At 60.1% G+C, this 137,611-nt stretch overlaps 3 protein-coding genes across 7 annotated transcripts in view; all 3 read left to right on the top strand.

Annotated features, from left to right (window-relative positions):
• Positions 1 to 1,509: 1,509 nt before the first annotated feature.
• Positions 1,510 to 26,132, top strand: CA5A (carbonic anhydrase 5A). The gene is made up of 7 exons (XM_044255494.1): positions 1,510 to 1,666; positions 4,324 to 4,521; positions 16,204 to 16,322; positions 17,976 to 18,071; positions 18,195 to 18,257; positions 22,800 to 22,955; positions 25,255 to 26,132. The coding sequence occupies exons 1-7, from the start codon at positions 1,510 to 1,512 to the stop codon at positions 25,390 to 25,392; spliced, it is 927 nt and encodes a 308-aa protein (XP_044111429.1). The 3' UTR covers positions 25,393 to 26,132.
• An 11,514-nt stretch (positions 26,133 to 37,646) lies between these two features.
• On the top strand, positions 37,647 to 68,669 carry SLC7A5 (solute carrier family 7 member 5). Its single transcript, XM_044255584.1, has 10 exons — positions 37,647 to 38,257; positions 50,900 to 51,025; positions 60,395 to 60,500; positions 61,417 to 61,461; positions 61,779 to 61,902; positions 62,700 to 62,803; positions 63,154 to 63,250; positions 63,706 to 63,855; positions 65,385 to 65,562; positions 66,630 to 68,669. Exons 1-10 carry the CDS (start codon positions 37,714 to 37,716, stop codon positions 66,683 to 66,685), a joined length of 1,530 nt encoding a protein of 509 aa, XP_044111519.1. The 5' UTR covers positions 37,647 to 37,713; the 3' UTR covers positions 66,686 to 68,669.
• A 33,550-nt stretch (positions 68,670 to 102,219) lies between these two features.
• The window catches only part of KLHDC4 (kelch domain containing 4), a 46,346-nt gene continuing 10,954 nt past the window's right edge, over positions 102,220 to 137,611 (top strand). For 2 of the 5 annotated variants that reach the window (XM_044255585.1, XM_044255586.1), the window contains exons 1-6: positions 102,220 to 102,369; positions 105,402 to 105,493; positions 109,377 to 109,455; positions 110,133 to 110,231; positions 119,891 to 120,027; positions 136,596 to 136,688. In XM_044255585.1, coding sequence (XP_044111520.1) covers positions 102,271 to 102,369; positions 105,402 to 105,493; positions 109,377 to 109,455; positions 110,133 to 110,231; positions 119,891 to 120,027; positions 136,596 to 136,688 — 599 coding nt within the window. In that variant the 5' untranslated portion in view covers positions 102,220 to 102,270. Of the gene's footprint in view, positions 102,370 to 105,401; positions 105,494 to 108,456; positions 108,565 to 109,376; positions 109,456 to 110,132; positions 110,232 to 119,890; positions 120,028 to 136,595; positions 136,689 to 137,611 lie in introns of those variants that run through there. The other 3 variants (XM_044255587.1, XM_044255588.1, XM_044255591.1) reach the window with 3 other exon arrangements.

Below are 137,611 nucleotides of genomic sequence, written 5' to 3' on the forward strand. Positions count from 1 at the left end.
CTGTCACCCATTCTGGTGCATTTATCCATTGACCCCTAGATGTCAGACTGGGAATTCCCTTCGAAGATGTTCAGTGCGGTGTTAATTATAGACCAAAATAGTTTCTCTGTAAGGGGAGTGATTTGATAAATTATGGTATATCTTCTAATGGAATATTCTATAGTTCAAAAACAGCAAAAAACACTGACGTAGGGGCGCCTGGGGGGCTCAGTGGGTTGAGCATCTGCCTTCGGCTCAGGTCATGATCCTGGGGTCCTGGGATCGAGCCCCCTCGGCGGGATCCTTGCTCAGCGGGGAGCCTGCTTCTCCCTCTCCCTCTGCTGCTTCCCCTGTTTGTGCGTGTGAGCTCTCTCTCTCTCTCTCTCTCTCTGTCAAATAAATAAAATCTTTTTAAAAACTGATACAAAAACATATTCATGATAATTATGGACTATATACCTATCCGTGTATACCCTTTAGGTAGGATATGATTATCTCCTGTATTAAAAACACAGAGATATATATGTAGGATTATTTGTCATGGAAATTTCCAGAAAGTGCCAGAAGAAACTGCTACCAGCAGTTCACGCTGAGAAAGAGACTCAATTTTCACCCTGGACCAACTTCAGATATTCTCCATCATATGCCCATAAATGGCTTTTTAATGTCCTTCATTGGCAGAGACGTCAGCTTGTGGCCTACTAGTGACAAATGATGTTTGAGTAGCTGTGAGGGGCGTGCAGGACAGCCGGGCCCAGCAACATCCTCTCAATAAAGCAGAACTCTGCCGTGTGGCTGCAGGGGGGGACGGGGAGACCCCAGAACCACGAGGACGGGCGGCGGGGCAGTCTACCCACGGCAGGCAGAGGAGACGGCAGAGCAGCTGAGGACGGCCAACGAGTCGCCGTTGAGAGCGTGGGGAGCCAGCAAGGAGTCGTGGACTGGCTCACCCTTGTCGGGAAGCTGCGTTCACCCCGGGCTCAGCCAGGGCTTGGAGCACGGGGCTCAAGGCACCGTGACAGAAATGCTCTATCCTAAGTGGTTCCCTGGCATCGGGGCCTTGAACCCTGACGACGTCACAGTGGGGCCTCACAGACAAGGAGCCTGAGATAGAAGTCAATGAACGAATGAACGAAGCCACCCCAGAGTGGGCCCCCAAGAACAGGCCCTCCGCTCTCTGCTGTGTGCCTCTCGCCTTCTTCCCGGTGCAGGCACTGAGCTCCCCGCACTGTTCTCCTAAACCCCTGGCACGCTCCGCTGTTTACCAGATCAAAGCTCAGTGAGCTCGGGGGCCGGCCACGGCGAAGGCCGCTTGCCCCAGAGCACCCACCCCTAAGCCACACTGAACGTCACCCAGGATGCTGGGCCAAGCGTGGGTTGAAATTTAACCGTCCGGGTTGGGGGGGGTTGGATGAGTTTCTACACAAAGTGGTGGGCCGACCCCATCGCACGGCCGTCCTGATCCGAGCGAGCCCGGAGAGTAGGAGAATCACCTCTTTTTACTGGGGTCCGTGGGGGAGCAGACCCAGTATGCTAGGGACCCTGGTATTGGGCAGGAGCCTTCGGAACGCCTCTGGTTTCTCCGCCTCGGTCCCGCAGCTGTGGGGGGCCCCCCGCGGTCATCCGCGAAGGCCAGAGCGATGCCGCTCCCAGGGTCCCTGCGCACAGAGGAACCAGAGCGACACTTGTAAGTAGATCCTGGGGTTTCCCCGGATGCGGCCTGACGTTCGGCTGATGCTGTGGTGTCTTCCAGAGCGGGAGGCTGTCGGACTGGACCTCTCGGGCTCAGGGTCGCAGTCTCCTCTCCTATGGGCGACCTTGGGCAGCTCCCGTCACGGCAGCTCCCTGGGGCCATCAGGAGGGTGAGAGTCTCAGAAGAAGACAGGTAGGAAGCGCCCCCCAAACTGAGCTGTTGTTAGGAACATCCAGCCCCACCCCCGCTCCAAAACCCATCCGGCAGAGACCGTTTTCGGCAACAACACCGTAAACGGATCATGGAACCCGCTCTGTCCACAGTCAGCTTCCGTCGGCCGCACCCTGGAGGCACCCGTCCTTAACGCCCTGGGACCTTGGACTCATGCCGCTCCCTTTCTGGGTCTCAGGTGTCCCCCCGTCAAAAAAAAAATAAAATAAAAAAGAGCTAGCGGTAAGGTCACTTCTGAAATACCAGTGCTTTCCGGGTTGGACGGTTGAAAGGGCTTCGGAGCCAGACGCTCCCGAGTGTGGGCGCTCAGGATAAGTGACTGGCGGAGGTGAGAGCGGGGACAGAGGCTTCGCTGAGCCCCCGTCTCCACGCCGGTGGGAGGGCAGCCTAAGCCTCGCACGGGGTCACGTGAAGACGGCACCACAGGTGTAGAAAGCCTGCCACACAGCAGACTCTCAGTGAACATGACAGAGACTCACTCAGAGCGGGTCCCCGGACGGGCAGTGGTGTCACCCCCTGGGAACTTGCCGGAAATGAAGACCCCGGTGCCCCGCCCTAGACCCACCTGTAAATTTCAAACGGCACAGGAAGGCCCTCCCGCCTGCGCCCCCTCCAACCCCAAGTCCCAGAGGCCACTGCTCTGTCTCCTTGAGAGCTCAGCCTTCTGGTGCCTTCCTCCGTGCTCCTAGAACGGGTCTGCACGTTCACAAGACTTCTCAAACAAACAAAAAGTGACCCCTCTGTGCATGTTGGTCAGCCCCTTGGCTTCCTCCAGTCTCCTCCGGGGACGTCTGCACCATTGCCCCTCGGCATGCAGCCCGCTCTACTACGTGGTTCGACCGGAAGGGCATCAGGCCACCTAGACCAGAATCCCGGCTGTGTGCCCCTCGGCAAGCCTCTGAACCTCTCTGAGCCCCGGTCGCACTAGCCTGTAAGAAGTGGGCCATCCCAGCACTTCTCTCGCAGAACTGTTGGACACAGACCTGAGGTCGGGCGTGCAGGGCTCAGGACCGCGCCGGGCACCTTGCTGATGCTGGCCCCATGCTACCCTGTTGGGGGACCTCAGGTGGCACCCAAGTTTTAACTACTACCAGCCACATTCTCACATGTCTTCACACACGTATGTAGGACCCAGTGACGTTCCGTCTAAGTCCACCCACGCCCTGGCCTCTGGGCTACTACTTCCAGGCGCCCAAGGTTTTACTCCAGAGTCCACGATGCGTGAGTACGTCCGGCCAAACGGAGACAGGGCTTCCTCGGTCACTGACGCTTCCGGTTTAGTGTTTTGTGTACTGGAGTTTGCAGCGCATTTCCCTGGGGGACAAAAAACAAGTTTGTTCCCAAACACAGTGGCCCCCCCTTCTCCGCAGGGATCCGCTCCAGGCCGCCCTGGCAGGTGCGCGAAAGCGCAGACGGCGTCGAAAGTTACGGACACTGTTCTCTCCTAAACACACGTCCACGGCAAGTTCAAGCTGACACAGTTCAAGATAAACAACACGACTTCTAACCGAGCGGAACAGCTGTCACGTAGACTTGTAGTGAAGCCACGGGCGGCAGGTTCTCTCTCAAAATGACTGCACCACACTCCCTTCCGGCGGGGACGGGCGATGATCCAGCACCTGCAAGAGCGGAGGGCACGGAGTCGATGACGTAGGCACCGTGCGGGCCGTTGGGCTCCCAGGGCCCAACGGTGACCGACTATGGGGCAGAGGGAGAATCTTTGGCTTCCTCCCAACCAGGCGCCTCTGTCGGTCTCCGGAGAGACACGGGCCACATCCGTGACGTCCAGCCGCCGGCGAGGTCTGCGTGCAGCCCACCCCCGTGCCAGCCTCCCTGTCGCAGGGACGGAAGCCAGGGAGGTTCACGGGGTTGTACCGTGGACATGACGCAGTCAGGACCTGTGCCCGCTCAGGGGCCTTTGAGGAGAGAACCAACCACCGACGACCCCAGGCTGCTGCTGCGACACTGAGTTAGTTACAGCGGGACGCCGCTGGGACAAAAGTCTAGGCTGTCGTCCTCCACGTGTCCGTGGTGAGCAGGAGGCTGGCAGAGAGCAGGCTGTGTCTCCAAGGTCTGGTGAACCCTGGTTCCTAGTCCCCGAGGTGGCCCGCACGGTAGATGGCCACGGCTCTGCCTGCTGGGCGGGCTCGGACTTGTTGTGACCATGACCGTGAATCAAAACCAGATCAGCGCAGCGCCAGGAAGTCAGTGCTGACGGATGGTCGGAGCAGAGACGGACCGCGGGCACCACACGCGTGGGCAGAGCTGTTGGGTGGCCCGGCGGCCCCCGGGCTCCGTGTCGGTCCAGTTCCAGACGGCTGTCTCCCCTAGGGGCTCGTCTGTCAGGGTCACTGCCTCCCCTGTGGGGTTAACAATTCCCAGGTCTCAGCAAGGCCTGCCCTTCCTTCTCTCCGCCCCAGGGCACCCCCTCTGGAAGGGCCCGGCCTCTGTGCCCGGAGGCACCCGGCAGTCCCCTGTGAACATCCGCTGCAGGGACAGCGTCTACGACCCGCGGCTGCGGCCCCTCAGGGTCTCGTACGCCGCGGCCGGCTGCCCGCACGTCTGGAACACCGGCTACTTCTTCCAGGTGGACTTCGACGACTCGGCCGAGGAATCAGGTGAGCCTGGGGCCGGGGTATGAGGTGGGGTTGGGGGACCTTCCTCTTCTCCTGTCCCAGCCCGAGAGCGGCCCTATGCTGGGCGGGGAAGGGGCGCTGGGCTTTGCTTATGCACAGTGACTGGGGGGCGAGGAGCAGAGGTGTCTCAGCGTTGCGGGACGGGGAGACGATCACCATCAGGGTCGGGGTTAGGATGCCCACCCTGACGTTCGCCGGACATTCCAGGGGCCGGTCAGGAAGAAAGGAGAGGCCCATAGAGACATAGAACATGGCACATCACAGCAAGAACGGAGCAGGTCCGGGCGCGGGGGGAGAGGGGAGGTGGCCATGGAGGCTAAAGGCAGAGGTAGAAGAAAATTGTGCCGACGGCCAGGCAAGCCATCCAGAGCCTGGTACCCTCGCCGGTTTTTGTCTCATGGACGCCCGGCTGCCGGGGCGGAGGGGGAGGGGATGGCGGGGAGGAGCGCAGGGCACTGTCGCAGGGGAGGGCTGGGGCGGGGAGGCAGGGAGGCCATGAGGGCAGCCCCAGGAGTCTCCGACCCCCTGCGGATCTCAGCACCCTGCCAAGGGCTTCGTGTGGACCCTGCCCTCACGGGCTCCCCAGCATGCTCACCGGGAGTGGGACAGGGGCTCTGCCGGGGCTGGGAAGGCATTTGTATCTGGGCTGCCGCTGGATTGCGTCTGGGGTTCCCTCAGCACATGCCGATACCCCATGAGCCCTGCGTAGGCCGAGCGTCTGTCCTTTTCCCGGGAGCGGGGATCAGCGTCCACAACACAGCAGCAGAGGCGTCCTCCGTGAGACCATCCCACCGAGGGTCTTCTGGGCGTCCCCACAGGGCATTACTTCACACGTGACATCACAGCTCGTTACAGGCAGGGGGTGGCCCACGTGTCCCTCGTGACTCTGCACACAGACCCCGGGGGGGCTCGAGTTCCCTCCACGACTAGTTGTGTCATTTCCCCGTGATGACCCCAGCCCCGTGGGCAGCTGCGTGCGGCGTTCTGGGAGGGCTTCCAGGGAGCCTCCACACCTGGGGACCCCCCCCAAACACCACCCAGTCCCAGGGCCTTGCCGGGCCAGCCCTCCGCCCATCCCCTCCCGCAAGCCCTGTCATTGGACTCTGGGAGGCGCTGCCCCACGAGGACGTGAGCCGGGCGAGGGCAGGACAACTGTTTCACAGGAAGCGTCGCGGGCACTCGGCTGATGGGTGAACGCCGAGCGGGGAGTCAACGAAGCAAACGAGCCCCCAGTTCTTCCCCTGGGGCTGGAGAACAGGGCACCCCCCTCCACGGCTGTCGGGGGGCAAGTGAGGCCACCGCAGGGAAGCACTCAGCCTCGCACAGCGTCGCCAGGACCAGCTCCCAAGGTGGGCGGCCGCCACCTGCTCTGGCTGCTTCCTCCGTGGTCCGCAGCAGGACCGGGGAGCCGATGCGGCGTCTCGGAACGCAGGCCCCAGCGTGCCTCCCCCCAAGTCAGGGGCAGGTCCGCCCCGCCCTGTGTCCTGGCTCTGTCGCCACACCTGGGCTTGGACGCCTCGAGATTCTGGGTCACCCCACCCGGGAGACGCCTGAGCCTGCACAGCGCCCACATCGGGCCCCCGGAACCACACGCAGGCCGCGCACCAGCCTTGCAGGGGAGGGGCTGGACGATGGGCGGAGGTCCGGCCGGATGCACAGAAACGGCCTGGGATGGGCCCTGCGAGGCGCTTCTCAGACAGCGGGGCCCACCTTTCCGGGTGACCCCTCTGCTCCCCCAGGCAAGAAGTGAGCGGCGGCCTGTGTGCCCAGAGCTGCTCGCGGGGACCCCCGTGACGCTTCCTGCACGGCCCGGGGCTTGCTGAGTGCCGGGGACCAGAACGCCAGCGCCGGCCGACACTTGCAGGGAGGCACTTCTGGAGGGACGAGACGGGCTGAAGGAGAAGGGGGCAGGCCGCGTGCCGGGAGCCCAGTGAGGGGGCACGACCCTGTCTGCTCGGTGTGCCGGCTTGTCTTCCGGCCTGTGTCGGTCTCTGCCAAGCTCAAATTCCCAAGGAGCAAACGAAAATCAGACTTTCAGGTTTAATGGGCTTTGGATCATTTTTTTAAAATTTTATGCAGCAACTTTAAAAGACTGAATGAAGAATCCCAGGGCCTGGGGCGGCCTGGGCGGCTCGACCAGCGGCGTGTGAGGGGTCGGTGCGAGCCGCGTTCCTGCGCGTGGAAAGCTCGCATCCCATCCCCGCGTCCGCCCGTCCCCGGCCCCTTCTCCTTGCCTGTGCTTTGCTCCCACCGACTTGAGCTCTCCTTCCCACGACCGTTTGCTCCCGTTTCACAGATTAAGAGAAATGAGGCTCAGAGATTTTCATGGCCGAAGGCCACCGAGCCCTCACGACGGGATTCTCTGTCCTCCAAAGAAGGCGATTTTAGGAGCACGAGCCTCTGGGGGAGAATCTGTACCACAGAGACCAGGCGTGGAGCCGTAGGTGCTGACCCCGCGTGAAGGAAGGAGAGAGTTAGCGCCTGGCGAGAAGGTTCTGGGCTCCTGGTCAGGTCCCCAGAGAGCCAGCAGCCAGCTCAGGGTCCCAGCCAAGTCCATGTCCAGTGAGTGCCCCCCAACGGGAGGGCCAGTGGGCGGCGGGTCAGCCTGGGACAGCCATCCCTCAGCCAGCAACCAGCGGCCCACGCCCGACTCTCGGGACGCGTGTGTGCCGGTCGAGGGTGAATTTGTTGCTCGGATGTTGTAAGGGCGTCTCACCGCTTCTGTGTCTTGGACTCTGGACGTTCCTGTGTCCTTTGGGAGATCGGGGTCAGATATGAGGCTGGCAAAGGACACTATTACAGATCATAATCATCCCTGAAATCACAAATCCAAGCCTCCTCTGGGTTAAGAGATCCCCCTCTTGAATTTCCACACGGAGCATAGCTCATCGACTTGGGCATGGCCCGTCCGCGCAGCCGCCCCTGCTGCAGGGATCCGTCCAGGGGCGGGCGGGCAACTCCTGTCAGACCCCTGAGCGCCAGAATTCTCCTGGGAGATGCTGGAAGAGGATCCCTTCCTGCCGGGGATGTGCCACGCTCAGCTGCACGCCGGGGCCCCTGGTCTTCAGAGAGAGCAAAGCCAAGAGGTGGGGAGAAGCCGAAACCACCGTTGGAGCCCCTCAAGGCAGCTGTGCCTCAGGCGGACCAGCCCCCGCACCAATAAATCTCTCCTTTTTGCTTAGGTCAGTTTAATGAATGCTTCTGGCCCTTGTTTCCAGCAGCCCTGACCCAGAAGGCCCAAAAAGTCGCTGCGTGGAGAGAGAGGACATGGGAAGGGTACACGCGTCGGGGACCGGCAGCCTCGTCCTGTGCTGTCTGCCCCAGCGCGAGGCAGAGGCAGACGGAGCCCAGAGGGGACGGTCAGAGCTCGGTGCGCGGACACTCCCACGTGGGCCTGGCCCTTCAACCTGGCTCTGCAAACACCGGTCGACGTTCGGCGACTGGCCTTCCAGGACTTGGGGGAGCGACCGGAAACCCTTTGTAGCCTTTGCCCCTTTCCCTGGCGTAAATACTCCCACTCAGCCGGCTTCGAGCTCCCAGCATGGTCGGATTCCGAGGGCGGCATCCTCTGAACAGGGCACGACTTCTTTTGGGGTTGCGGAAACTCTGCTCAGGCTGGCGGGAGCAAAGAAGAGGGACATTCATGGGCTCAGATCCTGAGAAGTCCCGGGTGTGTCTGGGTCGGGTGGCAGGACCGGGTGGCAGGACAACGACCCCGAAGGAATGACGGAACAGAATGGAAGTCGGGAATCTCCCCGTGGCTCTGCCTCCCCCCGTGGGGTCCTCCCAGGCTGGGGACGCCCAAAGCGGAGCCAAGATGCACCCGGACTCCCGCTGCTCTGGTTCCCCTCCCCCCGAGTGGCTGAGGGAGGCCGGGCCTCTGCCCCCACAGCTGTGTGGCTCCGGCCCCAGGGATGATCCTCAAAGCCCAGGGTGGCCGCTGAAGCCCTCAGGGCGAGGGAGGACAAGCCCGCCCGGGAGCCAGGTGCCGTGCCCAGAAGTGGGGGTGGTCGGGGCGGGGAGGCGCACTCCGCACTCTCGCCACTGGGCCTGACGTGCCGCTGCCGACCCTGAGGGCCCTCCCCGGACGCGGGGGGGCTTTCGGAGTCCACGACTTCTGGGCCTGATGCAGCCAGGCCTGTGTGGCGACCTGGCCCTGACCCCCACTTTTTGGCTTCTCCACCACCTTCTCAATCTGGTTCAAAGGACCCACACCCCCGCCCCGCCCAGCCACAGACCGAAAGAATTATCTGGGTGTCTCTCCCTGGCCATATAAATTACTAGATAATTCCCCCTGTGGCTCATGTCCACCCAGGCCAATCTGGTTTTACTTTACTTGTCATTCTCCCAAAAGCCCAGTTTCCTCTTTTCCTTCTCCTCCTCCACTTTCCAGGCCCCACTGCCCTGTCCCAAGCTCGATTCCCAGCCCCCCCACACCGACTTCTACACCTCCTGTCCTCGCTCACCTCCGCTGGAAATTGGGGACTGCCAGGAGCAAACAAAATTTAAAAAGCACCTGAATGGAACGCGCCAAAACACATTTGCAGTAAGAAGCTGAGAATCAGGAGACGGGAGACGTGCCCACCACCCCCCCCCAAACCCCTGGACAGTCGGAAGGAAGCGCCTCGGCAGTGGGGAAGGGACGACGTGGAGAATTAACACTGCAGAGTCCGGGACCGCTCGGGCCGGGTCCCTCCGACACGTACTGCCAGAAACCCAGAGCCAAACACAACCAGGAGGCCAAGACATTTTCCGTCGGCGCGGAAGGTTCCAGCACTGTCTCCAGCGGGCGAGGGATACGAGATTGGCTGATGAAGAACAGAGGCAGAGACAGCGTGGCCTTCCCAGGAACTTGAGAGAGGTGGGGGGGGGGGCTGGGGGCCAGGGAGGACGGGGCTGGCGCGGGGGCCGCAGGACTCGGAGAGCTTCCCAGACGGGGAGGGAGGAGGGGGGAACCCGGGAAAGGCAGCGTCCACCGTCGGACACCCCTCCCCACGCACACACCGCCTGACCTGGGGAGCCCCCTTGCCCCGGCCCCAACAGGGCGACCCTCCCATCATGGGTGACAGCGTCGGCCCGGCCAGCCCGCCCGGCACTCAGCGGGGGGTCCACTTGAGGAGACACGCGTTCTGTGACCCGGATCCCGCCCTGGCGCTGGTCGCCACAGTCACCCCCGCCGGACGGGGTCGGCCAACCGCGTGCGGAGCTGGGTGCGGGTTTTATCTCATTCCGTCCTCGCAAGTACCCCAAGAAACGGAAACTGTTCCCACTCATGGCCAGGGACACCCTCACCCGACGCTCAGCCCAGGGCTGTTTCCACGCCCTGCGCCGGGCTGGCAGCCGGCCGTGCACGGCAAAGGAGCCAGTGGGCTGCGGCCTCGCGGGGCAGAGCCTGAGGCCAGGGAGCTGAGGCGCCCATCCCAGTGGAGGCCCGTCCACCTGCGAAGGGGAGTGCAGGGCACAGACGCGGAGGGCGGGGGAGTCCCCACATGCCAGCCCGTCTCAGTGGGGGCGGGGCCTGCACCGAGTCTCTGCCCCGAGGTCGGTTACTACTGAAGGTGGGGTGAGGGTCCCACTCCGGGGCCCAGGTGGGTGGGAGAGGAGGAGGGAGAGAAGGCCGCAAGGTCTGACATCAGCACTAACGCTCTGACCCTCAGTCTCCTCTGGAAGGCGGAGATCGGAGCCCGGCTAGGGAGGATTTAAAGAGGGTCCTGGGAAGCGCGGCACCCTGCCCGCTGCGTTACCCCTGGGGTGATGCACTGCCCGTCACCGGACAGGAAAGCTGCCCCGGGAGGCGCTGCCTCCACTAGAGGGAGCACGGAGAGGGCCGAGAGGCAGCCCCGCCCCGCTGCATCTCCAGCTCCCGCTCTCGGACCCCGACCCCGACCCCGCAGCCCAGGACTCCAGGTGCTTGCGTGACCCCCACTCAACTGGCCCCAGGAGAAAGGCCCCCTCCTGACATGTGGGCAGCCCCCCGAGGGTCACTCTCAGGGACAGTAGGGGGCAAGCAAAGCGTCAGGCGCTAAAGCCCTCCCCACATCCAAGTGGATGCTTTTCAAATTTCCCCTTTAAAGATTTTACTTATTTATTTGACGGAGAGAGAGAACAAGCAGGGGGAGTGGGAGAGGGAGAAGCAGGCTCCCCACTGAGCAGGGAGCCCGATGCAGGGCTCAATCCCACGATCATGACCTGAGCCGAAGGCAGACGCTTGACCCACTGAGCCTCCTAGGAGCCCCTCAAAGTGGATTTTAAGTCACTTGTAAAGTGGGGCCAATAACAGCCTTTGATCCCCTAAATGACTGTTGGTCACCACCCCCAGTGCCAAGAGATCCCCCCTGGGCCTGGCTCCTGAGAGCAGAGAAGTTCATGAACCTTCACCAGCGAGATCAGCGCCCACCGCACAGCCCGGGAGCGCTGCTGACGTCTGCTCCTGCCGTGGAGACAGACCACGGCGCTGGGCCAGGTGCCTGCCTGGAGGCGTGAACAGAGGGGACCCCGGGAAGGGGTCCTGTGCGGTCATAAGCAGGCCTGCGGCAATGAGGGCTGACCGCAGACGGACGTCCCCCCTTGATAGGGATAAGAGAATGTGATCATCACAGTTTTGTCCTGGGGGAGTTTTTCTACCACAAATTGGTAAATTACCACAAAAACGGTTCCTAAAACTATCTTCCAACTTCAGTCCTGATTTACCTGCGGTCTCTGTCCTCAGGGGCTGGGTGCGGGCATTTTGGGGGCAGAGACATTAGTTTGGAGGTCAGGGGAGGTGCGGTTCTCCAGGCCTGTCCCCCACCCACTCAGTGGGAAGGACGCTCTGCCCGCCAGGCCCCCAAGCCCACAGCCGCCCGCCTGCCGTCTCCCCACACTCGTCCATCTAACTCTCCTGCCCCGATCCCCGGCCCCCACGCCGTCCCCAGGATCACGCTGCTCCCCCGCCAGCCGGTGACCGTGTGCACGGCCCCCAGGAGCACAGGATGAGGGTCGACCAACCACAGTCTGTAGCGCACAAGGGGGACCTGGAGATCCTCAGGGACAGGGGACAGGCGGGGAGAGACCCGTGGCGAGTGGGGAGGAGAGGAGAGACGGGCAGGGAGCTGCGGCGAGGCCTTGGGAACTTGACCTCCAAAGGTCAGCTTCTCTTGGGGAAAGCACGGAGTTCCAGACAGATGCCCGTCCACAGCGACTGCTGCAGGCCGACGCGACAGCATCGGGGACAGCACGTTTCCGTGTGGAGCTTCCCCGGGTGTCGGGAGGGTCTCGGGCTCGGGCAGTTCCGCGCACCTCCTCCGGGCGACTGCTGAGTCAGACGGACCTGCCCTCCTGGCGCCCGGGGCTGGGGGCTGGGGGCTGGGGGCTGGCAAGCGGAAGGCCCCCTTCTCCTGAATCAGGCTACCTTAATGGTCTCATCAAAGAAAACTACCCGGGCACTGCGCCGGCATTAGGAAAAGTCACCTTGAGATCATCTCATCTGGGGCCGCCGTTGAGTTGAGTTCCTAACCTTCCCAGCAGGAAAGGCTTTTTGGCTGGAGCCCGGCTGCCCCAGCCGAGGGGACCTTCCAGCAGGCCTGCGGTGGGTCGCCGGGTGACTGGAACAGAAGAGCTGTGCTTTCTGGCCTGCCCCTCCCTCTTCCCGGGGTGCACTCAAAGGCTGAAGGGGACACCAGGACTGCCTCCCCCAAAGGGCCAGATTCCGGTCTCTACCCAACTGCCCCAGGGCATCGTTCCAGCCCAGCCCAGGCTATAAACCAGCCTCCCGCCCCCTCCCTCAGCCCCTTAGAAAGCTCCAGTTTTGCTTATCTCTGTTCCTGTTTGTATAAGATAAGGCTAGGACGGTGCCACAGCCTCCTGGGGCTGGGGGGGGGGTTTGTTAGGAGCTCACTGGTCCCCTGCCAAGGGTCTTGTCCTTCCTTAACATAGGACCAGATGTCACCCTGAAAGACACCTGTCTTGGAGGCCCCAGCGAACGGGAACCCTCTTTGCCGAGGTGGGCCAGAGCCCCGGGTGCCAGAGGGTGGCCTTCCACGCTTCATTCTCCTGCGGAAGCAGATGGGCAGGACTCAGGCTGCTGGGAGACTGCGTCAGTGTCGGCGAGGAGTTCTGAGGGCAGCTTCCCGGTGGGGAGAGCGTGGGGCCGCGTCCATGGGCTCCAGTCCCGTGGGGGGGGGGGTGACCTTGGAAAAGGCTCCTGACCTTGTAGCTCTCCACCTACAAAGGAAGGAGTAGAGGGCGCGCCCACAAGCCTCTCCCGTCCCCGCGGCTTCCCACCCCTGGCTCTGGTGTTGACAACTTGGGAGATTTTTCTGCAAGGGCGTTGTCCGCGGGGCTCCAGCCGGTGTCCAGCTAGGGTGGACCGAAGCCGCGTACAGTTAGTATCACGCATTCGGGGACCTTATACATGAGCCTACAGAGCATTCTAAGGTGCTTGAGCAGGAAAGGACCACAAGAACCTTCCGGCTGGGAATTTTTTTAACAGATGACGTAGGTCCGTGCGGGTTTGGTGACCGTAGAGTCCCCAGCGTCATCACCATGACAACCCTCGGCCGGCACTGTGCACCACCACCTCCGTTTATCCACCAGCGCTTCCTGCCCAGGTAGGGGAGGCTGAGGCTCAGACAGTGAAGGTGAGGCAGGGGTAAGCCACAGGCCCAGGCAGGCCTAGGCGTCGTTCCTGCCGTCTGGCACTCTGGTTCTGGAAAAGACGAGGTCAGCCTGCGCGGGTAAGCGTGTTACTGCCCAGGGCACCTCCTGCAGGGAAGTTGCTGCGACAAGCCGCACACTCACCCCCAGGCTTGCCTCACGGTCGCGAATGGGTGCATCCGGGGGCACGAGGTCTCTGGCTGGCCAGTGCTACGAAGCCCCATCGCACCACGGATAGAAGGTGCCGGACTCGAGCAAGCAGAAAGATTCCCACTGCCCGGCTTCGGGGTCCTGTAATTTCCTGAGACTGTGTTTTCTGCTTGGAAGGACAGCGTGGAAAAGGTGTGGTGGGTTTTGGTGTCGGACCTGGGCTCAAGTCCTAGCTCCCGTTGCTGGGATGCCCAGCAGCCCGCCTGCCCTCTCCTGCTAAGTTACGGCGACACAACCGCAAAGGCCAGTGGGCTCAAGTTCATCCCCCTCCAGGGGAGAAGAATCAGCCCCTTTGTCATCTGAGCCACAGAAAATCGCCATTAAAGCCTTGTGATTCCAAGCCCCGGGGAGGCCTTCCCGTCTGCAGAGTGACTGCATCACGCTCTCATGCTGTGGCCACGGAGAGACTCAGGTTTGGGGACTTAGGATGTTTTTCTATGCTTCTCTCTGTGTATTCCTAAAAACGGAGGTATAACTCACGTGTGCGCCCAGGAGAGGAGATCACCTCCTGAAACCGCAGCAGTCTGCGATGAGACGAGAACCTGATGAGGTCCGAGACCAACCACCCTCATTTTCGAGTAAAGCGGTGAGCACAATCCTGGACTGGATCTGGTTTCAACTTTTCCATTCAGCCTTTCCTGCTCCTTACGATGAAGTTCTGGAACCTACGTGAGGTTCGCTGGGCTGAGGTCCGGAGCCGATGACCAAGAAAGAATTCTTGAGACAACTTTGGTGCAAAATGGTGGTTTATTCAAGCCCGGGGACAGGACCCGTGGGCAGGAAGAGCGGCTGCCCAGGGTTGTGGGAGATGGCAGGTTATGTACTTCCCCTGCGGCGGAGGGAAGGTGAGGGTGTCACGAGCAAGCCCCTGCGTCCCGCCAGGAGGTCGCGGCTTATAAGAATGAAGAGAGATTTGTAAGATGTCACTCACTTGATCTTTACTGGGACGAGGTCCGCACCACAATCGTCGCGGTTTGGCAGCTCGTCAGGTTGTCACGATGAAGGAGACGTCGCCTCACAATCTAGACAGAGAGGTCACCACAGACGTTGCGACTGGGAACCAGCGAGTGGTCGGCCACGAGACTGTCGGGGCGTCGGCAGCACCGGCGACGATGTTCTCCCGACAGGGAACTCGCTTCGCTCAGCCCAACCCGATGCCTCTTTTTCTGTGCTGTGCTAAGTCTCCTTCATGAACAGATGACATCACTTGTTTTTCATATGCTTATACATCAAAACACACACGCACGTCGTAAACACGTTTTTGCAATATTCTGCATGACTTAAAATATTTACAACTTACTGCTCTACGTTCATCTTTATCATCGCACACACATTAGTCTTATCACTGCACACACATTGGTCTAGGCTCACTCGCTATGCTTGTGTATTTGCTATGAATGTTTTCGTTTGGTTGGAAACTACCTGTTACTTATTTCTTCATTCACTCATTTATTTATTACATTCATTTATTAAAGGTGTATACTCACTACAGAGGGGAAGGGAGGTTTCAACGGAGTTTTCATAGGCTAAAGAGGGCCTACAAGGTGCCAGGATACCAGAGGCCTTGCCCTTGGCCCTTGCGCTGGATCAATGTGGTCTTTAGACCAGCCATTAACATCAAGATAGTTGGGAGACTTTTTGGTGGGACGTCCTAATCCTGCTATCAATCGTCTTTGTTAGTGAGATTTAGGACATTTGTAAGCCAAGGGAGACTCCTGTCTTGCAGGATTGTGAGCTTTGCAAGTTAACTATTTGCTTATTGTTCCGGGCAGTCAGGGCTGCCTGAGGAATGTCACACAGATGACTGAGGGGGAGGGATGGAGAGGGGCGCAAGGTGCCAGCTTTTGCTTTGTCCTCAGCCAGCCTCGTGCTCCCTCGTCACTTACACCTTTTATGGCCAAAACAGGACTGAAAACCGCACCAGCCAGCGGCCTCCGACGTTGGTTGTCAGTAGCACTGGTCACACAGAGTAGCCGGTGTGGGTGCCGGGGCCTGGGGTCTACCGGTGGGTGGGGAACTCCAGACCCGCCCCCAGCCCCGTGGCCGCGAGCTCGCCTCAGCGAAAAGCAAGGGGCACCGCAGTCCCCATTCTGTCGGTAGCAGCACTGACGGAAATCTGCTAGCCACGGGCGACCAGAGTGAGGCCAGGCGTGCCCGGGGGATTCTCAGCCTCACCCTGGGCTCGGGACGCTGGAGAGCCAGGGTCCCCGTCATGGACGTTCTTGTCTGCTGACAGCTCTCCAGGAGGCCATGCCGGGTACTTAGGGTGACGTAGAAGAGAGCCTACCAGTGAGTATGACCAGTGGTCATAGAGAGACGCCATGGGGCGGGGGCCGCCTGCGGGTCAGCGCCGACGGGGAAGGCAGTGAGCTGTCTCAGAATTTCTTCTCATGAACGTTTCGCTCGGGATATACTTGTTTATGGAATTCCTCGGTGGTGGAATTTCAGCTGCTCCTTTTTCATTCAAAAGGCATCATTTTTTTAGATTAAAGAAAATTCTGGAAACCTAGGACTGCAGTGAGTCTCGGAAAGGGTTTCCTCCGGCTTCTGGCCGCCCCGCAGGGAATGGGGTCCCTGCCGCCACCTGGTGGCAGCGCTGGCTTCTGCACTCGCTCTGCCCGCTGGGGCCAGGGACAGGGACGGAGGTGAACACAGACAAGTCCCACCTCCCACGGGGCCCACCTTTCGGTTTGTCCTTCCTGCAGGACATCAGTCTTTCCAGAGTGTGACCCCCCCCCGTGTGGTTAGACGCGCTCCCCGCAAAACCCAGTCCAACGAAGAGACACTGTCACCCACGAGTCCCCCGGTCTCGTTTTCCAGGGATCTGCGGCGGCCCCTTGGAAAACCACTACAGGCTGAAGCAGTTCCACTTCCACTGGGGAGCAACGGACGAGCGAGGCTCGGAGCACACGGTGGACGGCCGCGTGTACCCAGCAGAGGTTGGTAGATGTGCTAGCCGCAGCTCCGTGGCTGCTTTCTCTGTCCCGGCCTCGCGTGGAGGGTGGAGGGTGACCGGCCGGCTTGGTTGCCCAGGAAGGGAGCATTCCCCGGACACGGGACTCTGGGGGCTCAGACTGGAGCAGTGGGTCGCCGACGCTTCAGTCACACGGCTGTCCTAAGACCAGGGTACCATTCACACTTTAGTCTAACAGAAGGAGGGACCGAGGTTCTAAGCGGCTCTGTGACGTGCCAAGGTCGGCCACTGGGATTTAGGAGTCGCTCCCTCTGCCACGTGCCGGGTGCTGGTCAGTAACGGACTAGAAGCTCCGGTCCTTCGAGGCACTTGGGGCCTTCGATGGAGACCTGAACATCCTTAAAAACAGAGATCATCTTCTTGAAAGGACGAGACGTTGGCCTCGTTTCAAAATGGGACTCTGTAGGGAAAATCGGTAGGGATAAATGTTAGGAGGTGGTGTTTGTAGCTATGACAGGGCAGCAAGGGAATCATCCCCATATTTCAGCGGCCCTGGGGGAACTGTTCAGTGAGACCCTGTGAGGCCGTCACCCCAGCTCCGATGGTGAGCAACCGGCCACATTCACTTGATAACTCCCGTCCCTCCGTCCACCCACCGACCCCCCGAACGAGGCTTTAACAGAAGAGGTCGCTGCATAGGGAGCAAGACCGGAACCTGGGCCCGCCGGTGGCTCTCCCTGAGCGAGCCGAGTCGGGGCTGCCGGCCCCATACTGGCCAGGCCTCTGGCCCATGTGGGGGCGTCCGTTTCCCGCGGGGCTTGGAAGGCAAATCCACTTCGAAGCTGGGGTCTCTGAAGGAAGCTGCCTGCAGCCGGGCCCAGCGCCCCGACTGCAGTACCCGTGGACCCCACACCCTTGGCAAGGCCCCCCCAGCCCTGGAACCCAGCAGCTGCATGGAGAGGGTCTTGGAGACCACGACAGGCTGCGGGCTTTCTGGACTGTTGGTGTGGACGTGGGGCTTGGGTGGCCATTCAGAAAGACCTCTAGCCCAGCTCTCATCCCGTAGACGGACCTCTGTGTAGACACCTGGGCCCCTTCTTTGGTCTGGGCCAAGCTCGGCCTCGGGAGGACGTCCCACGGAACCCAAGCCAGGCCCCGGCACCAGGCCTCCCCTCTTCCCTGGCCCATCCTCTGCCACTCATTTAAATCATTGCCGGCGGACCAATCCCGATGCCGAGTTTGGGCTCGGGAAAACCCGAGGAGGGACGGAAAATAGGGGCCTAGGTGAGGTTCCAAAGAGAATGACGGACATGGGGAGAAAATGCAATTCGGACGGCACAGTCACATTAAAAATTGGGTGTCATTTATCTGAAACTCAAACTTAAATGAGCGTCCCGGGGCTGGTCTGGCAGCCTCGCTCGGGTTTCTGGGACAGAGGACACCTTCCTGCCAGCAAGTCCCATCTCACCCCATGAAGCCGAGCCTCCTTCCCCTCCCCCGGAAGCGCCCAAACCCTTATTTTCTGCGGTTCTCGCTTGGGAGCCCCAGACAGGCCACACACCTGAATCCAGTCAAACCGGTAGACGGAGCAATGGGCGCCGGGTCCGGCCGGGGAAGGAGGAGCCGCTGCGGTCTGGCCGCGTCGGGACCAACGTCCTGCCTTTCTCCTCCCCTCCAGCTGCACTTAGTTCACTGGAACTCGGTGAAATACCGCAATTACAAAGAAGCCGTAATGGGGGAGAACGGCGTGGCCGTGATAGGCGTGTTTGTAAAGGTAATTTCGTTCGGGCTCCCCCCCAACCGTGAAGCAGGTGACCCCCGCCCGTGGAGTGGGGAGTGGGGAGTGGGCTCGCCCGCCCGCCGCCTTCTCCAGCGGCCGTTCCCGTCTGCCGTGCAGCTGGGGGCCCGGCACGAGGAGCTGCAGAAGCTGGTGCGAGTCTTGCCGGAAATAAAGCTTAAGGTAAGGGGCGGTGGGCACCGCCGGGGGAGCGCGTCCGCTAGAGGGATGGCTCGTTCGCAAGGACCAGAGATCCGTTGGGTGGAAGGGTCTGGCCGAGGGCGGGTCTGAGGCCCATCCTACGGCTGGGACCCTCGGGCTCCCTCCAGCGTGTCCCCAGTGAGCTCAGCCCCTGACGCCTGTTGTCCCTGATGTCCCTGCCACCCGTGGGCCCCTCCCTCCTCAGTACAGCGGGTGCTGGACTCCGTCTGAACTTCCCAAAATCCAGCCTGTCAGGCAGCGTCCTAAGGTTTCTGCTGTGTTCGCCTGTCTTTGGCACTATTTACTACGTAGCGTTTTTCCTTAAACGGATCAGTTCGGAAGAATCTTTCGACTTGTCCGGGCTGAGGACGTCTACCGGGATAATGTCTGTCTTAAAACCGACGGCAGTAAATACCCAACTGTCGTCCAGGGGTGCGCACACGCATGCCACCTGCTGCACTCCCGCAGCGGGACCTTCGGGCCCCCACCCGGGAGAACGGGGCGGCCGCGGGAAGGGAGAAAGCTGCACCCACCGGCCCGCTTGCCCAGCGAGCTCCCCTCCAGCCCCTCGGTGCACCGAGCTCAGCTGAAAACAGCGAGGACAACAGTGTAGCTTTTCTCCGGCAGCCGCTGAGAAAGGACTTCCACAGACACATGAAATTCCAAAGAGATGTCGTTTGTTTGTTTGGTACCAAACAAAAGAATTCCGGGACGCGAGGAGTCCCGGGGGTCCCTGGATGGGGACGGATGGGCCCGGACCTGTCGCAACAATGGCCCGAGCGGCTCCAGATGAAAGCCGGGGGCCAGCCCTTCCTCGGCGGCTTCGTGGGGTCTGTTTGATGTGGGCGGTGTGTTCCCCTTGATGTTGACCTCGGGGCCGGCCCTGAGGGACCAAGACCAGATTCCCCCCTGCTGCCCGGTCCGCAGGTGCAGGAACTTCCCAAGGTCAAGGTGCCGGGAGCAGCCTCTTCCCTGCTGGTCCGCAGCCAGAGTAAACCGAGGCTGTTTTCCCCGTGCGCCCGCCTCCCCCACGGCGTGGCCTCCACCTCTCGGTGGGAAGGGAAGGACCTGGCCGCAAGGGGCTGTTTACTCTGGGGTCTGTTTTCCTTCCACGGAAGCTCTGGGGCTCGTCTGGTCCCCCAGGGCCGTCTGGGAAAGCCGCACGGGAGAAGGGGTGTCAGCGAGGGTGATGGGGGGAACCGTCTGGGCCTCACTTCTGGGCCTGACGCTCGACGTTGGCCTAACCTGAGAAGTGAGGGGACGAAAAGGACCGGCCTGCGGGGCGGGCGTCTGGGCCTCACGGGCGTTTGGGGGGGGAACCCAGTTAGACTCAGTGGCCCCTCTCTGTGCCCCATGCCGGGTGCCCCCAACACCTGGAGCCGTTCTTCACGTGGGCCACGTTAGACACCATCTCCGTGGCCTACCGTTCTGTGGTCTTGACAAACGCGCCGTCATGGATCCCCCCAATGTTCTAATGGGCGGGAAAGCGGCGGTGGGTGGACGCCGCGGCCCCCGCCTCCAGCTGCCGCCCCTACCCCCACTCCCGCGGCCCCGGGAAGGAGGGACAGCCAGCGCCGGGGTGGGACAGGCTCCCGCAGCGTCTGGGCGCTGCCACCAGTGACGTGGCTTTGGGAAGGTCAGTTCTGCGTACCCTGCGCTCCTCTTCGGCACAGTAGAGACCCGTCGGGCTGCGGGTCTGACGCTTGGCCCTTGCGGCCTGCGGGGGGCTAGGGGAGGGCATGGATTCGCCTCAGCACTCCCCACCGCGGCACTTCTCGGGTCTCGCCCCAAGTTCTCCTCTGACCCCCTTCCCTCGCCGTGTCACCAGAGCACGCAGGGTGACATCATCGGCCTCGCGAGGGACCGGGCGTCCCGACACGGCGCCCCACACGGGAGCTCGAAGGCATGACACTGAGTGACATTCCGGCCCCCAAGGCCGCAGAGCATTTCGTTCTGTGTAGGACAGGTCCAGGACGGGCAAATCCAAGGGGATGGAAAGCGGATCCGGAGCAGGCCAGGGTGGATGGGGGAGGCGGGGGGGCAGGCCTGGGGTTCGTTTCTGAGTGCGGCGCTGTGCCGCGCTGACTGAGGGGATGGCTGCCAGCGTCCATCTGCGAACGCCCTGAGAGCCGGAGCGCGGGGAGCTTAGGACAAGAGGGTCCCGTGCTGTGGGAATGTGGCTCCATGCGGCTGTTCGCAGGGCTGTAGCGGGTCAAAGAGTCCCACGGTGCTCGGACTGGCGCGGGGGGCGGGGGGCGGGTGGGGGGACATGGTTCCCGTCCGCACAGCCAGCCGCTTGCCTAAAGGCTGTGTGTCTACCTGGGGGGGGTCAGTAGTTGGGGGACAGTCGGGCCTCTGGGGCCCCAACTCCTGTGCCTGAAGGCAGGGGGAGGGGGCTGGGCCAGCAGGGAGGCCTCCTTCCCTGGGGATGAGCATGTCCGCTCCGTGCCCGGACCCTCCACAGTCCCGCTCCGGGCCCAGTCTGCAGGTCCGGGACCTCGGCGCTGGCTAGTGCGGTGTTGTCCCAGGCCTGCCCCCTCAGCCTTTGTCCCCCTGGCTTTGCAGAGCGGTAGGGGCCACTGCCCTGGGCCTGACATCCCCAGGGACCCCAAGAGATCCTTCCGTCACTGAGCAGCAGCCTCCGGCTGGAGAACACAACCTTCATCTGCTCCCCTTCCCTCGTCCTGCACTGTGCTAAGTGGATCACGGCCCCAGGGCTCCTGCCCCTGTTGGCAGATTTCTCCAGGGGACCCCTAGTCCTGGGCAGAAGCAAGGTTGTCACCTCCTGCAGGCTCCCTGGCCCCCACCTCTTTTTTATTTATTTTTTTTTTAGAGATTTTATTTATTTATTTGAGAGAGAGACAGTGAGAGAGAGCATGAGCAAGGAGAAGGTCAGAGCGAGAAGCAGACTCCACATGGAGCTGGGAGCCCGATGCGGGACCCGATCCCAGGCCTCCGGGATCATGACCTGAGCCAAAGGCCGTCGCCCAACCCACTGAGCCACCCAGGCGTCCCTGGCCCCCACCTCTTTACTGCTTTGGTTTCTCACTCACTCCTTCCAGTCAGGTGGCCTCTGTGTTATTCCTCAATCCCTTCAGGCTACACCCTGCCTCAGGGCCTTTGCACTGCCTCTGCCCACTTCCTGGAAGGCCCTTCCCCCAGAAACTCGCCTGCCTCCTCCTTCACCCCCTCCAAGTCTTTACTCAAACTTCTCCTTCTCTATGAGGCATTGAGGACCATCTCTCTTAACATACAGCCCCTACCCCCATGCATTTCTGATCCCAGAGCCCCACTTAAATTTCCTCCATCCTGCTTACCATGGTGGGAACAACTTGATATCTTACTTTGTGTGTGATCTGCTTTTCTCCAGTAAAAGGTGAGCCCCATGAACATGGGTAGTTTGTTCTCTCTGTCTGATCCTGCCCCCCACCCACCCCGTGCCTAACATAGAGTAAGGCGCACACCACATAGCTGTGGCGAATGAATGAAGGTCCTGCCCCATCCATGCCCTCTGGAGCACAGAGCAGCGGCTTTCCCTGGTCCTTGATGAAGGCTGAAAAGCCAGTAGACACGGATCCTGACCAGAGCCTGCCACGCAGGAGAGGTGCTGACGTGAGCCCCCACTTGGCTGCAGCCCAGGGAGCGATGCTCAGCAGTCGAGACCAGCGTCCAGAGGAGAATCCTGGCATAAAGCTCAGGGCAGCCTGCTTCAAAGAGACCAACTATCCAGGAAGCGTAGTATTTTCTGGGGCAGCCACTATGGGAAACAGTCTCGTGGTTCCTCAAAAACTTAAATACAGAATGACTGTGGGACCCAGTGCGTCCACTTCTGGATATGTCCCCCCAGTAACCGAAAGCAAGGTCTTGACATGTTCCCAAGGGCATCACTCACAATAGCCCAGAGAGGCAAGTAACACAAGTCTCTTTGGGGATGAGCAGAGAAGCAAAATGCGGTCCGTCCATGCAGCGGATTATTAGGAAGGCTGTGCGGACACCCGCCCCGGCGAGCGGGGTCAGCCCGTCACAGCAGGACCGACACCGTGCGCATCCCACTCACGGAGGCCCCAGGAGGAGTCGGGTCCAGTCTAATGGGGACAGTTTGCCTGGGAAGATGGGAACGTCTGGAGTCAAGTGGTGGCTGGTGTTCGTACACGAGGATGTGCTCGGAGCCACAGAACCATAGGCTTAGACACGGTTGGGATGGTCGGTTTCATGTGACGTGTGTTATTTTACCACCGTTTCCAAAAATGACACATTTTCACCCCGGAGGTACGCGAGCGTGACTGGAAGAGGAACCTGTAAGTATGTGAAGGGCGGGCGTCCCTGCCCTGCCAAGGACGGACACGTCGTCCCGCTTCCACGGGTGACAGCCGTGGCCTTGCGGTCTTTATCCCAGGAACGAGCTCCGCCCGTGAAGGCCTTGTCGCCCGGATGAAGACGGGGCACGGTCCCCCTCCCACCTGCACCCCCGCCCCCGCCCCCGCCGCTGCCTGAGACCTGACGCCCGTGGTCTTGGTCCCGCAGGGTGCGCGGGCCGCCGTGGGCCCCTTCCAGCCCTCCCGCCTCCTGCCCGCCTGCCGGGACTACTGGACCTACCCGGGCTCGCTCACCACGCCTCCGCTCAGCGAGTCGGTCACCTGGATCGTCCAGAAGCGGCCCATCGAGGTGGCTCAGGACCAGGTGAGCGGGGCCCGAACCAGTGTGGGGGACAGGACTGAAGCCGCGCGGAGACGCTGCAAGCAAGGGTCAGGGCTTCCTCGTCCGGCGCGGTGTGGATGTCTCCCCCGCGAGGACGGTCCCCCGGAAACAGGAGCTGGGTGGACCGGCGCCCTTGGGCTCGGTCTGGTCTCGGTGGCTTCGAATTCAGGCTCGGCGAGTCTCCCTGACGACAGACCAGGGCGCGGGGTCGGGGCTTGGCTCTGGTGTGTGTCGGGCTACGGCTACTTTACCAGAACAGAAGTGACTTAGACCCGGGATATGGGTCCCCGTCATGGGACCTCGTGGGTGTTTGCAGGTGAACAAATTAACCGAGGAAGGAGAATGTTGGTGACTTTTGCAAAGCCGTGGAAGAAGGTGGGTTGTTGGAGGAGAAGAGATTTCCGAGTTTGTCCCCCTACTTGGGACGATGCAACGACCGAGGTTTCTGAGGTCCCTCATACAGGCTGTACTAAGTTAAATATGTTGAGAGAAGATTCCAGAATGATTAGGTCAGTCAGCTGTTACTACAATAATGCTACTTAACAAAACACCCCAAAACCCAACAGCTCCTAACAAGCCTCTCTTTTTCCTGCTTGTGGGTCTGTGGGTTTTCTGTGGATGGCGGGTGTTGGTGGTTTGGGGCGGGCCCAGCGTGTCCCTGCTCCTTGGACCAGGGGCTACCCAGAGCGGAGTCCATGGCGCATGACAGAAATGCAGAAGACCGGCAGACCCCACATGCTCCCCTCCCACTGGCCACAGCAGGTCCCGGTGGCTGAGGTCCGTGGGCGGTGGGGGGGAGGGGAGCGCATGCTCACGGAGCAAAGCCCTGATCTCGCACACAGACTTAACCAGAAAGCCAACGCTGGCTGCCCCAGGGTTTTTGCGGGGTTCTCATTTCCTTCCTCTTCTTTTCCAAAGAGTGCCCCCAACCCCAGCCCGCCAAAGTAGGAGGGTATCACTAGCTTACATTTTTAAAACCTAGAGTATCCTTTTTCTGGAAATCTCAAGTGTGCGGAGACAGCCTGTCTGTGTTGGGCATTCGGAGTCCGGGGAAGACCGACACGCACGCAGCAAGCTCGGCGCTGCGGCCGCTGCCCCGGGCAGGACAGGCCTTCCCCGCCCCTCACGCGTCTTCCTCCTGAGGCTCCGGCCTCACGGTGCCGCGAATATCCTCTCAGGCAAAAGCCACCGAAGGACTCCGTTTGCCCTGGAAGGTGGAACGATCCCGTCTTCTCCCACAGCAGCACTGTTAGAGACACAAGGGGGTCGCTGGTGGAGAAACGGCCCCGGGCCACCCAGCCCCGTCCTGTCACTCAGCGCACCTGTCGTGAGCCCCCGCGAGTGCCCAGGACGGCGGCCGCAGGGGTTGGACTCGGGTAGCAGCAGCCGCAGTGACGAGGGACACTGAGGGCAGTGTCCACGCTGCCGTCTGGGGGAGAGAGAAACGGGAGTTAACCCTTTGAAGACGGGGGCACGTATGACCGAGCAATGCTGAGTGGGACTGTCCCCGGGGGCTGGTGGAGAGACGCTGCTTCCTAAGCGAGCCGTGCAGCGCGCCGTGGGCTGAGCCCCGGGAGCCGATGTCCTCCATGCCCTCCGCGACTCTGGGCAGCCGCCGGCTCGCTCCCCCCGCGGTCGCTGTGCACACACGGCCCCCAGCTCCCTGGGCCATCGAACCTGCGAGTGACCCTTGCAGAGCTCCTCGGCACACCCTGAGGACAAACGAGGTGACCGGAAGTGGACAGGCAGCTCCTCCGGCGAGACGCGAGTCCGTGGTCACCGCCTCCCACGCGTCCTCACTTGACCAAGGCTCCAGGGGTTTGGTACCTGTGGCCGTGCGGTGACTCCCAGAGCTGCGGGGGTCAGAACATGGGGTGGTTCCGGCTTGGGATGGCTCCCGACCTTGCAGTCACGTGTCTGGGGGGCTCCGAAGGCTTGAGCCAGGCCGGAGGCTTGTGGCCAAGGTGGCATCTCCGTGGCCGGCACGCTGGTGCTGGCTGGTGGCTGGGGGCCTCAGCACCTCTCGCAGGCGCCGCTTGGATGTCCTCACAACATGGCAGCTGGCTTGTCCAGGGCAAGGGTGTTGGAGACCAAGGCGGAAGCTTTGATGCCTCTTCTGTCCCCTCTACCACCTCGTGCTGGCCGTGCGCGGCCATCTCTGATTCAGCTGGTTGGGGTGGGGGTGGGGTGTGGAGCGTGTGTGCGCAGGGCAGGAGGGCCGCGTGGGAGCTGGGTCACACCGCACCTGCACTCCTCCCACTCTGGCTGCTCTCTGTTACAGCTGGCTGCCTTCCGCGCGCTCCTGTCTTCTGCGCTGGGTGAAGAAGAGCGGTCCATGGTGGACAACTACCGTCCGCTTCAACCCCTGATGAACCGCAAGGTCCGTTCCTCCTTCCAGGCTGCGGAAGGGGGCATCTGAGCGGATGTCGCCTCTGACGCTAAACACCGAGAAAGAGATCGTTGTTCCAGTCCCCGTGCTCTTCAGCTGCAGGGAAAGGAAACCACTTCAAAGCAGCTTCAGTGGGGGGGGGGGCGGAAATGTGGCACGCGGGGTAGCTCAGGGCCCATGGTGGGGCCCAAGCTAGCCCCCGCTGACGGCTGACCCAGGCCGCCAGCCTGGCCTCTGTCTGTGCACACAACCTTGTCTCAGACAGGCGCCCTCTGTGTCTCCACACGCAGAGGAACGGGAATCCACATGCATCTTCCCGGCCTCCAGACTCCTGGATGTCTTGGTGTCCTGGGGCAGCCGTGACGTATGACCACAAACCAGCGGGCTGACTCAATGGCAGTGCGTTGCCTCCCAGCTCCGGAGGCTAGAAGCCCACCCTGGTTCTGCTGGGAAGCTGGCAGGCCAGAGGTGGCCTGCATTCTCTGCTTGAGGCCCAGGGATTCCCGGTGTGGCCTCTCAGGACCCCGTGCCGTTGAGCTGTGGTCCTTCTGCTTTTTTTTAAATTCTAGTGAAATACACACGGCATGACTTACCATCTTCCCCATTTCAAGTGATCGGGTCTGTGGTGCTTATTGCGTTCAGAACATTGTGCAGCTGCCCCCACTGCCCGGCCCCAGCACCCACTTCAGAGTGGGAACTTTGCCCCCGCCCGCGTCCAGCCTGTGGCAGCCGTCCTCCAGGGTCTGTCTCTGGACTTTGACGGTGCTGGAGTAAAGCACAAGCGGAACCGTACGGTATCTGTGCTGCCGCGTCTGGCTTCTTCCCCCCGGCGTCCCGTCCCCAACGTTCACCCATCTTAGAGTCGGGGTCAGACCTTCCTTCTGTGCGGCTGAGGAACGTCCTGACGGTGAAGGCCAGTTTTATGTTCACAGTGTCCCAAATATTCCCCCCTGGTGGCAAGGCCACCTAGGAGCAAGTCCTCGTGTCGTCTCCCAGGGTGACCTTCCCGCCGGCTGCACGGTGAGGGGGAGGCGCGGCACAGAGCCTGGCACGTTCCTCCCTCTTCCTTTCCTAAACAGCCTTTCTCCCCCCTAAAGTAAGGAGGTATTACTTGTTTATGTTTTAAAACCTCGGGGTATCTTTTTCTCTGGAAATGTCAAGAACACGGAGACGGCCTGTCTGTGCTGGGCGCTCGGAGCCCAGGGATGGAGAGACCCGTGGCAAGCTCGCCGCCACGGCCCCCGTCCCCACACAGAAAATACGGAATCCGTACAGATACAGCAAAGAAATAAAAGAGAGAGAGAGAGAAAAGAAAAGAAAAAAAAAGTCCACTTCATTTTGGGGCTACAGAGAACAGAGCCCATACAGTGCACAAATAGGACCTCGTATCAGAGAGAAGGTGGATGTGGGCGGGGCTTGGGTTGCAGAGATTTTCCTCTCTCCTTTCTCCGCGCTCCCCGTGCTGTGTCCACGGCGCGCAGCCGCTGTGGGGTGTCCGCAGTGTGCAGTCGGCCTTGGGCGATGGGAGGCTCTGGCCCCCACTGCAGAGACAGGAGCCCCGGCTGCATTCGCTAGGAAAGCTCACCCTTGCGGGACCCGTCCAGTTACAAGGCCTCGTCTAGAGGCTGCACCACGGGGCCCTCCGGGGCGCCCACCGAGCCCGCAGACACACCTCCGGCCCGGCAAGCGTGGCTGTGCTGCTGATGGGTGGGGGCCGGGCTGTTCGCCTCGTGCAGGGCAGGGGAGGGCGGCTCCGTCGCTGCAGGACAGCGGGGGAGGATCGTGTAAAGCCTGGTTCAGGCCAGAAATATCCCTGTCTTCTGGGGAAACGTCACGAGCCGGAACCTAGAGTAAGGGCGGGCTTGCGCACGGGGAGAGCGTCCGGCAGTGGCCACACAGGTTGCCCCAAACTCAGCGGCTTCCAACAAAGTGTGTTTGTTGCCTTACCGTCTGGAGGGCACAGGAAGGTTCGGGTCTCCAGGAACAACAGTCAAGGTGGGGGCAGGCTGGTTCCCACTGGAGGCTCCTGGCGCTTTCCCGGCTTCCCCCACGGCTGGAGGCACCCCTGTCCCTTGGCTCATGGCCCCTCCTAAGACCACCTTCCAAGCATGTCACTGCCACCAGCCTCTGCCTCCATCACCACACCGTCCCCCTGACTTGAACCCTTCGCCTCCCTCTCATGAGGGTCTTGTGGTTCCCCTGGGCCCACCGTCACTGTCCAGGCCCCTCACCTCCAGATCCTTAATCCCATGGTCACAGTCCCTCTGTCACGTGAGGTCACATGTCCACAGGCCCTGGGGATTCAGACAAGGACGCCCTGGGCCATTACTCAGCCATCCGCGCTGCGTGCACAAAACCACACTGACACTGGTCTCCTTGGGTGGTAGAGAGGGGATGGATTGGGAAAGGTGCCCGGGAAACACAGGGGTGGAGGGAGGGATGTTGAGAATGTCCCAGACTACACCATCCTCCAGCCCTTTCTGGGATGGTGGAATGTTCCAGAACTGTGCTGTCCTCCAGCCCTCTCGGGGTTGGTGGGATGTTCCAGAATTGTGTTGTCCTTTACGGCAGCACTTGGACACAGAGGGCCATTGAGCACTTAAAATGTGTTACGTGCAACTGAGGAACAGAATTGTGACTGTACGTAATTTTAGTTACTTGAGTTCAGTGCCGCCCATGACCAGCCGGTGGCCGCCGTCTTGGGCAGCGCAGCTTTCTAACGGGATCTGAGGTATATTACTTGGCTGCCCACTTGAGAGCTGAGGCTTCTGAGGCCCCGCAGACAGGACCTGCAGCCACCTGGGATGTCAACTCCAGCCTCCGGGGGCCTCACAAAGTCCCTGCCAGCAGGTGACCAGTGGCTCCCAGGGGAGGTGGCTCTGTGTACTGGTCACGTCATTTGATTGCAACAGAAATGGCAGAAAATAAACTTGTTCTGACTCTCACGAGGGCTGAGTTTGGGGGTGATGTCAGATGGGAGAGCATTGGCCTGAAGCTGCCAAAATAGGTATCGAAGAAGGAACCCACCGAAGTGGACGTGTTTCTGTTCCACTTCTAAGCAGATGTACCTGTCACTTCACCCGTAATTATAGAGGAGTTTACTGACCAGCAGAGCCGCTACCAGCAGCTGGCACAACTCGGGGACCCTCCCCGCCCAGACCCTGGGCTGCTTTCCTGGTCAGCAATCCTCACCCCCACTGAGTGTCCAACCGCGCGGGCCCAGCCCTCGCCCCCAAAGTCTGCGGCTCCCTTGCTCTGCGGAACGGTGTTTGAGAAAGCTCCCCACGTGCCCGGCTGCGGTGGCGGGGACAAGACCACGGCTTAGCTCCTAGCCCTTGTCACCAGCTCCGTGGAACTTCTGGGAAACAGCCTCCAGGTTTTAATGGGGAAGCTGAGGCGCGCTTGAGAGATGGTGACTTCTGAGGAGGCGGAGGGAGTGCCACTCGCTGATGGGAGGCGGCCCACGGAGGCCCAGGCTGCTCGGCTCTTGCCTTTTCTGGTGTCACTTAAAGACAAGGAAAAGGGCCGTCCCCCACCCAGAAGCTCAAGCCCGGAGCTGTTCTGTTTAGGAAAAACCTCACGTTGTGATACACTCCAGTCACGCCTCAACGGACGCTTCCAGCCTAAAAGGCACCTGCTCCGACCTCCCATGCGCTCCGAGAACCCCGCTTGCAGATCACGCAGGCCCGCGGGTGACTGGAGAACGCGGTCTCTGCGCTGTCCCTCTCCATGGGGACTTGAGGGGCAGAGAAAGGCCCAGGTGTGCAGAGGAGGAAGAGGGGGCTGCAGAGCCCGGGCTTGGTTCCACCCGCCCCGCAGTAACGTCGTGTCCCCACCAGAAACCCGCAGCGGGTAGGAGAGAACTTTCCTCCCCGGTTCTCTCGCTGATGTAAGCCTTGCCTCCGAGTGTGCAGACGGACGCCTTTGTCTCCTGGTAGGTGTTCTCTTTTGTCAGTTATTTTTAAAAGCCGGCATGAACCCTGGGACGCTGAGACTCTCCCAGGACCCACGCCGAGCCTGGATGCGTTGCCCTGAAACCACAAACACCCCCAGAGGAAAGACGTGGCTCTCAGCCCTCAAAGCAACGGTACAAAAAACAAACACAGATGCTCCCCCTCCCTGTTCCAAGTGGCGGCCAGACGCAGAGGTCAAGGTCCGCAGTTTGCGGGACGGACTCTCAGGGCGGCACATTGTGGCCGAGGTCCGTATTGTGGAAACTCTGGCCCAGACTTGAAAGCGCAAAGGCCCCTCCCTGTGCTTTTATGTTATTTTCTCATTTTGTAAAATACAAACGGGTAAGAAGTGCTGGTTCCTGGCGAACGGCCAGCTCTCGCTCCCTCCCCTCCCCGTCCTGACCCGAGACCCGAGAGGCTCGCTCCTGCTGGGAGCCCCACGCTGCCCCTGCGGACAGAAGCCACTGTGAGCTCTAACTCCCATGGCCCCTGCCCACCTCCTTCCTGCTCCCTTCCCCCCAAGTCTGCACCAGCCCGGAGTCTGGACCCTTCCACTCCGCATCTCCCCAGCCTGGACGTCCGGCTCTCCTACCCACTGCCCTCTGCTCCTCCCTGTCTCCGGAGAAACACCGGGGATACAAGGTCCCCCGAGCCTTCGCCGGCCCCCGTCCTGGGGTTCCCGTCCTGGGCGCTTGGCCTCCTGCCAAGAGGTGCCCACCGGCTCCAACTCAGTGAACGGCACCTCCGCCCCCAGGGCCAAGGCCAGCCTTGGGAGCCCCTCGGAGCTCCTGCCCCTCACTCTCCACTTTCCAAACAGCCGTGGATCCTGTTGGTGGCGGGTCTAGCCGTCACGGGTTCTAGTTCCATTCATCGTGCTCCGTGGTCCGTGGCTGCAGCACCTCCGGCCAGAATCGCGCCGGTAGCTTCTCGATGCCACCCCTTCTTTCCAGCTCCCCCGGCTCTCGCCTTATTCACTCTCCTAACACATCTGTACCCCAAGCTCCCTGCTGGGTCGACCTGTGAGCGTGGAGTCCTCTGTGCTGGCACTGCCCCCACAGCTGTTTGAGCGAGTCCTCCTCTTCCTCCTCCTCTCCGCAGCCCTCCAGCCCTGCGCTTAGATGGCGCACTCATCCTGTCCCTGATCCGCAGCTCGTTTCCCTGCGACGGCGGGATCCTCATCTACCTGCTGACTTGCAGCCCAGAGAAAATGCTCATCTGGGGAAGCTGAGTGAGGAGCGCCGATCCGTGATGCGCAGGTGCTGCCTGCCGTCTCCAAGTCAGCTGTCCGTGCCCTTGCCTCAAGGCCTTGGGTCGTGCTGTTCCCTCTCCTGGGAATGCCCTTCCCGTCCTGGCTCTGCTCATAAACTTCCATCGTGCAAGGCTTGGCCCAAGTGCTTCCTCTGCAGTGATTCTTTCCTGGGCTCCTCCCTGGAGAACTGTCCCTCTCCTCCGTGCTACCGCGTGTCCTACCGATGCGTGTGACAGCAAGAGAGGGAGAGCGTGAAGCAGCATGGAACAGTATGGAGAAGATGTGGAACAGCATGCAACAGACACAGAGCAGCATGGAACAGCAGAACAAGTACAGAGCGCCGTGGAGCAGCTAGGAGCAGCATGGAACAGACTTGGAGCAGACATGGAACAGCATGAACAGCATGGAACAGACATGGAACAGCATGAGGCAGACATGGAACAGCATAACCAGCTTGGAGCACGATGGAGCAGCTGGGAGCAGCACAGAAAGCATGAAGCAGCCTTGGTGTTCGGCCCTCACCATAGAAAGCGTTGTGTAGGGTGGGGAACAATATCCTCCCGGAGATTTCTGAAGTGTGGAACTGAAGTCTCACGTCCCAAAATCTACCTTTCTGCTCTGAGTCCTGTACCTGGCTTGATGCGTGTGGCCTCTGACCAGCGGCCACTATGCCCAAAACACAGAGGAAGAACGGAGGGCCCTAAGTGAGCGGCTCTGAGAACCGGGACCGCCGAGAGCATGGGTCTCTCAGACTCCGCCGAGTTAAGAGAGCTACTCACAAGGTGCGCACCTCAGGCCGGGCCCTGCTTAGTGCCTGGCTGGAGGCTGCAGGATGAGTTCTGCCGACAACCCAGGCCAAGGTGGGAGCACGTTCAGAATGAGAGTCGGCTCGCCCGTGCCTCGACCGACACGCAGGCTCTGCTCTCACGTCTGCCCAAGCAGGGAGATGCCTGGCCCCAAGTCCATGGAAGCGTTAGTGTGGATGTCAACAGGAAAAAAGCTCTCCTGTTTCCGCCGTACTTAAGATACGTTCGCCAACTGTTGCATTGAAGATTAAGGCTGTGTATTTTTTCAATGCCAAGATTATACTCCATCAGAATTTCCTGTGTCAGTTTGGGAACTTTTTTTTTTCATAGTAGCATTGAAATAGGGAAACTATTTTAAAGTGAAATCTTCTGATCCTTTTACTAAATTCTGGAAATTCAGAGGGGGTCGCCCTACAGGTGTTCCAGGTCCCTGAACACATAAACACAAATCAAAGGTACGGACATCAAACAGCACGCACAGAGCTCAGGCTGTACATCCATACCGCGGTTCCGTAATGAAACACACAGCTTCTCTGCAATCCACGTCCCACGGGCATTTCTCAAACACCTCCCGCCGGTGCGTACCAGTTAGCGCGCAAGACAGTGGGCCTACGTCCGTGAACAGGACAGCAAAGCCCACGGGGCCCAGCCCCGGGCAGGGCGTGTGTCGGCGGGAAGGCGGTGCAGAGACAGGGCATGTGATAAGCAAGGGTGGAATAATGCTAGAGGTGACCAGGGCTCCGTGTCACTCCTGTTCCAGACGCAGGCCCCGTGGCAAAGCAGGCCGGCGGCGCTGGCCGAAAGCATTGGACGCTGGAGACATCTGCATGTGGTTTCTGCCCCCCTGGCTGCAGGAGCCAGAGAACGTGGGGGGGTCAAGGATAAGGTCAGGGCGCTGACGCGTGGCTCAGAGGATGGGGTTTGCTCCCCTGGCTTGGAGGTCAGGGCAGAGGTCAGGGAGAAGGTGGAGGGACCCTGTCCCGCGGGCAGCTCCGACGGTTCCCACATGGCCTCCAGGTGTGTGAGCTACACTTTTGATTGGCCTTTTGCTTTCTCCACACCCCACTCACTTCTAGAACCTCAAAAGGGCTGAGTGCAGTGACACAGATGCACGTGTGGACCACGCTCCTGCGTGGAGAGGGTAGAAACGTCTGGTAGAAACGCTGCCCCAGGGGTCTCGGGGAGCTGGGATGGTGGTGGTCCCAGAGGGCAGAGTCATCGTGAGGCTGCCTGGGTCCTCCTAGCTTCCCAGGTGTGGGGAGCAGAAGCAGTCGGGACCTTCTGGCCACTGTCTGTGTCCACCCGGGATGGGAGTAGCAATGGGAACGGGACGGTCTCCCGACCACTTCCTTCTCGTGGGCCTGAGCTGGCCGCCGGAGGCAGGCTGACCGCGGGGAGCTACCTCCTTCCCTCCTGCACTCCATGAGCAAGGCAAATTCTGGGTGTGAGATGGCCTGGAGGTGGCTTGTCTGAGGAGGGGGGGAGACCCTGGAAGCTCACATCCGTGTGTGCAGGTCCCCGACGTGGGCGCTGCCCGGTGCAGCAGGGCCTCGGTCCGTCTGTCCCTCCTTCCACCGGAAGACGATTCTGCGGGACGTGCTCTCCCATCTGCTGGAGCTGTGGCCCCGTCGGCTCAGACGTGTCCACAGGGAAGGCCAGGCCCCCCTCGGAGCCAGGGCACAGGGACCCGCGGGTGCTCAGCCAGACGGGGACCCCGGGAGCGTCAGGCGGGCAGGTTAGGCTGGCTCTTACTGCCCCGCTGACAGGCAGGCACGACTGGCCAGGTCCAGAAGGGGCCCCCCCTTTCTATAATATCTCAGGGTCGGCTTAGGGCTGCGACAGAGAACGACAGACAGGGCTCTCCACACCCGGAGTCTGTCCTGCTGCGGAGCCCAGAGGGTTAAGCCTCTGCCTTCCGCTCAGGTCATGATCCCAGGGGCCCTCTGCTCGGCAGGGAGCCTGCTTCCCCCTCTCTCTGTCTGCCTCTCTGCCTACTTGTGATCTGTCAAATAAATAAATAAAATCTTTGAAAAAAAAAACCACACACATTTCTAGGAGAAGAAAGGATGCTTTCTTTATGAAAAGGACACAGATATTTCTCATAAAACTGAGAAGCGGCAGACGGGGCAGCCAGATGACGTGAGGGGGCAAGTTTCCACATCAGCGAGGGATTTTCGGGTCAGCTCTTTCCTGGGAAAAACAAGGAGTTCTAAAGCAGAGTGAGGATCTGATGGGCCTGTAAAGGCCCAGGGCCTTGGCGGAGCAGCAGGCAAAGTCACAGGGCCAAGCCAACAGAGGGTCACGTCCTCCCTACCCCTTCAGTGCTCTGCCCTAATGCAGGTTACCCCGTGGGGGCGGGTGGCTGCCGTGCTGCGTCCTGGCTTTCCGTGACCTGCTGTGTGTGGCTTGTCTCAGTTCTACCCCCACAAACCCTACTAGTGCCCTTGTTTGACCCGTGCAGACGCTGGGACACACCTGCTGCATCTTCCTTTCCAAGTGAGGCCACTGGCCGGGCTATGAGCATTGAACCAAGTGTTGTCTGGGGCAGCTCGAAGCAGGGGCACCCAGGAGTATCCCAGAGTAGTCAGGAAGCCTTTTAAACCCTGGAGACAAAACCCTGGAGACACAGGCGACGTCGCTTTCCTTTCAACCCTCCGTGATGGGAGGACTTTGAAGAGATTGAGAACGGGGGCACCTGTGGCTCAGGTGTGTGTTAAAGCCTCTGCCTTCGGCTCAGGTCAAGACTTCGGGGTTCTGGGATCGAGCCCCACATCGGGCTCTCTGCTCAGCAGGGAGCCTGCTTCCCCCTCTCTGCCTGCTTGTGATCTCTGTCTGCCAAATAAATAAATCAATCTTTCAAGAAGAGAGAGAGAGATTGAGAACCTCGAAGAAGTGTACGCTCGCTGTGGAAAGTTTAGAAACAACAGGGAAATAGAAGAAAATGTAGGTAACATGCACGCTCGTGCGCATACCAGGAGAAAGCTGCTGTCACCAAATGGGGGTTTAAGCCTCAGATTTGCCATTTATAGACACGATCACCACTGCTGGTGATCACTACTGATGAAGTTCTGTGACGACACTGCGCCCGTCTGTAGTGGGAACCATGATCCCCACTTAGAGCCCGGGAAACCCAGGCCCAGAGAGCGGCCGGATTTGCCCCATTCCTTGAGCTGGTGGCCCCGCGGATGGGGAACTCAGCAGTGAGTGCAGGGGCCCGTGTGGGAGCCCAAGGATGACGCTGCTGCCATGAAATCTCCCTTTCGTGTCCCCCCAAGTTTATGGAGATAGGTGCCCCCCTAATGATTTGACCTTTGTATATGCTGCAGGCGACCCCAGAGCGAGTCTGCCCATCACCGCACATAGTTACTGGTCTTGTGAACTCAGGTCCCCGCCGACCACGCCATCACCAGCACCAACACCTCCCAGCTGGAGTCTTCTGGCTCCTTTTGCCCCTTCCCCTGCCCCTCCCCACTTCCCATTTCCTGCACCCCGCAACTTGCCACCAGGAACCTGAACCTCAGGGCCACTCTGGAGATGACAGGGCGGCGCTCAGAAAGAAGGCACGGATGCCTAGTGGCTACGACATTAGCCCAATGTCTGGCCCATCTCCCAGCAGCTGGGGCGGGGTGGGGGCTTGCGATAGGCTCTCTTCTCCCCAGATTGGCCCCAGGGCCTCCGGGATCCCCAACAGGAGAGAGAGAGAGGCTGCTGCCTAAAAGGGAGTCATAATTTCCAAGACTCACAACAGGAGCGGCTCTGCTGTCCCGGAAGCTCGGTGTCAGCTTCCCTCCAGGGCGGTTCCGCTTCTTGGAAGCCAGTCCTCCCTGTTCCAAGAGGCCCTGGGAAATGTTCCTCCCCAGAAGAGGCACTGGCTTCGAGGCCTGGTTACACTCCCTACCTGAGGAAGAGCAACAGCTCTTCCTCCAAAACGGCATGTCTCCCAGATCTCAGAAAAATAGAAGGGGAGACCCAGCTCAGCCAGAGCACGCCAGGACTCCGCCCCTTGCAGCTTTGGAATGTTACACCCCGTCCTCATCTTCCATACACCAAGGCTAGATTATGCCAGGGGAGGATTCTTTCACACCCTGATGTCCGAGGGTTCCACAGTGTGCCACCGGCGGACACGGCCGCATTTACCAAAGCAGGTCTGTCCGCTGTTTGGTGTCTTTCCAATACTGGCCATCAGGTTCCAAAGCCATAACAAACGGCCACGGAGCCAAAACACAGCTCGGTCCTTACTTCCGAAGAGAAATTCCCAGAAGCGGGATGACCAGGGAGAGCGCATAAGGCTTGAAGCTACTGGTGGAAACTCCCGAGAACTTTCCTCTGCAGAAATATGTTCAAGAGATCCTTCTCTCCAGCTCGGGAGAAGAAAGGGCACGGCTTTTAATAAATGAGCAACTAGCGCGGGTTGGCCCTCAACAGACCGCTCGCTGTTGGGTCATGTGTGGGAGAAATGGGTCCTTAAGGACACTGCCGGTAGATGGCACTCTTGGCTAAGATTTTAGAGTCTGATTTCAGGGGTCAGAGGTTTTCAGACCATTCAACAAGCCACGGGGAGCTCTGAGACACAAACTTGTCCGGAGCAGATTGGCAGGAAGAAATCGAGGGCATTATCCTACGGAAACCAATCGTAGCAGTGGGCCCCTGGGGTCCCGGGGTGCTGGCACGCAGCTCATGAAGGTCTCCTGCATCTTTTCCGGAGCCCCGCACCCAAGCCCCGTGCCTCCCCCATTAATTCTCACGCCGGGAAAGCTGCAGTAGACTGGTCTGTTTCCTCCGGACCAACATTCCAGGTCCCGGCAGCGCTGGTCGGCTTATCACCGCTGCCGCTTTACAGCTCCCTGTGTGGTTATCGATCGGCTCTCTTGTCGGAGGACACCCTCCAGGTCAGGTGCCCGGAGTTCAGGGCAGTGCTGACTCCGAGGACACACCCTTGCAGGTGTCTGCCGTGTGAACACAGGTGAGGTGCTTGGGGCCTTGCCTTCCAGCACGGCCACGTGCTTGCCTTCCTTGAGAAACTGTCACCCATCCCAAGACGGTCGCCTTTGCCACCATGGGGGACTGGGACAGAGGGTGAACGTCCGTCTAGAGGTGAATACCCCGCAGGAAGAAGGGTGGCAGAGGGGCTCGGGGTCCTCAGCAGGACAGCCCCAGCCCACTCACCTGTCAGACAAGTTACAGAACCCGGCCCAGCCTGTTTCTCAGGTACAAGACGGCTCTGGTCACAATGTGCACGAGGGGCCTCCGCTCAGCGCCCGGGGGCTCCCATGGGCTGGGGAAGTCTGCTGGGCCATCGGCAGCCGGGCCCTCCCGCCCTGGAAGGACAGCTGAAGGGCAAGAGCGGCGAGATTGTTTTTTGTTTCCCGTAGGCCACGTCAGACAACATCTTGCTCGTTAGCAATTGTGTGGTGACCCTTTGGCTGCCAGGATTTCATTTGGTTCCAACACTGCTGACATTCAGCTGCGGCTGGGGGTCCGCCGGGGGGCCTGGGGTGGAAGGCCCAGAGTGATGCGCCTTGTCCCCCAGGGTGGGACTCGGCTCTTTCCCCGTGCCCGTGTCAGCGTCATGAGTGAGAGCTCTGGATCCTTTCCGGCTTCCAGGCCCAGGGTGACTGGTGACTGGGAGACCTTGCACCCATTTTCATCTCCGTAACCTAAAGATCAAAGGGCCTGCACCCTACAGCCTGCTGGACTTGGGGGCAGGGTCCTCAGGGGGTCCTTCCAGGAGTCCCCGTCGGTCAGTCTCCGTGAGCTCACGCAGCTCTCTAGCTCCCTACCTCCAGAGCTGTGCCCCGGAACGCTGCTCTCCGGCAGGGAGAGTCCCCTTAGGAGAAAATGGCGATTGGCCCAGAAAGGGACTCGGCCCGTGACGCAGTACCCCAGCGGCCGCCTGGACCCCCAGCTTCCCCCGGAGGGCGGGTTCCGAACGTCCTCGTACGACGGCCCCGGTCCGCAGCAGGAGCAGACCCGGTCGGGGTGGAGGCGAGAGGGGCGGGGACATCAGCTCGGCCCCGCGCGCCCCACCGGGCCTGAGCGCCCCCGCACGGCGCGCCCCCTCCGAGCCGCAGGCGCCCGGGCTCCCGGCCCGGGTCGCGGAGCCCGGCCGCCGCACGAGCAGGTGCGCGCCGGCGCCGCGGGGGCGGGGCTTGCGTCCTCTCACCGCCGGGCGCCGGCGGGGGGGCGGGGCCGCGTCGGCGGGGCGGGGGCGGGGCCTGAGCCGGCCTATAAAAGCGCCGGCGGGCCTGCGCCCTGACGCAGCGGCCGGCAGCCGCGCTGGGAGCGGGTTCTCGCTGGGCGGCGGCGCGCGCCTCGTGGTCGGCCCGGCCGGAGGCTCGGCGGCATGGCAGGCGCCGGCCCGAAGCGGCGCGCGTCGGCGGCGGCCGCGGCGGCCGAGGAGGAGGAGCGGCAGGCGCGGGAGCGGATGCTGGCGACGCGGCGCGCGGAGGGCGCGGAGGGCGCGGAGGGCGCGGAGGGCGTGACCCTGCAGCGGAGCATCACGCTCTTCAACGGCGTGGCCATCATCGTGGGCACCATCATCGGCTCGGGCATCTTCGTGACGCCCACCGGCGTGCTCAAGGAGGCGGGCTCGCCGGGGCTGGCGCTGGTGGTGTGGGCCGTGTGCGGGGTCTTCTCCATCGTGGGCGCGCTGTGCTACGCCGAGCTGGGCACCACCATCACCAAGTCGGGCGGCGACTACGCCTACATGCTCGAGGTGTACGGCTCGCTGCCCGCCTTCCTCAAGCTCTGGATCGAGCTGCTCATCATCCGGCCGTCCTCGCAGTACATCGTGGCGCTCGTCTTCGCCACCTACCTGCTCAAGCCGCTCTTCCCCACCTGCCCGGTGCCCGAGGAGGCCGCCAAGCTCGTGGCCTGCCTCTGCGTGCGTGAGTACGGCCCGCGGGGGCGGGGGGCGGCGGGGGGCGGCGGGGCCCGCGGGGGGCGGCGGGGCCCGCGGGGGGCGGCGGGGGGCGGCGGGGCCCGCGGGGGGCGGCGGGGGGCGGCGGGGGGCGGCGGGGCCCGCGCAGCCACGTGGGGCGGGGGGAGGGTGGGGGAGCGCGTCCCGCTTCCTCACCTCGTCCCTTCGCGACGCCCTTCCCCTGCCTCGTGCGAGCGTCCGCGCGGGTCCCGTCCGCGCTCCCCGGGGCCGACCGCCCGGCGGACGCTGCGGTTGGAGGAGACACTCCTTCATTCCTGCTCCGGAAACCGGCCGGTCCCGAGCCGACGCTCGTGGGGGCAGCGGTCTCCAAGTAGCCACCGCGGGTCCGGGCTGCGCGTCCACTTTGTGTGGGATGGGGGTGCAGGGTGGGCCTGGGGGTCCGCCGTCGCGCTCAAAGACAGCCCTGCTCGTGTTCCTCGCCTCGGGCATGGTCTGGGTGTGTCGGAGGATGCGGTCCCCGGGGCCCTGGAGTGCTCTGCAAAAACCCGTGTCTTGCGGGATTTCAGGAAAAAATCATTTGTACCAAACATCATGTGGTTTTCTTCTCTTTCTTGGCTGTTGGCGCCTTTTATGCTGCCTCCCCTTGGCCGGCTTCTGGGGAGTCTTGCCGGATGGAAGCCTCCTGCTTTCAGAGCTGCCACCGATGCGAGGGTTTCCTGGATGTTCTTAAGTGCCCAGAGGTCCAGAGCCCGCAGGCTACGGTCGGGGTTGGGGTCCTGGCCACAGGACCGCGGCCACAGGATCTAACTCCTAGTAAGCTTACTGGGAGTAGCTTCTGATGGGCAGTGGCTGCTGGTGCCGTGGGGATTCTGCAATGTGTGGGCCGAGTGTCCAGCCCAGGCCACACTGTGCTGCGGGGCAGGCCCACTTCACGAAGTGCTGAGTCCAGAAGGCAAAACCCAGTGCGGTTCCCCTTGGCTGCCTGACATCGCGCGCTTTCCAGAGAGAGACAGTGAACAGAGCAGCCATGCGGGGGAAGGAACGTTACTTGCCTTTCCGGGGGGCCGTCTCAGGATGTGGATCTCGGCTTTAAAAAAACACAAAAACATTTGTCCCAGTCTACGAGGTCCATCTGCTCTAGGACTGGAAGACCTGTGGTTTCTGGTGGGGCTTTGAGATGAGGGTTTTATGGGATGACACATTGGTCCGGAAAGGGAAAGGCCCTCTAAAGGCAGGATAACTTTTTTTGATACGGTTATAATAATCGCGTTCCAATATGATCCAGCGCTTGTGGGCCCGGTCTGTGGTGAAACAGATAATGTCTCTAAGGGCCTGTCCTTTTTCGTCTTTGAAAGAAAGTCCCTGCTTAAACTTCGAGGTTTAAGTAGACAGCAGAGGAACTGTGGTGAATTCAGCGCCGCCCCCCACCTTGTCACCGTGGCCCTGCTGGGCCTGGCCAGGAGTCCTGTCGATGGCGCCCCTGCCCCTGGGGGCTGTGAGTGCGGCTGAGGTTTCATGTCTTCATCAGTCTTTGGGGCTCTTCTTCCCTGAACCGCCTTGGGAGTGTGTCTGGTGTGTTTAGGTGTGGGTGGCCCTCTCTGGCGGAGAGAGGACTTTCAGTCACAGAAAGGGGCTCCCTGTCTGCCAGGATGAGTGCCCGTCTAGAGCCTCACTGTCTGGAAAGAGAGGCTGGTCCAAGCCTCGCAGAACTTGGAGCTGCCTGGCACAGGCGCCTCAAAGTTGAGCAGGGAGAAAGGTCATGGGTGTCCAGGGAGGCCCTTGTAGGGGCCTCTGAGGAGGCAGCGAAAAGCCACAGAGAGTTTCTGAGTGTCCTCCAGGTATCCCACAACGGCTGGATTCTAGAAGTTCTCCCTGAGGAGAGGAGGGGCACTCTGCTCCGCTCTCCGCCTCGACCCCCACCCCCCCGCCCGCAGCAGTGAGGGCCCAGGCTCCGAGGTGCGCCGTGGGAGGGCCCGGTGGCCTGCGCCTTTGGTGCTGTGTTGCAGGCACTTGAGCGAAGTTCTCAGGTTTGCTGGTTGGTCTTTTCAGTGCCCTGGACACAACCCACCACAGTTTCGGCTTCCTAAGAAGTGCTGCTGTGAAACAGGTTGGCTTCGGGGCTCCGTGCGCTCCCGCTGGTAGGATGCGCGGCATAAAGCCCTTCCTTGTAGGTCTTACCGCGCGCACGGGCCCTGTCTAGTGGGGCTCTGGTGTTGCCCAGTGCACTGAGCGGTGAGAGAGACTCACTCTGTCAGTCTTTTCTTTTTCTTTTTCTTAAGATTTTGTTTATTTATTTGACACAGAGAGATCACAGGAGGCAGAGAGGCAGAGAGAGAGAGGGAAGCAGGTTCCCCGCCAAGCAGAGAGCCCGATGTGGGACTGGATCCCAGGACCCTGAGATCATAACCTGAGCCGAAGGCAGAGGCTTAACCCACTGACCCACCCAGGCGCCCCTGCTCTGTCAGTCTTGATGGCCGTGTGGGATCTGGCATGAGACCAGGCTTACCTTCTCCCTAAACAACTTGGTAGCATTTGCTTGGACCGGAGAGATGGGTCATTTTACTTTCGGGCAGAAGCAGCTCAGACTGGAGTTTAGATTCTTGCCAGCCTCAGCTGCTGTGTCGCGGTCTCTCCTACTCCAGACGCAGGTGTCAGGCCAGTGGCTGCAGACTGCTGGACGCCTGCCCTCCTCTGCCCTCTCCCCCACCATTGGGTGTGGGCGCGACTGGAACCACTGGGGCAGCCGTGACTCGGACCCGCCAGGTGCTTGTAGAGCTCATGGTCTGCTGGTGGCTCTGGGTCCCTTTCAGGCCAGGGTCTGGAAGGCACCTCCATCTGGCTTCTTGTGGGAGACAGACGGGGGTTGCCAAGGGTCCCCTACCCCACCATGCCCCTGGATTGGGCAGATCCACGTGGGGCAGGGGTGAGTGTTCCGCTGGGGACCTGTGAGCCAAGATGGTTTCCAGCTGGTGTCAGGGAGAGCCTGAGCTCTGCATGGGAACAGACGTCGTCGGCTTCAGGAAACTCTGCTGAGGCCCCTCTGGGGCAGAGTTTCCACATCCGTGACATGGGGATGGGTCACAGCTCTGCGGGGTGAACGTGGGAACTCGGCCACGGTGTGCGGATCGAGCGCGGCACGTGCGGCTGCCTTTGTTCCCGGCACCTCCCTCTGTCTGCTGCTCACCTTTCGTGTCTTGAGCTGCCCTCGAACTTGTTGTTTTCCAGTCTAGCAAAGAGCGGGAGGGCAAGATAACGGAGAGAAGGCAGGAAGAGCGGTGGGTCAATGCCAAGGTCTCTCTGGCTGGGGTCTGAGCTGAGACGTGCCTGACCCACAAGGAGTTCCTTCCTGCCTTGGGGACAGGAGATCGGAGGTCCCGATGGTGAGGGGCATGGATCGGGGATGAGTTTGGCTGGCCGTGGGTTGGGGCCAGCCGACGTGAGGGTCAGTCAGTTGGGGTGATGATCACAGTGGGAGGGGAGCCCAGGCCCTACCCCCAGTCTTCTTGTTGACCGGCTGTCCTCCATCAGGTCCAGGCGGTGCCCACTCCGGGGGCTGCGGGGTACCCACACAGTGTGTCTGCCACTATACGGCCTGGTCTCGGGCATCTGAACGCCTGCCCACTGCCAGGGCTGGGCCCATCTCTGCCCAGTCGGTGAGTTTGCACGTTGCTCGCCACCCCAGAGTCACAAGCCGTGAGCTAAGTGCAGGTGACGGCCCAGTCATCAGCACAGAAATCTCACTTTCCCAGCCAGACACGAACGTGCTCGGGCCACTGGAGCAAGTCACGCTGGGTCACGGGACTGGAGCTCAGCCCCGTGGGGTCCTTCACAAGAGCGCGTGACTTCGAGGAAGTGCGAGATGCTGGGTGGGCGTTTCTAACCCTTCTCTCTCTGGGTCACGGACCCCTTCGATAATCCGATGGAATGCGCAGGCTCTGCCCAGAAATGGGTTCCAGGCGTATTAACTCGTAAGTGTGCATAATCATGGGGTTCTCACACCCCTGCCCCTCCAAGGGTTGAAAAAATGGATCTGGTGTGTCCTGGCTGCCTCTCGTCACATGTTCTGCCCCAGCCTTTGAGACAAGTGTTGCCATCCTTCTTGTATGGCCAGGGTAACTGAGGCAGTGGTGGGCTGGGAGCCCACTGTGCGTGCTGAACCGCCTTTTGTCATGGTGTGTGGGGACACATGGCCGCGTCTTGGGCGGGAGCGGCGGATGCCAGGGCCCTGGGGTGGTGTCGGTCGCCAGGTCCAGGCATCCAGTCAACCAGGGTAAGGAGACGTGGGGACCTGAGGTTTGTCCCATGGAGTCTTTGGGGTGTGCTTGTACCCTGACGGGGGTGCCTGACCCCACCCCCAACCCCCACCCCCTGCCGCCGTGCACAGCTGGCCAGGGAGACTTTTATCTTTCCTTCCCGTTTCCATCCAGATCTTTCTCTTGCACAGGAGCTTCTAGGGCAGGGGAGGCCCACAGCTGCCCCCACCCCCCGGCACGCGCCCCTTACTGTGCCCACCTGGATCGCCAGTCCCCGTTTGCCTTCTGTGACCCACAGCAGGTGCTGGGACCCAGGGGCTGCTGGGGGGGTGCGACCTCCCTGGACCCTCTCTGCATTGCTGGCCAGGTGCTGCCTAGGGCACACTTGTCCCCAACACTGGGCTTTGTCCCGCGCCCGCCCAGCCAGCCTCCAAGCACCCGTGAGCCTATGGAGACTCACAGTGTGGGAGGTGCCTTTCCCTCCAGACTCCTGTCCAGGCGAACCTCCCTCCCTCCCTCCTTGCGGGAGAATTTTGGGGGCCACGCCCACCCCTCCCACCGGGTGAGGCACGGGCCCCACCCTCCCTTTTGGGCCCTTGGGGAGCGTCGTGCCTGCAACATGATCCTGCTCTGAGTCCCTCTGACCTTGGCTGCCGGCTGGCGTCTGTCCGGCGGATTGTCCATGCTTGTCTGTGAGCTCACAATGTGGCCAGTCCAGCTCTGAGGCCACTGCAGGGAAAGGGGCCTGAAGTCCACCGTGACCTTGTGGCCAGCCTCATGCTTTGTCTGTGTCCATGTGAGTGGCCAGGGCTGGCCCGGGGTTCGGCGCTGGGCACAGACACGCTCATCTCTTGCCTGAGTTACCTGGGCTGCTGCAGAAGGCCTGGGTGGGGCTCTAGGCCCTGTCCCTGTCCCCAGACTACAGTGAGTCCCTTGGGCTGTGTGACCTGGGGCTGGGTGCTTAGCTTCTCGGAACCTGTGTCTCAGAGCAGAGCAGTGGGGCGCGGGTCACGAGTCAGGGGGTGTAGAGTGGGTTATCTTTTCCCTGCAGGGACAAGGGACAGAGGAACTGTCCGGACGTCGAATGGGACAGGGCACTTGTGCCTGGTAGGGGGAACAGTGGACCGGCTGGGGGCCCAGGAGCTGTGGCCCTCTGAGGTGTAGCCGTGGGTAGAGGCGGGGCTTGGCTGGAGCTGCCTCTAATCTGGGCACCCAGCCCTGGGATAGGGGGTGCCTCCTGCAATTATCTTAGACCCCCTGGAGCTAAGGGAAAGGACCTAAGGACCTGGGGTGGGTGTGGGGGGAGGATGGCTGGATGGGGCCCGGGCAGAGCAGGTGTCCCCCCTCAAGCCCCGGAGGCCGTCTGCTGGCTCGCCCTGTGGGGTCAGGGGTCTGGGGAGGAAGGGAGGCCCAGCCGCCTCTGGTTAAGGAGGCTTTCATCCCGGTGGATGGGTGAGGTCATTCATCACTGCCAAGACAGGGAGTTTGAGGACCTGTGTCCGGCCTGGTCGTCGGGGAAGGGGGCCCCTGGCAGGGAGCTGTTTCCAGAACACCAAGGGAGAGGGCTTGGGAAGCCTCGCTGTGGTTCAGCAGCGTGTGGCCTGCCTGAACAGCCCATGCGGGGTGTCAGGCCTGGGGGGGGTACACACCGGGCCATGTCCTGCGGCCGCCTTACCTGGGAGGAGGGAGACATGTGTGAACACGTTGTCTAGCTCTGGTCAGGCCCTGTCCCGTAATGGGGGGCATGCCGTGGGGGACACCCACCCAGGACGCTCTTGGCTGCCCCTCTCCTGGGCACGGTCCCTGCAACGGCAGCACAGCCCGCATGAGAAACCTTCATCCAGAGAGCGGCAGACGCTGGAGGGACAGCCTGCTTCGGCCCTGGCCGGCGTCCCCCGACCCACCTGGCCCCTACCCCTTCGGAGGGCGCTTGGTACACGGGCATCACGTTTGTGCACGTGGCGGGTGGGTCCCTGGGGGATTTGCCCCCCCTCGGTAGGCAGCCGAGTCACCCGGTTGGGAGGACTGATGCCCAGGCTCCCCAGAGCTATAAGGTCAGAGCGCTGCGTGGGCTGGGGAGCAGGATCGAGTCCTGGCGGGGCTCCAGAACGCCGGAGGGGGCCTGGGGAGACCCGAGCCGCCTCTCCGCACTCTGCGCTGGGCCGGGTGACTTCCCGTGAGTCCGACCACCTCCTGCGCTCCACTCCCCCAACTCTCTGATGAGGCTGGAGGCTTCCCTGCCCTCTTCGGCTGTGACCACCGCGCGTTACCCTCCGTTTTCTTCTGCAGTAGAATGACTCGAGGTGCAGGGTGGATGGCTGGGGGTTTCCAGACCCCCAGAGGGACCCCAAAGCACCGAGTTTCCCGCACAACAGCCTGGTCTGTCCTGAGCTGATCTTCAGGCTCGGCAGCGACCGGCCGGTGGGGGCTGGACAGCGAGTTCGCCTGTTCTTAAGCATGTCAGCGCTCACTCGGGCATCGCTTCAGAGCCACGGGGAGGGGGGGGTCTACCCTCCTGGCTGTCCTGGCTGTTCTTGCGGCAGGGGCCCCCGGGGACCTCCCTGTTCTCCAAGAATTGTGCCTCAGAAAAGCCGATAAAGTGAGACGCCGCTGTCTGCCGGGGGTCCCTGCTCACCCCAGGTCTCGGGGGTTGGCAGCTTTCCGAGCTGACTAAGCCTGCCCCTCGCGGGTGTGTTTTTGGCGTGAGCTCGCCAGCCCCATTCCTGATGCGAGCCGGCACCCGCGCCGCAGGGCCTGGTGAACTCCTTGGTCAGGTTAAAAATGGGAGGAAATGTGGAGACGCACGTTCCAGGGCGGGTCTTGGGGGATTTGAAAACGGGACGCTGGCGTGTCCACGGTTTCTTCCCACGGAGAAGCATGTGGGGGGCGGCTTGGGAGCCAGTGTCCCCGCCTCTGTGGAGGGGCCCCGTCCGCCTCTCCCCCGCAGCCAGCCGCCTCTGGGCGGAGGGAGCCTCGGGCCCTGTGGGAACGGCTCCCTGCCCTGGGTGGGTCTGGAGCAGGGCTCTTGACCTCGGCTGGCTCCGTGTTCCAGCACGTTCCAGAGCTGAGGTAGGCCTGTCAGGTGGTTTGGGGTCATGCGCATTCCTTTTCTCAAAATCGCCCTCTGGTTCTGCAAGGGGGATCTTTGTGGGGTTCTCTGGGCCCGCAGCCCTGGCGTCCCAGGGCAGAGTTAGGCATGTGGACTCTCAGCCCGGCCAATCGGAAGCTCTGGGGTGCCCCCCCCACTACCCCAGGAGGCCCTCAGGGGCCAAGGGCGTCAGGCATCGGGGAGGGGGAGATGCTGTCTGCCCTGGGACACCGACAGAGTCAAGGCGGGACCTGAAGGAGGAGGTGATCGCGGCCCCCAGGTGGCCTGTGCCGGGGGCGGGGGGGGGGGGCTCGCCCAGAGGACATGTGCACCTGTGAGGGGCAGGGGCCAGGTGCTGGTAAACGACCCCCACCCTCCTGAGCCGCCGTGAAGCGCTGAGCCCCTGCGAGTGCCGGGGGGGGGGGTGAGGGGAGCTGGGGGTTGGGGTACTGTTCTCTCTGGCTTTCTCATGACCTTCCCCTGGTATGCTTGACATCAAGCCGGTGGAGGGGGAGGGTTAGGCCTGCCCGCAGGTGCTCAGAGGGCAGCGAACCCCGTAGTGCAGCGCGGGTGCTCACGCACCGCCCTCGTTAACCATGGTCCTTGCTGACTCCGGTGCCGGGGTCCACACGGTCCCGAGGAAGCACAGCCTGGGGCCCTGGGCCCGCTGCAGCGCTCAGCGTTTTACCCTCAGTTGGTGTGGCTTTTTTGTGTTTCGTTTTGGTGTATTTTTTTTCTTTTTACTTCTTTTATTTTTATCTTGAAAATTTTTGTTTGGTTTTGGTGTTTTTAAATGAAAACAGGCCCCCACCTTGCATTTTAGCCATTCCTCTTGGATGAAACAGCCCAATGAGTACATTTAACACGAGGCTGCTGTCCAGGGGTCCCTGGGGCGGCGTCCAGAGGTGAGAGGAGAGGTGGGAGGTGGGAGGTGGGGCCGGGCTGGGGGAGGGAGCCTCTGAGTCCTGGCCGGGTAACGGTCTTCCCAGAGGCAGAGACCAAGAGGAGGCTGGCGCCCTGCGTGCTGGTGGAGAGTATGTGCGCCCCCGCCCCGCTCAGGGCACCTTCTGTGCCCCCCACCCCGTGCCTTTGTGACGTCCGCAGCTTGGAGGCTCCACCTGGGACGGGGAAGCAGGGAGCATGCGGGGTGTCCCGGGTCACATGTAGCACCACCGGTGGCAGGACACCCCACACTCGGGGTCGGGGACCCCCGACCCGACCCCCGACTCCGGGTTGGACACCCGGAGTGCTCCCTGAGGGGACCCTGGGAAGAACAGGTTGGGGGGTCCAGAGCCCAGGCCCCCGGGTCTGCAGCCAGGAGTCTCAACGGACGTCGCCTACTCCGCGAGCCTGGAGCTCGCACCAGCGTCTCCCTGTGACCAGGCGTCCCGTGCGGCTGTGGGGTCGTCCTTTCCTCCTTGGGCAACACTACCCACCACTGAGGTGCAGGAGGAGCCCCCCCGAGACCCTGGCTCCTTGGCTGAGGTGGAGCTTGAGCTCCTGCTGGCCAGCGAGGTGGCCTGTGTCACAGCAGGACAAGGACGGGACAGACACACACGTGAAAGACAAGGGCCCAGCCGCCAGGCCCAGCCTGCTCCCACCGTCCTCAGCTGCCCAGAGCTGCCTTATCTCCCCAGGCCCGGCTGTGAGCACGCGCGAGCACAGCCCCGCTTATCTGGAGGTGCCCGTGTGGGGAGCCTTCCCAACAGCACCTCTGCCCCCGTCGGCCGGCCTGCTGCGGCCGGGCCCTGTGGCCGCCTTCCCGCTGCCCACTGATGGGACACAGGCCACGGAGGGATGCGCGTACGTGGGGACAGTGGCCACACCGCTGACCCTTGGCACGTCCTCCCCTTACACCCAGGGTCCCAGCGTCCCCACCAGACACCCGGCAGCAGCCCCCCCACCTTCTGCGGGTGTCCGGTCCTCAGGCAGGGCAGCGGAGATGCACAGCCAGCGGCCTGGGTCCCTGAGGAATGCACGTGTTTACTTAAGATTGTATATCGTTTGGAAACTTTTTAAGAGAGGAATGCCACGGAGAATACTAAAACATTCGTTTATTTGTCAGCGAAAGTCAGGGAACTTTAAAGTTTCATCAAATACTCAGTTTTTCTTTTTATAGAAGAAATGGATGTTGCGAGGTAGCTTTGTTCTGTGAGCAAGTCCCTTCCCCTCCCGCCTGCAGCCCGCCTTGCCTTGCCTGTCGGTGACCTGGTGCTTTCAATGTGACCTAGAGCTGTGTGTGTGTGTGTGAAGAGAGGCTCTCCGCGCCTGCCGGGCCGGCTGGGGAAAGGTCAGGTGTGGGCACGGGCAGGGCGTGCACCGCGCATTCCTGATGCAGGGGCGGTGGCGTGCAGGGGGAGGGACCCTGGGCCTCTGTCCTGCCGCGGTGACTGCCGAGACCAGCACGCAGTAGTGGGCACCGCGGTAGGACTGACCGTGAGCCGGGAGCTCCGGGCAAGCCTGCTTTACGTCCTGGAGCCGGAATTGTCCCCTGTGAAATGGGAAAAGGGGTGGGAAGACCCCAGAAGAGCAGGGGGGCGGCGTGCAGGGCCGTCCAGAGCTGTGCCCACGTGCCGCTGCCAGGAGACCAGCCTGCCGCGAGCCGCATGGGGCAGGGTGTCCAGCCTTCCCGGAGCACCGCCTCCCAGCGCTGCTGGGCCCCACCTCCCCCCCTGCCCTGCCTCCCTGGGGCATGAATGGGGGCGTGAGTGGGGGAGTGATGCAATGGGGCCCTCAGCCGCCTCCTGCCGGAAGTGCACTTGCATCTGTGCAGAGTGCTCTGCCACCTGTGCCTGGCGAGGGGGGCCAGGGGCCTCTGCGCCAGTACTGGCACACTCACCCCATAAGGAAATGTGACGCTGTCTCAGAAAACCCCGGCCCCGCTCTCTCGCTTTGCTGAGGCTCCGGGGATCCGGCGGCAGGAAGGAACGGCCCCAGCCTGGGCTTGCCCTCCCCGGCCCTTCCATCCCGGACCCCAGCCATGTGGCCAAATGAATCCCTGAGTACAGGGCTGAGCGCTCCCCTGGAAGCTGAGGACACGGGAGTCCCGCTGCTGCTCCCCTGCCCTCCACTGTGATGACCGTGGGGCTGCCAGATGGACCGCAGAGACCTGGGTCTCAGTCCTGGGTCTGCCCCTACCATGTTGGGGGCAAGGGGCCACTGTGAGCCTCTGTTTCCTCTTCTGTGTGGAGAATGGCAATGCTGACGTGGCTGATAAAGGACCGCCATCTCCCTGCTGGTTCTGAGGGCCTGGACCGAACACTCCTGGGGCCACTCCTGAAGGTCCCCCGGGCTGTCTGCCCTATGCACACTTGAGCCTTTCCTGGCCAGGCTCAGCTCCTCATTCAGCCCTGTGGTGTGGACACTGAGTCTGGAGCCCTGCGGCAGCTCCTTTTACTGTAGGGCCTGGGAGGGGCGGGTGCAGACCACGGCCTGGGAACCCGGGGCCCTCCAGGGTCCACGCCAGGCCCGAACACCACTCCTCTTTGCTGCCCTGCCCAGCTGAGGACACTTCTGAGTGTGTCAGCTCTGGAACGGCAGCGGCCGGGGCCGGACTCTGCTGAATGTCAGTGAGAAGCACTGTCTTGGGTCCGTTGCATCAGCCAGAGCCCGGGGCAGTGAGGAATGTGGCTGGGGGGAGGGGTGCTATTAAGGCGTCAGTTAATTTCCTGGAGCAAAAAGCAGGTGGCAGGGTGAAGCACCCTGGGACAGTTCCTGTTTTTCTTCTACGTGAGCTGTTGGGTCTTACCCAGTCATTAGGGCGGATTTATTTCTTTGGGCCTTAACTGCTCTAGCTGTAAAATTTCACCGATTCACTGTAGTTGGGGAAGAAGCCCCCTGGGGTCCACCAGTCCCGGGCGGGTTCTGTGTCGGGAAGAGAAAAGATGTGCAGACCTTTCCGGCGCGTCTTACCTTCACTGCAGCCCTTGGAGAAGCCGTGGGTGTGGGGGGCTCGTGGGGGGGCCCTTCCAAGGTCCAGGCCCTGTGGGTTAAAGTCAGAGGACCAGCCTCCAGGAAAGAAGGGCCCCGCTCTGCGCCCTTGCGGGTTTCTGGTGTGAAAGCTCCCTGGCAGGTCACCTCGAGCGGCTTCGGGAGGAGCGGCCTGGCGAGCTCACCCCGGGCGTCCTCCCTCCCGCGGCGGAGTGTCCGAGCGCACCAGCCACTGCTAACCCGCCGGAAGGCCTGAGTGTTGGGGATTTGTCTTAAGGCAGTTTGGCTCCATCGGACGCGGCCGCGACCACGACGCCAGCGCCCGAGCTCCCTGCGCCCTTCCTGCGTCTCCCGCACACCCGCTGTCTCACCTCACGGATGCCTCCGCTTCGGGTCAGGGCCTGGGGTCTCCCGGGAGCCAGGCAGGGCCTGCTTGTGCACATCTGGGCGTGTCGGTAGAGCCGGGCTTAGCTGCCCACCTGTGCCCCCCGACCCCAGTCCCACCTCCTCTCCTGTCCCGGTCGGGCAGCCCACTGTGCTGGGTGTGGTTTCCGGTTTTCAGCATATGCGGGTAAAGCCCCCAGCTGGGTCCACCCGTGTATTGCCTCTTGCTGACCCCCTCCTTGGGCCTGGCCTCGCCTTCAGCCCCCATTTCATGGGTCAGAATGGCCCCCCATGGCCCCAGCACGTGGCTTGTCATATGGATTTATGCTAACTGTACCTCACTTACCTTTTCCTCTGTGGGATTCCAGAAAGTTCTGTCTGCAGAAAGGGTTTCCCACCTTGGGTAAGCGAGGTGGACTGTGTGGGCACCTAAGTTGGGCTGAAATGGTGGGAGGAGCCTGTAGGAAGGTGCGTTTGTGTCTGTAACCTGCGCTCCGGAGAGAGGGCCCCAGGTGTGCCACAGGTGCAGCAGGGGTGGGGCGGGGCGGGGCTGTGGGCAGAGGCTGGCAGGGGTTGATTCATTCATTTAAGGTTCTCTGTGGCACAGGGGTTCCTGGGGGGCTCAGTCGGTAAAGCGTCTGCCTTGGGCTCAAGTCGTGATCCCAGGGTCCCAGGATCAAGTCCCGCGTTGGGCAGTGGGGAGCCCTCTCCTTCTGCCGCTCCCCCTGCTCCTGCTCTCTCTCTCCCTCCCTCTTTTTCTCTCTCTCAAATAAATAAATAAAATCTTTGCAATAACCCAAGGGTGAGTGGGATTGTAGCTGTTTGGGGAGTCGAGAAGCTCTGTGCTCAGCCTCTGGCCTTGAGCCCGGAGAACCCAGAGCAGAACCAGGCCTAGAAGCTGGGAACTGCCGGAGGCGCTGCGCCCCCCTCCCTGGGGGAGCCCGTGTCCCTGAGGCCCTGTCCCGTGTCACTCACCTCTGCGCTCTGTCCACAGTGCTGCTCACGGCCGTGAACTGCTACAGCGTGAAGGCCGCCACCCGGGTCCAGGACGCCTTCGCCGCGGCCAAGCTCCTGGCGCTGGCCTTGATCATTCTGCTCGGCTTCATCCAGATCGGGAAGGGTGAGTGCAAGCCCAGGGTCGCCGTCCCCAAGTGCCCCTGCCCGGAAGGTTCGGCACTCGGCACACATGGTTTCACTTGAGCCGGTCACGCTGTCCGGCGACAGGCCCTGACATCCTTACGGAAACTGGACAGCGAGTTAAATCCTGAGTGATGGGGAGAAACAGACCCGCCCTGGCCCCTCCGAACCCCACTCTCCTACCCACCTGCGAGGGCGGCTGTAGGATGGGGACATGGCCATTTGCAGAGGGACCTCGGGGCTGCGCCTGGCACACGGAGAGCGAGGAGGGGTGGAACGGTCACAGAGACGATCACACGGGGCCACGTCCCACGTGCATGTTCGATGGGGGGTGGCTGTCTGCCAGGGAGGATGTAGGACCTCCCCAGCCCCAGCACCATGCCTGCTGACCCTTCCCGCTGTGGGCTACCACTGTCTGACCCTCTAGGTTACCCACGCCTTGGTGCTTGGTGGCAGCGTGTCCTCTCTGTGCTGGGGAGGGAAGTACGCGGTTTCCCCGGTGGGGGTGGTCTCTAGCCGGTCTCAGACCAGCGCTCCCGGAGGGTGGTCCTTCAGAGAGGGTCACCACGGGGACGCACAGCCACGTGCACACAGAGGACCCACGGAGGCCCGGCCGGTGCCCCACAGCCTCTGTGGTGGCCTTGCTCCACGTCCGAGCGCTCTCCAAGCCCTGGGGTGCGGGAAGGCAGCACCCATGCCCCCGGCTTAGCGGGGTGCTGGTCGCCTGCTTCACCGAGTCTCGGGGTCCGTGGGAGAGCCGGGGCTACGGCCGGGTCTGTGCCGCCCATGGTCGCGGGCCGGCCCAGGCTTCTTGGGCCTCTGTGGGCGTCTTCCCCCGACCCCCAACTCCTCACGTGCAGGTTAGCTAGGAGTCGAGTGAGTAGAAACCCCAGAACGGCCCCGTGTCTGCCGTGTCCCCCAGGCTTCTGCCTGTGATACCCAGAAACCCATTCTTGCCATTCTCGACGCCCCTGCTCCCTTCCTGTAGCGGCCACGCAGGGCATCCCACTTTACAGGAACCCAGCGTCCACAGACCATGGCCCATGCAGGGGGAAGGTTCGTGATTTGGGAGAATTGGGTGCCCGTGGGCCATCTCTGGGGCCAGAGAGAAGCACACGCGCTGGTCTGCATTGGCCTAGTAACATGGCAGGGAGGGTCGGGTAATTGAGGCAGATCATCTTTAGCGGACACGGCCGGGGTGTGAGGGCTTCTCATATGGCCCCTGCCCCTCTCGAGAACCCAGCACCCCCGAGCTACGATCACCAACTGATTTCCAGACCCCTTTCTGGGGCAGGTGGGTCACTGCTTCGGGGGCCAGACCTCCTCCTGGGAGCCTGTCCCCAACCACCCAGGAGATCCTTAGTACCCTCCCGGCCTCAGGGGCGCCGACCAGGCAGCGCTGGGGGGTGGGATTGGTCCCCAGTTGGGGCCGCTGCTGCTCCGGGGCTCCCACCGCACCCCAGGACTCCAGGGTCCAGCATCTTGCAGATAGGACTGTATCTTCTTCCTTATTCCTTGAGTTCTGAGACCTGGCCGGCGCTTCCCTGTGCAGCATCGTGAGACAGTCAGGCCGGGCAGGACCCCGCGGGCCAGACTCTCTGCGGCTGAGAGACATTCGATAGATCTGCTCGGAGGGGATTCGCTTGGCCGGTCTGATTAGCCACAGACAGATGAGGAATGTGGAGGCGCTGACCTGACTTTTGTAAAAACACGATTCAGTCCGAAAAGCAAAGAGCTTTTGTTCGGCTGGAATACCTAATGTGTTTATGATGTTGATGCCGTTGGAAACACCCCTCCCCGCACCCGGGCCCCTTAAGCAGTTCCTTTCTGAACTCCGGATACAGTGCGGCGTCTGCAGAATTCTGCCTCCTGGTTTTCTCCAAGAGCTCTGTGTGTTCCCAGATGAATGCCTTCCCTTCTGGGGGACACATGGTTGTAAAGTGGACCCCCTTCTCCAACGGAGTCTGTGGTCTGACTCTTCTTCCCTCGGGCATCCTGCCCGTCTCCCTGGGTCCTCTTGCTGATGGCTGGCGGGAGGGCCCGGATCCCTGGGACAGGGGCTCGGCTGGACTGCTTGACTGTCCCCGGCTGGATAGCGTCACAGCACAGACCCCACTTGCCCTGCTCCCCTGGGCTCTGAGTGCCAGTGTTCTGCCCCAGCCCACCGAGCACCCCGGGGGCCCGAGAGCTGCAGAGGGGGTCTGAGTCCATCTGGGCTGTGGTCAGCCCCCAGGCCTCAGCTGGTCTCATTCCCTCGAGACCCATGAGCTGTCTGCCCTTGTTTTTCCCGCTGCCCTTCACTGGAAATCTGAGGCCCCGAGTGTGACTCGGTGCGGAGCCCTGACAAGGACTTGGCCCTGCTGGCCGGGGCTCAGCTCTGGGGTGGGGACACCAGACAGTGCAGAAACAGAATTACAGACAGGCAGATGGGGCACCAGCCCAGGCTGGGACTGAGGGCGCGTGGGGAGTGCTGGATGAAGGCACAGAGCTAGGGGGACAAAGGGGCCACTCTGCATGGCCCCAGGCTGGGATCTTGGTGTGGGAGCGGCTCAGCTGCCCTGCGGCTGGGGGTGGGAGGCCACCCGCCGTGTCGGGCATGCGGGCCTGGCGCCATGCGAGGTGTCTGGATTCGCTCCCAGAATTTTCAGGAGGCGAGACGGAGCTCAGGTCAGCGTTTCAGACCCAGGGGCTCCCGTACGACGCAGGGCAGGCGTCCGACAAGCAGGCAGGCGGGGTGGGCGGAGGGCACTTCGAGGGCCCTCCTGGCCAGCTGCCTCCACCTGCCTTTGACCTTTTGGTCTGTGGATTCCTTCTGTGTGTCGCCTCACAGAGACCATGGCCCCGAGGCCGGGCTGTTCCCAAAGCCAAGGAGGCGTTTCTCAGACCAGAGGTGGCAGCGGGGTGCTGAAGGCGCGTCCCTCTGCCCAGGTCCCTCCCAGAGGACGCACAAAGGGACCTTGTGGTTCTGCTGGGGCTGCGGCATCGGTGGGAGAACGGTTTCAGTGCGGACCCCCCTCGTACAGATAAAACGGGCCTGCGGAGCGCTGTCCGCCTCCCACGCCACGTCCGAGCAGGATGTCCGCTGCTGAGGGAGGTCGTGGCAGGCAGAGTCTCCGTGCGCCAAGCAGTCCTGCCCCCTACGCCCGAACCCTGCAGCAGTTCGCTCGGGTTCACCCGGCTGCCGGGACGTTGGCCCCCAAACGCTGGGGCACATGGGTGTGGTTTGCACGGCGGGCGGAGGCTCCCAAACCCGGCCTTGATTATCTCGTCCGCCCGGGCACTGTCCCAGCATGATAGGGGCATCCCGAGCGGGGGACGTGTGGGAGACGGCGGGGCGGGAAGGGCCCTTGCAGCACCGAGGGGGCCGTTGCTTCTCTTCGTGCTCCTGGGCCCGGCCTCCCCCGACAGAGACTTCAGGGCCTATTTCCCCAGGGCCAGGTCCTGCCACGGCCGCAGGGCACAGCAGCAGGGGACCGTGCAAGGCTGTGGTTCGGTTCTCTGCTCGGGGCAGCTGGGTCCCAGGACCGGGGGGGGGGCGGGGGGGTTGGGCAGGGCCCTGGGCAGTGTCCAGAGCATCAGGTCACAGGGCCACAGAGGGACGACTTGTCGTGAAGGGGCCATTGGGACCGGCTTGGTGGTTTTCCCCTGTGGTCATTCTTTGATAATTTTTTTAGATTTGTTTGAGAGAGGAAATGTGTGTGGGAGAGGGGCAGAGGGCGAATTCCCAGCAGATTCCCCCGAGCGTAGTGCCTGTTGTCTGGCCCTGTGCCACGACCCTGAGATCAGGATCTGAGCCGAAATCACGAGTCTGATACTCAACCCACTGAGCCCCCCGGGCGCCCCATTCTTTGGTCACTTTTACTGGAGGCCTTTCCCTTGGGCCCTCGTGCATCTGAACTGAGTCAGCGTCTGGAATCGGGACAGACTGGCCATCACGTGCTTTGCTGGTGCCCTCCAGCCTGAAAGCCAAGTCGGGGAAGTCGGGGCTCTCCCGCCGCAGCCCTCTGCCCACCCGTGCCCTGGGCCGTGGCAGCCCTGGAGGCCTATACTGGGCACACTGGTTTCTCAGAGGTCTCTCGCAGCATGCTCAGCGGGGAGAGGCCCCTTTGCAACTGAGATCTGAGGTTCGAAGCAGATCTTGAGGCCAAGGAGCCCATCCCTCTGAGGGTCTAAAGAGGGTCCCAGGGAATGACGCTGGCCAGGTGAAGAAGCACCAACCAGCCTCCCAAACCTGGATTCTTGCTGCAGCGCTGTTCCCAGACACCAGGCAGAGACAGGACAGCGCCACATGCCAGGCACGTCCCTCCGGGGTGGGGAAATGGGAGAGAGGAGCCCGTGAGCCGGCTGCAGAAAGCTTCCCCTCCTGCGTGCTGGGCTCTGGCTGGAGTCAGAGACCCATCACGGTGCTTTCTGCCCAAGCCCGAAGGGCACCAGTCACACAGCCCACTCGCCGGGTGGGACCGCGCGGAGGCCCGGCGGGACAGCCCATCTTACAGAGCAGAAGCCTGAGGCTGCACACCATTTACTTGGCCGGTGATGGCAAAGGCGGGGCCCAAGGCCACAGCTTGTCCCAGCCACGCCCGTGAGGCACAGAGTGGAGACCAGGGCATCTGACCCAGACAGTGAGGCCCATCGGTCTGTCTGCAGACAGTGTCCTGTTGTCCCCTCGTGGTTCTGGGGAACGGAAGTCCAAGCACAAGGTCATACTCTCTCTGAAATTTGTTTGGGGAGGGGCGTCCCTCCTTGTCTGTTCCAGCTTCTGGCGGCACTCGGCCATATTGGTCTCATCCCTGTGTCTCTGTGTCTGCCAAGGACACTGGGGGGCTTCAGGGCCTACCCTCACCCGTGATCGCATCTTGTCCTCCTCTTCAGTCCGTCTTCAAACCAGGTCACGTTCGGACGTGCCAGGTTAACAGTTCTTGGGGGACCCTGTTCACATCTCGTGACATCAGTGACCGCCCCACAGAACCCCGGAGGGATCAAGTGGGAAAAGAAGCAGAAGCTTCCGGCATGGTGGACGTTTCCCAGTTTGGGGCTGGCTTTCTCACAGTGTCCCCATCCCAAGAGGGGTGCCCCAGGGCTGCTCTCCCTGTGGGAAAGCATGGCGAAGGGGTGGGGCCATCCTGAGGTTCTGGGATTCTCTGCCGCTTCCCCCAACTGCCCATCTCCAGATTGCAGCATAGACAGGCTCCCGGTGCCCTGGAGAAGCCGCGGTGAGCGTCTGACCAAACTTTCCCCCCTCGCAGAGGCCAGGTCTCGGGGGACGCAGGCACTGTGGGTAGCCCTGGTCCTCCCAGCACAGCAGCTGGAGGGCACATTCCCCCCGTGCGAGGAAGGACCATGTCTGCCCCCACGGGCACAGAGCTGCTGCTTCCTGTGGCTGTGTCTGTGGGACACGGGGCTTTGGGCTTTCCCGGGCAGCTGCTCCCTGGGGCCTTGAGCTTTCCCACCCCCGTTACCCCGGTCTGCAAGGGGCATCGGGTAGCTTGGCACATGGTGGCCCTGGAGGACCGTCATCATTCGTCTGTGTCTGAGACCCCCCGTCTGGGGCCGGCACAGTCCGCGCGTCTGCAGTGGGAGCCATGCCCATGGGCAAGCCTTGGTCACCCGTCTCGTGAGCACAGTCGCCCCGTGTCGCTGCCGTTTAGGGGAGCCGTGCTCGCATCCCAGCCTGCTGACCAGCGCTGCCTGCTCCCCCACCAGACAGCCCCCGCCGGCCCTGACCAGCCCGCGTCTCCGGACACTGCCGCACGTGCCCGCTGCGGCTGGCGGTGGCGGGGAGGTTGCTGAGACCACACGGGGTCCCCATGTCTCTTCCATGCCGCACCCTCGCTCACCCCTGCTGCGGCCGCTGCGCAGCTGCTAACACATCCCGACACGGCGGAGTGGCCGCCTCACCCGCCCCGGCTGGAGCTGGTGGAGACAGGCAGACGGGCCCTCCTGCCAGCTCGCCAGGCCTCCCCGAAGACCCCCTGCTGTTCAGGCTCCAGCCCCAGCAGGACCCCAGGATGGCAAGGGCGAGCGCGGCCACCCCGGCCACGGGGCACATGGAACCGCAGACCCAGTGCCTGCTCCTTGGTGCCCACCAAGAAGGAGGGGGCAGCGTGCTTGGCCGACGTTGGGTCAGGAGCCTGGAGAAGCTGCGGGTTTCCCTTCTGGGCTGGCGTCCAGCGCGGTCTGAGTCTGAACAAAGCCCGGAGCCCTGCCGGGGGTGCATTAACAGCGCCCACTCAGGACAGGTCCCTGTCAGGCCCCTTCCTCTGTCCCCGATGTGCAGTGGGGCACACTGCATCTGGAGAGGGTGGCAGGGGGTGTGACAGCCCCGAGGAACTCGGCCGAGGGTGGGTTGGCGGCCAGGAGCAGGAGCCGAATACTTGGCAGAGCTTTGCCAGCTGCCCCCCACCCGCCCCAAATCCTCCGCACCAGGAGAGAAGCCGGGTTTGGGGACACTGCAGGATCTGTGTGTGCGGTCCCTCTGTGACCCTGATGTCTGCTCTCCTCCCAGGGACCCTAGGCACTTCGCAGGCAGGAAGTGAGGTCTCAGATGGCCAAGGGCGGTCCTAGCAAATGGCCTCCCACACTTGTCCTAGGAGGAGAAATCTTTGTGGGCTGTTGGGGGGGGGGGCTGGCCGAGGTCCCCAGTGAGACTCTCATCTGTGTTTGGTCAGAGCAGTAGCATCTCCCCAGACTTGCAGACCCTGCAAAATCAGGCTGTAGATCCCAGAAAACACTGTCCTATGTCAGGAAGTCCCAGTCACTGCGTGACCGTCTTGGGGAGACAACAGTGTGTCCATGTGCCAGCTTGGAGCTGGTGGCCACAGCGGGAGTGGCACCTGAGGAGGACGTCACAGCTGCGTGGACTTCGAGGGCTGAAAGCACCTGGTTCTCACCTGCAGACCACAGGCCGCAGGTCCCACCTTGAACTTTGTCCCCGTCCCGGCCCTGCACCCGCGGTTGCCAGGAATCCGGAGTGCCCACATCTCCCCCTTCCTGTACCAGGCCGGGTGCTGGCCCCCAAAAGTGACCTCTGCATGGAGTGTCTCCGAGCCGCATGTGTGTGGACAGTGTCACTAACTTGGAGGGGGGCAGTTCTAACGACTGCACCTGCCCGTGCATCTGCATCACAGCGGAGGGAAGATCCGTAGTTTGAACCACACGTGACACACGTGCGTATGTTCTAGTAGGAAGAGGGGCAGGTTCGTGAGACAGTCTTGGGTTCCAGACGCTGTGCACCACGTGTGAGGGATCCTTCTGCAAAGCCTCCCGTGCTCCAGAAGCGGCTCCGGGGACCTGCGGCCCTCGCAAGCTCCTACGGAGGGAGGGTGGTCTCAGCGGGCTCCCCCAGGCTCTTAAGGGCACCTCCAAGAGGTGTCGGGTGGTGTGGACTGCACACACGGTCCCCAGAAGGGAGTCCCCCGTCGTGGTCCTAGATCCCACTGTGGGGATCCGGGGGCAGGTGGCCTGAGCCTCTGTGTCCCCGGCTGCCGGCCAGCAGAAGCATGTGGACAAGGCCTTGGGGTGTATGGCAGAGCCTTTCTGTGGGCGCCACCAGGAGGGAGCAGCGGGGGGCTCCGGGCACTCTCCTGGGTGCTGTTGAATGAAAGGTGTGCCGTCCTGAGCCTGCTCTCGGCACGGCCCCCGCCCACCCAGCCTGCTGACCACCCTGTGACCAGGCCGTGCGAGGGCCTCCGAGAGGGGATGAGGGGGCGGCTCCCCGGGGCCAAGCAGTCTATCTCAAGACCTCGGCCAGGTCCCCCCACACACCTGTGGGGTCAGCGAACAAGGCTGAGGGCAGAGTCCGGAACGCAGAGGAGGGAGGAGCTGCTCTGAAGTGCTTGTCCCGGTGGGGTGACGGTGTGACAGCAGCTCCCTTCCTCAGTCCCCTCCACAAGCCCCCTCCCCTGCTGTCATTGTGACCTGTTCCTGGGCTGACTGAGGCCCCTGGTGGGGGTGGGGGAGACCTTGGGCTCCTGGGGGGTCTGCAGATCCTGGCTTTGGGCTGGGGCCACATCCCTGCCTCACCCCGCGGTGCCTGGGCTGATGGCTTCTTAGCTGGCAGCGACACGGGCCCTCGCAGGCAGAGCCATAAGGACTTTGTGAGAAACGTCCCCGAACGAACGAGCTGTCCACACCCGACCAAGAGTGCAGTCCCGCCCCCAGCTGTGTGTGCCTTGCAGGTGGCCTCGGCCGGGTGGGCGGAGTGACTGGCCATGTCCTGTGTCCCCAGAGCCGGGAGCACCGGAGAAGCATGGGGCTCATGGGCAGGCTGGTCCCTCGTTACGGGGCAGGCGGTTCTGGGCCGGAGCATACTAGGCTGAGCGTCAGAAAGAGCCTGATAGCCAGGGTCCCCCCCAAGACCCCCATTCCCCTTCATGTGTGCCCCTGTGGGTGGTGGACCCAAACCCCTGTGGAGAAAGGGTCGTCGCGGTTGTATTTTGAGGGGAAGTGTGAGACGGGACCATCCTGGTTCGGGATGGGCCCTAAATCCAGTGACCTGCGTCCCAGTAAGATAGAGGGGAGACCCAGCAGAGAAGCCACAGGAGGACGGGGGCAGACACTGGGGTGGTGTGACCGCACATCAGGACCCCCTGGGCCACTCCCGGTGGAAACGGTCCGCAGAGAGGTGGACGGAGCCCCGCCGGGCCCTGCTGTCGTCTGTCTGGGCAGACACCAAGGCTGCCATGCACCCAGGGACGGCTGTCCAGGAGGGGCTGGCCCTCAGAGCCCCATCACGTCATACCGTCACCACCTATGGGGTGGGCAGGTTCCAGGGACACATCGGAGTCACCCGTGAGAAGTTCCTGCTGATGCTTGCCACCAGGTCACGCTGTGAACGCTGTCCCACCGCGAGGAACCTGGCTCTAGGGTCAGCAGCCTGAGATCCTCCCAGCACGAAGGGGGCGCCAAGACTGCAGCGCAGGTGTCCCTGACCTGGGGCTTGTGTCACGGGCTCTGCGGGGGTGTCCTCCGAGATGACCTGGGCTGACCAGCCCCCCTTCTGCCCCAGTGAACCGCAGGTGGGCGCGCATGTGCCTCCGCGCATGTCCCTCAGCGCATAGTCTGCTGGGCTTAGGGCGATCGAGGGTCTGTAGCGCTGCCTCCCGCTCAGGGGGTGTCTTGGAGGCCTGTCCCTCGCGTCCCCTGTGCCTGCTCGCTCCTGGCCCCGGGCGGGAGCGTGGAAGCGCTGGCGAGGCTGTTCAGCAGGTGCATCCAGTTTGCTGCCATGGAAAGCCTTCCCCCTGCGTTTCTGTCTGTGACTGAATTTTGCTCCAGGAACATTCCAGAAGTTGCGGTGTGACCTTGCAGTGCTCTCTAACCCAGCATTCCTTTCTGTCTGTCGGGCCTTCGCCAGGTGACGTGTCCAATCTGGATCCCAAGTTCTCGTTTGAGGGCACCAAGCTGGACGTGGGGAACATCGTGCTGGCGTTGTACAGTGGCCTCTTTGCCTACGGGGGATGGTAGGTTCTCGACTGTCAGGGTCTCTGGGCTTGGGACACACCGGCTGGGTGGGCCCCCAGGTGTCCAGAAATCCAGTCTCTTGGCTGCCCACGGGCAGTTCTGGGGAATGCAGCCAAGGCTGTGGAGCTGCTGCTGGCCCCGCGCGCCCCGGAGAGGCACCGACACGCGTCCGCGCAGCCCTGGGCCCTGCTCACAGCGAGCCTGCTTCCTGTAGGCGGCCCTGCTGACCCGCGTGGAGCACTCGGGCGCCAGGCGCTGGGCTTAGTTGTCTTGACCGCTCCCCACCAGGAGCGAGGTACCTGCCTGCAGCTCTGGCCGACGCCTTCTGTCCCCTTGGGTCCCCAGCCGTGGCCTCTACTCGGAGCAGGCTTTCCTGAGCCACAAAGCGGCTGCGGTGGGTGGGCAGGCACAGAAGGTTCCAGAAAGGGTCAGGTAGCAGCCAGGGAGGCCTTGGAACCAGCTCAATGTGGCAGCACTTTCCCTGCGGACACGGAAGCCCGGGGGGGCTGCCCTTCGGGTCTCTTTCCCCACATGGGCCCTGAACCTGCCCGTGCGGGCTCGGAGTGGATGGGAAGAGCTGCGCACGCAGCGGGTCTGTATGAGGCGAGGTGCACGGGTCCCCCCCCCCGCCCCGCCCTGCCCTCAGGCTGGGCTGTGCCTCTGCCTCAGAGACGGTGCTGGCTGCCCGGGGCGGGGAAACAGACTGCACTGGAGGACAGGCCCCGGGGGTGGGCAGTGCTGACTTCCCTCGGGCCCCGGGGCCCCTGCAGCTCACCAGCGGGGGTCCCGCACATGGGTTGGGGATCCCCAACTCCTCGGGCCCGGAACAGCCTGGAGTGGTTCCCTTGGGGTCGGTGTAGTTTTCCCTAAGCGTTGTGTGAGGAACGTGTGGTGAAATTCTGCTCTCGATTCTAGGAATTACTTGAATTTTGTCACGGAGGAGATGATCAATCCCTACAGGTACAAGCACGCGCAGACTTGTGTTACTCTAACGTGAGGCGGGGAGGGGGCCTGGTTATGTCTCAGAGCCAGCCCCGGGCCGGCCTTGGAGGGGCAGGAGGGTCGCTGGGGCGGGGTGCTGTCCTCGTGGTGGCCGTGTGACCTGGAACAAGTCTCCCCCACGGGCCCAGGGCTGGAGCGGCGCAATCCCTGGCCCAGGTTCACACCGCCGCCCGCCTGCCAGTTTCCAGCCGCCTTCCCCGTGCAGTGAGGTTCGGGACCCGGTCCGGCCTGTGCCAGGCTGCCCTTGGATGATGTCCACCTCCCCTTCCTTGCAGAAACCTGCCCTTGGCCATCATCATCTCCCTCCCCATCGTCACCCTGGTGTACGTGCTGACAAACCTGGCCTACTTCACCACACTGTCTACGGAGCAGATGCTGACGTCGGAGGCTGTGGCCGTGGTAAGGTACCACCCCAGCAGACCAGGCCTCTGCGAACCGCTCCCTTCTCGGGAGGGTTGAGTGGCGCTTTGCCACCCCCCGGAAAGAGTGGGTGCTGGCCCTTAACCCTGGGTCCCCCTGAGACTTGGGGGTCTGCCGCACGCCAGGGCCTGGCCTCCCCCAGGGCAGGTGTGGGCCAGCGCGTGGGAGTCGTCTGGGCGTGGGGGAGGGGTGAATCCCCCGGTGAGCAACGCCTGCAGCCCTCTTCCCAGAGCAGAGCTGCTGGGAGCCTGAGCCTCTTGCACGGGCGCCGTGGACCCTGGGCTGATTGGATGTGGCATTCCTGGGCCCAGCAGAGGTGGCCCCCAGACCCGGTGGACTAAGCTGTGGCAACACACAACCCCTTCTTCTGAATAAACGCCCTGTTCTGCTCTTGGGCAGCGGGACGGTGCTGGGGGCCCAGCCAGAGACAGCCGCACTCCTTTCCCTTGAGCGGATGTGCTGATGTGGGGACACCGTGCTCAGGGACCCCCGGTGTCCTGCGGGGGGTGACAGGTACCTGAGGGTACGGATGAGGACTGAGGTGCAGCACCCCGTGCCGACCCAGGTCCTGTCCCTGGGGCTGCCCCGAAGGTCCAGACCCCAGGAGGCCACTCCGAGTGCAGACATCTCACCATGAGCCCGTGGGAAGCTGTGCAGGCAGAAGCGTCCCGGGCCTGGCTGTGAGGACAGCCGCATGGCCTGTTGTCCAGGCGGAGAGCTGGGGGCGCTGGGCTGGGGCCCTGGGGCTGAGGGGCTCACGCTCCCCGTCTGCCTAGGACTTCGGGACCTACCACCTGGGCGTCATGTCCTGGATCATCCCCGTCTTCGTAGGCCTGTCCTGCTTCGGCTCCGTCAATGGGTCCCTCTTCACGTCCTCTCGGTGAGCCCCACGCAGACCCGTCGCGTCCCCCGGGCCCTGGGGCGCAGGGGAGGCCACCACACATCACCTTCTGATGTGCGCTCCGAGTCTCGCTCTGGCACGTTTGAGGGGTACAGAAACAAGGGAACCACAAACCCCACTCTTCCCGCGGCCCCCAGCTAGAGGGAACCCAACCATGTCCTTCTGGACTCTTCCTTGCGTTCATTTGGAAACCCTGGCCAGCTGAGCCCCTCAAGGATGCTGGGAAGCCCCCGCAGGGAGCCCAGTGCTTGGGCCTGGGCCCTCTCCACTCCCTGCCCTGCCCGGGGGTGTGTGGGGAGGGGGCTGAGCGCCCGCTCCTACATCCACAGGCTGTTCTTCGTGGGGGCCAGGGAGGGCCACCTGCCCTCCGTCCTCTCCATGATCCACCCCCAGCTCCTGACGCCCATGCCGTCCCTCGTCTTCACGGTAAGCGGGCCGCGCCGTCCGCGCCCTGTCCTCCGTCCGTCTGTCTGGCTCCTTGTGCTGTCCGCAGGCTGCACACGACGCGGAGACACGGATAATTAGCACGCGCGCTTCCTCACGTCACGCTTCGTACAGTTTCTTTTTGAGTTTTTAGTTCCAAAAATGACGCATAGTCGTTGTGAACCGGAAGGCGTGGGAAGCGTGTGGAAGCGTGTGGGCGGGGGTGTCGGGGCCGGCTGTGCGGGGGCCACTCCCGGGAGCCCCGCGCGGTGTCCCTGGGGAGGGGGTGACCGCGGCCGGGGAGGGGGTGACCGTGGCCGGGGAGGGGGTGACCGCGGCGGGGGAAGGGGTGACTGCGGGCGGGGAGGGGGTGTCCGCGGGCGGGGAGGGGGTGACCGCGGGCAGCCCGCGCGCTCCGCGTGTGTTCGTGTCCCAGCCCGGCCTTGCTCTGCTCGCAGTGCATCATGACGCTGCTGTACGCCTTCTCCAGAGACATCTTCTCCGTCATCAACTTCTTCAGCTTCTTCAACTGGCTCTGTGTGGCCCTGGCCATCGCCGGGATGCTGTGGCTCCGCTATCGGAAGCCTGAGCTGGAGCGGCCCATCAAGGTGAGCGGCCGCATGGCCGGGCTGGTCGCCGTCTCCCCCTTCCCTCCACCAACCAGGGGTGAGGGCACTCTCTCCGGAACATCCCGCGAGGCCCGCGTCACATCTCTGTGCACGTGCTTCCGAGCTAGACCGGGAGCTAGTTCACGTCGTGGCCGTAACCGGGAACCCTGGGGCCGACCGGGCGCTTGCTGGTACAGCGGTTCGCCACTGAACAGATCAGACCGCACGTGCCCTAGAGCCACTGTCCCAAGGAGGGCAGAGCGATAAGTGAGACCCCCACATGCCAGGTGGGGGGTGCCGAGCGCCGCAGGGCAGGGGCAGGTGAGGCCCCGACCAGCCTGGGAAGACGGGCCCAGCTGGGGTGTGGGTGGAGGCGCCTGCCCTGGCCGTGGCCATCCCAGGAGGAAACAGGGTGCTGGCCCTTGTCTGCTCAGGCCTCGGGTACAGCTTTCCAAGGGTGACCCTGTCTCTCCCAGGAGGGCAGCCATGAAGGCCCCGTGAGCACGTCCGCCATGGCCCCAACTCTCTTGTGGCCATTGGGCAGCCGCCAGCCGGCAGCTCCTGTCCCTCGTCCAGCTCGTGCTGGTGCACGGTCCCCGCAGTGGGCACCTGTCCATGAGCCTCCTCCCTGGCAGAGAGCCTAGCGGGGCCTGGGACGGGCTCTTCTGGGGGGACACAGGCAACCTCAGTGCCTGGGATCAGCTCGGCCCTCGCTGGTGGTGGGGGGCGCTGCCCCACTGGGCCCCCCAGGACGGCCGTGGGCCGAGTGGGACCCTTGCTTGTCCCTCGTGCTCTCGAGTTTCTTCCAGTGTGTAGACACGGATGTGTAGACAGCCTGGCAGAGGCTCGGGGAGCAGACGCGGGGTGAGAGTCCCCGAGCGGCTGCCAGCTGTGGGCGTGGCCGCAACTCTGCGGCCTCGAACGCTGTGTGTGGGCCGCGCGCCCGTGGGGCACAGACCACAGCCCGCCTGCCCACAAGGGCTCTCTGAGGAGGCGGGTACTGCTATGGGATTCGTGGGCAGCCACGGTCTTCCCAGAAGCGCCGGGCCCCTCCCTTGAGTGACCGCGGGTCAGGGGCTGAGCCAGGCCTCCATCCTGTGATGGAACCAGGAGGCTGACCTTCCCTGACCTTGGGAAGCTTTGAGGGCCCCACCTGGCTGTGTCTGCACTCCGTGTGCCCCGAGCAGGAACCTGCATGGCCCCGTGCTGAGGGCGGGTGGAGCTCCCCGTTGCCGACTCAGAAAACCGTGTGGGTCGGAGCCGGTGGAGGCTAAGGCCAGAACAGGCCCCAGAGGTCAGAACTGCTCTGAGCTCGGCCACGACCCAGCGACGCAGGAGTGGCTCAGAGTGGCTGGGAGCGGGGGATGCAGGGGGTACCCGGGGGTGGGGGTCCCAAGGGAAAAGACGTCTCCGGTGAGGGTGTGCATTCGGCAGGGTGGACGGGACTCAGGGAGGCAGGCAGTGGGGCGTGTGGGGTGGGAGGCGGGGGCGCAGCGGCTGGCGTCAGTGCCTGCTCCGTCCCCATCCAGGTGAACCTGGCCCTCCCGGTGTTCTTCATCCTGGCCTGCCTCTTCCTGATTGCGGTCTCCTTCTGGAAGACCCCCGTGGAGTGTGGCATCGGCTTCACCATAATCCTCAGCGGCCTACCCGTCTACTTCTTCGGGGTCTGGTGGAAAAATAAGCCCAAGTGGCTTCTCCATGGCATCTGTGAGTATCTCTGTCTACACCCCAGGGCCCCAGAGCTGGCCTCAGCTCCCCCAGCCCCCCCCCCACCCCAGACCCTAGAGCAGGGCCGTCTGCAGCTCTGGTCTAACCCCCCCATCCGGGAGCAGAGGCGCTCCCACGGGCCCAGGGTCAGCCAGGGGCGGTGACAGGTGTGTGAGGCCCTGGCTTTGGGGAGGCGTTCACGGAGCTTTGGGGTTCTGTGGCATGTTTGGCGGTGGCGTCTGGCCCACGTGTCTCAGGGATAAGACGCTCAGCTCGGCACCTGCTAATCTCAGAACAAGGGATTCCCGAGGACCAGGCTGCATTGGCCAAGTCCTGAAATCCCACCGTCTGTCGCCAGCTTAAGCACAGCCAGCTGACCTAGAAAGGCAGAGAAGGACAGTGTCGGACCCCGGGATACTGTCCTGGGCTCCCTTCACCAGCCAAGCTCAGGCCCGTGACTGAAATCACATGGAATGTGGCGGGCTTCGGGAAAGTCAGGGCGTCCGCAGGCCTGCGCCTTTGTCACCCAGTGCCAGGTTCTGCATTTTGTCCGGCACCGGCCTGCTGGTCATTTGGTGAAGCTTTGCTTCCAGCCCAGCCCATTGGCTCCCTGTCAGTCATCTTCCAGAACACGCCACCCCGGGGGCCTGAAGCAGGAGTTCCTCCATCGGAAATGAGTGCTCGCAGAGGCCGCGGGCAGCAGGTGTTGGCCGGGCCCCTGTACGGGCCCGCTTGCGAATGGCGATCACCCCGAGGAGGCCGTGCCCACCCCCTCCACCCCAGTGTGGCTCCCAGGAGCCCCGGGCTCGGACCTGGGCTGAGGCTGAGGTGCCTCGCACAGCATTCTCCGCCTCTCACCCAGCTGGCGTGCGGGCTGGGGCCCCACAGCGGGGAGACCCGCGGGCCCCGGGCAGCTCTGTGCGCAGGAGGTTCCAGAAGGAACTCTGGGTCTCCGGCTGCTCGTGCAGCTGTGGGAGGTGTGGCCACGGGGCACGGGGCGAGCTGCAGCCCTTGCTGCCCACGCCCGTGTTGTCCCTGAGCTAACTCACGTGTCCCCCGCCTCGCAGTTTCCACGACAGTCCTCTGCCAGAAGCTCATGCAGGTGGTGCCCCAGGAGACATAAGCCAGGAGGACCAAGAAGCTGCCGGAAAGAAAACGCACGAAGATGGTGTTGGAACATCTCACCCCCTTGAAAAGCGACTTCGGTCCCGTCATCCAGGCAGCTCAGCGGAGCACCCTGCGCCGTCCCTCCACCGGGTCGGGGGCTGGGGCCCCAGTGCAGACTGGTACGACTTTAGTCCCAGAAAGCGAACTTCTGTCTTCACTTCCACGAGTGTAGCGCCAAGAAGAGGCCGGGCCCTGAGCTACCACAGGCTTTTCGTCCGCTGGGGCCTTCCCCTTTCAGCCTTTGTTTATTTGTATTATTTTTTTAACTTAAATTTGGGGTCAGGTTGACACCACTAAGATGATTATTTTCTAAAGAAATGAGGGGGAATAGTGAGAGTTTTGCCCTCTGCCCCCTGCAGCTTGACTTGCCTGCGAGGGCCCCGGGCGTGTGGTGGGGCGCGGTGCCCGGCCCAGCACAGGCTTCCAGGAAGGGGGGATCCTGAGTCCCCAGCACTCCAGGCCCAGGAGCAGAGCCTCCGAGACGGCGGCCTCACTGTGCGGACCTCCGAGTGCACCGGCAGACGGACGGCAGCCCAGACCGCACGCTTGGCTTTCTTTTGTTGTTGTTGTTGTAGATGTAGTGACTTTAGCAAAAACTAATCTCGGGATTTAGTCTCTTTGCCTTAAAGATCCAAGGGTGGATCCCTCCCCGACCCCCAGAAGAGAAAAGAGAAGGTCACTAGAACAGCTGCCTCCGAGAGTAACCCCAGCCCCGGCTCGGCGGAAGGCAGGTTCCTGCACCTGGTGTCTGCTGCTGGCGGGGGGCCCCTGGGCAGAGGTCACGGGTCCCACCCATGTGCGCCCCCAGGGACGGCAGAGCAGGGCCAGCATCTGGGCTAGACCCAGTCACCCGGGACACCCTGGGCTTCCGGTACCGGGACTGAACGAGAGGTTTTCTGGGCAAAGACTCGCTCTGGAAATCTAAAAGCGGCCAGGCAGGAATGGCAGGCACCGTGACGGGGACCGCTGAAGGGCTCCCTCGCCGGGTAGTCCCTCGAGACAGTCTCCTCCCAGGGCCTGAAGAACCAGCCCCAGGAAGGCACCTGCAGCTGGCTGGGGCTCCTGGCGCGGGAGCCCCCCACTCCCCCTGCATGGCCCTTCCCAGGCCAGACTCCACTGCTGCGAAGCTGGGGCTCCTGGCGCTGCACCTGCCTCCTTGGGCTTTGGTCTTTGTGGTGCCCGTGGTGCTTTCCCAGGGGCGGCCGCTGGGGCCAGTGCGGGCTGTAGCCCAAGATGCTGCGTCAGCCCCCAAGGGCCGTGTGAGCTTGGCGTGGTCAGCCTGCCGCCATCCGTCTGGGCTCCAGGACCCAGAGCAGCCTGAGCCGCCCAGGAGGCTGAGAAGTCGGCCTGTTGTCCACCTGTCCTGCTTTGTGCCCGAGCACAGTGCTGGCTCTGGGCGGGGTGCGGGGAGCCCACGGGGGCCTTCCTGGGGTGGCCTGCAGGTGGCTGTGGGGAATCAGAGCATGGTTGCCTCTGCCCCCGGGGGGCCCACCTGCCCTCAGACGCCAGGCGGTGCTTCCCTGGCAGCCTTGGGCCAAGGCAGAAACTCCGCTCCTCCCGTCCCCTCTACTGACCGTGTCCCGGGCGCGCGCATCTGTCCAGCTTTGTTATTTTTTCCTTGTAAAGCAAACCCTGCCGTAAGCAGCAAGTGTTTGTTCGTGGACCTGCTGTTTTCTCTTGTCCTAACGTGTCACTAACTTAAAGGATGCCGTGGCACCTCGTGTATCTCTCTGCGGGGCTGAGGACCACCCCTGCCGCACGGTGTTTCGCTCTCCTAGCGGCCGCGTCAGCCCAGCCGGGACGCCTGCTGCGGATCGGCGTGTGTGGCTAACGTCTCTCTTCCCGTCAGTGGCTAACCTTTTGCACTTGGTGGGGAGTTCTGGGGATTTTGTGTGTGGGGTTTTTCGTTGGTTTTTAAAGAAAAACGATCAGAATCTTAAGTACTGCTTATGGTCTCCTGTGTCCTTTGCTTGGCGCCAGACCCTGGGTGCGGGGATGACCCTGGTGTTGTCCCCACGGGGGTGGCCGATCGGGCACCTGTTGGCACACCTCATTCGTTTGCAGACGTGACCACAGTGGCCGCAGCCCCCTGGCTTGGGATGGGCGGTGAAGGCCAGGAAGGAGGCCGGGGGGCGCTGAGCCGGAGTTTGGAGGGGCTGTTGCAGTCAATGCGGGAGAGTATGGCCTCCGGCTTGCAGGCGGCTGTGGCTACTGCCATTCCGGCACCGGGAGGGCAGGGGAGTCTCTAGCTTGGGGCCAGGAGGGAGGCCGAGCCCTGGAGCAGAGCAGGACTGAGGGCTGCGGCTCTCTCCACGGACCCACGGACCACACGCTGCGTTCTGAGCATCAGCGTTGGAACAGAGCCTGGAGGACAGGCAGGCAAGGGTCTGCCAGGGTTGAAAGGGCTTCGTGGGGTGGCCACGCCAGAACTTTGGGATTGCAGGTCTGGGTGCCCAGTGAAGGGTTTCTACCCCATTCCTCAGACAGGCTCGGCGAGGGGAGTGCGACCCAATTCAACCGGAGATCACCAGGGCCTCCCGACTCCGTGTGGGCAGGGCTGCCCAGAGCTGCTGACCCTGCCGGACGCCCTCCCACCCTGCCCTGGGGGGCCAGGTGCCCACAACGATCCATACCCCCCCACACACAAACCCACGCAAGCACTGTGCCCCCCCATCTGCTCCAGGGAGCCCCACTAAACTCAGCTCATGATGTGTCCAGGAGTGCACAGAAATCCTCCATCCCTTGCCAGGGGAGCAGGTGGGAAACCTGTGGCTCTGGCCCCAGCCTGGGTACAGCTGTCCTTCCACTGTCCAACCTGCCACAATGGAACCCCCTCTTCCTCTGAGGGGTGGGGAGGGACCTGGGGGCAGGGAGACCAGAGGGGAAGGGATGGAGCAAGGAGAGAGGTCCGCGGGGTGGGGGAGTACTAGGTTTCCCCTCCTCGCTGGACTTCCTGCGTCCAGCAGTCCAGCGGGCCCCCAATTCCTAGGAAATCCTCTCCAGGTGCTTGTATGGAGACTGGCGAGGGGGTGAGGGGGGTCAGACCCACCTCAGCGAGATGTTTACCCATGCCTGTGGAATTGGCTGGAACCACTGTGGATGTAGGGTTTCCGCAGGCTGAGGAAATAGGGGTCCGACCAGGGAAATGGGGATTCTGAGCCAAGTTGGAGGAGATGGGGTGACCTCAGGGCCAGGTGTAAGAGCTCGGGAACCTTGGGGTGTCCCCAGGACCCCAGGGAGGAAGTGTGTGCGTCCAGACAAGACCCTTTCTGAGCATCCCAAATACAGGATCCTTCTGTGGGCTCCAGAGTCCCGCAAATCCTTGCCCCACCCCACAAAACCCCTAAGGAACAGCCTCCAGACAGAGAGTGGGCGTGGCACCCATGAAGGCAGGCGGACCATCCCCCACATGCATCAGCCCCACGTGCACCAGCCCCACGTGCACCAGCGGTGTGGCTGGGGACCCAGGCACCTTCCCCCCGCAGAGCAAAGACCAATTCTCGCATGCCAAACACACGGAGTGCTGTCCTCTGCGCTACCTGGGGTCCAGTTCAGGCAAGACCCAGAAGCTTCTCTCTCCTCTGGAGGGTGACCTGCCGCCAGCAGGAGCCCAGCCGTGTGATTAAAGTCAGAGGTTTGCAGCACACATGCCTGCGGCGCCCAGCTGAGCAGGTCACTCACAGAACGAGCCTCTACCCATTCCCCTGTCCAGGTCAGAGAGGGCACCGAAGGCTCCAGAAGCTCCCTCTCCCTCAGCAGCCTCTGTGCAGTGTCTGGAGCATGGCACGTGGCCCCCGGGAGGCTCTCCCCACCCCCCAGAGGAGGGCTCCGGGCCCAGAGTCAAGGCGTGGGTCCATCCCTGCCCACGTGTGGTCCCACCGGCCCTCCCGGGGAGGTCACCTTCTGACGCCCTTCGACAGCCCCCGGCTTGAGGTGGGGAAAGCGGCGTGTGGACGATTGCTGACCCCGAAGTCAGCGGGGCCCACTGCCCGTCCTCATGAGCCGCTCAGACTGTTCACAACCCGGCAGCTGACTTCAGTCGTCCGGGAGCACTTGCCTGCCTTCCGGGAGGGCCCAGCTCAGTGCCCCCCGGGCAGCCAGGGCAGTGGGAGGGTGTTCCTGGACAGACGGCCACCCCGTCCCGTTCCTCTCGCCGTGGCGACCTCGACCTCTCTCCAGGCTGCGGGTCCGTCTGTGTGGATGGCTCAGCCTTGCTCTCAGGGATCCACCGTGGGAGGCAGGATTGCGTCCAGACTCCTTCCATTGAAGTGGCTGCTGTCTGATTTCTGGGCTCCGCTCGGTTCCTGGCGGACGGCGGCCATCCCATGGGGGGCATTTGTTACATAAAACCCACGTCCGCACTGAGGAGGGAGAGGCTGTACTTGGAAGGCCTGGGCTGTGGCGGTTGGAACCGCGAGCTTGCCGGCACCCGGGGGACAGGCTCCTCTTCTGGAGGGCAGCCGCGCGGGGCCCGGGCAGAGCAGGTGTCCCACACCCGCAGGCCGTCCGCTGGCTCGTCCTGAGGAGGACCAGGGCCAGGGGTCTGAGAGGAGGCCCAACCACAGTCTGGTTAAGGAGTTTTGTCCCGCCGCATCGGCGGGGTCGTCACTGCCGAGACACAGAGGGAGTTTGAGGACCTGTGTCCGGCCCCATGGGGCTGCGGAGTCCCCCGCGTCATGAGCGTTCAGGGCTGAACTGAGAGGCACACGCCCCGCAGGGGAGCAGCGGCCGGGAATCCACAGAAGCTGGCGTGGGACCGCTCCAAGCACACAGGGGAGGGCGATGCAGCTGGGGCAGCCGACTGCAGGGACAAGTGTGTCCTCCCCTCGACCGTGGCGGTGGTGGCACGACCCCGTGAGTGTGCCGGGAACCACTGAACCCGGCTCTTCGCATGGTGAATGGTACAGCCTGTGAGCACGTCGCCATGTGGGACGGCGGCGCGGGGAACCGTGACACAGGATGCCGCCAGTCTGACTGAAAAGGTGGAAGCGGGACGCCGGGGGGCTCAGCCAGCGGAGCATCTGCCTTCGGCTCAGGTCATGATCCCAGCGGGACGGAGCCACACCTCAGTCTCCCTGCTCAGCGGGGAGCCTGCTCCTCCCTTTCCCACTCCCCCTGCTTGTGTCCCCTCTCTCTCTCAAATAAATGAAATAAAATCTTAAAAAGAAAGAAAAGGCGGAAAGAGTATACAAATGCATTTCCCTGAGGTTGGAAGATCTCGGGGAGAGTCTGTGGGAATCAGCCAACCCGGGGAACCTCCAGGTAGGGAACCGGAGAGGCTGGGCGTGTGGCAGGAAAAGAGATTGTCGCCTGCGCCCTTTTGCTCCTTGCGGGACTTGAATCACACGGGCGATTCACCCATTCACAAAAACAATACTTTTTGAATGAGCTTTTACAAATCAAGAGGCTCTCTGCGACATAGACACTGTTCTGTGTAGTGATCTGGGGGGTGCAAATTCATTGGGCTGTGAAGGGTTACGCCCTTTGTACACAGTCTTTAAAGTGAGGCTGCCTGGGCTCTGCCTTGGTCTCACTGTGCCTGCTTGATGTGCCCGCAGACCACAGGATCCGCACCCCCACCTGTGAGGACGGGGCCAGGATTCAGCCCTTCGCAGGTCCTGGGAGTCACCCGTGCCTTGAACCTTTCTCCCGCTTTCCGAGGCTGGGCTCCTCCCCCCGCAAACCCACTCTCCTCGAGGCTGTACCTCTTCTTCCAACCTGATGAGGCCTCCTTGGGAGGGTGGGGAGGGTCATGACCTCTCGGGGACCTTGCTATGGCCCAGGAGAAGGTCATGGAGCCCCGGCTGGGATGACCTCCAGGCTTCCCATCTGTAGGCCCCGGTTTGCCGTCCTGGGAGGTCACCCCAGGCCGACGCCTCCACCTTCTCCCGAGTGGCTGTCAGCCCTGACTGGACTTGCTCCTGGTGGCCTGACTCATCGCGACTTGACACGCGTCGGCGAAGGACAAAGATGGCTCCAGGAACTGGCTGCCTCCCCGGGCTCCCATGGGTCAAAAGCACAAACTCGGAAAGCCAGAGAGCTGCACCCAGACTGTCTCACGGATGCAGACGCTGAGGCAGCCGGCCAGAGAGAGCGTGTGACAGCGGGAGGCCCTCGGTCTGGTGAGCGTGAGCCCGGCTGGGACTCAGTCCTCTCCGCCCAGTGTGACCTCCCACCGCTTCCGCTCATGGCATCTTCCGGAACAGCTGCGGGACGCACATGTGAGCCCCTCGGGGGTCCGCAGGTGTGGATGGAAAGCAGGTTTGCAGCCCTCTCCCCCGCTCTCTTCCCAGGATTCCGGGGTCCTTACGGCCTCTGCGGAAGGAGGCAGAGCACACTGGGGCCACCGACGAGGCACGGTGATAGCATCAGTGGAGGGCTCTGACGGGCGCCTCCCAGGGTCCAGAGAGAAAGAGCTAGAAAGTGGACTCGCCTGTGGAAGGCCGGAAGGAGGGGAGCCGCCCCCCACGCTGCCCCCCGCAGATGCTCTTGGGAAGGGAAGGGAAGGGGGAGGCCACACCAACCACCGCGTGGGGTCTTTCAGGCGGGGGATACGTCCAGACCAGACTCACAGAGGACAAGTGTGGGAGCTCTTACGAAAGGAGGCCATCTGACCTCTAGGGCCAGACCGGGGTTTTCTGTGGGGGGCGGGGCGGGTCTGGGGTGGGAATTGCTAGATCGGCGGGTCCCAGCCGAGGGGTAGAGTTAGGTAGGGCAGAGGTGTTCCGGTCGCTGGTTTCACGAGTCCGGGTTCCCGAAAGTCAGAAAGACCAGTGGCTAGACTTCTCAGGCCGGCCGGCCCTGGAGAGACTGGTGAGTTACTGTCAGCCCATCTGCGGGGTGTGGGATCCCTCTGGGGAGGCCACAGTTTCTGTCCTGTGCCCTGTTTGCTCCTCGCTTCTACCCTTGCCTCCGTGAACACCGGGAAGGTGCCAGAAGCAAACACGACAGGTGCAGCATAAAGCACTTTACTGCCTCTGACATGGAGACCCGCCTCCTCGAATGCTCCCAGGGCCTTGCACATTGGCCACCTGCCCACTTATCTAAATGTTGCCAGAAGACCTCCCCCTCCCTCTGCATTCGGCCCGTGATGGCCTTCTCTCATTGCTACATTGTTCTGAGCCTGGGACGCACCTCAGGGCCTTTGCACGCACCGTTTCCACACTGAGCTGCTCTTCCCTGCCTCCTGCCTGCTGAGTCCTGCTCTCCTCCCGCCTGTGCGCCTCCAAGGCTCACTGCAGCTGCTCCCCAGACACAGAGCCTTCTCTCCTCCCCTCCAGCTTTACTGGGTTGTTGGGAATTGGCTTTTGGCTTCTTTTCATTGCTCACGTGTAAGAACATGTTGGATCCTGGAGATTCCTGGAGACGCTTAGATGAAAGCTATAGAATGGGGTAGGCGGTCGTCCCGGGATCTGTGAGGGTCCTGGCCCACCGCTGTCCTGCTACGCAGCTTTGAGCACATGGCCCCCTCTCCGAGGCTCCGTTTCCCCAGCCGTGATCTCTTAGGCGGTGAGGGATAAGACAAGTGGTCTCTGACTCCCCCTTCCTGCCCCTTCCCCTCTAGGACACTCTGAGGCCCCTGACAGGGTGGCCACTTCCCAGGCCTGCTTCAGGAGCCGAGAGCGCGTGGTGCGGGGAGAACACTGAAGGACAGACGCAGCAGCCGCTGGGGGAGCCTCCCTGCCCGGGCACGTGACTGAGCATGGCAGGAGCAAGAGGCCGATGCACACGCAGGGCAGGGCCCAGAGGGGCAGGAGGGGTGTGGAGGGCGGTCAGCAGGGGCACCCCCGCCTCTGGACGTGGGGGACAGTGGAGCCCGGCTGAGCTGCTGGACGCTGCAGGGCCCTGAAGCCGGGGCTCCCAGTGTGGCTTCGAGAACGAGAGCCTGGCCCGGGATGCGGCGCTAGGAGCCTTCAGGAGCTCGGGGCTGGGCTCGGTCTGCTGAGTGGATGCCGCCTGGCATGGCCCGGATGTCCTGTGGGGACTGGGTCTCCCCTTCCCGGGGTGGGGGCTGCGGACCGTGCTCACCAGACACCTGGGCTCGCCCTTGGCCAGAGGGTCCACTCGCTTCTTTGCAGGCCACTGGCGTCCGCAGGTGGACATGCTCGGAGGCCCCTGCGCCCCAGCTGGGGGTGACTCCTGCAGCCACCCCAGCCCCGAGCTCCTGTGGGGTCGGCTGCAGCCCCTATCGTGACCGTGTGCGGCTCAGCATCCTCCTCCGCCCAGCGGAACACCCCCCGCCCAGCAAGCCCTCCCCTCATGTCCCTGCGTCAGAGGCTGCCTCCTGGGAACCCACGCACGAGGGGCCGCGCAGGCCAGGACCACCGCGGGAGAACGGGGAGTCGGTGCGGTCTGTCCCCGTACTGTTCTCTGCTTCGCTAGAACGCCGGTACGCTCTGTGCGCAGGAGAAGCCCGAGAAAGCCAGGGAATCGGGATGAAACGGGGAGTCTGATACGATCCCGGGCATCGCAAGGGCACCGAGATTCCCGGCCTCTCCGACACCAGAGCCGGCGTCCGGCTTCCTTGCCCCGCTACGGCCTGCTGCCTCCTGCTTCCTCTCTTGGGCTCCAGAGGCAACCCGGCCTCGCTCACCCAACACAGGAGCTCAGGCCCATCCCTGGGACCCCGCAGAGGACAGAGCCCGTTCCTGTGGACATCCCGACCGTCCTCCTGCACGGCCTGCGGCCCAGGCCACGGTCGGCGTCGTGGCTCTTCTCGGCGGGTGTAAGTGCGCCAGCCAACAACCGGGACAGCCTTAGCCCAGCTCTGTACGTATTTTTAGAGCTCTGCCGGCGACAAACCCCACTCGGATGACTGTCCCCTGGGTCCCCGAGTTTCCTGACCCCTGCCCTGTCCCACTCTGCTTTCTGTCCTTGCTTTCGGCCAAGAGGGCGAGCGGTGTCGGGCGTCCGCAGCGGCCCTGGTTTCCCTACGGTGCTTTGGGAGGGCGTGGAAATGAGTTCAAGCCTCCAGACATGTTTAGGCAGTGTTGGCTCGCACCTGGGAATCAGCAGTCCCGTTTCTGGGTGTGCGTGGACCCCAGGGCGTGGGCGAGACTGTTCGCAGCCATTCCGGTCCCAGCGGCCCAAAGTGGGAACTGCCCACGAGACCATGAATCCCAGAAAGGAGACGTTGTGGTCACGCACTGGGTCGATGAGCGTTGGTGAGGGTTGATGGGCTGTAGCTAAGCACGGCCACGTGGAGTGCCACGAACCCACGACCCGGGAGAGACACCTTCAGTGAGAGCTGCCCACTGCACTATCCTATCCCCAGGAAGTCTGAAACTTGGGGCAGAATCAGGGCGTCTGCGTGGCAGGTGGTAGTGGCTTCAGGTGTCAGGGTCCTGGGGCCGCTACAGCACATCAGCCCAGGGAGGGGCTGTAGCAACAGATGTTTATCCCCTCGCTGTCCTGGGGGCGGGGAGCATCTGCAGGGCCGGGCTCCCCCACAAGGCCCCAGGGAAGGGAACTTCCTACGTCTTCCAGCTCCCGGAGGCTCCAGGCATCCCTAGGTGGTGGCCGTGTCCCTCCATTTCTGCCTCTGTCATCCCGAGGCCTCTCCTCTGTTCAGATCTCCCTGGCCTTAGGGGGCGTCCGTCGTTGGATCTACAGCCCACCCAACCCCAGAAGGACCTCAGTGTATCTTAGTCACGTCTGCGAAGACCCGTTTCCAAATAAGGCCACGTTCTGGGGTTGTAGGTCGGGGCTGACCTTCCGCCCGACTCCTGTGTGGAGGGCGGCTACGACAGGGGGGTCCCGGATAGCTGGTGCCGGTCTGGCTCTGGTTCCACAGCTGCGACCTTGCGGATCCCCTCGGCACGCACATCCCCTCGGAGGGAACAGCGTGCGCTACGCTCCAACGGCGCGTTCGCAGTGAAGGAGAGGGTGGCCGGAAATCTCATTCCACGGAGCGGCACCCCGTCCTCACTGCTGCAGGGCTGCTGTAACAAGGGAGCCCAAAACGCGTGGCTTAGACAGAAATTTCCTGTCTTGCGGTCCCAGTAGCCGGACGTCTGACACGGGGCTGACAGGGCGAACATCAGGGCTCGCGCAGGGTGGGTTCCTTCTGGAAGCCCTGGGGTGGTCCGTTTCTTCGCCTCCCAGCTTCTAGAAGCCTCCGGCGTTCCCTGCCTTACAGCCGGTCTTCCAAACGCAGAATGGGCGGCATGGCCCTTGGCTCCTGCGTGACGTCCTGCTTCCCTCCTAGAAGGACCTGTGCAGACACTGGGTCCACGTGGACACCCCAGGACCGTCTCCCCAACTCAGGGTCCTGACCTTAATCACACCTGTAATGTCCGCTTTGCTCTGTACCCTACCCTAGGCTCCGGGGACTAGGGCCCAGCTGTCTTGGGCCGATTATTCTGCCAAACTTTCCCCTACCTTGGGGCCTCGGAGAGAGTGGGGGAGTCTGGACAGGCGAGCCGTGCCTGAGCTGACCCTGGCTGGGTCACCCCAGGGGAGACTGAAGGGGCGGGGCCCCCAGCGGCTCTAAGAGCGGGAGGCGGATGGCTCCGGATGGCTTGTTACTGAACCGACGCAAACGTTGTCGCGGCCGGGAGCTCTGGAGGTGTCTGGACCGTGCAGGGCACGGAGGGCGGGTGCTGGTCAAGGTCCGGATGGTGGGCGCTGGGTCCCTGCCACTCCTCCTCTTCAGGCACCAGGGAAACGGGATGTGACCGCTGGGCCGTCAGTGTCCTGCCCCACAACCCTCCGTGGCCGGCCTTCCGTGGGCGGCATTGTTAGTCCTCAGACGGCCCCTGCCGGGGCTCCCCAGATGAGGCAGAGGGACACTCAAGGGCAGTGTCAGCCCCCCAAGACAGGCACAGAAGACACCGTAAGTTTGGATTCAAGCCACTACGAAGTGTTGAAACTCTCCCTCGGAGACGATGGGCAGATAGGCCATGTTTGAGGTGACGGCGGGAACGTTCAGTGTGTTCTGCTTGTCAACAGCTCCCTTTACTGGAACAGGAACTTGGACTCATCCTGACCCAGGATGTCTGGCCTGTCCCTTGGCACAGTGGTGGGTGAAGGTGACCTGCTTGAAAATGTCGGCCAGTGAATCCGGTAGGAGCGGACTCTGCTTGCACGGGGGGGCTGAGGAAGTCACACAGGGTTTCCCCACATGACCCGGCCCTGCAGGGCAGCCTCGACCACAGGAGAGACCGTCCTGCCAGGAGCTGCATCCAGGATTGTCCTACACGGTCAGGCCCGTCACAAGGACCGCGGAAGAAGCTTTGTTTGCTCTCGGTGGGGAAGCGTAGAGGCCCCGTCGGTCTCCACACCCAGTCCTGCTGGAACAAGGGACCACACACACGGCACTCAGCCCAGACCCGTCCTCGCCTGGGTCCCGCAAGACAGGTCTGAGGTCGAGGTGTCCCCAGGACTGCCACGGCCCCTCAGGACGCTGAGTCGGTGGTTTGCTGGACTGTTCGCTGGGGAGCGCGCTGTCAGGCAAGCTCCGCGTGGGTGTGGGGCAGCCTCTGCTGACCTCGTGGGGCCCGGCCCTCGCCTCCTTTCCACGTGGCTGCCTCTTTCCAGCGGGGATAATGCCGCTGTCCTGCGGGAGGATTAAGGGAGCGCCTGTGATCCGCAGGAGGCAGCAGACAGCGGCGCCTCCACCGAAACCAGAGAGTGTTGTAGGCGCCCGTGAGTCGAGTCGGTGGGGAGCGGCTGATTCCAGACACTTCCCCCTCTGACCCGAGATGCGCTGACCCCTGCCCTGCCCGGGGCTCTTCCGTACTCGCCGCTGCACACAGGAGAGCCTGGGAGGTGGCAAAGACGGCCTGGGCGCGGGGCTCTCCCCCACGACTCGGGCCGGGGCAGGTGGGAGGCGGGAGGGTTTTCTGCACGACAGAACCCTGGGTGTCGGGGACTCCCTCTCCCCTGCTGGGGGCACCGCCCACGTCCACCTTCCCCCGGCTCCCACCGTCCTTGTCTGAGGAAGGGGTCGGGGCATCTGCTGCCCAGAGTCTCAGCCTCACGCGCGGAGCCGTCCCTGTCCCTTCTTCCCCCGTTTCCTGACAGACATACGTATATATTTTTAAAGTTTTAACTGAAATAGAAGTGACACAGCACTTTCAAGCATCCGGCTCCGCGGTACTTAGGAGACTCACCCCACGAGCCCCCCGACTCTACCCGCTGCCCGAGCGGGTCCCTCCTGCCCCGCCAGCCCGGAGCCGGGACGGTCGCGGCCTCCCCTCCCCCAGCGACGGAGCATCTGTCTCCGCCAACTCGCCGGCTCCAGGCACGTCCTCCGCGTGGACTCACGACCTCAGCGGCCTTCCGCGACCGGCTTCCGTGACTGAGCGACACGTGGTCTGAGCCGGTCCACGCGGCGGGTGGTAGCGGGGCTCCCCGCCCCTCCTGCCCCCGGCTGTGCCCCAACCCACTGCGCGGAGGCGCCGCGTGGACATGTGTGCCCCGGGCACTCGGGGGCCGTTTGAACACGAAGGTTCCTCACCTCGGGGCTCACACCGGGTCGCCGGCGCTCCCCGTGGTCTGACTGACGGTCTGACCTGTGGGGCCAGGTCCCCGGCGGCTCCCTCGAGACCCTGGCGGGGAGGGGACATCTCTCACACGCGGCCAGGCCGCAGGGGGCAGGGTGTCCCTGACACACGGATCGGGGCCTCGGAGGCGATCCCCGGAGGTTCATCAGGGTCCACAGACCGTGTGTGGACCGGCCCTGAGGGGTCTCTCCAGACCCTCCCGCCCCCGTGAGTCCCACTTCCCCGCCAGCCGGTTCCCTCACCTCCGGCCGTCCTCCGTCTCCGCGGCCCGCGTTCCCTTCCTTCGATGAACAGCCAGACCCGCTACCCCCTAACGTGGCGGTTCTCCTTGTGTTTATGGCTGGTTTTCCCATTAAGTGAGTCCATTTTAGGAAAAGCGGTAAGAGGACAGCGATGGGGAGCCCACGGGGTGGCCGAGGTCTGAGACACCTGCAGGGCCCAGGAAGTGGAGACGTGGGCCTACTTCCAACCACGCAGTGCCTTGGTCCCGTCTCCCTCTCCTTCTTCCTTGAAAATGACTCTCGGCGGAGCCCAGACTTGATGACTCTGGACGAACGGAACACGTGCCCGTGGGAACCTCACACCCCATGTGATAGAAAGCGTTACTACAGAGTTTTGGGGGGCCCCTGGGGGCCTCCGTCAGGTCAGCGTCTGACTCTTGCTTTCTGCTCAGGTCATGATCTTGGGGCTGTGACCTCCAGCCCCGCGTGGGGCTATGCGCCTTGCAGGGGTCTCCCCGCCTTGCAGGGGTCTCCCTCTCCCTCGGCTCTTCCCCCCACCCCTCAGGTCAATAAATACATCTTTTAAAAAAAGGTTTTTTGGAACACAAATTCCTGGTCACCCCTGCAGGATTCTGGTCTCACAAGGCTTGGGCAGAGTCCCAGGGCCCACAGTTTAAGGGGTTCCCTGAAGGGTGCTGTGGGGAAGCCGGTTGGGAGGTTCTGGTTTGGGGTTGGGGTCTGAACTCCCGAGCAGGGACTCGTTCCTGGGTCCCGTCCCTCCCCCATCCCATGCCGTGTTATCTTCTGCCCCTCGAGTGTGGGTCCTTGGACAGGTGGGGACTATGACGTCATAGTCTGTGGGACCGGAGCCCGTGAGGTGCTGTTTCTTGAGCGGGTGCACCTGCCTTAGGAGCGGGGCCCTCCTCTGACAAGGCACAGCGGCTGCGGCAGGGACAGCTGGGGCTGCCGTGCTCTGGCCAACTCTGTTCCCCACCCCACAGTACTTCCTGTTAGCAGTTAGAAGTGAGGGATTTCGCATTAAAAAACGACAACAAATTTCTGACTTCTCTCTTTAAAAGAAAACTCAGCAGTCCAGCAGTTTTGGGCTCCTGGTCCCCTGGAGCAGCCCAGCAGTGGCCCAGGTTCTTGGAGGACTGGGCGCTGAATCATGGCCTCCCCCTGCCCCTTCCACTCCCCCTCCTCTTGGTCTGGCCCCTGGAACCCCTTGAGACGGCAACTCCTGCCCGTCTAACCACCTTCCCTGAGGAAAAGCTGTTCGCAGAAGGCCACCAGGCCACGGAAAGCCTGGCTTGAGCAGGGTCCAGTGAGCATCTGTCCGTGCCCGGGGCGAGCAGCACAGAGGCTGTGGGAGCAAAAGGCCCGGAGAGAAACGGCGGAGAAACGGAACAGATTAGCTGCCTCCGTGCAGGACACTTTGCCAGGTGGGTCTGGGATCAGGCTGGAACAGCAGAGCCTCACCGCACCCCTCCCGGTGCCAAGGGCACACAGAAGCCACAGAAGAGCCTGCTCCTTTTCTCTCCGATCCCGGGGCTGTGGACGTGTGGGGCCAGATCATGCTTTGTGGACATGCGTGCTGGGGGCCGTGTGTGCCTTGAAGCGCATGAGCAGCCTCTGGCCCTGCCCCGCGGGACGCTGAGGGCGCCCCTCCCCAAGCTGTCCCCAGACGCAGCGGAGCATCCCTGCTTGGAACTAAGGCCCCATGCCGCTCAGGGCCCCAGCCCGCCAGGGTCAGCCCCAGGGGAGCCCCTCTGCCCTCCCTGCCAGGTCCCCGTGTGTGAATTCTGTGAATTCTCTCTCTAGCACCGTGACCCTTCCCAGAACCCTGCTGCCTCCTGTGGACGTGCAGATGCCGCACTTCACTCCAGATGCCCCTGCCCTGGGCCCTGCCTGTGCTTCCTCGGGGACGGGGTGGGGTGGGGTATGCGACTCCCAGACCCAGGTGAGGGCCGGCGAGTGTCAGAGCAACGGCAGCGAGGAGCATCTGGCCTGACCACAACAGCAGCCTCTGGTGACGCAAGTGCCCATCTGGGCAGAGAAGGCAGCGCGCTGTGCTGGGAAAGAACCCCCCCGGGGCACGCTCCTTCCCGCGCGTCGGTCCAGCAGCCCGTCCGTCAACCCCCACGCCGCATGCAAAAGCGTGGCTGATGCAAGAGGCCCCGGAGTGGCCTGTTCCCCAGAACTGCTGCTCCGGCTGGGGGAGCAAACGACAAGTCGACCAGTCGCTAGCTCAGAAGGAGGGAGGCAGCTGCCAACATGTGGCCGACAGTTAGAGACAGAGGCTCCGGGGCGTGCTGGGGCTCTGCCGACGGGGAACTAGAAAGGGACCAACGCTGTGGGCACGGATGGCAGGAAGGAAAAGGAGCACCACGCACGGCCTCCCCAGCCAGAGCCTGTGCGCATCCGGGTGGGGGGCGGGCCCGGGAGGAGGGGCCCCAGCCTGAGAAGGCCCGAAATAGCAAGGCCAGTCTTCGGAGGGACCCAGCAATAGGGTTCCTGCCCGGGAACCCCAGGGAGGCTCTGAGGCCCCGGAGCCGTCGGGAGAGGTGCAGGCCGTGCTCCAGCTGCTGCCACGGGGGCCGGCGAGCCGGGGAGGGTGGCCTGGGAGCTGTTTGCTCAGCACCCGCCTCCTAGCTCTCTGCTGAGTGGGGACCTGGGGGCCGGAGCACAGGAAGTGGCCTCCCTGTGGTCCCCGCCTGCAGGAGGAGGGGACAGTGACGCACAGGAGTCAGGCAGCCGTGCCCTTGGTCTCGGAGTCGCCACACTTGGGACCGGAGGTCCTCCGTGGTGGGGCTGCCCCTTGCGTCATAGGCTGCCGAGCAGCTTCCCTGGAGCGCCCACCCAGCAGGTGCCAGGGCACTTCTCCGCATATTGACAGATGTCACCAAACATCCCCAAGTGTCCCCTGGGAGGCACCTTCGACCCTGAGTGAGTGCCAGCCCCAGGGCCCTGAGTGGAGCAAATCCGCAGACACAGCCCTTCTGTCCTCTGCCCTCCTGTCCCAGCTCTGACACCCGCCTGCCACACCGACCTCTCCCAGTCCCTTGACCCTCTTGGCCCTGGGCTCTTTGGAGGCTGGCCAACCCCTGCCCCCACTTCTGGTGCCCTCTGCTGGGTTGGGATCCCGGGAAGGACCCCCGCCAACATGTCTACAGGAGCAGGGAAGCCTCGTCAGACGTGAAGAAAGAATCTCCAAGTGGCAGGTGTCACCTGGTCCCTTCAGAGGTCTGCCGGGAGGCCCTCTGACAAGGGGAGAAGCACTTGCTTGGGCATCTGGAGGTGCTCGTCCACGGAGGAGAGGGCGGTGTCGCAGCAGCAGGTGCCAAGCGGCGGCTCCCGTGGGAGGCTTGGGGACTGAGCCACGCATCACCCTTGTCATAGCGGGGGAGGGGAGGCAGGTTTGAACAGGATGTAGGGCCAGGGCAATGGAGCTCTGCGGGGGGGAGGGGGGGAGAGCTGTGCGCTCCAGGATGGCAGGGGCCCTGGGGTCAGGAGCTGCAAATGGTGAAGATGGCCATGGTGGGGAGGGAGGTTCCAGCTAAACAGAGGACGGGAGAGTCAATGTGGCAGTTCTGGCCAAACTGACGTGGCCGGGCTTGGGCTAGCTCCAGGCTCCTGGGGACGGGCCTCTGCGGTGGCCTGGTTGGGAAAAGGTGCAGAGGAGCCTTCGAGACCCAGGTCACGGAGCCTTCATCACAGACTGGGACATTATGTTGGTAATTTCTTATTATCCTCCAGGAGGGACGGCGGGTGTGGAGAGGCCCGGTCGCTTGCCAAGTCCCCGGTGCAGGGTCGGGCAGGCATCAGAGACCAGCACGGCCACATGGGGCCCAGACGATGACCCTGACACGTGGGAGTCTGGTGAGGGAGAGTGAGGCATGGGTTCCCCTTTTCTGCAGCACGTGCTGCCCCCATCGGACCCCGAAGACATGGGGTAAAGGGGACAATTGTCTCTGGGGCAGTGCCTTTCTGAGGCCCCTACTTTTGGGGGATTTTTGAGTCAGAGGAAGGATGGAAGCCTTCTCGTGTATTGTTCAAGCTTGTTTTCCCTTCAATTCCACACCAGCGGGGTCTCGGGGAACAGGCAGCCCCCAACGGGATGCTGAGGAACGAGTCACCAAGAGGGAGGCTGTGGCGCTGGCAAAGCTGGGAGCCGGGACCACCCAGGTTGGGGTCGCCCCAAGATTCCCGCGGCTGTGGGAAGGGCTGCCTGGTAGTGCTCCCCGGGACTTGCGGCCCCGCCCCACAGGAAGGGCCCCGACATGTCTTTCTCCGGCCTCCCTGACCCTTCAGCATCAGCCTCCGGGCTCCCGCAGTAGCGTCCCTGTTGGTCGAATCCAGCCGGCAGCCAGAGGGCAACAGAGCAGGAAGCTGGCCATCCGGAGCAGCCTTGGGGTGCAGGACGGGGGACACGTGGGTGGGGCACGGCAGAGGGAGGGCCTGGAGGGGCCCCGGGCGGCATGGGTGCTTTCAGGCCCGGGCAGAGCAGGCTGGATTACGATGCAGGTGGCTCCAGGCAGGCTGGGGTCACAGCGGAAGAGGTGGGAGAGGCCCATCCGCTTCCAGCAGAGCCAGCCAAGGATTAGAGGGGCGGGGGTGGGTGCTCTGTTCCGGATCAGGGCCCTGTGATCATCCCCAGCAGCGGACTTCAAAGGAGCTCTTGTCAGGTTGCCCCGGGCTAGACAAGCTAGGACTGGAGACGGAACCCGGGAGGTGGTGTCAAGACCCGATCCTAGAGCCTTGCTGGCACCTACCTGGCACCTCGTCTGAGCTCTCCTGGCACCTGAACCTGCTTGTATCAGAGCATGCCTCCGGGTCCCTACTTGGCTGAGCTCCCCAGTAGCCAAAATTGGCTCGAGGAGGGGGGCCACTGCGACTCAGCGATGAACACAAGGTTACTGTGAGGAGGAACCGCGGCGGATCACGCGTCTGAAACAGACACTTTCTACCTCCTTCTATTGGTAGTGAGGCCTCTGCACAGGGCTGCCACGTACAGTTGCACAGTTTGTACACTGCACAAAGGCACCTGGCACTGGCCCATACTCCATGTGCTCCCTGTGTACTCGCCTAGGCCTCCTCTAGCTTGAAGACGGGGCATCTGCTTCTTTGCACAGAATCCCATCCAATAGCCAAGACATCCACGGTGCCCACCCAGAGGGAATACTTTTGAACAGTGTGTCCCCCGCCAAGAGGGGAAGGTTTCCATTCTCGCCAAACCACCTGCTCCACCAGTTGCCAGGTAACAAGTCAGCCAAAAGTTAGTGTCTTAAGACCATTCATTATGAGGCCCATGGCTCTGGAGAGTTGGGTTCAACTGGACGGTTCCTGAAGAGGTCTCACAGGCAGCCGGGGTCAGAGGACAGCTAGGTCTAGAGTTCCGGTCAGGGACTCTTGGTCCCCACGTCTGGCCCCTAGGCTGGAACAGCTGGAGCTGCGAGGGCCGGTCAGGCACGTCTCTGTCCATGCGGCCTCTGCATGGGACTGACGTGGGGAGACCCTCAGCCTGCCAGTTTCTCCGTGGTTCTTCGGTGGGAATTCTAGGCTCCAGGAATGACTGTTCCGAGAGACCAGGAGGGGAAGCTGCCAGCCTCCCGAGGCCTGGCCCAGAGCTGGCAAAGCATCGGAGTTGTGGGCCGCACCCCTGGATATGAAGAGCCCCAAAGCCTCTGTCCAGCCATTTTCAGTCCACAACAGCAGCCCAAGGCAGGACCTCGGACTTGGAGCTGGAGGGACTCCCCAAATGAGTAAAATCCACTCCTGCTTTCTGGGAGACCCCCCCCCCCACTGCAGCCTGTTGGGCAGCTGAGTGAAGCACACCATGGGCAGGGCTTGGTGACCCATGAAGGGGACCCCAAGGAAAGTGAAGCGTAGGTCCTATCTCTAGGCTTTCCACATCTGCGTGGTCAGCTGGGAGGGGCTGAACCTCACACCTTCCCATGTGTCAAGGGCACGGCTCAGGAGCTGCCTCCCGTGTGCAGAGTGTAGTGGAGGCTTTGCAGCAGACAAGGCCAGAGCCTTGGGGAGCCACTCGGAGGGTCGGCCTTCGGTTCTCTTCAGGCTTTCACCTGATTAGATGAGGCCCACCATCATTACAGAGCACAGTTTGCGTTGCTCAGTCTACCGATTTTTTTTTAAAGATTTTATTTATTTATTTGACAGACAGAGACCACAAGTAGGCAGAGGCGGGCAGAGAGAAGGAGGAAGCAGAGCAGAGAGCCCGATGCGGGGCTCGATCCCAGGACCCTGGGATCATGACCTGAGCCGAAGACAGAGGCTTTAACCCACTGAGTCACCCAGGCACCCCAGTCTACCGATTTTAACATTAATCTCACCCAAAACTTGCTTCCCAGAAACGCTCAGAATAACGTCTGACCACCTGTCAGGGCGCCCTGTGACCCAGCCATGCTGTCACATAAAATACCTCACATACCTCGTGTGTCTTCTAGGGTCTGGTGGCTCCGGGGCCCCCGGGCCTGTGGTCACCTCCTCCACTCTCTGCCTCTGCTCTCCCGTGACCTCTCCTTGTGTCCCTACGTCCCAGATGTCCCTCTCCTGTCTCCTTCAAGGAGATTCAACATTGATTTTTGTAAACTAATCACATCTGCAAAGATCTTATTTCCAAATAAGGTCATATCCATAGGGCACAGGCCTTAGGACTTAGACCTATCTTTCTGGGGGGGTTGCTTTTCAACTCGCCGCTTCACACTGCATGAACGTGGCCCTAAAGCCAACCACGGCTGTCTTTGTTTTTTTCTTTTTTTTTTTTTTTAAGATTTATTTATTTGTTTGTTTACTGATTTATTTGACAGACAGAGATCGCAAGAGGCAGAGAGGCAGGCAGAGAGAGGGGGCGGAGCAGGCCCCCTGCTGAGCAGAGAGCCCAATGCGGGGGCCCAATCCCTGGACCCTGGGATCATGACCTGAGCCGAAGGCAGAGGCTTAACCCACGGAGCCACCCAGGCGCCTCCACTGCTGTCTTTGTATGAAGACGCGTGAAGACAAAGAGAAAAGCCCATGCGACGGCAAGCAGAGCCCCGCATGAAGCTGCCACAGGCCAAGGAACACCAGGGACTGCCGGCCACCACAGGGTTCAGAGGAGCCTCCCAGAGCCTTTGGAGGGAGCACAGCCCCCCCAGCACCTTGATTTTGGACGACTGCCTCCCAGAGCTGTGAGACAATAGATTTCTGTGTTTTGCCCCCTTGCCCTCCACACACACTTTGTGGCAGTTTGTTATCATGGCCCCAGGACACTTGCACACCCTGTTGGTTCCTACCTCTAATACACTGAAGCAAGGCACCCACCTGTATGATCTACATTTTCCTTGCCATTGGTTTCTGTCTTGATTTATCATGAAATCAGGCTACTAGGAAAGTAGCTGCAAAGTCTCCTCTGTCGCCCCGATAGGGTCACATAACCACAGAGTCCTCCTGGGAATCAGACCGGGTGACCCTGCTGCCCTCACCGTCTGTCCCTCAGCTCACAGGGGCTACAGTGCTGTTTCTCTAAAGGGTGGGTTTCTTCCAGTCACTGCCCTGCTTACTACCCACCATAAGCTTACTACCCACCAGCAGCTCCTGCGGTGCTTAGAACAAAATCCAGACGCCTCCCGGTGCTCAGGACCCCAGAGGAGGGGCCCCTGTCTTCCACCCTCCCTCCCCCACCCCACGGCAGCCCTAATACCCTCAGCACGATGCCCCTCCTCCAGAGTGTTCCTGCTCTCCTATGCAGGAAGCTTTCCTGCATACCGCGCTGTCCTGCTTAGTTCATTCACACACTTGTCATTGTCCAAACCCATCTGGGATTCCGTTCACTTGTCTCCCATTCGTGTCACCTCCAGAAACAGAGTTCCCTGGCCGAGGGTCCGGGGACCCCTGAGCAGGCCTAGCGCACGGTGGGCACCTCAAGGATATTTGTTAAACGCAGAGGCGTTCCAGGAGACGCCAAGGAGTTAAAGCCAGCCCTGTCGTCTGTTTCTTGGCACGGGCTCGTCGTCCAGTTCCCAGCCAGGGATTCAGACGCACAAAGCGCTCTTGGCCTGGGCTGGGGGAAACAGAGAGCACAGTGTTGTGGCAGAGACGCCCGAGTCCCTGGGCTCTGGGCCCCCATTGTGTCCCTTGAGCAGATGAACTTCCCGCGACTATGAGGAAGCGGCCGCGGATCAGGGAGCTGGGCTCCTCTGCGGGCCCTTCCCCACTCGTGATCCAGGAGCTCTGCTTCTGCCACCCGCCACTTCCAAATCCCAGTCTGGCCTTGGCTTTCGGCCGCAGGGAACAGTATTCGTTGGCAGGAAGCCTCCGCCTGGCTGAGCTGTGGGACCACAAGATAAATGATGCCCTGAATCTTGGCAGGAGGGCATGGATTGTTCCTTCTGGGCCGGAGAGCCTCAGGGAACGAGGAAGGTGCTGACACAGAGACCAGCACAGCCAAGCCCGGGGGGGTGAGGGGGCAAGAAGCGCAGCGGCATCTTGGCCCGTTTGCCGGCCTGGCCCGCGCAGCGGGGGCCTCTGCTCGGGGTTGTTAATTACAGAGATCCGCAATGGTCTCCGGAGAACGAGAGCGTTGCATGAGTTCGCCCGGGGCTGGAAAGATGCGTCCACTCGCCAAGTAGAAAGAAGGCCAATGGAGCAAGAGGCTTTTCCGGATGAAAAAAAAAAGGTGAGCCTGACGTGTGTTTGTTTCCATTTGCTCCCCCAGGGAGGAGCCCTCTGAAGACCTCAGAGACCCCCAAAGACCAAAGCAAAGAGCCAAAAGCAAACACTCGAGGTGGGGGCAGCAGCCCACTCTATGGGAAAGGGTCCAGAGTGTCCACAGGGTCACACAGAACTTCTGCAACCACAGCCATGGGATGGGGGCTGTGGTGGGGCGTGGACCCTCAGGAGCCTCCCCACCCACAACAATTTTCCGGCAAATTTCTGCACCTTGTTTGTATCAGGCGACGTACAGTCACACCAACTGCTGACCATCCTGGGGGTGGAGGGACCCGGCACGGCAGCTCAAGCCTTGCGTGTGCAGAGCAGCATGCCCTTGTCCCCTCCCCAGGACCGGGCCCGGACGCTCAGGGCACATCCCGTCCCCTTTTCTGGATTTGTTTGTCGAAACCTGCAGGATCCTGTATGATAATTCCCAAGGAATGAAGCCGCAGGAGCGACCCAAGAATTGCTGGGCTCCTGCTCCACCAGATTAATGGGTTCCTGAACACGACCCAACACGTCTGGGAGCTGCTTCCCACCAACCTGACTTTGTCCTGGCCTTTCAGTCATCCTGTCATTTTTTGACAGCCGGCCAAAGCTTTCCAGGGGTGCGTGCATCTCGGTTCAGAAATAAGGGAAACTGCCAAATGCCAACTTGTGGGCCATTTCCATAATGCCTCCCCGAGGAGCGAACACCAGCAGCTCCCGACCTGGCTCTGTGGTCCGAAGACTCATTAGTCATTTGTTTTTTCAAATGGAGATGGCAAACAAGAGCTCGTTCTGCTTTGCATTTTGCCTTGTCCTTCTCGGTCCTTGGCATTTCCGTTTACGTGTTAGAATCGGCTTCTGGGTTTGTGAGCGCACACGTCTGGGTACGCAGAGAGCCCCTGGGATTCTGAGGAAATGATGCTGAGTCTGTAGGTCATGGCGGGGAGGTTGAACCCTTTCCAGCGGCGAGTCTCGCCCCGTCTCTCAGACCTCTGTCTCCATAGGCGGGTCTAAGTTTCCTCCTCAGTGGTGCCCTGTAGTCTCCAGGGCCAGGTCGAACCCATCTCCCGCTCCCTCTGTTCCTAGGTATTTGGTGGTTTCTGGTGCTCTAATCAATGGTAACTTCTAAAGATTTTTTATCTTATATTTATTTGTGATTGGTCTGGAAAAAAAAAAAAGAAAAGAAAAAAACCACCTGTTTTTGTATGTTGATCTTGTATCCAGCAACCTAGTTAAGTTTACCTCTTAATTTGAATAGATCATTGGTAGATGCCTTGGGCTTTTTTTTTATACCGTGCTCTGTGTGAATAAGGACAGTTTAGCCTGCCCTTTCTCAAACCTTGGGCCTTTGGTTTGTTTTCTGCTGCCTGCTTGCGTGGCCGGCCTGCCTCTGCCGTGTTAGGCCGACGTGGTGAGGGGATGCCGGAGCTTCCCTCCCTCCAACCTCCTTCCTTCATCAAGGAGCCCACGGAGGATTCTGAGGAGATGGCCATGGCAGCCTGGTTTGTGGCTATTCCAAAGCCTTACGTAAAACATAGTACCACTGAAAAGAGAAGTAAAATTTCCAAGAACTCTCATGAGTGTGCAGTGGAGTTTTCCAGAGTCCAGGGACATGCTATGCCCAACAAAGGAAATGCACAGGCAGGAATGAGAAGTTCATCTGTTGTCTACGAAGCCAGACGCCGAGACCTCTGAACAAACACTAAATCATGCTCACCCTTTCAGGGAATGTTGTCACTTTTGATTAAAAAGAAATATGGGGCACCTGGGTGGCTGTCGGTTGAGTGTCTGACTTCAGCTCAGGTCGTGATCCCAGGGTCCTGGGATTGAGCCCCGCGTCAGGTTCCCTGCTTGGTGGGAATCTGTTTCTTCCTCTGACCCTCCTCCCTCTCGTCCTCTCTCTCTCACACTCACCTTCTCAAGTAAATAAATAAAATCTTTTTTTTTTTTTTTAAGATTTTATTTATTTATTTATTTGACAGAGAGAGATCACAAGCAGGCAGAGAGGCAGGCAGAGAGAGAGAGAGGGGGAAGCAGGCTCCCCACTGAGCAGAGAGCCCAATGTGGGGCTCGATCCCAGGACTCTGGGATCATGACCTGAGCCGAAGGCAGAGGCTTTAACCCACTGAGCCACCCAGGCGCCCCTAAATAAATAAAATCTTAAAAAAAAAAAAGGAAAAAAGAAATGTAGTTGCTTTTCATGAAAAGTAGGTAGTTTATGTTAACGTGTAATAGGATGATTATTGCTGTTTTAAATCAATTAATAAATAAATTGTTTAAAATAAGGAATATCCGGGGTGCCCAGGTGGCTCAGTGGGTTAAAGCCTCTGTCTTTGGCTCAGGTCATGATCTCGGGGTCCTGGGATGAACCCCACATCGGGCTCTCTGCTCAGCGGGGAGCCTGCTTCCTCCTCTCTCTCTGCCTGCGTCTCTGCCTACTTGTGATCTCTCTCTGTCAAATAAATAAATAAAATCTTAAAAAAAAAAACTCAGAAGTAAGGCGAGACACTCAGCAAGGAATGAAAAACAAAAGAATGATTATTTCATAAAAGTAGATGAAACAGAGAGAGGCTTGAGTTGAAGGCAGCAGGAGGACGTGATGCCTTCAGGGAATGGGGAGAGGAAAAGGAGAAATGGTTTAAAAGTCAAAAGAAGAAAAAAAACCACGATTCGAAGGATGTCAAAGAAACTTTGAAATTGTGAAAATTGGCAAAAAAATTCCAACAGACAGATAACAGGGCTCTTCGAGGAAGGCACCAACGCAAGACAGCAGAACAAATTCTGAGGCCCGTATTCAAGGAAAGTCGCCTGAAATCCAGCCCAGAATGACCAATGCCAAGACATATTTTAGCAAAATGACTGGTATTTGAAGAAAAACAAAAAATGCTTGGGGCCTCTAGGTAAGAAGAGAGCACTGGCTTAGAAGAGACAGAACTCGAGATTCTCTCACAACTTCTCCACAGCAGCCCTGGACGCCGGGACAGGGGAGTCCCGCCTGGAAGGTACTAGAAACCAGAGCCTGAGATTTTTATACCCAGCAGAATGGGTCTTCCCACGCAGAGCCCAGACAGGGCTTGTGCCGTGTAAGAACGCAGGCTCGCAGGAGCCTCCGGGGAAGCCTGCTAGCTGGGGTTTCACGTGCCCCACACAGCGTGGACACACACATGCAGATGCTGGCGGCGTGGACTTGGCTGTTCTGGGAGCACTGCATGCAGGCTGTGGACAAAGCCGATGGGTGGCCAGGGAGAGCCCAGCTCTGCCATCCCAGGTGTCCTTGCCCCGCACCACTCCCAGGGATGAAGATGGGATCTGAGGGAAGTCGAAGGAGACCTTCCCCCAGGCACCGGGCGCCTCTACAGCCCGGCCCGTGGTCTTAAGGTGCTGCGTTTGCTCCCGGCCCACTCCCACTCTCACTCCCTCCCCATAAACCAAAAAGGCAGGGCTCGGGGAAGTTGTGGGTTCCAGGTCTGGGCACAGGCAAATCTGAAACATCTTGACACACCAGCAACTGGGGGGCGTCAGACATCGCAGGAGGGGGGCTGGCGGTCCTGGGGGGGCTCCTGCTGGCTGAAGATGGGGTGACCCGACCTCCCTTAACGTGAACACTTGCGCTCACGCCGACACCCCCCGGATACATCTGAATCCGAGCATTCGGGAGGGCACAAAGGCAACCGGGCACGCTCATCTGTCACACTCTGAGGATGACAGAGAACCCACGATCTCGCACACCAGGCAAATTAAGCAAAGCACCGAGACTATGTCCCCGCTGTCCTCAAAGAAATGTACCCCATAAGCGAGCAGTAGACCAGACCTTTCAGAGAGGGCCAGCTCACAGGGCTTCCAGCCTCCTGAGGAGAACGATGTGATGGCATTAGTGAAGAGAGCGGGACGGCCCAGAGCATCCTGGGCCCTGCGTCACAGAGAGAGAGAGAGAGAGAGAGAGAGAGAGAGAGAGAACAGAGTCACGTGGCTCCGAAGGCCAGAATTGTATCTCCGCAAAATTCACACGTGGAAGAGCCAAGCCCCGTCTCCTCCGCAAGTCCCCTCCATCGGAGATAGGGCCCCCCAAGAGGGGTTCGTTAACATGTCATTAGCTGATCCCTTAACCTGAAATCTCACGGTGGCACAGAGCAACGACCCGGTGAAGCCCCGGGACGGGGCAGGCCAAGGAGGGACCCGCCAGAGGACCCGCCCACAGCTCGGCCTCGGCCTTCCTGGCTTCAGCCCTGGGAGAGCGGGTCCGTCCCTGCCGTGGTGCGTGGCCCTGGCGACCTGAGCAGGAGACTGTGGGGTGGGCGTGGGGGGACCCTCAGGCCCAGAGGGCTGCATGGGCCCTGCCTGCACGTGGTGCCATGCCCTTAAAGAAACCTCCCCGCCCACCCCCTGCGGGCATGGAGGTGGAGAGAGGCGATGTTTGCCCCAAGGGCACAGGACCCCCCAGCCCATGGGAACGGCATCAGCCAAGCTACAGAGACTTGCCTTGATTTTTTAAAAAATTTAAAAAAGTTTTATGGACTTTACTTTTTTGGAGCAGTAACGGGCTACCGTCAGAGCCTACAGGGACCCGTCGCTGTCGCCCAGCCCCCTCTGTGCTCCCAGGAATGGGCTTACTCTCCCTGGGTGTCGGACTTCTCACACCACTGCTGGGGCCAGAAGGCGTTTGTTCTGGTCTCTCGGTGCAGAACATGGAGCGGTAATGGTTGGAGAGGGTTAGCCGTGCGGGGAGCCCGAGGGGACCGTGAGTGCGGGCCGGGAATGTTCCTGGGCAGAGGGGACACGCCGCCAGAGCACACGCGGCATGCCCGGCCTGGGGGCTGGAGGAGGGGTTTCCCCACTGCATCCTCGCTGCAGCCTCCTAAACCCGCGCTTCCTTTCTTTGTGCTCAGTCCCCTGATTTGCAAAATAAAGCAGGGGTTTTCTGCAAGCCCAGCCTGCACGGGGCCTGGGGGTAGGGGGAGGGAGACCGTAGGCGCTCAGTTTAGAATTAACTGTGTCTCTGCAGGGTTGGAGCAGGGGAGCAGGGAACTGGCCTAGCCGAGGCCAGGGACAGGGACAGGGAGGCCAGCCCCATCGCCCTGGTGCCCCATCAGGGCCATGAGAGCTCACACTGGGCGTGGGTTCCCTGTGCCGGGCTCCCGGGCAGCGCTGCCCCCTTGTCACTCACCGCAGGCTCTGATCTCAGACCTCCCTCAGGCTCTTCAGCGACCCTGTGACCCTGGGGGTCAGGAGGATGTCCTGTTTTTGCAGTTGGGGCCGGCAGGGCAACGCAACGTAGGGCATACAGTTCTGCCCGGCCCACAGACGGCCCCACAGGCCATCGGCTCTACTGTTGACCCTGATTCGGACAGCAGTATCCCGGGTGACGGGCACAGCATGGAGCCCCAAACGTCTGGCCCCATTGCGCTGTTATGGTGAAATACAGTGACCTCGTGAACGCAATCACGGACCTTCTGGTACCCGTGTGCTCGGGGGCCCCTGGGGGCAGAAACCAGTGCTGGGAGCCCTGGGTGCATGGCTGGTAGACATTCGGGTTTCTGCATCTTACCCTTGAGTTCCTTTGGATGTTTTGAGCTGAACCCAATGATTTAGGGGTAGTTGGACAAAGACATGGTGTTGCCAGGATACAGGTCCTCAGGAGGGCCCGGCCCCGGGAAGAAGAGATTGTCCTTCGTCTTCTGGAGCGAAGAGCTCCTCCTGGCAGCCTCTATGTGGGGCTTGGCAGGGAGTCTCCGATGACATCCTGCGTCAGTGCGTTGACTGTGAGGTCTGGGGAAGCATCCGGTGGGTAGGCAGCTGCTAGCCGAAAGTTCTGTAGGGAGATGCTTTGAAATGTTACTTTGGGCATCCTGTGGGGGCGGAAAAGGATAGTCACAGAAGGACAGAGGGAACTCTAAGTACGGAGAGTGTCAAAGAGGCTTTAGTCCCTACTTCTACGCCGGAGTCTAGTATATGTGCTGCCGAAGCGAGCACTCTACGCCGGAGTCTAGATGAGCCTCGCCCCAGAGGACTCTGCCTCTGCCCATCTCCGCGAGGTGACGCTTGGCAGCCTGTGCTTTATACTAAGGAGTGAAAGACTGATACTTCGAATCTTGAGAGCGGGCAACTGGTGTGATAAGGACACCAGTGGCCCCCTAAAAGGGTGGAGGGAAAGTTCTTGTAGGGGGGAGGGTCGGGAGAATGGCAAATGAATGCCCACAGTCACCTTCACCCCTAGCCCAACGGCACTCAAGGGATGCTGGGAATTCCCAAGCACGGGGATGTTGTCGCCCAGGATCGGCAGTTGGAGCCCCCAGGCCCAGGACCCACGCGGGGTGGGACGGGCGAGGGGCTGCTGTCGGAGGAGCGAGCTGAACCTGAACGCAGTGCCGTCTCCGCGTGGGGTCGCGAAGGAGACCAGACCAAGGACGTTTGTGGATGGGCCAGCAACAGCCAGATGAGGTCTGGAGTGCGGCGGACAGTCAGGTCCCAGTGGGTGTTTCTCCTTCTGACCCACTCGCTGCGGTCGCGGGAGATGGGCCACAAGGACTCTGGAAGGTCCCGGCAACTTTTCGGGAAGTCTGAACTGACTGCAAACGAAAACACGTGCATCTGACGAAAACGAACGCACCAGGGCAGGAACAAAAGCGCTGCGGAGCCGCAGGTGGACGTGCCGGGGGCTGGGGCCAGGGGAGGGGCCGGCCGGCGAGCAGAGGGCGGAAGGCGCGGGAAAGCCCCCGGAGGTGGGCGGAGACGCTAATGGGGATGGTGAGGATCCCCAGGCCAACAGCCTCCGGGAGCCCTCGGCCTGCGCTTTCCGCACCTGTCGGGAGCCTTTCTGCACCGCTTGGCTTCAGAACAGTTGCGCAAACAGTCATCCGCGGGCTTGCATAGCCACCGGGCGGTGGGGACGGCAGGGACGGCAGGGACGGCAAACATCCTGGGATCTGGTGGCTGCCCTTTCCCCCTGCCTCTCCCCGGGGCCCAGGGCTGCGGCCAAGCGCCTCCTCCCCCCTCCACCACCGCAGCCTCTACTTCCTCCCTCAGTTAACCCCGGGAAACGCGGGCGAAGTCTGCCCCAAGCCCCTCTCAAAGCACAAAGGGAAAGCGAGATGCGGCTTCTAACACACGGTTCATCGGGGAGGTCCGACTCGGACGCTGGGAAAAGCCGCTTTTCCTGGCTATCCCCGGCGGGGACCCCTCCCGGCCGGCCTGCAGGTGAGGTCCCCGGGCGCACTGAGGACCACTGGCGTGAGTGCCACCGCAGGCCGCACGTGCACCCGGGAAGGTGCCCTGCAGGGCGACAGCGCACGTGGGAGCTGATGCAAGGGTCGCAGCACGCGGTGCCGGGCCCGCCGTCCGCGGCGCAGGGTCGCCCTCCCGTGGCCGCTCGTGGCGTTGCAGGCTTGGGGCTTATTAGCAAATTTGAACGGGTGTTGCATCATCTGCGGGGGGGTGGGGCGGGGTGGCGGCGGGCTCCAGGTGCGTGTGACCCGGACCACCGCCCCCGCAAGGGCCTTTCAAGTCTGCTGGGTTGTAAGGTGAGGTGGTGGGGTGATGCTTGCCTCCCACGCTTCTTTGTCATTGTCGTGGGCGCTGTGTCCACAGTCCCCTAGCCCTGGGCCTACTGGGGGCTGCGGGAGCAGGGGCTCCACTAGGAACACGGCCTGCTCATCATCTCCAAGGAAGCCCTATCTGCTGCTGCTGCTCTGCCTGCACTGACGTCCTGTCCCTCCACCCTTTTTGCCCACGACCTTGGCCCAAAACAGGGTCAGGTTGTCTCTGGGCAATGGCCCTGGGGGTCACAGACCAGGGTGATCTGAGGTTGAGAGGAAATGAAACACCCCACCTTCCACTTTCAAGAACGCTGGGGCAGCAAATGCAGACCCCTGGGACTTCCCTGTGGGAGCTGGGGCCGGGGGACTGGGCAGGGACAAGGGTCAGAAATGGGGAGGGGTGGGGCAGAGACAAAGATGCCCAGTTTTCATAATCCCTGGTTATTTTATTTCATTTTATATTTTGTTTCGGAGAGAGCAGGCAAATGCGGGCACACGGTGGGGGGTGAGAGGGGGAAGGGAGGGGAGGGAAGCTCTCAGCAGGGAGCAGGATGGCGGGCTCAATTCCAGGACCCTGGGATCATGACCTGAAGGCAGACACTTCACTGATGGAGCCACCCAGGTGTCCCAGTCCCGGGTAATTTTAAAGTGAGGGCATGCTTTTTTTTTCTTTGCTAGTTTTTATATCTCTTTTTTCTTATTGTGTTTATTAAATATATACATTTTAAGTTTTATTTTGAAGTAATCGCTACGCCCAACATGGGGCTTGAACTCCCCACCCTGAGATCAAGAGTGACACGCCCCACCGCCCTTCCTTACGTTTATTAAATAGAAATCAATAGAAATCAATGTGAGCGCGGCCCCAGCGCCTGCGGGCAGAGCCGGTTTTCCCTGGGAGGGGTCGTCTTCGCCCCCTGCTGGCCGCGCAGCCTGGCGGCGGGCGTTTCCTTGTCTGGAAACCTCCGCTGAATCCGGGACGCAGGCTTTGCCTGCCGGGAAGCAACCTTTAAGACGCATGAGTAACAACCCGCCAGCGAGCAGCTTGTAATGACATCAAGCCAGCCCTGGGAGCCTGCGCTGGGAGTGTGTCCCCTGACCCTACTTTCCAGAGCCTGGCATTGGCGGCTGTGCCCCCACCTGCTGTACCTGACTCCCAGCCCTGGTCATACAGGCCGGCCACTTGTTTTTGAACACACTGGGGATAGTAACATTAGCTGCATCGCGCACGCAAAGGGGGCTCGGCATCCCTGCCCGCATTTGGTGTTGGCTGTGTTCTGGATGCGGGCTGTTGTGATGGGTGTGAGGCGATGGGGTCTCCTCGGTTCACTTTGCATTTCCCCGATGACCTAGGACATGGGGCAGTCTTCATTATGTATGAAGTCCTGAACTAACTGTGTCTTTGTAGAGACAGGACACTGAGAGCCTAAGACCTGGGACCCGCTTGGAGGGGATGTGAGGGGCCCGGAGCGGAGGCCCTCATGGGAGGGTCCCCGGGGCAGAGCCCGAGTGTGAGGACCTCATATGGCTTCACACGGGTGTCACTGGCATTAGGGTTTTGCCTTGGATCTGCTTCCACCCATTTTCCGGGAGGACTAATTGGTGTGTTTGTTTTCAGCACTCACCGTCTCCTGTTGCTGCTAAATTCCCCCTCTAAGGCCTTCCTTCTCCCACTCGGGCAAAACATAAACAGGGAAGGGGGGTAGAAAGGAAGGAAGGGAAACGAGAGGCCTGGTTCAGAGAGCTGACGGCAGAGCTGGCAAAGGATGGGAATAAAGGTTTGAGACCATCAAGCCTCACGCAAAGTCCATTCACAGGGAAGACGGGATTTGCATTTTACTCAAAACTCAATAGAGTTTTGTGGGCTTCTCTCTCATTCTAGCAACTGTGAATTCATTCAGTGACCCTATGTTCCTCTGCTGGACTTTCCTAAATCCCCACCCGCACCTCACCCGAGTTCCCAACATGTGCCCTTCTTACTCTTCGGGAAGAGATGATTGTTGTGTACAGCGGCTGGCTATTCTGGAACGTTGGACCCCTGAGATCCTCCCCTCGCCTGCCCGAGCTGGACAAAGCTTTCCGCAGCCCGTGTCCATCACGACAGGACTTTATGCACTCACCGTTTACTCAGTTTGTGAACATTTAACAAAGAGTGTGACCTTGCCATCTGGGGATAGGAAAGTGAGCAAGACAAGGCAGGAGGGAGATTAAAATCTAGGGGAAGAGAGCTACAGCGCCTGGATGATTCTCACACAGTGGGTTTCTAGTGACTTCTCAGGACCATTGGAGGAAGTGCGATAGTGGGAAAATCCTGACTTACCTGGAAATCAGATACTGTTATTCCTGGCGGGTCATTGAGCAACTGGGCAAGACGACACCAATTCGCCAGTCCAGAGTCTCTGATGGAGGCCTTTCTTTAATTGCACATGTTTTCTATGAATTGCATCATTCACTAGTGTGGACAAGGGAAGGAGGATGTGGTGAGCTCTGTGCCCAGAATGCAGTTCTCACAACCATGCTTCCGTAAAGGGTTAACACCTGCCTCTGCCAGATGGCCTGAGATCAGAGCCATGTGGATGAACAATGACAGAAAAAGCCCTTCTTGAGAACAGGGAGGTTTTAGTGGGTGTGATTGGACTTAATAGGCAGGCAGCTGGAATGTAAGGGGATACCACGAGCAGCCCTTGGTAGAAGTCGTTGCCTACGAGGTGAGCGAGCTTGGAAACAGCTGGTTCCTGGGATTCAAGGGCCGGACGCTCAGCATAGTGATATTACCGGGATTTTAAGAAATCAAGTTCCTTTGGGAATCATCAGTGTCTCCAACTATTTGGCAAAGGAGTTTTACCTTCTTAAAAATCAAATATATCTCTAGGACAGATTGGCACTGTTTCTCTGACTGCATTTCCTCTTGTCTGCCACATCTGACCACTGTGTTCAGGAAAGCGGACTCTGGGCTGTGTCTGCGTCGGCTGATGGGACACACTCGCCACAGAATGGATGGGAACTTACAGGCTCACGTGGGTGACACGCACGGGCTTTACTGCAGCCTGCTTGCCAACCCACCGCTGCCCATGTGATGTTAAAGTTGCTACCATGCTTGCAATGACCATACCCAGCATGGTTGCCGTCTTCTGTTCCATTTTCTGTGCTATCGTCCAGGTTTCCGTGTTTCCTTCTCCTCGGTGTCTACATCTAATGACTTACGGACGTTCTAGATCTTTATGTGATGCTCTGAGATCCAGTGATAAAGAAGACAGGTGAGAAACAAGTGAAGGAGGTCTCGCACACAGGAGCTAAGCGGGTGAGGGAAAGACAAGGCAGACCCTTGCTGACCATCAGTCAATAGGAAAGTCCACAGATGCAGAGAGTGCTTGCATGTGGGAGGGAAGCCCGTGGGTGACTTCGAAGTTTGGTTCTTACACCTGTGTTTTCCTAATTTCAAAAATTAGTATGTGTTAATTACATACTGAAAAGTACCATTTAAAAAAAGGAAGCAAGGCTGTAATACGGGAGACCGGGTTATGTGAACCAACCTTCCCATTCAAGGCGACTAAAGATGCTGGATCAGTTGTAATGAGTTTCTTAAAGACACCTCAGAGCTAACAAGTAGCGCATCACCAAATTGGAACCCAACAGAAAGAACAACAAAAAACCTGGGTAGAAATTAGGTTCTGTGAATGGCTTTTACTTCCAGGCATGAGCAAGTGTTGCCGTGTTTGACTTTGGTTCTGACAGCCTCAAAGGGCAAGGAAAAATGTCATTAAGTCCAAGGGTGCCCAGGTGGGATCTAGAAGGGTAAGAGGATCTCTGATGAAGCTCAGGCCCTAAGGGTTGCATCTGAAGGCGAGAGTAGAGCAGAAGCAACACCGCCCTCTGGTACTTTGGGGGCCACAAGGACATCACCTCGGTGCTGAGCAGGGGGCGAAGGAAAGATCCTGGGGTACTAGAACCACAACCCGGCCCTTCCTTGGACTTTTAGCCTAAATTCTCACTGCCTGGGCTGTCAGAATGACATTGGATGGAGCTGGGCAAAGAGCCCACGGACTGGTACATAAATCAGAAAGAATTATCCAGAATGCAGCACGGAGAGACAAATGGAGAATGGGGAAGACTAGTTAAGAGAACTGGAACAGAGACTGAGAAGAGGTGCCATGTAGCTAATTAGAGCTCCAGGAGAAGAGCAGAGAGACAGAACCGCATTCTCTGAAAGTGGGAGAGCCATCCCTAGCTTCGTGAAGCCTACTGAACTCCAAACACGATAAATAAAAAGAAAGTAACATCCAAATGTACCTTAATGCAACTACAGGCAATAAGAATGAAGATGAAATCCTACAAGCAGTTAAGAGGAAAAACAAAAACTTTTCAGAAAGATCTTCAGAAAATCTCCAAATATCTGGAAACGAAAGAGCACATTTCTATTTATTTATTTATTTGACAGAGAGAAATCACAAGTAGACGGAGAGGCAGGCAGAGAAAGAAGGAAGCAGGCTCCCTGCTGAGCAGAGAGCCCGATGCAGGACCCTATCCCAGGATCCTGAGATCATGACCTGAGCCGAAGGCAGCGGCTTAACCCACTGAGCCACCCAGGCGCCCCGAAAGAGCACATTTCTAAGTAACCTGGGAATATGAGAAGAATTCAAAAGGGAAGTCAGGAAGGATCTTGAACAGAATGAAAAATCAAAACAGAGCATATTAAAATTTTAAGATGCACGTGAAGCAGCATTTAAAAACGGAGAGCGAGAGCACTAACCTCTTAGAGATTTCAGGTAAGTGAAATAAATTTTTAAAAAAATAACAAGAAGGTCCCCAAACATTTGGAAATTAAACGCCACACTTTAACTCCAAAGAGGAGAGAATTTTGCTTTCAAAGCAAAATTTCCAATGTGGCAACGACACTGGGTTTTTCCCCCTGGATGTCCCGATCGCTAGATGAGTGTGTGAAACAATGGTTTGATTTCCCTTATTCCCTTCCTTTCCTCTCCTTCCCAGGTCCCTCCTCGTTCCTCGCTTTGTTTCAAAAAAGCATCTGAGGGGCAACATCACATGTATCCTACGTTGATCTGTCTTGTTAGAACAAAGCTCCTGGAAGCCAGGGGCGGGTCTTGTGTTGGGATACAATGTTCCTGCTGACCTTGACATTGTTACCCTACCTGACGTGCTCGCTGCCGCTCAAATTCATGACTTCACAGCACACGAATTCCCAAGTTTGTATTTTGCTCAACTTTTCTAAGCTTTTTTTGTTATTCTGCTCGATTCTCCCAAGAATGCTGCGCAGGAGGAGGCCTGGTAAACAGGCACAGAACCGCATCATCCACACCACACGTGGGACAATCCCCCAGGCACACGGATTATTTGCGGCCCGAGTCCGGGTTCGGCGTTTCTTCTCTCCCGGGTCCCGGCTCGAAGGCCGCAGAGGGCGCCTGACCGCGGGAGAAGCTACACTGTAACAGGTCACGGTCTCTCCGTTGTTACCATAACCCATCCAAGTTTCAAACTCGCGATTTCACGGGGCAGGACCGCGTAGTTAATCTTACTATTCCGGGATTCTGGTCTCCTTTCAAGTGTTCCGGCTTCTCTCCGGGGAACCAGAGTTTCAGCCTCCCGTAACCCACCGAACCCCCGGGAGCTTCAACTCGCTTCGCGACGCTTTCGGGTGACAAAGCATTAACCCTGCATCTACCGGACGCTCCTGAGTTCCAAGAGCGACCGCGCGCCCCTGCTCAGGCCCCCGGAGCCCCGCGGGAACGAAAGTCCCACAAACGCTCCGCGACGCTAGGGCCACTCGGCCGCAAGCGCGTCGCCGCCAGGTCGCTCGATCTCAGGAAAGCAGGAGAGGGTCGGGCGCGCTCCTTCCCGAGTCTCCCCGGCGCGTCGGACGGACGGGTACACGCCGGCAGGGGGACGCCGCCCCCCGCCCCCAGCACAGAGCCCGTCGGACCCCGAGCCGAGCGAGGGCGCCCCGGGGCCGCGGCGCTCCCAGGGCCACACGCCACGGGGGCAGGAGACGGCGCCCGCGACTCCCCGCCGCTGCTCCCCGGCGCCCGCGCCTCCTCCGCCCGCGCGCGCGAGCCTCCTGCAGGCGGTCGGACCCCGCCGCGCCTCCCGCGCTCCCTGCACGGCGCGGGGCTCCGGGCCAGGCCGGAGAGCACGGCCGTTCCGCGGGCCGCGGCGGAGGAGCCGGCGTCCCGGACGCGCAGGCGGGGCGCGGCGAGCTCCGCGGGCGAGGGGCGGGCGCCGTCCGGGGGGCCGCAGGAGGCGCGGTTACCGGAAGCGCCGGCCTCCTCGGGGCCCGCGGGGAACAGCCCGGAGCACTGGGGACTTCGCGGTGGCCGGCGCCCTCCCCCGCGGAACCCGGCGGCCGGCGCTTCCGGCGGCCGCGCCTCCAGAGTCCGCGCCGCGCTTCCGCGTTTCCCTTCCGGGATCTCCACCGCCCACGGCCACGTGCTTGCCGGCCCGCCGGCCGGAAGCGCGCGGGCGGGGCGGAAGTGACGCCTCTCCGCGCGCCGGCCCGCCGAGCGCGTATTTCCGGCGCGCCGTGCTGCGCCGCCCCCCGCTCGGGGAGTCCTGGTGCCACCGCGGACCGGCGCGATGGGCAAGAAGGGCAAGAAGGAGAAGAAGGGCCGCGGGGCCGAGAAGACCGCCGCCAAAATGGAGAAGAAGGTGTCGAAGCGCTCGCGGAAGGAGGAGGTGAGCGGGGCCGGCTGCCAGGCTCCGCGCGCCCGCCGCCCGCTGCCGGGGTCCCGGGTCCCGTCGGGCTCCCCTCGGCCGGGAGGCGCCGCGCGGTCTGCGGCGAGGGTCGCAGCCTCCGGGCCTCCGTCCCCGTCCCTCGAGAGGGGGTGGGCGAGCCGCACTGCAGCCGGAGCCGCGGGCTTCCGACGGCGCGTGCCGCCGGGTGCCGCGACCGCCGCCGCGTCTCTCCCGCGCCGTCTCCTTTCCGTCTCTCCCGGTCTCGGCGTCCTGCCCCGGCCGGGTCTGCGGAGGGGCCGGGCTGAGCTCAGCGCCCCGCTCCCTGTGGCGGTGCTTTCCGACGGCCCGGGCTTCGGTCCGCACCCAGCTGGGGCGCGCGGGCTGACGGCGGGACTCAGCGGCGAGTCAGCGGGGACGCGGCGTCCAGCGGCCGTGCGACCAGGTGTCCCCGGGACCCAGCTCCGACTCCGCGCTGCCCCTTCTTCAGAGCCGCTCCTGTCTGCGTCTCCCCGTCTGTGCAATAACGGGGTTGGCTTTTCCTTCCGCCTCCGCCGCGCTCGGCGGACGGTTCCTCGCAGGTCGCCTGCACCGGCCGGGCAGCCCCAGGCCTGGGTTTGCACCTCCTCTCCGCCGCAGCTGGCTGGAAGGCCTCGGAGGAGCATGACTGTCGGTGCAGCCTCCGCGTCTCCGTGTCTCACGGGGGACCACATGGGCCTGCGTGGGGTCGTCGCACGGAAGATAGGTTGCGGGGCACCTTTAGAGATTATTTATTTATTTATTGGACAGACAGAGATCACAGGTAGGCAGAGAGGCAGGTAGAGAGAGAGGAGGAAGCAGGCTCCCTGCGGAGCAGAGAGCCCCATGCGGGGCTTGATCCCAGGACCCTGAGATCATGACCCCAGATGAGTCAAAGGCAGAGGCTTTAACCCACTGAGCCACCCAGCCCCAGTATTCTCCCTTTCTTAAAGTCAGTTGTGTCACATCACAAGTGTGTAATCTCATCACAAGTGTGCGTCCTGTCGTTTCCTGGCTGGGGCCTGAGAGGAGCATTTGGGGACAGCTGGGAGTTCTGCCTCCTGCAGAACTCATGTGACCCTGGTGACAACTTCACTTGGGTGTCACACACATTGCTCCTGCTTCTACTCTGTGCGTGTTGAAGGTAATCTCTGTATGAAGGACACTGGGCCAGGCACTCTGGAGTAACGGGGACTCCCGACGGGTGGTTCTTTCAGCTCTCCGTAATGTCCCAGTGGGTCAGCGGTTTGCCCTGCCGGCCCGAGGCAGCGGTTTTGCATGGGGGATGTGGTGGTGGATAGGAGAGCCTTCAGGCATCTGCTCACGTAGAAGTGGCGGGATAGTGGGTGATTTTGAAGACCGCCGTGAGGGTGAAAATTGGGAGAGCCGTTTTGGACCCTATTTTGTCCCTATGGAGAAAAGTGAGCTGCCACGAAGCAGTTACGCACTTGAAGGCTTACCTTGGAGAAACTTCCAGCTACACAAAGACATTTCACAAAAATGACCACGGTAGTGTTTGTGAAAACAGACCATTGGATTTGACCCACATGTTCAGCAGCAGCAGGATGAGTGGAGAAGCCGAGCTGCAGCGGAACCTCTGCCGCGGTGAACAGGGGTGGAGTCGGGGTGTCCGACTTGACTCAGCAGCATCGAGCCACATAGCAGTTTGCAGGCAAATTCACACTCCGATGCCGGCGACGTGAAGTTGAAACGTGTGAAACGATAATTCATCCCTGTTACTTTGGGGTGTGTTTACGTGCCGTAAGAGTATAAGGAAATGCGTGAGAGTAAGACGCCCTCTGTCCCAGAAAGTGGGTGCTTCCTTGGGCTCATGGGTACACACAAGGGAGGCGGAGGGCTGCAGGCGGCTGTTCAGGCTGAGGAACGTGGCGTTTTGATGAAAGGAACTAAGGCAGGGGCACCTGGGTGGCTCCGTGGGTTAAAGCCTCTGCTTTTGGCTCAGGTCATGATCCCAGAGTCCTGGGATCGAGCCCCAAGTTGGGCTCTCTGCTCAGCAGGAAGCCTGCTTTCCTTCCTCTCTCTCTGCCTGCCTCTCTGCCTACTTGTGATCTCTGTCTGTCAAATAAATTAAAAAAAAAAAAAAAAAAAAAAGAGGAACTAAGGCAGCCTGTGCAGCTTGGAGCCAGGAGGTGGGGTGGGAGATGAAATGGGCAGGATGGTTTTTAGGTTCAGGAAGGACATTGTGGAAGCTGGAACTGGGACATGAGGGCTGGGGTTTGAAGAGAGAAGCAGGGAAAGAGGAGGCGGGGACATGTAGATCCCTGCATGAGCGAGGGGAGGAGAGAGCGTTGAAGAAGAGTGTGAGGACGGAAGGGAGCTTTCCCATGATGCACGGGTCACACGTCACTCGTGTGTGTGGTCACTGGCAGATGCAGGGGTAGGACTCGACTGGGAGTAGGAAGGCCAGGTTCCGGTGCCGTCCTGCTGGGCAGGTAGATTGGCGTCTTCCCTTCTAAATCTGCTCCGGCAGCTGTAGGAACGGAGCCCTTTGTACCCAGCTCGGCTGCGGCTGCCGGCTGCTGCACACTTGCCATGCAGGCACGGTTCTCGGCAGACAGTCTTGCTTGGAGCTCGCCTTTTATCACTTTGGTGGGAGGGAGGTGGGGACAAAGTGAGTAAGTGAGCAGGGACCTCTCAGACACTGCTCTGCAGCCAGCAGCGCGTGTGGCGGGGTGGCCAGGCCTGGCCGTGTGAGAAGCGGTTGAAGGTGCTGCAGAAGTCGGGGAGGGCTTGTCTGAATGGGAGGCCCTTGGTGGGGACGCTAGGGTTTGGAATGAGGTGGTACATGCAGTGTGTGCCTCTCTGTGTGCTTCCGAGAAAGTTGCCTGTAGGGTCAAGCTCTGAGTGTTTTTGCAGGTGTCAGAATCTGTGTCCCGATACGGGGGCGCGTGTTCTCATCCCCAGATGTGACTGGACCCTGGGCGGGTCAGACAGGGCTGGCAGGTTGGCGCACGTTTAAAACCACGTCTCAGGTGTGACTACTTGTCTGTTTACAGGAAGACCTTGAAGCTCTGATCGCCCATTTCCAGACACTGGATGCCGCAAAGACTCAGATCGTGGAGACACCGTGCCCCCCGCCTTCACCCAGGTATGTCGGCAGGACTCTTGGAGCGGCGGATCGATTTCTTGCCTGTGTCGGAAAGTCACTTTAGATTGGCACCATGTTTTCTTTATTAAAGACTTTATTTACTTATCTGACAGAGAGACACAGTGAGAGAGGGAACACAGGCAGGGCAGTGGGGGAGGCAGAACCACCCAGCGGGCAGCCTGACAACACGGGGCTCGATCCCAGGATCCTGGGATCGTGACCTGAGCCGAAGGCAGCCGCTTAATGACTGAGCCCCTCCAGGCGCCCTGGGACCGTGTTTCCCATAAATAACCAGGCACGTGGAATGTTTTCCTCATTAAAACCTGTTCCCCTTTCAGACAAGTTCCCATAACACAGTTTTTCACTTTCCTCCTGAAGAATGGGAGCGAGGCTTTTCAGCTCTGTTGTCACAGGAAACACAGAAACGGGTCCCCCCTCGGCTGCTCTGCAGGGAGCGCCACTCGAGAGCTGTCCAGTTGGTCACAGTCAGGCACGGGAGTGTTGCCCCGGCGAGCTCTTAGGTTCTTGAAACATTTCAGAAGGGTCACAGGCATAGTCTCTTGTTGCTGTTTGTTCGTAACGACAGGTGTGATTTTCAAACAAAAGCGTGTATAAGCCATTTCAAATGAAGTTTTCTTTAAAGATTTTATTTATTTATTTATTTGACAGAGATCACAAGCAGGCAGAGAGGGTGGGGGGGAGAAGCAGGCCCCCCGCTGAGCAGAGAGCCCGATGTGGGCTCGATCCCAGGACCCTGAGATCACGACCTGAGCTGAAGGCAGAGGCTCGACCCACTGAGCCCCCCAGGCACCCTCAGGTGAATTTATAAATTATGTGGAGAACCCGAGAGTCTTCTGCAGGGTTTCACATGCTTGGAATGAGCCAGAATGAGCTTTGGTTTTCCTCTTTCTGACTCTTTGTGTCAATTCCTGTCCTCCTGGCTTCTGAGCCGCAGCTCTGTTACAAGTGGATTCGGGGCCTGTAATTCTCGTATTTGCTGCTGACACGCTAGCAGGGAAAACCCGGAACGCGGTGAGTCAGGAATCAGGAAAGGCCGAACAACCCTAGAAAAGAGACCACGTTCTTCAGAGAAGGTGAAAAACATTAACTTCACAAGCACACAAGACTGTTTGGTTTGGTTGAGAAATGATTTGCTTCCTCTCTCTCAGAATAAAAATTAATCTCGCTAGTGTTGTTGTCAGAAATGAGATTCATCTTGGGGCGCCTGGGTGGCTCAGTCGGTGAAGCGACTGCCTTCGGCTCAGGTGGTGATCCTGGAGGATGGAGCCCCGCGTCGGGCGCCCAGCTCGTGGGGAGTCTGCTTCTTCTCTGACTGTGCTCTCCCATGCTCTCTCTTACTCACGCTCTCTCTGTAATAAATAAATAAAATCTTAAAAAAAAAAAGAAATGAGATGAATTTTACTAGAGCTGCCACCAGCCCGGGGGGAGGCCCAGGGTCCAGCACGTCCGGAGGGGCTGCCGGTCGTGCCTCTGGGGTTAGTCTCCCCCGTCCAGAGATGGGGGGACGACTGGGCGGCCCGTGTGCAGAACGAGGGGACGCAGTGCTGTCCAGCAGCGCCCCGAGTTGGGCGGTGTCCCCGTCTTCAGCTGAGAGCAGCGTCAGGAGCGGGGCGCACTCTTCTGTGTTTGGCTTCTCACCCCGGGGCCACACAGCACTTTCCATGTGGTCGACGCATGCCGTCCTCGGAGGGGCGAAGGCAAGTGAGTCTGTGAAATGGTGAAGGCTTCATACTGCGGCATCCCCGAGGGAAGCCATTCTGAATGTGAACCGGCCCCCTCTCCCGCCTTTGGCTGACCTTTAAAAACTTTTCCTGAGGTGGTCCTGGGATCGAGTCCCGCGTCGGGCTCTGTGCTCGGCAGGGGGCCTGCTTCCCTCCCTCCCTCCCTCTCTCTCTGCCTGCCTCTCCGTCTACTTGTGAGCTCTCTCTGTCAAATAAATAAATAAAATCTTTAAAAAAAGAACAACAAACTTTTCCTGAGGTACTGTGCCTAAAAAGCCAGGTTTAGTGTTAGGATATAATTAGGAACCTTGGTGCTTCCTTGTCAGCCGGGAGTTGTTTGTGACGGAGCGGGGACAAAGTGAGACTTTTCGGTCAGTCACCGCAGTAACGTCCCTCCTCCTCCTCCGTCACATTCTGGGAAAAACCGTGAATGTTACCGGGTTTGGTGAGTGCACGTGTCCCTGCGTCTTGGCGGCGATGGAGTTGGATGGGACGAGAGGGCCGCAGACCAGGTGCAGCAGAGGGGCAGGGGCAGGGCTGAGGGGAGGGCGTGGCCTGCTGCAGGGCAGGGACCCTGCGGGCACCTGTGGGGCTGTGGCCCTCACTCGGATTACTGTTACCAGCTGTGCTTGTTAATTTTACGTAGAAAATTTTAATAGGTGTTAAGGGAAAAAAGATTTGGGGTTAAATAACTTTGGGAAACATGGGGTGCCTGGGGGGCGCTCAGAGGGTTAAAGCCTCTGCCTTTGGCTCAGGTCATGATCTCAGGGTCCTGGGATCCAGCCCCGCATCGGGCTCTCTGCTCCGAGGGGAGCCTGCTTCCCCCTCTCTCTCTCTGCCTGCCTCTCTGCCTGCTTGGGATCTCTCTCTCTGTCAAATAAATAAATACATAAATAATCTAAAAAAAAACTTTGGGAAACAGATTTTTTTTTTTGAAATTTAAAAAAAATTGTGGTGAAATATATCTAACATACAATTTTCCATCTCATCCATTTTTAACCGTGCAGTCTCTGGGATTCCTAACACTCACGATGCTCTGGACCCAGGGGATGTCTCTCCCCATGCCCCTCCTCTGGGCCCCGGGAGCCTTGACGTCCCAGTTTCTGATGGAAGTGGAGTCACACAATGGCCCTCCTTTTGTGTCTGGCTTCTTTCCCTTTGCGTAACGTCCTCAAGGTTCATGCTGTCGTAGTGTGAATCTGAACTCTGTTCCTTTTTAAGACTGAGTAGTGTTCCGCGGTACGGATGGACCACGCCCGCGTGTTGACGGACTGCTGACGGACGGACGGGCACGCTGTACTGAACGTTGGCCTGCAGGCTTCTGCTCCGGTTCGTGTTTGCAGGTTTCTTCTGTACACACCCGGTGTGGAATTGCTGGGTCCTGTGCTAATTCTGTGTTTTTAACTGTCAGACTGTTTTCCACAGTGTAGACCCCCCCTTTTTTTTTTTAAAGATTGATCGGGGCGCCTGGATGGCTCAGTCATTAGGCGTCTGCCTTCAGCCCTGGTCATGATCCCAGAGTGCTGGGATTGAGCCCCACATGGGACCCCCTGCTCAGTGGGAAGCCTGCTTCTTCCTCTCCAGCTCCCCCGTGCTTGTGTTCCCTCTCTTGTGGTCTCTCTCTGTCATAAGTGAATAAAATCTTTAAAAAAAAAGGGATTTATTTATTTTATGGAGAGGGAGCATGAGCAGGGGGAGGGGCGGGGGGAGAGAGAGACTCGCGGACAGGCTCCACACGGAGCTCGGTCTCACAACCCTGAGATCCTGACCCGAGCTGGAGGCAGATGCTTAACAACTGAGCCACCCAGGTGCCGTCAGGCAGTTTTGATTGTGACTTAGGACGGGCCCGTGGAACGGGTCAGCTGTGGGAACTCGGCACGTACGTTAGGGGCACCTGGACTCCTCACTGCTTGATGGTTTTTACCCAAAAGCTGTGTGAGTCACTCGGCTCGGGGGCCCCCTCGTACTGTGGCCGCGACGTTGATTTTAAGGGATGGGGGCCTTAGTTTCCATTCCCGTTGCCAGGCTTGTGTTTCACAGGAGTCTGGGGAGGTGATGCGGCCTCTGGCGGAAGGGAGGCGGCTCTGGGCTGGGGCCACGGGCCGGAGTGTGTGGTGAGCTGCTGCCTCTGTCTCTCACAGGTTACATGCCTCCCTCTCCGCTCATCCCGAGAAAGACGAGTTAATCCTTTTCGGAGGTGAATATTTCAATGGCCAAAAAGTAAAGTATATATTATATTTTTTTCTTTCCTCCTCACATTTTCACGGGTCTCATTTTGAGTAAAATTCATTTAAAGTGGTGATAGCAGATTTGCACTGGTCCCACGTCCTGAGCCTGCAGGACCGGCTCGTGACCTTGTCCTTGAGAGGCTGCCGGGCTCCTCCCGCGAGCTTCAGAGTCGCTGCTCTTCTGCCCCTTTGGGTTGATGATTCGTGAGCTCGTGATGGGGCTCAGAGTTGTTTGGGAAAGTGGAGGAGAGTGCGGTGGAGTGACGAGCTCAGCTTCATTTCTGAGCGGCCAGAGAGGCTGTGTTTCGGAGTCGCGTATGAAGCGTTAGGAGAGCGTGGGTTGGCTTCCTCCGCGCGAGGGTCCCCGGGAGCCCGAACTCCACGCGAGTTCAGAGCTCCGCACTCTCACGCCTTTAAGAGCCAGGCTGGACTCTGAGAGGTGACTTGCCGGGCAGCAAGGGATCTGGGAGCCGTAGGGGCTGCTGGGCATGGCTGTCATTATCCCGGGGACGCAGGGGGCCCAGCCGCAGGCTTCCTGCGCTGGTGGGAGTTACGTGGCGTTAGGAAACGCGTTTCCTGGGGAAGCTGGTGATTGAGGTCCCGCTTTCCGCTTACTGTCGCTTGGTTGGAGGCTTCACGGATGACACGGAGTCCCTCTTCCTTCGGCAGACGTTTATGTATAACGACCTGTACACCTACAACATCAGGAAGGACGCCTGGACCCGAGTGGAGATCCCCAACCCGCCTCCGAGACGCTGTGCGCACCAGGTATGTGTCCGCGCCGACGCTCCGCCTTCTTCCTTCCCTGGGAGCCTTGTGTCCTGTGTGCGTGGGGTTGGCGGGCGGCACGCGGCCTGGTTCCGAAGGGTGGGGACTGACACGCGGGTGCACTTGCTGTCACCGTCGGGACGCGTTGAGAAGCTTCTGCCCTTAAGCGCGTTCACTCACGAGATGGTGTCGAGCTTGTCTCCGGGCGGTCGAAGAGCGTGGGAAGAGGCCCGGTCGGTCGGCTCGTGTGGGGCCCCGCACACCGCAGCCACACGGCTGCACGCCCGTCCTCCGTCGGGGTGAGAGGCTCCCGCAGGCCCCAGACCTGGTGGTCAGAGAGAGGAGTTCCTCGGGAGAGACCGAGTGTTCCGACGGCGTTGCCAAGGAGCGAATCGTAACCAGAGATCACGAAGCGGCTGATGTCGGCTTGTTGTCTCTGGTTTCTGCTCACCCCGGGGAGCTCCGCCAGAGCTGCTGCTGTCCGGTTCTGTAACTCCACGAGCAAGCGCCCTTGGTCTGCTCTGTTACTGTCCTGAGCCCGGACTTGGACCAGTGTCAGGGTGCAGGGAATAATTGGAACGAGTGATGTGTTTTCAGCCTGGAGAGAGAAGGTTGTGCGAGCCTGCCGTGGGGCGAGGGAAGCCTCCCCCCACGGCACCTGGGGGTCCTTTATCGGGTTCTCTGCTCACGGGCATCCGCGGGTTTGAAACCGGTTCTGAGAGGAGGACTTGGCTGCCTGAGCTGCACCCGAGACCGGCAGGCATTTGGACTGGTTCGTCTTGTGGAAAAGAAGGGTGTACTTGCAGGTTTAGCCATCAGATCTTTGTAAGCTTGGATTTTAATAAGTAATGCATTTTTTTTCTTTTAAAGCTTATATTTATTTGGCAGAGAGAGAGGCCAAGCAGGGGAGCGGCAGACGGAGGGAGAAGCAGGCTCCCCACCGAGCAGGGCGCCTAATGCAGGACTTGATCCCAGAACCCTGGGACCATGACCTAAGGCAAAGGCAGATGCTTAACTGACTGAGTCCCCAGGCACCTCTAGGTCATGGATGTTGAAGTTTGATCCGTTTGCCAGAGACCATCAGTTCTTGAGACGTGTGATTTGCCCCAGGCCTCCAGGCTGAGGACAAGTCCTGTCCTGTCCCAGCCGTGGTCTCTCCATGTCCCCAGCCCTCCCACGTACCTCCGTGCAGTCCTGAACCCGCAGAGCGCTCACATTCTCATGGAGCAGTCCCTCTCTGGCCCGCATTATGTGATGTGGGCTCGGGCTGCTTTTGCATTTGTTTTCTTAGCTGTTTAATTTAATTAATTAATTAATTAATTATATTTATTTATTTATTTTTAAAGATTTTATTTATTTATTTGACAGAGAGCTCACAAGTAGGCAGAGAGGCAGGCAGAGAAGGTAGGGGGAGATAGCAGGCTCCCCGCTGAGCAGAGAGCCCGATGCGGGGCTCCATCCCAGGACCCTGAGATCATGACCTGAGCCAAAGGCGGAGGCTTAACCCACTGAGCCACCCAGGCCCCCCTCTTAGCTGTTTTAACCACAGTTACTAACTGCATTCTTGAAGAATTAGTGTAAAAGCCTTCGCAATTTTTAAATGCAGTGACTTTGCCGGAGTGCGGGGCAGGCTCTGATTCACGTGCCTGCCTTGGGAGGACTTTGCTAGTCTGGGACTAAATAATGTCTTTGTCATTAAGGTTGGTTTTCTGTTTTCTCCGAATTTCCCAGTGAAGTAGTGCCACAGGAAACAGAACATTGGTTGTAAAGTCTTTGGCCTGAAGGTCATTACAGTCCGAGTTGTACAGCATTGAATTCTGAGACCTAGAACCTTCCTTCTTACGGACTCGTTCAGTGTGACGTCAGCGGCCACGCTCTTTATCTTCTTTTTCAGTGCGGCGGGGGGTGGGGAGAGGGGGCCGCACGCAAACTCTTCTTTCTCTTCCGGCTTCTGGAGTTCTGCGGGGTGAGGTTGACTTGAGTGCGTGGGAGAGTTTACGTGACTCTCCTGGGAGAACGCAGCCCCGCGAGACGTAGGAAAGGGCTGTGGCGCTGCTGGGTGTGCGGCCGGACGGGTGCAGGCTTCAGTGGTTCCTCGCACCCCGTTCCCCGGAGGAGGGGAGGGCGCGCTCACACGGCTCTGCCTAGATCGGGAGGCGGCCACCGCCAGCAGGAGGGCCACTGAGAACTGTGGGGACAGACGGCAGGGAGGTGGCGGTCGTGAGATCATGTCTTCTTGGTCCCTGGCTGGTTTCTGCCAAAGTCGTACCTGAAACGCACACGAAACACGAGGTGTTCTCGCCTAAAGTAGCAGACGGTGACGGTTAAAACGTCAGCCTCGCGCATCAGTGAGCAGCAGGTAATTTCTGGAGCGAGGGTCATGCACGGGAGGCCTTTCTCCTGAGACGGCAGCAGTCACGGTGGCCCCGGAGCTTCAGAAATGTCGGCCTCCGTGTGAGTAGTGGCCGCGTCTCCGACGGGGTGAGCGGGCGGCGCGGGGGTCCCGGCTTGCTCCCTCAGGAAGCAGGAGGCATCCTTCACATGCGAGGCACCCTTCCGGGGCTGGGATGCGGCGACAGAAAAGAACAATCTGCCTTTCCTGATGATGATGTGCCACGTCTCGTGTTTCTCTGATCCCGAGGGCGTCGTGCGTTTGGACTCGCGCTTTCATGAAGCTGAAGCTGCTGTAACGTCCATTCGGAGTCGATCCTTCGGATTCTGATGGGCTTGTTTTTGGCATTTGGAGGGAGAGTGGGGAGTTTGGGGTTTTCCCGACATGACTTCATTCCAGATATGCAGCAATAAGCAGGCTGCATGGGACAGGTCAGGGTGAGGTGCGGGCAAGGCCGGCCTCGCCTCGCCCCCAGAGCAGGGTGCCGTGCCGTCCGCCCGTCAGCAGGCCCGGCTTTGTCTTTATGAGGCCCGGGTGACGGTTTCCGCAGTTCCTTCCGGCCGCGGTGTGTGTGTGCGGCGTGCCGGCCGGCCGGGCCTGTCCTCAGGAGCCGCCCGGTGGTCCGGCCTCTGCCTCGATGTCTTCCGGAAGAGGACTCCGTATCTTAGGATACCACAGGAGGTCATTTCATTAGTGCTAGACTTCTTTTCAAAACGTAAACGCTGGAAGATTTCCTTACTGGGTCCTGAACGTATTACTTTTGTGTTATGTTTTGATGTGAATGTGCATTTTATGGCTGTCTTCTGGGAAATATGTTTTTTTCTTCTGCTGCGGGACATTTTAGAGTACGGCATGTTAATTCTGCGAACAGCTTTAACTGGCAGTGACCCTCATGAGAATCAGTTCTTGGATATGGCACAGATCGTGACCGGGATTAGACCCTTTCCGAAGCAGTTTCCCTGTCACTCACTCAACAGTTACGAAATAGAAAGAGATTGGAAATTTGACTTGGACGAGCCTGAAACTTCTGGGCAGGAGTTGTAAGATCCTGTCGCGGACTCCCGAACGAGCCACTTCGCTCCTTCCTCTTTCCGTAGCCAAGAAACTTTTCTTTTCTGTTTTCGTTTTTCCCTAGTTGCTTTGATACAGAGCTGTGGGTGATTTTTCCTCACCGTCGATTAGGAACGTCCGAGTGGGGCAGGTTACTTGAAGCGACGGGACTCGTAAGCACGCCTGGTGGAGGGTGTATTTGTGCAGTCGTGGGACGTCCTTGCTGTGCGTTTCGGTGCAGGCGTGCGCACGAGTCGCCCGTAGAAAACCCCGTTAAGACGGTTCAGTAACGCACCGGAGCGCCTCCCGACGGGCACTGCACAGACTTTCTTTTCTTTCCCAGAAGAGAAAAAGGGAAGATGAATTTAGTTTGCCCTAAAACCCATTTTCTTCGTCTTTAGGGGTGGCAACTGAAGGGAGATTTTCTTTATTATCTTTTTTCTTAAGAACCTCAAAAAGAGTAGTTCAGCAGGAAGTGCGGATGTAGAATTTATCCTGCTTTGTCTGTAACTGGTGCCCCGGAAGGGCTTCTCTCTAGGGGCTGCGTGTGCTGGTGGGAGCCGGCGGTGCGGGACCTGCGTGTGTGAGCGCATTCTTGCGACTTGCCCTTTGCTGCTTTTCTTTGACTTGAATTTCCTCCCTTTTTTGGATGACTGGGGTTGTGTTAGGTTCTAGTCTCTGAAGGCTGGGTCTGGTTTGAGGTTGGTAGGAAGGTGATTTGCCTAGTACTTCTCATGTAGTAGGTTTTTTTTTTTTTTTTTAAGATTTTTATTTATTCATTTGACAGAGAGAGATCACAAGTAGGTAGAGAGAGAGGAAGGGAAGCAGGCTCCCTGCTGAGCAGAGAGCCCGACGCGGGACTCAATCCCAGGACCCTGAGATCATAACCTGAGCCGAAGGCAGCGGCTTAACCCACTGAGCCACCCAGGCGCCCCTCATGTAGTAGTTTTGAAATCATTCTTAAAAGGTGGAGAAAGTTTTGTGCGACTAAGAATCTCAACCCTGGAGCCCAAAGAGAAGCTGTGTTTAGTTCAGAATTTCTTATAGTTGTTCCTCTTTCCCTGACAGGGGCTCACTGATTTGTTTCTCTCTCTTTTTTTTTATAAAGATTTTTATTTATTTATTTGACAGAGACATCACAAGTAGGCAGAGAGGCAGGCAGAGAGAGAGAGGAAGGGAAGCAGCTCCCTGCTGAGCAGAGAGCCTGATGCGGGGCTTGATCCCAGGACCCCGGGATCATGACCCGAGCTGAAGGCAGAGGTTTAACCCACTGAGCCTCCCAGGCGCCCCTGATTTGTTTCTCTTAATTTATACGTTTATCTAAATGTTTATGTGTTTTTCTTTTTTTAAGATTCCATTTATTTGACAGAGAGAGATCACAGGCAGGCAGAGAGGCAGGTGGAGAGAGAGAGGAGGAAGCAGCTCCCCGCTGAGGACCTTGGGATCATGACCTGAGCCGAAGGCAGAGGCTTAACCCACTGAGCCACCCAGGCGCCCTTCAGCTTTATTTCTAAGTGGAGATGTCTTCGTTTTATTTTGGTTGTACACGATATGCGTGCTAGATACAGAACTCTAGGCCGAGAGCCCTGAGTCATGTTCCGTTTTCTGGCTTCCATCGCTCCAACAAGAGGTTACTGGTCATTACATCTTTGCTCTCCCGTATCTAACGTGTCTGTTTCCTCCTCTAAGTCTGCTTAAAAGATTTTCTCTTTGCTGTAGGCGTTTTAGCAGCTGGTTTTGAGGTCTCTCGTGATGTTCTGGGGGTCCGGTGAGGTGTACGTTAGGCTGCTTCACGTTGTCCAGTAGACAGTGAGTCTGCGCTTTCCGGCAGCCTTTTTCTTTTTGGCTTCATTTTGGGTCTTGTTTATTGCCCTTCCCAGTGGATGTGCCCTGAACTTGCGCAGTTTTTGTTTCACAAATGGTGTTTTTCACCGAGAGGGTGTTTGGTTTTGATGACCTTTCCCATGTCTGTTTGTTCTGTACATTTTTCCTTTAAATCCCTGGGCGTGTTTATGACTGTTCTGCGTCCTCGTGTTCTCATTCTCTCATCTCACTTCTGGGCCTCTTTCTGCTCTGACCTTTCTTCTTCTAACAGGTTTCGTTTTCCTCCTAGGAATGTTGTGGTCAGCTGCTGGTCAGACACCAGAGGGTGCTCCTGGCATGCGGCAGCAGCTGGGTCGATGGGCGCACGCTACCCGCTGGCGGTCTGGGTTTTGTCCTCCTGTCGGTGAAGGACGAGGTCGGTCCTGGCCCGCGGTTCTGTCACTCCCAGATTGCTGTGATCTTTTGAGGCTTTCCCTCTGGCTGGCCTAGCTCCAGGCTGTGGCCTTTCCGGGGTCTCCACTGAATGCCCTGGTGTTCAGTGACATGTTTCGCTTTGTCTGGTTGGAACTGGCTGGGCCCCGAGCCCCTGGTAAGCTCAGGCTGTTCGCAGGCGTTCAGCTTTGCCCGCGGCTCTTTGCCCAGCCGCCTGCAGTCCGGCCCCGCAGCTGTGCTGCTTGGGTTGGAAGGCCCCAGTGGGGTCCCCGTATGGATTCACAGCGTGCTCTCTCCTCAGCTCCCTGCCCTGCAGACGAGCAGCCCTCAGCATCCCTGAACTCTGACCTTTGTCTCCCCGGCTCAGGAAGACCACCTGTCCTGGTGGGCTGCTTTCCCTGCAGCAGGGGCAGAAAGCGCCCCCAGAGTCGACGTGCTCATCCCGCCCGATCGCGGACTCTCGGGAGCACGGCTGCCCCTCCTGTCGCCTGGTTACAGCTGCTTTGTGGATGGTCCAGTGCCCCCCTTGCAGATGGGGTCGGGGAAGCGGGACTGCTCTGCTGCGCAGTGGTCCGTCGGGTTCGAAGGGCGGCTTTAACACCTGGGTCGTTAGAGCCGTAGCCTGCTCTTGGCCGTGTGCGAGCTCTCCTCGTCGTGCCCACAGTCTTCGAGGAGCGGCTTAAATGTGGCTCCGAGGTCATGGACCGTGAGCCTGTCTCTGTGCAGCCTCCAGGGTTCCCACTGGGCTGGGCCTGCCATCGCAGGCGAGTGGGGATGCGGTGTGGGAGACCGAGCTCTACTTGGCACGGACTTTGACTTCTTTTCTTCCCCCCAAATGACAGAAAAAAGTGAGGTGCCTGGCTGGCTCAGTCGGTTAAGTGTCTGACTCTTGGTTTTGGCACAGATCATGATCCTTGGGGTCATGGGATCAAGCCCCGCATTGGGCTCTGCCCTTGGTGGCGTCTGCATGGGATTTTTTCCCTCTGCCCCATGTGCACACACACTTTCTCAAGTAGATGATTTATTTATTAACGTACCATGTATTACTTGTGTCAGGGCTCCAGTCTGTGATTCACTAGCCTTACACAGCTCACGGCGCTCCCCAAAGTCCCTCCCCGCTCCCTCCCACGCCCTCCCCTCAGCAGCCCTCAGTCTGTGTCCCGAGACCATGAGTGTCTCATGCTCGGTCTCCCTCTCCGGGTTCTTCTTGTTTCACTTTCCCTCCCTTCCTCTCTGACCCTCTGTCTCTTTCTCAGCCTCCTCATATCAGTGTCAAATAGATCTTTTAAAAAGTAGATTGAAAAAACTTGCCATGTAAGTAATAAAGATTCATTATGAAAAAATGAAAAGAATTAAAAAGCAGAGTAAGTCCATTGTCCATTTTTGTATCTCTTGTCTAAACACATGACTTGGGGACAGCTGGTGGCTCAGTTGGTGAAGCATCTGCCTTGAATTCAGATCATGATCCCGGGACCTGAAATCAAGTCCTGCGTCGGGCTCCCTGCTCCGCGGGGCGTCCGCTTCCCCACCGTCCTGGCTTGTGCTTGCACGCCGTGTGTGCGCATGTGCTCTCTCTTTCTCTCCAATAAGTAAAATCTTAACAAAAACAGAAACACGTTCCTGCACATCTGTGCTTCCTGCTAGCTGGCCCAGCCGTCCGACCCGCGGGGCGTGCACTGTCTGTGATGTGGTCGCTCGAGGCGCTGTTGTAATGTGCAGCCTGACGGGCCCGCTAACCCCACTAACTCTGAAAATTGTCAGATTTGGGCCTCAGCGGATCAGGACGTGTGCTCTAATGATTGGAAACGGTCAGCGTCTTCCCCGCACATGCACTGGCGTTTCAGAGTGCGAGGAAGCGGGCTCGTCTCTTCACAGGGCGGTCCTCTGTGTGGAGACGGGTGCCGTGTCGCCTTGACTGCGTCCGCAGGACTCCCCAGTTAGGGCAGGGCCACAGTGGCTTGGTGACGGCCACGGTTCTGCGGCGTCCTGAAGTGGCTCAGGGCGCTGCCGCAGGAGCTCTGGGGTGCCCGGGGACAGAGCCTGCTGGGAGCCACAGCCGACCCGGCCAGTGAGCGCTTTCTTTCCGGACCTAGTCCGCCCATGCCGCACGGCCTGCCACGGTGGCCCCTGCTTCGGAGCTCCCGGGCCAGAGGGCCCCCCTGGTGCGACAGATGCTCCTGTGGTGTCGACTTCGTGGCCGACTGCCCGTGGTTGGTGATCGCAGGAGACCGGCCCGGCCTCCGCTCTGCCACAGCCCAGGTTTGCAGGGTGTGTGCACAGCCTGCTTCCGTGAAGTCGTCCCCTCGGCCTCACTGTTTGCAGATCCGCGCCCCGCACCCTGCAGTCAGCCGGTCGCCACCTCTCCGGTGGAGTGTCATCGGACTAGAGCTCTGGGGGGCAGGACTCCCCGTCACTGGGCGGCCACGGGGGTGGCTGTCGCGGGTTCAGGCGGTCGTGGCCGATGGCCCGTGGCCTGCAGCAAACTCCCGGAGAGGCCGGGTGTTCTGAGGTGAGGCGCGGCTGTGGGGGCAGGGTGTCCCCAGGGCGAGGAGGGGGCGCGGGTTCTGGGCAGGGGCTTCCGGTGTGACTCGTAGTGCGTGTGCGTCTGCACCGACGCCTGTGTTCAGGGAGCGGCCTGCTCCCTCGCGGCACAGCAGCCCGGAGCTCGGAAGCCCTGGACCGCGCCGTCCAGAGACCCCCTCTGACCCCCTCCGAACTGGTGTGCGTTTGCGTCCGTACGGGTCGTTTTCCAGGGAGTGGCGTTCGCTCCTACTTCAGCTGCCTGGAGCGCATGCCCTTCCACGGTAGAGTCTCTTTTCTGGAAAACCTGAAGGCGTGGACTTGCTTTGACACATGCTTTCTAGTTACATGATTTGACTCGCTTTTTCCGCTCTCGTGGGGGGCCCAGGACGGTGGTCGCGGTCTGCCGTGGGCCGAGTGTGTGCTTTCCTGCTGGTATTTCGGGGGTGCTGGGTATTCTTCGTTGTCGTTGAGGTGGTGACCTCGGGCATGTGAGTGCCCTGAGCCCTGGAGTTCCCGTCCTCGCTCTGCTGTCCCTCAGCCGGGCACGTGGGTGTATGAGGCGTGCCCGGGGACCACTGCTCTGGGAGCTCGGATACTCTGCTAAGCACAACCACGCTTTTTTTTTTTAAGATTGATTTTATTTATTTGAGAGAAAGCAGGTGGGGGGCGAGAGAGAGAGAGAGAGAAGGAGCAGAAGCGGGGAGAGGGAGAAGCAGGGAGCCCGGCGCGGGGCTCCACCCCAGCACCCCAGCACTCCAGGACCACGACTCCAGCCGCAGGCAGACGCTTCCCCCATGCAGCCGCCCAGACGCCCCAGCCCAGTGGCACTTTGAGATACGCCCTCGTCCCTCGTCAGGCGTGGTGTCACACTTGCTCCCCTCGCTCCGTCCTCTCCCGGGCCCTCGGCTGTGTGGCTGCCGAGCCTCTGGGATGTGCGGCCCCAAAGGCACCGTTGTCCCCGCTTTCGGTTGCCTTTGCTGTTGTGTGTCTGTCCCTTGGAGTACGTGTCGGGAAGCGGTGGGCGTCCCATGCGAGTTGGGTTTGTCGGTGGGGTGGTAGATGCTCGTCCCACGCAGCTGGGGAAGGGGTTCGCGTGCGGCCCAGCAGCTTTAGTCTCCGTATTTGAGAAGAAGGTGCTCTGTCCGCTCGTGGTAGAGCCCTTGCGAGCGTCTGACGCTGCTGGGTCCGCTGGAACGGGGCCGGGGCTGGCCTGCGTCCGCTTGCCTCCTAGGAATTCCGGGACGTGCGGTGGGTGTCGGACTGCGGAGGATCTGCCAAATGCGGGATTTTTGAGGCCTCTTCCCTCAGACTGGGGAAGATGATCGCTGAGCATGGGTGCTGGCTGCGGCCACCGTGTGTGGTGCTCTGCGGCGTCCCGGGGACGCGGACCCAGCTGAGCGCCGCATGGCGGCCCTGACCTGTCTCTCTCTTCTCCCAGGCTGTGGTGCTTCCTCAGGGCGGAGGACAGCTGTGGATATTTGGAGGGGAGTTTGCTTCTCCCGACGGAGAGCAGTTCTACCACTATAAGGATCTCTGGGTGCTGCACTTAGCCACCAAGACCTGGGAGCAAGTAAGGTAAGGTTCTGGGCAGTGAGCTTGACCTCCGGCCTGGCTCCGGTCCTGTGCCGGCGTTCTGCGTTCACGGGGATGCCGCTCCAGCTCTTGGAATTCCGGGGTTCCCAGGAGCAGGAGTGCAGAGCCGCGAGCAGCTAGTCTCGCTGGTGCCGGAAGGCAGGCAAGAGCTCGCCTTTTTCTCTAGACCCTTCTCGGAGAAGCCCTGCCCGGCGATCGCTCCCTGACCACTGACTTTGTTGAAGGCGTCGCTGGGCTCGCTGGGACAGGACGGTGTCCCTGCTTGCTCTCCTGTCGGCCCTCAGTGGCACCTACGTGCAGCGTCTGGAATGCCGTCCCCCTCCCGGGACATCTGTGGATCCCCTCGGAGGCAGCGCTGGGTGTCCGCTTGCTGGCAGTGGACTGTGGTCGTCCCAACAAGGGACTGGTCTTAGGTCTGGTGGACCTAGACGTAGCGGAGCTGGGAAGAGGGGGGAAGGACGGGGAGAGTGCGTCCTTGTTGCTTTTCAGTAAAGCAGGCTCCGCGGTCGTGGCTGGTGTATTTCTGCCCCGTCGGGGACACTGATGATGGCTTTGTCGCATCTGGACTGCACGTTCAGCCGCTCAGAGCTGCACGTCGGCAGAACAACCGCAGGACGACAGATGGAAAGTAGGGTTCCTTGGCTTTATTCTTCGGTGTCGGGGTTCATGTGCCCCGTGGCTGGGGCCACGCACAGCACAGTCCCCGGACCCTGTCTTCGCTGTCATAGGCTCGGACCAGAGCTTCCTCGTGTGCCGGAGCAGGCGGCTGGATTGCAGAGTTCAGTCACGGGGCAGCACCCTTTTCGGGGCCTGGGACTTCGATGGGAAGGGAGCCCCACTCCCCAGGGGCCGCGGGGGTGGTGTGAGGAGGCTGCTGACACCGGGCTGTGCAGGCCGGCTCTGACCGGCTCCGGGCCCGGGCTGGTAGCTCGCTGGAGGCTGCTGTGTGCGAGGGGGGCGCGTGTGGCCCCTGCTCAGCGCAGCCGCTGCAGGGGTTCGAGTTCAGCTGACCGAAGTGGGAACTGGGGAGCCTTGTGAGCGCTGCCGAGGGCTGATGTCCTTTCTGGTCCCTCGCTCACTCTGAGAGACGTTCATCGCCTCGGCGGGCACAGGGTTCCGTCACGTTCGATCGAAAGTGGTTTTGTCGTGCACGTGTGGAACCTGGTCATCTGTCCTCAGTTGAAAGCGTTTTCAGGCCCGTGTTCCTCGTGCTGGGCTCCGTTGTTGGCCTACCGCTCGTCTCTCCGTCTTTGGGGAACTGATTCACGATATTTTCTTCACTTTTTTATCCGTTTGAGTAGCTTTTTGTCCATAATTCTTGGGTGGGTGAAGGGCCGTGCTCAGCTCCACGAGAGAATGCGGCCCCCTTGGCGGGCTCCGCGGGGCCGTTCTCGGCTGCTTTGCCGGGCGCGCGGTTTCTCGTGGCCTTCAGCCCTGCTTGTTTCTGCGGCGTGCACTGTGGGTGTGGGGCACGGAAGCCGGGGCACTAGGGACACATGGCCGCTCGGGGATGTGCCGTTTGAGGGGCTCGCTGTGGCCGCAGCCAGCCTGGGACGGCCACCATCGCCTCCGTGTGACCCGGGCTGTCAGTCCCAGCACGTGGACACGGCATGCGCGGCTTCTGTCCTGTGTCCCAAGTGCTCTCCACAAAACAGGTCCCCGCGGTTTGGAGGCTTTCTGCGATCGCGATGCCAGAGTTTACGGAAAGCGTGTCGTAGAGCGTGTTGGAGGCTGACGGGGAGCTGCGCGGCGCCTCCCGTCGGCGTTCTTAACCCGCGCCGGTCCCGGGGCAGTGGCGGGCCTGGGATACCCGGGCTGCTCTGTTTTACTTTGTGCCTGAGTTCGTCCGGCCTTCCTCCGGGTCAGGGCCCTGGGTCTGGTGGGTGAGCGTCGGGCGAGCTGTCCGACAGGCCACGTGCCCCTGACCAGGAGGTCCGGCCTGTGAGGCAGGAGAGGGAGGGTTCTGTCCCCAGCCCTGCTTCCGATTCTGTGTGCCACGAGCTTCTGAACGAGTGGCTGGATTTCTGTGTTTTGCTGCTTCACGCATTTATCGTTGAGCTGTTTTCTGTCTTCACGGCTGATGAGAAGCAGAAAGTCCGAAGTGGCGTTCAGGAGGCATTACGTGACGACCATTGCCCACATCCGTGTCCTCGATGGCTCCCATGCTTTATGATCTTGGGCACCGAGCTCTGTCCTGTAACGCTTGGTGCTCTGACCGCCCGCAGGCTGCAGCCCTTCCCTTGCCCCGCCTGCCCCAGAGGTGGTTCTGAGGCGAGGAGGGAGGTGCTGCCCTCCCGCCCCCTCTCCTTCCCTCCCGGCTTCCCACAGCCCTCCACGTGGGGCCGGGGAGGGGCGGGGAACGCGCAGATCTGCAGAAGGGTTTCCCACTGCTCCAGAAGCCACGAGAGCTGACTCACGTGACCATGGGACCCGTTGGTTTTGTAGGGGAGGTGCCACGAGGACACAGAGGGCGGGGACCGGCAGGGAGAGGGGGCACGAGCGTGTATTCCCACGGAGGCCGTAGAGGAGCAAGCCCCAGAGCCCCACGCGGCTCGGGGGAGACCGCGCAGGGGTGATGGCAGGCCAGCCGCAGATGAAAGCAGGTGCCGCTCAGGGGTGGGAGGCGGGCGAGCAGGACGAGCCCCCAGCCAGGACGTCGATGCATCTGTCAGCCCCGCGGCTTTACATGAGCCTCTGCCCCAAGTGCATTTATAGGAACATACTCTAAAGAAATACTCGCTCTCGTTTTATACAGAGAAACGTACCAAAAAACCATGTGGTGGAACAGTCCGTGCCTGAGAACAAAGCCCGAGTGTGTACACACGCGTGTGCGCCCACCAGGAGAGCCGTGCCTGTGCCGGCCGGGTCTGTGCCTGTCCAGGACTGCGCCCTCGTCCCTGTGGCCGTCCGGTGTGTTCTGAGAGCCAGAGGGTTTTGCTCCTTTACTGAAAACCTTGCTTTGCTGTGTATTTTTTCATATGAATTCCAGAATCAGTTTTTCAGGTGGTATTTTTAAAAAAATCCCAGCAGGATTTTGATGGGGCTTCTTTTGCCAGTAGCCTGCACGTCGGGGAGCGGACGTCTTAACGATGCCGTCTTCCTATCCGCAGTGTTGCGCTTCTCTCCAGTTAGGTTTATGCCTCGCCCGTCCGTCAAATGTGCAGCCACCTGGAAGGAGAACTGCGGAGTCAGAGGCCAGCCGTGTCTCCGGGATTCTCCCCTCGTGTCTGTTCCTGCAGAGACTTGAGCCACGCTCCCTCCTTCCTGGGAGGACGCCTGTCCCTGGCACTGAGCTGGTGCTCCGTGTTCTCGTTTGGTGGTCTCTGTACCCCTCCCTTCTCTGTGGAGCAGCTCCTAAATGGCGGGTGGCGGCCCTGTAAGTCATTTCCTGTCCTCACCTGGACTTGGGAAGGGTCCCTAGAGAATGGTTGTGATGTCCCAGCGGGACTCGGGGGTGTCGTGGCTGGGAGACCTGTGGCCCAGAGCTGAGGTCACACCTCTGTTCGTGCTTCTCGGGCTCTCACCTCCCTGCCCGCCTCTGGTTCAGAGCACGTTTCAAATGGGGCTCAGGCATCGGCCCTTCACTTAAGCCCTCCCCACCCCACTCAGTAATCCTGACTGAGGTGGGCCTCCGTCACAGTTGGGGACATTGGCCTTGGTGACTGGTGGGTTTAGTGCTTATTGAGGGCCCTGCTCGCGGACGTGAACACGGAGCACGTCAGCTGCCTTCCCGAAGTAAGAAAACTTGGGTAAAATTCCTTAGCTTTTTTTTTTTTTTTTTAAGATTTTATTTACTTATTTGAGATATAGAGGGAGCACGAGCAGGTGAAGGGGCAGAGAGAGGGAGAAGCAGGCTCCCCGCTGAGCAAGGAGCCAGACGTGGGACTTGAGCCCGCAACCCAGGCTGGGATCGTGACGTGAGCCGAAGGCAGACGCCCAGCTGACCGACCGACCACCCAGGCGCCCAGTTCCTTAGCTCCTTAAGCAATAAAATAGACCAGCTAGTGCTTCTGTAATGCGTTGCTTACGGCAGACCGCGAGCACCCCACGGCCTGATTGCTGGCCTCCCGGCTGGGCTGCACAGACTTGCCGTGGTCGCCGAGGAGAGCCTGTCTGCTGAGTCCCCGGGGGCCGAGGCGCTGCTCCTGGGCATGGGACTGGGCTGTTCCCACCCAGGCAGAGTGGCTGCCGTGGAGCGGAGACCCCTGCTGGCCGTGTGGCCTCCGTAATCTTGTCTTCTCATCTCAAAGAAAGGTGGGGAGATTCATTCAAAATGCAGACTGAGTTCCCCTTTCCCGGGAAGGCCTCTGAGGCCAGGAGAGCCCACGGCGCTCGGCAGACACAGGCAGAGCCCGCGGCGAGCTCGAGCGAGCTTTCTGCCCAGGCTTCGGCCCGGCGCTCTGTTGGTTTCTCGGTAAACGTTTCTCACTCCTGTGGGGGTAGCTCTATGGTTGAGGAGGCTTCCAGAGAAAGGTCAAGGCCAGCTTCGGCTGTTATTAAATCGGCACGTCGCGTGTATTGAACCCTTTTCCTGGCTTTCAAGGAGGTTTTCCCTTTGGGAGGGCAGGGCAGATTCCCTCTCGCTGGCTGACGACTTCTGACCGATCTGAGACAGCAGGTGTGCCGGCCCATACTTGCGTGCAGGGCCCGGTCTGGAGAAAGGGCCTTTGGGGAAGCAAGTTCAGCTTGCCGGGCAGAAGAGTCGGGGCCTGCAGAGGGTGGTCAGGGAAGAGCCGCTGTGCCGAGGTCTGCAGTCAGGTCACTGAAAGGGACACCTTGATCGGCCAGCGCCTGCGTGTTTCCTTGTCTCACGGCCGTGCTGTGCACTGGACGCCCAGGCCTGGTGGTCCCATCCCACCACACGCCTGGTTCTGCCAGCAGAGGCTGCGGGGCCCGAGCGGGTGCAGCCAGGGCCCCAAGTGCTGTCTGTACCCGTGGCGGGGGATGCTGCTGGGGACCAGCTCTGCAGCTGCCATCTGCTAGAGGATGGCCTCTCCGTGACCGAATTTCAGCTTGGTTTTTGGGAAAGTGCCGCTTTAAAAATTACACTTGGATGAATTTACATAGTTCCGTGCAGCTCGATGAAATCTGTGGAAGCAAACACCCTCTGTGCTTAGGCCCAGAAAAGCGCATTATTGCTGTGCCTGAAACCCCTGTGCAGCCCGGAGCGCGGGGGGGGGGGTCTTGCCTTCCCTGGCTGTTCCTGAGCGTCGTTGCCAGGAGCCCGGTCCGCGCGGCTTGCGGCAGTAGCCGGCTCACTCGGAGCTCTGCGGGGCTCTCGTGTGGACACAGGACGCCGCGTGGGTGCTGGGCGGGCGTCGGGAAGTCACCGGGTTCTGGTAGGTGCAGAGGGGTCTGCCGTCCGCATGCCCGCACACGTGCTGGGACGCGTGTCCGTGTGTTTCTGTCGGGTGTGTCGAGGCCGAGTGAGGTGGGGGTTCCCGAGGCTCGTGCACGTTCAGCTGCGGCCCTGCTGGCGCGCGGATCTGCACGCTGCGGTGCCGGTTTGCTCGGCAGCCCCGCGGGCGAGCTCTGGCCGCGGCCGTCTCTGGCGCTGCTTCTGTCGCACACTGGACACCGAGTGGACTCCACTGTCTTTTTGGGTCTTCCCTGCCTCCCGTCCGCGTTGCTAGCAGCAGCTGTCCGCCCGACCTCATGACGGTGCGAGAAGACGGCAGGGTGGCTGACCTCAGGAAGGCCCGCGGCAGGTGGCGGCCTCAGGGTCACGTGTGCCCAGCTTTCCCAGATGTTTTGAGGTTTCCTTCAGTCTCTGTCTTCCCCGGGGATGCCTGCACACCTGCTCTGCCCCCGAACAGAATTGTCACCCTCCCGAAAGGACGGCACGCCCACGGTGGGTCACCAAGGGGACAGAGATTTCGGCATTCCTTTTCTATTCGTTTCTGAATCTGGGGCTGTCCCAGCAGTTACCTGTGACTCGAAACCCAGAGGGAGGCCGGGCTACTTACAGCTTTGTGTGTTCAGATGTCATTCTCGTGCCAGGAGGTCACCCTTCCACGACGTACGGCTCACAGAGTCGCTGCCGTCGCCGCCAGCTCACGTAGATCAGAGAGAAGCCCGCTCCCGTTACCACGCCCCCCGGTCAGCCCCCATCTACCCTGTGTCTGTGCGTCTGCCTCTCTCAGGTCTTTCACACAACCACAGGCAGCTGCTGGGCTCTTGGGACCAACTTTCCCTTCACACAGTCTCTAAGGCCCACTCTGTATGGGAAGTTGGTGCTTTTTAAACAAAAAATTTTTTAAAAGATTTTATTTTATTTTATTTTATTTTTTTATTTATTTGAGAGAGAGAGAGACAGTGAGAGAGAGCACGAGCGAGGAGAAGGTCAGAGAGCGAAGCAGACTCCCCATGGAGCTGGGAGCCTGATGTGGGACTCGATCCCGGGACTCCAGGATCACGCCCTGAGCCGGAGGCAGTCGTTTAACCAACTGCGCCACCCAGGCGTCCCAAAAGATTTTATTTAATTATTTGGCAGACAGAGATCACAAGCAGGCAGAGAGGCAGGTGGGGGCGGGGGATGCAGGCTCCCCACTGAGCAGAGAGCCCGATGTGGGACTCGATCCCAGGACCCTGAGATCATGACCTGAGCCAAAGGCAGAGGCTTTAACCCACTGAGCCACCTGGACGCCCCAGTTGGTGCTTTTTGATGACCGGATGATATTCCATTGTACAGACGGGGCACACTGCACTCATCCATTCGCTCGTGACGGACGTTTGGGCTGTGGGCACTCTTCTGTTTTGCGAGCCATGCTGCCAGGAACGTTTGCGAACAACTCAGGCGCTTCTCTGTGCGTCTAAGCACTTAGTAGATGAGCAATAAAAATGGTTGAATGAAAAGATACAACGTGTGTGCACATTTTCTCTTGATTTGCGAACAGCACGGACATTGGTCCTCAGACCTCCGTAGTGTGTGTGTGTGTGTGTGTATGTGTGTGTGTGTGAATGCTGCATCTGAGACGCGTGGGACACATGGGCACCCTAGGAAAGGGGGACCGTTAGCAGCAGTTTTTGTCTGATCTGGTTGTGAGGACCATGCCATGTAGTTTTGAAGAGTGTGAATTTTGGGACCTGAAATGCATGTGGAAGTGAACACACATGTTGCCTGCTCTCCGGGGTCTGCCGGGAGCTGTGAGCTTGTGGGCTGCGCGCTCTCCAGCCTCCTTTGCAGCTGGGCGTGAGCCGGGCTCCTGGAGAGCTGGGAGCAGGAGTGCGTGTAGACTCCCTGCACCTGCCCTGCTGGCTGACTCGCTGTGGAGCTGTGGCCGTGCTCGGGCAAGGAGGAGGGTGCGGCACACAGAGGGCGGGGAGTGCAGAAACTGTCCCGAGGACCGGTGCTCAGGTCTACTGACGCATAGATTGTTCCGCGCTCAGACCTCCGGCTTCATGTGGGGTGGCTTTATGTCTTAATCGGTGGTTGCGCGTGTGCGTTCTGGGGCAGACTGTCCTTTTGGTTCTGGTTCTACCATTGGCCAGCCTAGTGTGTTTCTTGACTTCTAGGTCTTGTTGTTCTCATCTGTAAAATGGGATTAAGGATCGTACCTGCCCCTCTGGTTGTTGTTACCAATGAGAGCCCATAAAAGGAGCCCGCCTAGTGTAAGAGAAACCCCCAGAGACAGCAGTGTCATCATTAAAATAAAAGTAAGACAAGGATAGAGTGCCTTAGGTTGCCTAGGTTCTACAGACTGGTACCGATTATTCTGTGCGATGCAGTTGAATACCTTATACTTACTTTGCCCAGAATCTGTTGCTCCTTGGAAAAGTGGGGCCGAATTCCAGAGGTACGTTGTTTGAAATGCAAAGGGAGATGCTCTTGTACGCGTTTCAATTCCTCCTCAGGCCATGTTATAACCATTCTTGGAGGAGGGGCTTTTTCTATTCTGAGGATGAGTCACGAGACTAAGTTTGCTGTCGGGTCTCCCGGTGTGACCTTGAATCTCGGGGATTATGAGAGAAGTGGGTTCCTTTGCTCCCCAGACGTCTTGGGGCCGCCTAGCGTGGCACGCTGCTAGAGCGCATCATTTGGTAAGGTGTCAACTTTAAAGTAACTCAGGGAGTCATTTGCCTACAGGTGCTTAACCACTGTCTGTGCTGGAGCCACGGAGGGGGCTGATGCTCGAATGTTTCCTGGAGACGTCGCCGCGGCGGCCTCGGAGGGCTGGGGGCGCAAGCGGCGGCATGCCCTGTCGGACGGACGCCGTTCTGCACGGAGCTCAGATGTGTTTAAAAGCGCTCACTCCCACAACGCTACACGCGTGTTTTTGTGCCACATTTAGATCTGGCTGAGTAGGACTTGTTAATTTCCTAAGACTCCATATTTAGGAGTGACGGCAATTGAAATGTGCCCGTTGGGAGATTTGGATATAAACAGGCTCTTTTGGTTGCCTTTATTTTTCTAAAGGGGTATATAGAGTCTTTTTATAGAAAAATTTTCTCTTTTTGGTTACAAAACAGTGATACTTGGCTGCTGCCAGAAAAAGGGAATTGGTGGGCAGGAGGCTGAGCCAGGGCCTTGGGCCTGCAGCCTTCTGGCTGCCGGGCGTCCTCGGGCCGTGACAGCGGGCCGTTAGGGTCACGTAGCATTCGGGTCTCCACGTACCTCTTTTTCAAGTAGAATCGGAAGCACTATACTGGCTTAGTTGTTGAATGAAAATTCGTTCCCCAGGTTGTACTTTTAAAGTATCGTAGGAGAAGATCTCTCAGAAGGGAGCGTCCTTGTCCCCGGCATGCGAGGTGTTTTTCTTCTTACTCGGCTCTGTCACGGGCTGCCACGCAGGGTGGCCCGTCTCCTCAGCAGCCGGCACGCTGGGGACAGAAGTGGCTGCACGCTGTTGCCAGTCGAGGTCGGTGCCCAGCCACTGCAGGAATCTGCGGGTGGTGGCGTCCTGGTGGGCCCAGACCCTCCTTCAGAGACGTGTTCATTTGGTATTTTTCTCAGGAATAAAAATATGCTTACTAAATTTGTGGGTGATAGAAAGCTGGAAGGGAGAGCAGGTAAACTGGTTGACAGAGTCAGCGCCCAAAATTAACCTTTGTGGACCAAACCCAGCAAGAGGAGACCGAAGTGAGAGCAGTGTCCCTCGTGGTTGCGTGTGAATACGGCATTAAAGAGTTGACTGGAAAAGCTGCCCTTGCTAGTGGAAGAGGAGGGTTTAGTGATTTGTGATGCTGGTTGACATCAGCGCGTGGCGAGGCAGCCAGAGGCTAATGCATGAAGGTTGCATTAACAGGGTCCGGCCTCCAGGAACAGGCACGGATTACTTTTGGTTGACTTTCCCCGGACGAGTATGGTAGTCGTTTTGAGTAACACATTCCCTGGGACGTTAATGAACTGAGGGCCTTAGGGGAGAGAGGCCCCATGATCAAGCATTCGGGGAAAGGTGGGGAGAGTGGAATTGGTTCTGGATTGGAATAGGGAAGACCCTGGCAGTCCTCATGGCAGTGTGCGATGCGGCTCCTCATCTGGAAACCCTGGGCTGTTCGAACGTTGTTTTCATTTTGAGATTCTGTGTGTTTGATGGTTTGTGTTATTTTTTATTTTTTATTTTTAAAGATTTATTTATTTAGGGGCGCCTGGGTGGCTCAGTGGGTGAAGCCTCTGCCTTCGGCTCAGGTCATGATCTCAGAGTCCTGGGATCGAGCCCCGCGTCCGGCTCTCTGCCCAGCGGGGAACGCGCTTCTCGCTCTCTCTCTGCCTGCCTCTGCCTCCTTGTGATCTCTGTCAAATGAATAAAATCTTAAAAAAAGATTTATTTATTTATTTGAGAGAGCGTGGGGGCATAAGCAGGAGGGACCGAGGGAGAGAGAGTGCAAGCAGGCCGCATGCTGAGCGTGGAGCCGGATGCGGGGCTCTGTCTCCTGACCTTGAGATCACGACCTGAGCTGAAACCGAGAGTCGGACCTTAAGTGACTGCCCCACCCCGCTGCCGCTGTTAATGTATTTTTTGCGGTACCTAGTTTTGGGGGAAACTGTGTATAATGCACAAAAACAAGCGGAAAAGAACACGTTGTATAGGAAGTGCTGGGCTGTGTGGTTCAGGTCACAGCCGTCCTTTGAGGCCTGGAGCTGCCGAGGCTTTGTGGACTGGACCGGACCGAGTTCTCTTAGGCGGGGGAGCTGGGCCGTGGGAGCCACGCAGCAGCGTGCGGGAAGCAGAGGCACCTAGAGCCCGGTTCCCACACAGGAGCTGAGCTTGTAATCGGTAAGAATCCAGAAGCACACCCACGTGCCAGCTCTTTTAAAATCCGGTTGTTTTCTTGTTGTCGAGTCTGAGGAGTTCCTTGGAGATTTTGATCCTTTCTCAGATGTGTCGACTGCAAATGTTTTCTCCCAGGCGGTGGCTGCCGGTTCTCCTGTGAGCGCCTTCTGCAGAGGAGACGTTTTAAGGGTCCGCGACGTCCAGGTTGTCGGCTGTTTCACAGCTAGCTCTGTCGTCCACGCTTGTGGAGCGACGGTCTGCGTCTAGGCTCATGTTTTCACACGTGGGTGTCCGGCCATTCTAGCGCCGTGTGTCGGCGTCTTCTTGTCGCTCCGTCGCCTGGCTTTCCGTAAGGGCCGGTTGACTGTGTTTCTGGGCGCCTGATCCCGGGCTTTCTGTGCTCTGGACCGGTCTGCTTACTCCGCACTGACGCGACGCTGTCTTGATTACGTAGCTTTAGAGCAAGTCTTAAAGTCAGGTGGGTCAGTCTTCGACTTTGATCTTTTCAATATTGTGTTGGTTATTTGGGGTCTTTTTGAAAAAGAATACCGTGTTTATTTATTTGACAGGGAGAGAGAGACCCAACGAGAGAGGGAACACAGGCAAGGGGAGTGGTAGAGGGAGAAGCAGGCTTCCCGCCCAGCAGGGAGCTCGATGCTGGCTCGATCCCAGGATCCTGGGATCATGACCTGAGCCGAAGGCAGATGTTTGACGACTGAGCCCCCCAGGCGCCCCTATTTGGGGTCTTTCACCTGTCTCTGTGAACTGTAGAATCCGTTTGTCCGTACCCATAAAGCAGTTCGTGGGATTGTGGTTGAGGTTGCGTTGACCCTGTAGATCCAGGTGGGAGGAACTGGCATCGTGACGACACTGGGTCTTCAGTACACAAACGTGGACTGTCCCTCTGTGTATTTAGGTCTTTGATTGTATCTGTCATAGTGATGTAGTTTTCCTCAAATAGGTCTCGTAGATTCATACTAGGTGTTTCCTGTTGGGGGTGTTAAAATAAATGGTAATTTTGTTTTTAATTTCAAATCTCACTTGTTCACTGCTGGTATGTAGGAAAGTGGCTGACTTTTTTGTATTAATCTTGTTGCCTGCAGTGCCGCTATAATCACTAGTTCCAGGAGTTTTTGGTTAGTTCTTTCTGATTTTATACATAGATCATGTCGTTGCAACAAAAGACAGTTTTATATTTTCCTTCACAATATTTACAGTTTTTATTTCCTTTTCCCACCTTATTGCATTACGAGGACTTCTGACGCGGCGGTGAAAGAGTCGGCAAGAGGGGACGTCCCTGCCCAGTACCGGATCTTTGCCGGGAAGCTGTCAGTTTTCATCATCGAGTGCAGTGGGAGCTGCGGCTGTTTGTAGATCTTTATCGAGTGCAGAAAACTCCCCTCGGTTCCTAGATTGCTGAGAGAGTTTATCCTGAATGGGTGTAAGATTTTGACAAATGCTTTTCCTCCATCTATTGGTATGATCATGTGACTTTTCTTTCTTAGTCTGTTAATGTGCTGGGTTATAACAGTGGATTTCAGAATGTGGTACCGGCCTTGCACATCTGCATAAATCCCTCCTGGTCGCAGTGTGTACTTCTCTTTAGACTTTTCTTGGATTCAGTTTGCTGATATTGAGGATTTTGTGCATCTGTGTTTGTGAGAGGCACTGATCTGTAGTCTTTTTTTTTTTTTTTTTAAGATTTTATTTATTTCACAGAGAGCGATCACAAGTAGGCAGAGGCAGGCAGAGAGAGAGAGGGGGAAGCAGGCTCTCTGCTCTGATGCGGGACTCGATCCCAGGACCCTGAGATCATGACCTGAGCTGAAGGCAGAGGCTTAACCCACTGAGCCACCCAGGCGCCCCGTCTGCTCTCATTCTTATTATTTCTTTTCTTCTGTTTACTTCTTTTTCAAGTTTCCTGGGGTGGAAAATTAGATTATTGACTTGAGATATTTTTTCTTTTCTAATTAGTACATTTGGTCCTACAGATTTCCTTCTAAGCACTTGATTTCACTGCATCCCGCAAATTTTAATAAATTGTGTTTTCATTTTCATTCAGTTCAAAATATTCTTAAATTTTTCCTATTTTTTCTTTGACCCACATGTTATTTATAAGAATATTGTTTAACCTCTGTGTGTTTGGGACTTTTCCCAGCAATCTATTATTACTGGTTTCTAGTTTATTCCTACTGTGGCCTAACAAGCAGACATTGTCTTATTTCTGTTATTTTCAGTTCATTATGGTATGTTTTGTGGCCCAGAATGTGGTCTGTCATGGTGAATGTACTAAGGGAGCTTGAGAAGAATGTTTTTGCCCATTGTTGGATGAAGTGCTCTGTGGATTTTAGTTACATCCTGGTGATTGGTGGTGGGGTTGAGTTCAGCTCTGTCCTCATCGGTTTCCGCTGCTCTGTCCATTTTTGAGAGAGGGTCGTTGAGTTTTCCCACCGCAATGGCAAATAAGTCTGTTTCTCTTTGCAGTTCTGTTAGTTTTTGCCTCACATGGTTTGACATTCTGTCGGTTGGCGTTCTGTGTTTGGATTTGTGCGTGGTAAGATCCGTTCGTCTTTTTGGAAGGTTCATCCCTGTGTACTTAGGTGGCGCCTGCTTAAATCCCTGGTAACTTTCCTTGCTTTGACGTCTGCTCTCTCTGAAACGCAGTTACTCTGGTTTTTCTCTGGTTAGCTGGTGGCGGGTGCGTCTTCTCCGTGTGTGTACTCCTCTCTGCGTGTGTCTGCATGTTTGGGGTGGGCTCCTTGTACAGCACATGGCTGCGCTTGTGTTTTGATCCAGTCTGGCGCGCTCTGTCATTAGACGGTGGGTTTAGACGTTAGCGTTCACCGTCATTATCGGCAGACTGGATCAGTCTCCCGTGTTGTCACTGTCCTGTTTGTTGCCCTTGTCCTTTGTTCTTCTGTTTGTCTTTGACTTTTTTGGTGTTTTTTGTGGTTTTAATTGATCATGTGGTAGGATTCCAGCTTTCTCCTTTCTTAGTATATCCATTATACCAACGTTTCTGCTGTTTCGGGTGGCTCCCTGCGGTCGGCCGTGTACGTGTACAACTGACCCAAGTCCACCTTCCGATAACGTGGTACCACTTCACGAGTTGCGCAGATGCAGTGAGACGCGACATAATCTTAATTCCTTCCCTGTCGTCGTGTCATTGCTGTCTTCTCTCTCCCCCAAGAAGAAGCTGAAGAGCACGTGTGTGCAGAGGCACACACAGAGACATCGCTGCCGACTGCTGTCACTGTGCACCAGTTGTTACTTGTGAGGGGGAGACTCCGGAAAAGAGAACATATTTATTTTACCTTCACTTTATCCCTTCTTCAGTCCGTTTCCTTCGTCCGTGTGGATTCGGGTTTCCGACGCGCACACCCGGTCTTCCGCTCGCTCTCTCTCAAAGACTGCCGAACGTTTCTCGCGAGGCAGGTCTGTTGGCACCAAGTCCGTTAATCTTGGTTTGTCGGGGAAAGTCCTTCTCCTTCGTTTGTGAAGGACGCTCTCGCAGACCGCGGAGTCGGGTGCTGCTGGGGTTTCCTCCTACCGCCGTACCTCCTCGTCCACTGTCCGTGCTGCCCCGGCTTCTGAGCAGGAGCTGGACTGGATTCTCATCTTTGTCTCTCTGTAGGTAAGGTGTCGCTTCCCCATGGCTCCTTTTGGGATTTTTTCTTTACCTTTGGTTTTCTGTAATTTGAAAATGACAGTCCTTGGTATCCTTTCTTGGCATTTAGTCCGCTTCGTTCCGGTGACCTGCATCGGGGTTTGATGTCAGAGTTCAGTCTGGGGAACTTCTCACCGTTGCGTGTTGTTCTTCTGTCCCTCTGTCTTCTCCTTCCAGCCCGTCCTGCTTCTGTTTCGCCTGGAACATAATCGCCCCACGGCCCTTGGGTATTGTCCTCTGTTTTTTCCCAGTCTTGGTTCCCCTTGGTTTGGGGTTTTCCAGCTTTTCCTTGCTGTATCCTCTGGCTCTGGGGTTCTTGGCTGTGTCGGACCTGCTCGCAAGCCTGTTGGAGCCGTTCTGGGCAGCCTGCGTTTCTGTTAGTAGTTTGATCTCTCGTATTGCTTTCTGGTTCTTTCTTAGGCTTTCCGTCTCGCCGCTTTCATTGCCCGCCTGTCCCTGCACGCCGTCTGCGTTACCATCACAGCCCTAAACGTGTTCATCACAGTTGCTTTAAGATCCCTGCCTGTCTGCTTCTGGTGCTTGCTCTGAACCCGTGGGCAGATTTTTGCCTTTTGCTGCGCCTCGTACACGTCCCCTCGCTCGCGGGCTGGAATTGCTGGCCAGGAGGAGGCGTGTGAGCAGGCTGGTGCGCGTCCTGGGAGGTGGGCTCGGCTCCCTCCTAGAACTCCCAGGGCTTCTCGCTTTCTGTCCTCCCTTCGTGGGTGGGCCGCATGCCCAGACGGAGCTGGAGCCGGCCATCTCCCTTCCTCGGGTCCGTGCGCCTCTGGTACCACTGCAACCCATGGAGGGCCCTGGGTCGCTGCTTGGCCCTGAGGGTACAGAATGCTCGGGCGCTTCTCCGAACGCTCCTGCCCCTGTGCCCTGCCGCTGCCGGAGGCACGAGGGGATTGTTTGGTGGCACTTCTGTGGGAAGGCGATGGAGCCCCTCGGGTAAGTCTCCCAGTACGGAGGCCCTGTGACCGGGTCCCCCTGGAGCGTCCCACGCCGCATGTCACCGCACTGAGCCTCCTGCAGTGTGTCTGTCCAGTGCAGGTTTTCCTGACAGCGTCCGCCCGCGAGCTTCTGCTTCCAGAAGCCTCCTGTGCTCGCCCGTCGGCCTTTACTTCGGGGCCCGCCGTCCGACCTGTGCGTGAGTCAGGAAGAGTGGCCGAGTTTCATTCTGTTCAGCTTCCCGCTTGCTGGGACCGAGTGGTGACTTCCAAGTCCTTTGATCCAGACCAGAGCTCAGAGGTCCCTTCTTTCGGTTCTTTATCCCATGTATTTTTATGTTGGGTTTATTGAGATAAAATCACATTCAGTAAAATGACGGCCTTTTAACTGGACGGTTAGAGAGGAGTTTCTGCTGATACACAGACCTGTCTAACCACCGCCGTGCTCGGGACAGACGAGCTGTGCATCTGTCCGGAAAGTTCTCTCCTGCCCACTTGCTGTCAGTCCCTTGTGCTCTTTGGCCCTAGGCAGCTACTCTCATCACCATGGATGGATTTTTGCCTCTTTAAGAACCTCCTAGGGGCGCCTGAGTGGCCCAGTCAGTGAAGCGTCTGCCTTCGGCTCGGGTCATGATCTCGGGGTCTGGGGATGGAGCCCGGCGTCTGGTTCCCAGCTCAGCGGGGAGCCTGCTTCTCCCTCTGCCTCTGCCTGCTGCTCTGGCTGCTTGTGATCTCTCATTCCGTGTGCCAAATACAGAAACAGAATATTAATAGAACAAGACTCTCCTGAGCACGGAATCCCACGGTACGCGCTCTTCGGCTGCTGGCTCTTCGGCTGGGTGTGGTGTGTCTGAGACCTGTCCACGTGGCATGTCTCAGGCCACCGTCTTCCTCCGGGGCCGGGAAGTCCGCTGTAGTGAACGCACCACGCTCGATGCACTCCCTCGTCGAGGCACACCTTGGCCGCTTCCGGTGTTCGACAGGAGTAAAGCTGCTCTCGATGTGTGTGTAGGTCTTGGTACGCACTTGCGTTTTCCGATCTGAGTGAGGATCTGGCTTCCATCGCCAGGTCATGTGCCGGCACGTCTCACGGTGGAAGGAACAGTCGCGGTGGTCGCGCCGCCTTGCCCCTGCCGCCGTACTGTGCGGACGAGCCAGCTCTCGGCCCGTGGCTTCAGGAGAACTTGAGCCTGTCGTTGGGTTTTGGCTGCTAGTGGCCTGGGTAGGGACCACACTGTGCTTTGGGCTTTCGCTCCCAGCGACTGATGGCGGAGGCAGGTGACCGTCTCTTGCTGTCCTTGTTGGCCGTTCGCGTGTCTTTTCTTTCCTGTTTTCGTCTCAGCCTTCTGTTCTGCCTTTGCCTATAATCGCACTGGGTTTATCTTACTCAAAACATGCAAGAGTTTTTACGTATTCTGGGCGCAAGTCATTGGTCAGGTGAGGGCAGAAATCGCCCCCCACTTTCCGTCTCCTGTCGTTTGATTCTGTGATGGTTTATTTTGAAGAGCTGAGGTTTTCGGTTTTAACCGAGTCCAGTTTCTGTAAGGCCCTGTTTGCGCTCAGGTGTCTTTACCCAAGGTCATGGAGACGGTCTCCTGTTTGGTTCTCCACGTTTGTAGGAGCTAGTAGACTCGGTCTGGGTTACCTGCGGTCAAGTTCTCGGTCAGTGCTTGGGAACAGAACTCGGTGTAAAAAGTGGTCTCTTTCTTCCCATTCCAGATCATCGGGAGGCCCTTCCGGCCGGAGCGGACATCGGATGGTGGCCTGGAAGAGGCAGTTAGTCCTCTTTGGTGGCTTCCACGAGAGTACAAGGTTGGTACCAACCGGAGATAGCTTTCTTTCCTGGGACGGTAAGGAGTGGAATTTTTGTGGGAAGAACCACTTGGAACACGCAGAGGAGGTGCTGCCCGTCCCGAAAACCGGAGCCGGCTCCGTGGATACGCGGCGAAGCGGCAGCCCCCGCACTCTGCTCTCAGTGTGTCGAAGTCCGCAGTGCTGAGCGGCGGCTCTGCGTCCTTGTTCTGCACTGAGACCTGGGAGTGATACGGCCGATCCTGTGTAACTCGGGATTTTCCGCCTTTACCCTGGTACAGACTCGCCCGGAGGACTTGTGGAAAGTCTGGGTGCCGGGTCCCGCCCTCTGCTTTCTGACTTGGTAGGGGCGGGGTCTGAGAATCTGCCTTTCAGCAAATGTGCAGGTGGCGCTGGTGCTGCGGCCAGGGGACCCTGCTCTGAGAGCCTCTGGGCTAAAATTGAACTTGTCTGTGTCGGGGACCGTGGCGAGAGCAGAGCTGTCTGAAGAGGGGCCTCCCGCGCGCCTGTGTGTGGCCGTGTTGGTATGAGCCGCCGTGATCGTGCGTTCCGTGTGCGCTCATGTGCGGCCAGGCGCGCTGGCTCTCCAGTTGCTGGGAGCCTGTCGTCCACACCGTAGCCTCTCAGAGGTCCCGAGTTGAGTCCAGAGAAGCAGGACACGTGACAGGTCCCTGTTCTGCCACCACCGTCATGCAGTGCTGGTCTGTGTACCACGGCGACACTGTCTTGCCTGGCGAAGGCCCCTGTGTTGTGCTTTGCCTCTGACCAGGTCCCACATGGGGGAGGGCGGTCAGGGGTCTCTCCCGGTGGCCGTGTTCCACGCTTCCCTCTCCTGACCCCGTAACAGGTAGCAGAGTCCTTCGTTGATGACCCGTCCTGGCCCCTCTCCCGTTTCTCTCACTTGATCTTTCCTGACCCGTTCG

The sequence above is a fragment of the Neovison vison genome, chromosome 7, assembly GCF_020171115.1.
Source record: "Neovison vison isolate M4711 chromosome 7, ASM_NN_V1, whole genome shotgun sequence".
NCBI classification, from domain to species: domain Eukaryota; kingdom Metazoa; phylum Chordata; class Mammalia; order Carnivora; family Mustelidae; genus Neogale; species Neogale vison.

Bases quoted from the DNA above. Each gene is read 5' to 3' on its own strand.
- CA5A (XM_044255494.1), top strand. From the start codon at position 1,510: ATGCTAGGGACCCTGGTATTGGGCAGGAGCCTTCGGAACGCCTCTGGT. The intron at 18,258-22,799 runs GTAAGGGGCGGT...TTGGTCCCGCAG, and splicing joins TGCCGGAAATAAAGCTTAAG to GGTGCGCGGGCCGCCGTGGG. The intron at 22,956-25,254 runs GTGAGCGGGGCC...TCTCTGTTACAG, and splicing joins TCGAGGTGGCTCAGGACCAG to CTGGCTGCCTTCCGCGCGCT.
- SLC7A5 (XM_044255584.1), top strand. From the start codon at position 37,714: ATGGCAGGCGCCGGCCCGAAGCGGCGCGCGTCGGCGGCGGCCGCGGCG. The intron at 51,026-60,394 runs GTGAGTGCAAGC...GGCCTTCGCCAG, and splicing joins CTTCATCCAGATCGGGAAGG to GTGACGTGTCCAATCTGGAT. The intron at 62,804-63,153 runs GTGAGCCCCACG...CTACATCCACAG, and splicing joins TCCCTCTTCACGTCCTCTCG to GCTGTTCTTCGTGGGGGCCA.